Below are 144179 nucleotides of genomic sequence, written 5' to 3' on the forward strand. Positions count from 1 at the left end.
TGACCTGAATTTTTGTCCCTTTGTGGAAAGAGAAGAAAACCTGTAAGGGAATATAGATCTAACCCTAAAAAATAAGAGTTAACGGAGAGAAAGAAGACTGGAATCTGGATCCTCAACCAAGAATCCGTCCCAAGTCTAGAAGCTGTACCAGTCAACATGTCCTGGCTAGATACTGTGATTTAGCTGAACCCAAATGTACATTCTGTCTTTTTTTTTTTTTTCCTGGTACTTATTGTTGCTTTATGCATTTTCTTGGTAACCTGGTAAATATTTATTTTTGTGAAATAAAATGAAAAACAACATCCTCTATCTGCGTTAAGATTTTCTGTGCTTGATCAAAGAATTAGGAAAGTAAAGTTTTTCTCTGTTGACCAAAGTAGAGGACAGCAGCCCCTCAGTTCCACTGCTACAAAGGTGAATTTCAGGAAGCGAATGGGGGTGGTAGCTGGAGCCTGTGGAACATATTTGCAAAAGCAACCACAGACCTGGCATCCCCTCCCTTCCTACAGAAACAGTGCTGTCTAGTATTATTATTTTTGAGTGTCATTGACGCCTTATTTACATGCGTCACCATCTTTTTACAAACTAGATTGGGGTTTTAAAGGGAATACATAGGGCAATACCTACAAACACCAAGAATGTTAAGTACTGCATCTCTATTTCATTTGGAAAGGAAAAGATTCCCAAATCAAACCGGTTTTGATCCTTGAAAGGGAAGGTGGGAGAGTTAATTCATGGCAGCATATGGATAGACAAAATCCTCTGTAAGAAGGCAATATGATGGTGTTCGCTTTGAAAGAAGGGATGAAGTGCTTTAAAGCAAAGCATCAACTGAGTTAGTGAATGCTTCATCCACAAATATGGCGCAGGAGGGACTCAGATGGTGGCTGAGCGACCAGACTAAATGATCACTGAGGTTGTCTTTCAGCCTTGGTGTTTGATTTTTTGCCCCCTTTTCTTTCCTTAGTTGTTCTGGCTCCCTGATCCCTGTTCTTCCTTTCTTCACTCCCACTTCTCTTGTCTCCTTTGCCCCTACTCTTTACTCTTCTGTGTGAGAGAGAAGGTCAGCAGGAGGATGGAGAGAGAAAGGGAGACAATGGAAAGCAGAGAAAAGAGTGGGGGTCTCCCAGCCAGGGCAGGTGAGGAAGAGGTAGAAGTGGACTCAAGGAAAGGGAGAACGAAAGAGAATGGGAGACAAGAAAGAGGGAAGAAGGAAGAGCCAGGGGAAGACAAAAGGCAGGGAAGGAAGGAAACTAAAGGAAGCAGGAAGAAGCCTTTAGAGAACAGGACCATTTGCTACATTGATGAAGCACCTCAAACTGGAAGTGGATTATCTCCTTAAAACAAGGACACAATGAAGCTAAAGGGCAGGTATTGTCTGCATCTTATATTCCTCCTCTTCTCAAAAGGAATTGAAGGAGGCTTACAATAAAAGACAGATACACTTGAACCATTCCAAGAGCAAAGGCAACAAAGAAGGTAAAGGTGCTACCAGGTAGTGCTGAGGAAAACTACTGTTAACTGAGCACAGACTTTTTCTTAGCCTTGAACTCCTAACAGCAACATATCGTGGGGACTTTGAACGACATAGCAATCCAGATTCTTTTCATGGTCCTTTCTTCTAAGAGACTCTCAATAAAAGGATAATGAAAGATCATCATGTTATGAAGACATTTCTTTCTTATGCTCTTTTTTTTTAATTTTTAGTAACTTTAATTTTGATATAGTTTCAAACTTACAGACAAGTTGCAAGAACATCACAAAGAACTTTCATTTACCCAAATTCTCCAATTATGAATATTTTACCACGTTTGCTTTATCATTTTCTTCTCTCTCTCCCTACCCCCACTTTGTCTTTTTTCCTTGAACCATTTGAAAGTACGTTGCAGACACTGATGCCCCTTTACTTCTAATAAATACACGTGAAAGTATTTTGGTGGGAAACTACAATAATAAACTACAATAATACAATATAGCTTTGTGGCTTTCACTAATACCAGACTATATGGAAAGAGCTTCATGGGGCAATTAGGTTGGAAGGGGAGGAGGGCTGAGAAACTTGTCTTAAGCTACACTGAATTAGCAAGAGATTATCTTCTTCTTAAGATTTATTGGGTTGGCCAAAAAGTTTGTTTTTTTCCCGTAAGATTATGGAAAAACCAGAACGAACTTTTTGGCCAACCCAATATTTAGGTTGATAAAATTAGCAAAATCTTCCAAAGCTACTTCTACCCACACTTTACATAGGATTGAGAAAACATCAATTATCCATATCAAATAATATAAAAGGCAGGGGAGATGGCTTTGGAAGGTCACGCTCCTGGGACTAACCCATCTGAGAAACCTCAGGGCCACCACTGCTTAATACAAAGGCAGAGAATCCAGAGGATCATTGCTCACATGCATTGTGCTTTGTTGACTCTAAAACACACTTTAAAAAAACCCATTTTAACATGTCTGAAATCAAAATACGTCTTACAACAAATGGTGTAATTACAATTGGCAGTCCTGTAGCCTTTATAGGAGTACAGAAAATAATGGTGCATCCTATAAATGACAGCTGCTTAGATTAGATGAAATAAGATGTATTTTTAGCTCTGTGGTTCTCAGCCTGTGTATTACCAGGAAGAAGGATGCAGAAGCAAGTCAGCTGGAGCACAGGGTTTTGGTATCAACTCCTCTATCCTCTCAATTCTCCTTCACATATTTAAGCTGTAGGATACTGTAGCTGTGCAGTATCCACAGCTCTCCCCTCTGCCATGTCCTTAGTCACTGCAGTCACTTGGTGTGTCTCCTTATTCCTGTTTCTCTGCCTACTAGCATGTGTCTGATTACTGATTCTTGCCCATCCCACATGTCAGACTTGCCAGAGATTGCTGCTTCTACTCCACTGTAGAGCACATTGCTTAGCCATAAAATCGACACAGGGATTATGCTAGAGAGAAATCCCATGAAGAAAACCCATAAGACTGAGCTTTCTTGGCTACTGGTTCCAGGCACAAGGTACCTGTCTCATGTGCTAATTTATTATTATTTTGGGACTGACCCAAAAGGGACTGATGGACAGAAGTGGGATGCATGAGGACTGAGGGTACTCTTATCTTTGGTTTCCTAGCATGTTCCCCCCACCCCCATCTCTCCTTTTCTGAAAACATAACTAGCCCTTTGGCCACAAGGGTGGCCTGATGCCAACCTGGAACAACAGAGTTCTTCCAGGGGCCTGGGTCATGACCTTGAAAGAGACATATTCTCTTTCTCTTGGGGTAGTTAATTTGAGGCTGACCATGGCCAGCTTTCCCGCTACATGAAGAGAGTATCTGGAACGAAACCCAAACAGAGACCAGCATACTAGACAGTGGGGCGAGCAGCCCCAAGTCCTTCCATCCTGTGAGGTACCACCATTATCCTTCCCTGCACATGAGCCAGTGCATTCCTGTCCTGCTTAAACAAGCTTCAGCTGGATTTCTGTTCTGTGGAATCAATACAATACAGGGCATTTTAAACCTCTGCTTTGAACTATCTCTCTAGCTTAGCTGTTCTTTTGAAAGTTATTTGTACCAAACAATTCAAATTTGAGTTTTGGGAAGGCAAAATCCCCGTATTGTGTGTTGTTGACTGAAAGGAGATCCCTAGGCCTTAGCCACTGGCTTTGGTTGAGGAACTGAGATAACTTAAAAGCCTGATGTGGATTTTCACTAGAGTGAGGGCTCCACCATGACCTGGATCAGGGGTACCCACAGGCCGCTTTGGATTTACCCTTCGTTTTCATCAGATACCAGATGGACCCTCTAACAGAAGTCTACACCGCAAAGCCTGGGAGAACCTGAGGCCCGGCGTTAGGATATCCAGTCATTTTGGCTTCGGCTTGTCATAATTGATAAGGTCTATCTTTCTGACAGCATTCGCCCAACTGGTTCCTCTGTCTTTTGAAGGCATGTCCTACAAGTGCTGAGCCCAAGGCATTATGGCTTGGAGGAGGGTTTGCTTGAACTATTTGCTGTGGTAGAAAGGTATGTATCTAGTTTACTAAAAACTATATGACATTATTCAGGAATTAAACAGGAGATCTTAGGAACAGCTTTGTTTGTACTTTTTAAGATAGAAATTTACTTGGTTTAAAAGCACCTCCATCCGTCTGATTCTGGTAGAGATATACTGTGATAAAAGCTTTCAGGAATGTCGATAGCTCAAAATTGGCATTAGCCCATACACAGTTCTTGTCTACTGAAGTCTAGTAAGAGACTGATACATTGTGACAGTCTTGAATGATTAGACAAAGGTCATACTAAAGCTGGATATTGTAAGGTTGCTACAAAATTCATTTCAAAGGTTATATATGCCAGCACAGCCCTGGGAAACCAATGCTTATTTACTCAGTTGCTCAAAAACTAACTTCCTTACGGAACTGAGTACCCCATCATGAAGTGTAAAATCATTTCCAGAGAACCTCTCAAAAGCTACTGAATGGAGAATTTTACAAAAAGTCATTTTCTTATCAGATAAGATATTTTAATGTTGGTTTCAACCTTTCAATAAGTCAGACTCTTAAGATACCCCTTTATTTTTCTTTAAAATTTAACCAGTTATTCCAAAGTCAGCTATGAAGCAGGCCTCCCTCATTCAAAACCAATTTACCTGCAGAAGGTTAGCATACTATTTCTTTAGGATCCTCAGAATCCTCAATTCTGTAAAACAAAACAAAACAAAACACCCCAGAAACTATTAAAAAAATCTGCCCAGCTGATTTTTTTTTTTTAAGGCGGGTAGGAAAGAAGGCATTTGTGCCTTTTATCTGAGGATTTCCTTCCGCGTAAACTTGTATGATCGATCTGGAGTGCGACTTCGTGGGTTCAAATTCTGGCTCCACTTCTTACTAGCTAGCAGGAGGCAGGGTGGGAGGGTAGAAAACCGCCCCACTTTGCCCATGCAAGCATTTCAATCATTTACTTGGAAAGAGAAATCATTTAAGATTATATCGTTTGATTGTAAATGTATTACTATAGTGCGTGTGATCTTGGGTAAGTCATATAATCTCTCTGAACCCGTTTCCTCAACTGTAAACCGGGAAACAATAGAGATTCGCAGCGCCGGTAAAGCTCAAAAAACACAGGGCTGTCACGTGGTAAACGCCCAACTTCTTTACTTACACTTGATAACCCCGGAGGCTCGGAAGTACACTTCCTACCTGGGTAACAACTATACATCCCACCCTTTCTTCGGGCTCGTCCTTTCCCCAACCTTGGAGAAAAGACCATTTCTTTCCCGCGTCTTTAAAATACTTTGTACTAGCTGACTGGAAAGGGCGCCGCGGCCGGGGAAGCTACCGCGGCCCAAGCGCCTTGCGCTTCCCCTTTGACAAGAGAGTCCCCACTCCGAGAGCAACGCGAGCCCAGATGCGGCCTTCGGGTGGCGGCCCAGGCGGGCGCGGCTGTGCGTGCGCCGCGGAGGGTGGTGGCGGTCCGCGCCCGCCCTCGGCCGCCGCCCCCGCCGCTGCCTCGGCGTGTCAGGTGCCGTGAGAAGCGCCGAGGGACATGAGTGGAGCCGACTTTCCAGAAGCGGCGCACGCAAGGCACAGCTCCGCACGCAAGGGGGAGGCGACAGCAGAAGAGATTTTTCAACCCAATAAAGTTCGCAGGCGCGCGGAGATTGGCCTCCTCCTCGTCTACCCCCCACCCCCTGCCTCCTCCCTCCAGGAATCTTCAGAGTGCCCTCCCTCCCCTCCTCTCTCCAGTGTTCGTCCCAGCTTGGCTCCCCCGCCGGGCGCCAGTGCCTCCGACGCGGCCAGCGTTGCCCCGCGCTCTCCAGTGGGCGGCGCCACCTGGAGGAGTTTCTACGAGGGAAACCTTGGGGCCAGCTGCAGTGCGCCAGCGCTGGCTGGCCTTTGTGTGCCAAGGACACTCTGGGCCCCGGGGCGGGGGAGCGGCGTCCTTCAGGGATTCTCAATCTCGCCGCGGTCATGTCAAAACTGACATGACCGGCCGATTTGCTTGCGAGAACGTTAAAATAAAAATAAAACAATTCGGGATGCAGTAAGGCAAACCGCTACCACAACCGAACTTTCTTTTCCAAACGGACAGGTTTCCTTTCCCGGTTCAGGCGCCCAAGGATCTCGAGCGGTTTTCTCTCGGGGAAGGACGCTCAAGCCACCGAGAGGGAAGGGAGGTCGTACGCTCGGGGCGTGGAGGCGCTCCCACCGAGAGCGCAGGGAGGTGCTCAGGCACCGGGGAAACTGTGCGGCCTCGATCTGGGGCGACTGCGAGGAAAAGTGGTTTTTGGGCAAACGAAAAGTTCACACCGCTGCTTCCAGGAAAGCCGCCAGCTACTGCGCCAAGGCCGTCGGGGCGCTCCGGGGCCGCCTCGCGTGACTACCCGCGCGCGCGGCGACCCAAACTGTAGTCCGAGAGGCTTGGACTGTCCCGGCGCGCCCCGCCCCCCGCAAGCCCCGCCCCCGTCAGGTCCCGCTGCCTCCTCCCCAACACAGACCTTAAAAAAGAGAGAAGCGGGATGGCGCGTTTTGACTCTCCCGAGTGACTGTGCAAACGGGCCACGCCTGTGCGACGCCAGCTGTCAGAGCCGTGCGGGGGGCGTGGGGGCTGGGAATTGACTCTGTTCATCGACCCGCAGTCTCAATCCCCACGCCCTGAGAAAACCCTGACTTTGCCGAGGCCCAGGTGCAGCGGGGCTCTGCAAAGAAGACACCTTTCTCCGCCCCCATCCCAATCCAAGCGCCTCTGGCTCTGACGACGCCTAGAGACTCCAGAGTGGGCGCTAAAGTTCCCAGACCTGGCAACAGGTGTCTAGGGCGGGCCTCCGACCTCCTGGAGACACTTAGGTTGCGGTCTTGAATCCCACAAAGGCCCCAATCCGTCCTCGGAGCCGGCCGTCTGGCGCTGCTGGAAACCGCGCCGCCTTGCAGGTCAGTCTGTCAGCGGAGCCGCCTTCCTGCGGCCTCTTGTGATGGGTTCTCGCAGATCAGGGGTGACGGGGGGCGCAGGGGCCGGGGTGGTAGGCACTTAGAGGGAACTGAGCGCCACAGCCCTGATGCACTCTTCCTCGCAGTCACCCCAGATCGAGGCCGCACAGTTTCCCCGGGACACAGCCTAAGCACCTCCCTACGCTCTCGGTGGGAGCGCCTCCACGCCACGAGCGTACGACCTCCCTTCCCTCTCGCTGGCTTGAGCGTCCTTCCCCGAGAGAAAAGGCATCAAGGCCTTGAATTGCAGCAACCGTTACGCGGCTGGGGCGGGGTCGGGGGGAGTCTGGGTCACAGAGAGGTAGAAACACGACCCTTCCCTTCGCTTTTGGGGAATGGGTTTGGGATGGCAAGAGGCGTCTTCAGCGGCGTCTCCAGTGAGCTAGCCCTGACCTGACCTACGCACGACCCCCTCCCTACCCAACAGTGCATGGTAGCCCGAGGCCGGGGGTAGGGGCGTAGGGCGCCCGCCCCTTTCTCTGCCTACCTGAGTGTCACGCCTTCGCTCTTCTCTCCCCAGCATGGCCACCAGCCTCAGCCCGGACGATCATCTGCCGCCTATCCCTCTGTCGGCCCAGCAGACCATGCTCCTGTTGCTGCTCTCGGTACTGGCCGCGGTGCACGTGGGCCAGTGGCTGTTGAGGCAGCGGCGGCGGCAGCCGGGGTCCGCGCCCCCGGGTCCCTTCGCTTGGCCGCTGATCGGAAATGCGGCGTCAATGGGCCCGGCGCCTCACGTCTCGTTCGCACGCCTGGCGCGGCGCTACGGCGACGTCTTCCAGATCCGCCTGGGCAGCTGCCCGGTGGTGGTGCTGAACGGCGAGCGCGCCATCCGCCAGGCCCTGGTGCAGCAGGGCGCCGCGTTCGCCGACCGGCCGCCCTTCGCCTCTTTCCGCGTGGTGTCTGGTGGCCGCAGCCTGGCTTTCGGCCAGTATTCGGAGACCTGGAAGGCGCAGCGGCGCGCGGCGCACAGCACGATGCGAGCCTTCTCCACGCGCCAGCCGCGCGGCCGCCGGGTGCTCGAGGGCCACGTGCTGGGCGAGGCGCGGGAGTTGGTGGAGCTGCTGGTGCGCGGCAGCGCGGGCGGCGCCTTTCTCGACCCGCGGCCGCTGACCGTGGTGGCCGTGGCCAACGTCATGAGCGCCGTGTGCTTCGGCTGCCGCTACAGCCACGACGACGCCGAGTTCCGAGAGCTGCTCAGCCACAACGAGGAGTTCGGGCGCACGGTGGGCGCGGGCAGCCTGGTGGACGTGCTGCCCTGGCTGCAGCGCTTCCCCAACCCTGTGCGCACTGCCTTCCGTGAATTCGAGACGCTCAATCGCAACTTCAGCAGCTTCGTCCTAGACAAGTTCCTGAGGCACCGTGAAAGCCTTCGGCCCGGGGCCGCTCCCCGCGACATGATGGACGCCTTCATGCTCTCGGCAGGAAAGGAAGCTGCCGCGGGCTCTGGCGACGGCGGCGCGCGGCTGGACGAAGAGTACGTGCCGGCCACCGTCACAGACATCTTCGGCGCCAGCCAGGATACTCTCTCCACCGCGCTGCAGTGGCTGCTCGTCTTCTTCACCAGGTAAAGCCTCCAGGAAGCTTGGGATGGCCTTCCTCCCCTCCTCTGTAAAAGGCAGAATGGAATTAGAATATGCTGAGGTCGCGACTAGCGCGCAGGGAGGGTTTGGGGTTTCGCTCCAGGTCCCAACCTCCCAAATCTGAGACCGCGTCCGGAAAGCGCGACTCAGGAAGGCGCGGTGCTGGCCGAGATGGGCGCGCACGCCCGCCCCACCCAGCGGCGCCCGGATGGCTCCGCATCTCTGATCTTGTCGCTACCCGCTCCGAGGGGGGGGCAAATTTGTGTGAAACCCCTTGGAAAAGCAAGATTTGTTTTTCAGTGCCCGCTGATCATCCCCGATCTCCCGCACTGGCACAGGAGAAGCAAATTTGGAACGGTTCCGAAGGAAAGGGCAGCACAGTAAAAAAAAAAAAAAAAAAAGTTAAATAAACACAGCAGCCTAATCGGCTAGGCCAGTCTTCAGCGCGGATCGGAAGCCGCCCGGCCCTGGAGCCAAAAGCCAACCGTTCGTCAGGGCTTTGTACACCGGCAAAGGTAGCGATTGGCGGTCGGGCCTCACGGACTGCTAATCCGAAACTTTGGGAAAGCGGCCAGAAACCAGCGGATTGTGCTGGGTTTCTAAATCCGCCGCGCTAGAAGTGTCAGTGTAAAGAATGGGAGAAGCAGTAACTGTACCGAGCGCAGAGCGGCATCTAGAAAGGCAAACTGGGTATCCGGGAGGCACCTGCAGCCCTCTAGGATCCTTGGGCTCGGCTCGGTTAGTTGGACCCCAGTCGCGGACCTCTGCTAAATTTGTACACGCACGAATTAAACAGGTCCCCGGTATCCCCAGATTGAGCAAATAAAAAATAAAATTTACATAGGGCATAGTTATATTAAAAGATTAGCCGCTGTTTATCTGAAATTCACGTCTAACTGGGCAGCCTGTATTTTATCTGGCAACCTTACCCCAGGGGTAAATGTCTCATTCAAGGCAACTCTTGATTGCCTTGAGACACCAGAAATCCTGGTTGTGCAATTTCTTGGCGCACAGGTAAGCGATAGGAGAAGCTGAATTTGCTGGCCCCCTAGAAACTGGAAGGTAAAAACAACTTCTTTTGTTGTTAGAATCCACTGCATTAGAATCCTATATTTCCTTATGTACTGTACAACTGCTTTTCACAAATCCTTCTTTTTTTTTCTTTCTTTCTTTTTTTTGGTTATATTTAAAATCACTTTTCAGTATTAATATCATGGAAACACATATGGGGGAGGGGCAGAAATCGAAAAAGAGAAGTCAATAATAACAGGTCAGGAAGAAGACAATTCCAGAATGGGATCAATAAGTCCTTTGCATCCTCAGATAAGCATGTTATCTTTTGAAACAGCCTTTCTTTTTTTCACTAGGAACCGAATTGTAAATCGTTCTCCGGGTACCCCAATTGGGCAGCAAAAGGAAGTAAAACAATTTTGGGATCACTTTCAATTCGGTATAGCTAATGAGTCCTTTTTTCTTCTTTTTAGTGAAAAAATACGACAGGGGTTGGCAAATTACATTACCTGTTTTTGTATGTAAGTCTTATGGAAATACAGCTATGCCCATTCATTCTTGTATGGTCTATGGCCGCTTTCACACTACAGCAGAAGGCAGAGTTGGATAGCTGGGAGGCAGAGGGTTTGATCCACAAATCCTAAAATATATACTATCTGGCCCTTTATGAAAAAGTTTGCAGACCCCTGAAGTATGAAGCTAAAGAAGCGATTTTTTAAATCACCCATAATTTCACCACATGTGTGCTTAATTTTTTTTTCAGATTTGCAAGAATTATTTACAAATGTTTTGACTTCTGACATTTCCACTCACTGTAGTGGACATTTCCCTGTCTTTTAAACTTGATTTTAGTAATTTTTTATGGCTACATAACATTTTGCCATAGTAACTGATTGTTATGTACAGTCATTTCTTGTGTTTTAATGTTGATTGCATTTTTAAATTTTCAGCTATTGTGGTTATGTTTTTGTACCTGCTAAGTTATTTCCTGAAAATACATTTCTAGATCACTGGGTTTTAAAAGGGTGGGGAGGAGCTACCCTTATAGATCTTGCTTTGTTTTCCGAAAGGATTGTACTAGTTTTATTGGCAACAGTGAATAAGTATTACAATCTGTACCGTAATCTTGTGAACATTGGGGATTTGCTTTTAAATTTAGAAGATATGCAGCTTTATCTCTCGGGATACCAATTATCTTTGTATAAAATGAGAACAGTGTGTCTGCTGGAATTGTCTAGGGAGATGAGGAGAAAAGAAGAACTCACTTTGAGGGTTACATTTTAATTTTTGTGGACCCCGGTGCTTTTGCCTTTGTAGACATCTTACTCAATAAAAATTTTTTAAATTAAATTTTATGACTACATTGGTATAAAGATTAATATATTAAAATTATATACTGAAACATTCTCGTTGACCTAAAAGTTTATTTTCTTCTGATAAGAAATGAATTTTCATGAGTCCCTCAAAAGTGCTGTGGGTCCTAGGCACTGTCCCTGCTGTGCCCCATGGAGAAGTCGAGCTTATCCATTGTTGTGCTTTTTCAGGCTGAGAAAACTTAGACCTTTTTTTGACTTATGATGGGAAAGAGAGCTTGAGCCATGGGAGACTTATTACAGGAAATATAACAAACTCCATCCTGTAATGCAGTGATAAATTAGGAAACCATTTTAGATTTTTTTTTTGCTGGAAATCTTAATTCAGTTTCTGATTCAGATAGCCAGTTTAAAGAACAGTGGTATTAAAATAAATTGTAATGGGCTTTCTAGATGAAAGAAGAATTAGTGTTCCTGACTTATTTTCTCTCTCTGCATTAAAAACCAAACAGGTATCCAGAAGTGCAGGCTCGGGTACAGGCAGAACTGGATCAAGTGGTGGGTAGGGACCGGCTGCCCTGCCTGGACGACCAACCGCACCTGCCCTACGTCATGGCCTTCCTTTATGAAGCCATGCGCTTCTCCAGCTTTGTGCCCGTCACCATTCCTCACGCCACCACGGCCAACGCTTCTGTCTTGGGCTACCACATCCCCAAGGACACGGTGGTTTTTGTTAACCAGTGGTCCGTGAATCATGACCCAGTGAAATGGTCTAACCCAGAAGACTTTGATCCAGCCCGATTCTTGGACAAGGATGGCTTCATCAATAAGGACCTGGCCAGCAGTGTGATGATTTTTTCAGTGGGCAAACGGCGGTGCATCGGGGAAGAGATTTCCAAGATGCAGCTGTTTCTCTTCATCTCCATCCTAGCTCATGAGTGCAATTTCAGGGCCAATCCAGACGAGCCTTCGAAAATGGATTTTAATTATGGCCTGACCATTAAACCCAAGTCATTTAAAATCAATGTCACTCTCAGAGAGTCCATGGAGCTCCTTGATAGTGCTGTCCAGAAGTTACAAGCTGAGGAAGACTGCCAGTGAGAAGCCAGAGGCAAGCAGAAATTTTATAAGTACACAAGTCTTGGGGGATGGAGAGTAAAATTAAGGTTTGCTTTTCTTTTTCCTAGCTCCTCTGTGCCACTTTCTCAATTAGCCTCTAAAGTGAGCATAAACCAACTGACCCACAGATGATGTGCTTTGTACACATGTCCTCAGAATGGCACCTCATGAGCAGTGGGCTGTGTAGGAGCTCCAGGAGATATTTTGAGTCAAAGAATTAAAGGACCCAAAGAATTTTTATACATATATTGAATGTTGGTAATCATAATTTCTTGAGGGAGCATTCTTTGGAGTTAAAACACACATGTGCATATATACAGAACTACCTAATAAAGAGGCATATTAGTAACCATGCCTTGTCGGGTGGGATCCAAGATGGATGTTCTGTGTGCTGAAGTCTGCTCCATCGAAAACCGTATTAAGCAAAGTTTCAGGAAATACTGTTGAATATGCAAAGGCAAATAATTTCAGTGTAAGACATGTGATTTGGGGTGATAAGCGAAAAAGTAAAGACCAGAAATTCCCTTCTCACCTTTTCAATAAAATAGCTTGGTTAGGCTCTAATATCTATGGATGGATTTATCTTTTTGCCAACTGATGGGCTTCCTGTTACTTTTCTGGATGAGTCATAAAGTTATTTGCTTGGAAAGAAATTAATAGCAGTTGATTTAGTGGGTTTCAGTGATTTCATGAATGTTAAAGTGTAAATTGTAAAAAATTCCAAGTTGAAGTCATACTGCTCTTGGTTGCCAAAGTACAGAATTTCAATCAGAGAAAAAAAAGTTACCAGCTTAGCTAAGCTTTAAGTTGTGTGATTGTAATGTACTGACTTCAGTAAATCTCATAGGTTAAAAAGTCACCAAGTAGTGTTCAATATGGGTACATATATTACATAATTATTCAGAAGCAATATGTATTAGATATTTTATTATTAAACAGTATTAATTATTTTGGTCAAGAAAGGGTTGAAAAGTGTCTTTTATAATGTCACAGCAAATAGAAAAGTACAACTAATTTAACCAATTTTGGTTCAAATACATGGTATGAACTTGATTAAATCAACTGTTTTTGACATCGTGGAAAGCAAGTTGAAGCAAAGTCTCTTCTCTCATCCAAAATTTGAATGAAAAATCTCAAAATTAGATCTGCAAGATGTGTTCCTTATCACTTTATAACATGCTTATTAAAATTATATTCACAATACAGAATCTTTTTTGAAATTGATCTAGTTAATATGTTTTAATTCCAAACTCTTGACGTGCTTAAATTTTAATTTTATTTTAAAGCCACTCTGATTATTGAGTTCTAGGAAGTTACTGGAAATCTGACCATTAGCCTGTGAAAGGCAGAGTGATCGAAGCTGTGTCTGCCTGGGGAATAATGAAAAAATGCAATGAATTATCTGCATGTTCTTTATTAAATAACAAGGGGGGAAATTCCCATTATAATGGACCTAGTTTCTCTTTTAAATGATTTTCAAAAAATAGCATTGGTGTTTGTGTTTTGGAAAGTCAGAATCAGTCTTGGGAGATTGTTTGGAGGATTGCATTGCATTTCAGTGGAGCCAGTCAGATCAGCTGTGCTATTTAAGATGGCCAACCCAGCGAGCAGTCACTTTGGTAACTGTGAAAACATAAAGCTTGAACAAAATATATATGTTCGGTTTATATAAATAACCTGAAAACCATTTTTAAAAAGTGATGGAAGATTGACAATGTACAAAGTGAAGTTTGGAGTTTTAAGTTTTTTGCTTGCAAACATCCAAAAGAAGTTGTGCAGTGTCCTAAAAGCTTACTGCTTGTTACATTTCATTAAGCTTTTAGGAAACTTTTTATCAAAATTATAAAGGGAGGAGTGTATGATGGTTGTGGGGTCTGGTAAGAGAAAGGAGTGGAAAATAAAAAGAAAAGGAAGAAAGATGGTTAGACATTCTCCTACTCCTTCAAAATTAATTAGTTTGAAGTATGAATATTTAGAAGAAAGATGTTCCACGTGCCAGTGTTGAATCGCAAGTAGATTTTTAAAAATCTACAACATAGCAACTCTATTTTATAATTTGGAATTTTTATTAATAAAAATTTTATATAATTTTAATTAATAAAATCTCACAGCTGTACCTCTTGAATATGAAAACACTGTGCCAGTATTTTTAAAGGCACTAAAGTCAACTGTGGAAATCAGGCTTACCCAATACATTTCAATTTGGGGGGTACTGGCTATTTCAAAACATTGTTACCCACCCTTCCCTGCACCCCACCCCCTGCAGGGCTGAGACGGTAATTTGGCGCTGCCCTAGCCTGCTTACTCTGATAGATGGTGTGGTAGCAAAAGTAATCATGTACCAATCTGGATGCCTGCTTAAGTCAACCGGGTCCAGATGTGCTGTAGCCGGTTTTATGTCTGTAGGCTCGGTTCATCTGGCACTTTCGGCAGTGGGCTGAGGTAGAAGAAAGTAAGGTGGGAGATTTCCTGGTTTATTTAATATGTTTGTAACCCAGTTAAAGGAAAGAAAGCAAAATCAAAAACAAACAAATAAAAATAACCAAATTGGGGGGCTACCGTAATCAGGTTACTAGCTTGATCAGAAAATCTAATATTATTTCTGCCAGAGAAAGAATGTACTTGCTGGTCACCATTTTACTCAGAACATCTAATCCAGGTTATTAAAATAGTTAAAGTATATTGTTTATTAAATGCTTCATTTATATATTAAAGCTTTGACTTTGTAAGGAAACTGCTTTTTTTCCAAAACAAGAGGAAAATGTCTCAGGTTTGTTTTGTGGATTATCTAAAAGCTTTCATGTCTCAGAACTTAGCCTTTACCTGTGAAATGCTATTATGGCCTTACTATTTTCATATCACATCTATATTAGATCAAATAGTTGCACAGCATTATGTATTAATTTGTATGTTTTTTAGCTATGACACAACTTTGTAATACAAAGGTATACTTTAGTAGATGTTTATAATTCAAGGATAACTCCTTATTTAACCTTTTCTTGTTTTTGCATTTTATCATGTATGCTTTCCATCTGTACATAGCAACTGTAATACATAGTTGTAACCGAAATAGATTTGGGGGACACAGCATTAATATGTGGCTTTTACTGTTTGATATACCAAATTTTAAAAATTCTACACCTGTAATTACCTGTAATAGGACACCATTACCAAAATAATAAAAATCACTTTCATAATCTTGTTAGGAAGTTTTACTTTATGTTATAGCAAACACAGTCTAATGTATTTATTTATTTCAACTACTATTTGTAAGTGCTTGACTTAAAATGTTGCATTGTAAATATTTTCTTTCGCCATTCTACATTTTAAGCAGCTTGCCTTTTTCTTTTAAACAGGCTTTCAACATCCAGTCTCCTACCAGATTCTTGATTTCTCCTTATTTTTTTAAACTGAAATACAGTTGGCGTATAATATTAGATTAGTTTTAGGTGTACAGCGTAGTACATAGATTCAATATTTTTATAGATTGTGCTCCATTTAAAGTTATTACAAAATAATAGCTATATTCCCTGTGTTGTACAATATATCCTTGTAGCTTATTTATTTTATACATAGGAGTTTGTACCTCTTAATCCCCAACTCCTATTTTGCCCTTCCCCCCTTCCTTCTCCCCACTGGTAACCACTAGTTTGTTCTCTGTATCTGTGAGTCTGTTTCTGTTTTGTTATATACATTCACTTGTTTTATTTTTTAGATTCCACATATAAGTGGTAACATTTTTGAATTTATAAGAACCAACTCAGAAGTTAAATTTCAGTGGCAAACACCTGGCAAAGTGGCAATTACTTTCTAATTTTGAGAGATTGAATAGATTGAGATTTTAAGATTCTGAACTTATATTTCTGCTTCATCTAAAAAATGCAGGACATATTTTTCCCCCTCAGCAGCACAGCAGTCCTTTTCCTTGAGTATTTCATTCATTCGTTTTTTTTCTTTTGACAGGAAAGCTTTTGTTTTTAATTTGGTTGGTAAACATTTATTCATTCATTTTGTAAGGGACGTGTGCCTTAATTAATAAGTGCCATTAATGTCCAATAAAATAGAATGGATGAGAGTATTCTTTAATACACTATGTGGAAATATTTTTCTGCTGACATTTTTAACCTGGTAAAAGACTTGACTTCCCAGAGCCCCTGCTGGCACTCCCAAGCTTTCACTGCCCCACCCTCACAGATGGCAGGGCGGTGCAGTAATCTGGGGCTGCCCCCTATTTCTTCCAGAGTTTAGCTCCCATTATTGTGAAATCAGGAAAAGTAATTGTAAAGTATAATTGCACACAGTGTCATTGATCCTTTGACTTGAGAACATCATTTTGGAAGCTGAAAGGTATAGTTAGGAATTGGTTTAAGAGAATACTCACTTGTTTTCCAGATGTACTAACTTAGGATCTTGGAAATGGTCATAAAGGTTCAGGATGAATGAAATAAATATTTTCGTAGGAAAAATATTTTTTAACAAAATTGTAATTGGGGTCAGGTGTTTGCAAAAATGTCAAGCAGAGTTGAATTCCACCCAATCAATCTGGTAGAATATAAGACTAGAATGCAGGGTGGGGAATGAATGCAGCTTTGGACATAAAACAGGCGTGAGTGTTGCAAACTCATAGAGATTGTTTCTATAACCTCAAAATCGGTCAGTTTTCCTGCACAAGTGCTACAGAAGTTTTGGCTGTTAACTTGCCCTTATTTTGGTTTAGTGACTCACATACTCTCTGCTCTCAAGTTTTGATCTATTAGTTATAATTCTCGGAGAAGGGAGGAGAAAGAAAAGAAATTAATATATTCAAATATATTTGGAAGCAATTATTTTTAATGGGAAAGATTGGAGGAAAATAATCTAGTTTAAACAGATAGGGGCAAGCTATGGGTAAACAACAGGTTTGTTTGTAGCTCCTTTATTCACTCACACAGAGGCTACGTGGTCTTCAGTAACACTTTTCAACAGGGGCCAAGTATGAGGGGAAGAAATGAAACTCAGATACGTTTTAAACTAATACTGTGTTTCATCACCCTGCTAAGCGCGTGAATGCATCATCACACAACAGTCCTGTGAGGGAGGCAGTAATGTCACGGGCCAAAAGTCTACATTGAAAAGTGTCAGTGTCTGGATGTTCCCTGGAGATGAACTGACTCCAAAGCCTGCTGTCTTTGGACTAGAGAGCTTGTCAATTACCAAGCTGCCCATGTTTGGGTATACAGGCTAGTCCGTCTGTTTTTCAATTCCTGTGATCCCTGGAGTTTCACCAGCAGTGCCCCTGCTTTGTCTCGGCCACATGCCACAATGACAGTGTAAAGTGCCAGGAAGACTCACAATACTCCTTCCTTCTGAGAGAAGCATCCTCAAGCAAGAAAAAAAGAAGGGTGTGTGTGTCATGCTTTGTTTTTATAATATTAAAACTTCTCTCCCATAATCTGTGAGCCAGGAATTTTTGCCTGAAGGCCATCCATAGGTTGGACCAGATGCCTGATTTGAGAACCCTCTCTGGTAGGAGTGGAGGAGTGCAGCACACTGGATATTGGCTCATGTGACTAATCAGAATCTTTCCTGCTCTGAGACCTTGAATAGGATTAAATAGGATACTCTCTGGCTGGAGAGAGAGAGAGTGCGCAAAACCAAGGCATGAATGAGACAGGTGTGTTGACGGGAAGCCTACCTTTGAAAACAGTGTGACTGGAGCTACTGGAACTGGTTTCGGACCACTTGAGATCCCTTTAGGTGATAGAAAGGCTACATAAGCTAACCAACTAAATATGTTAAATAAACAGCACACTATTACACAAATTACGCAATATTCCAGCACACACCTAGCAGCCCCTGAGAGCCCTGCAGGTCAGGGGTTAGGAGTCGCTCCACCAGCCTGAAAAATCTTCCAGCTTCTTTAAAAGATTTTTAATTCTGCTTTTATTACTATTTGCCTACTTTTGTTTCTTTCCCTCTCCATCTCAATACTGCCTAATGTGTACTTCTTTTTGTACGCGTTCCAACGAAATGTGTATGATTGTTTTGTATACATGTTTTTTTAAAATTTTATTTATTTTTGGCTGCTTTGGGTCTTTGCTGCTGCGCGCGTGCTTTCCTTAGTTGTGGCGAGCGGGGGCTACTCTTTGCTGTGGTCCCCCCGCCCCCCGTTCACATTTCACTGCTGCTCGCCTTCAGTAGGCACCTTGGGTCTTCCACTGCCCTTCCCAGCAATCACCCTTTCAATTTAAGCCTCTACAGTTCCCACAGCCCCCAAGCAGATCCAGTTGGCACTCTGCTTTCCTAGCACTTGGCATTGACATTGAGGGAGAAAGTGGGGAAACAGGCTGGATAAAGCAGTGAGAGAATAAGGCTGAATTTTCACTGTCGTGTTTTCCAATGTGGTTTCCAGAAACTTATTGCAGTAAAAAGCAGGGTGAGCCTGTCTGCCACTTAGTTTTAATTCCTAACTTCAAGAGATGGTTCTGGAAACTGCTGTGGAAGCTTGGTTAATATAAACCACCACCAACAAAAAACTGTTCTCCTTCCTCATCGCCCCACCAGGCTCATTTTTTTGGTGACAGTGTGCCAGGCAGTTCAGCTCATGATACAGACTTGCCGTTTGGCTCTGCAGAGTTTAGTACCTTTTTCACTTTCTTTGCTCAAACTTCCCATCACCTCCCTGTAGTCAGAGCTCAGGTTTCATCTTAATAAAGCCTGCCTGGAGCTCTCTGTTTAATACTCAGCCTGGCCCCTTCCCCAGGCACTCTCAACTCCCTTACATTGCTCTTCTTCTGTTTTTCTTTTTTATAGGACTTATCTCCTGTTAATATAACATAAAATTAATCTTTTAATTTCATTCATGATTCATGGTTTATTGTCTCTCTTCTCGAGATCCCACTTCCCAGGGTGTCAGTGTGGCAGGGGTGGGCATCTTTATGTTGCTTGGCAAGTGGAATATCCAATCATCCTGCTGCATTTCCTACCCAACAGCCCCAACAAATGATTTGCACTATATTTTAAAGTCAGATGGTGTGATCACTGCCTAAATAATCCACTCACAAAAGGAAATTACTTATTGTCCTATAGACCTGAGCTACCCAATAAGGTAGCCATTAGTCACGTGTGGCAATTTAAATTTAAATTAAATAAGATTAAATAAAATTAAAAGTTCAGTTCCTCACTTACACCAGCCGTATTTCTGGAGCTCAGCAGCCACATGTGGCTAGTGGCTACTGTTGTGGACAGTGCAGATGAAAAACACTTTCATCAGAGCAGAAAGTTCTATTGGACAGCACTGCTATAGACGAATCAGTTTGTCAACTTAATGGATTTTTACTTTTACTCAATATTTAGTATCTACACTGAGTAAGGCACCGTGATAGCTGTGCAGGGAAGATTCAGAAACCTTGCTTCCTTCAGCAAGTGGGTCTGAAGATAAATATAATATGAAGATACATATCAAGAGCCTTGAGAAGAGATGGATAAAGTGCTGCAGAAATTCAAAGGAGGGAGAGATTTGTATTTTCCAGTTCAAGGGAGAAAATCAAGGAAAGCTTCTTGGAGGAGGTGAGTCTGAAACAGAAAAGTGCCTATAATCTCAGTTCTGAAGCACAACACACTCAACACCTCAAGACAGATAAAGGAGAGAACCTGTACCAAGTAATATTCTGGTGGAAAAGTTAACTCCAAACAAGGAGATTAACGGCTATGGTTCCATGGCTTTGGAGTTCTGCTTTTACTTCTCACTCACCTTCACTTTGGGACAACTAGTCCCCACATCTGCAGAAATACAGACTTCTGGTCCTGACATCCTCTGCTTGTGCAGAGCTGAGAAAAGCTGGTGGGGCTACCAAAATTTCGATGGTTGCTTCTCTAATCCTTCCCTTCTGTCTGGAAATTCCAATCCAAAGAGAATCTTCTCCTAATGCTGCTTATCCTTGTAGGACAAAGCTTGACATCTTCACCTAAAGAGTTATGTTAAGGGATGATGAATGATTGAATGTGAATTTCAGACACCTGAGATTCTCCACCTGGGCTCATGTATCCCTTCCCCTGAGCGCATAGGGGCTGACTCATATTAACCTGACCTTCACCCATAGTTGGAGAACCCAGTACTCTCAGTGGAAAATAAACTCAGGTCGGAGAAACAACGCACATGAGGAGCACAGTTATTTTCATAGAAAGACATTAAATTGCTGAGAGCTAGTGTGGCTTTCCAGTGCCACCAAGTTCAGTATCTTTTGAGCGTTTGTTCTGATGCTGTTCAGATAGTCTCAGTGGGCTCTATTGGCCACTGGTCATCTTGGTAGACGACTCTTCCATGGTTCACAGCAGAGATCAGCAAACTATGGCCCATGGGCCAAATCTGGCCCACTGCCTGTTTTTGTGCAGCTATGTGAGCTATGAATGGTTTCTACATTTTTTTTTAATGGTTGGCAAAAATCAGAAGACTGATATTTTGTGATACATGAACATTTTATGATATTCAAATTTCAGTATCCAGAAATAAAGTTAGGTAGGAGCACAACCACATTTATTTATTTACTTAATGTCTATGGGGCTTTCCTGTTACAACGGCAGAGCTGAGCAGTTGTGACAGAGACCACATGGCCTGCAAAATGGAAAATATTTGCTATCTGGCCCTTTACAAGAAAAGTTTGCTAACCCTGGTCTATACCCTCAGCTTCTCAAGGCACTGACTAATAATGACAATAATCTCCTCATGCTTCTCTAGCACTCGTGGTTGACAAAGCCCTTCCCCATGTCCCTTCCCTTGAGTCCTCCTGGGCTGTGCCAGGGCCCTGGCAGGCTGACGCTGCCTCACAGAGGGACGCAAACCCACAAAAGCAAAACCCTAAGTGAGGTCATTAGGAAGCAGAAGCAGGTCAGAGGCATTTTTCACAAAGGCATTATTCCCGATTGTTTGAAAAATGGAGGCGTTTTCTCATAGACTAGAGAACACAGCAGTTAAATTCAGTCAAAATTCAGACCCACACAGTGTACTAACATCACTAAAACAAAACTGAAAAACAGATTGTGTTTTTCACAGAAGCTGAAGTCTTTGCTGAATTATTTTCTCCTTCCTGAACCATTGGGTCTCTGTAATTTTATATTGTTTGAGGGTGTGCCATAGTTTCACAATTCTTATACATAGCCTAAGAAAATGCAACAATCAAATAAACAAATTCATCGTCTTATATAGTCACAGGAGATACTCTGAAATGTGTTTTTGAAGAGTTCTTAAATGCAGAGCACAGTAAATCAAGTATAATTTCACGTACATTCAGGTCAGCCAAATCATCATTTATTCAGCAACCGATTTATGTTTCTTAAACATTGTTAAGCACCGTTAGACTGTTAAAAAATAAAACTGTTATAAAATCAAACACATTTCCTGATTCAGAGGCATTCATCTTCTCTTTGAGGAGAAACACTCAACTCCCCTAACACAGCATGACGGATGCTGTAACAGACATACGTGTCAAGCACCATGGGAATAAAGATTAGGACATACCTGATTCTTCTAGAGAACGTGGGGAGATGAGGATCACGAAAGGTTCCACAGAAGAGGTGCCATGTGAGCTGGGCCTAGGCGGGTGCTTAGGGGTTGACCAGAGAGACACAGAACTGGGGAGAAGAGATGAGAAGATCCTGGACGGGGCACTGAGGTGCGGAAGGGCGTGGCCATCTGCCTTGGTCCTGCTGGAACCCCGTGCACAGTCCAGCGCTGGCATCTCATAGCTGCTCAGTAGCTATCAGTTGAATGAATGAATATGATGTGCTTGGGGGTGGCGATAATCCAGGAAGAGCAGGGGAGTATGTGTATGGACACTCAATAACATGCTACTGGGGTACCATTCTAGGGACTAGACGAGATTGACTTTTAGTTTAATATTTCCGATGTCTGTGGGTATATAAACGGCATTTCTTGGAGTCCTTGGAAATAGCTTGTACTCTTTCTTTAGCAGCATTGCTGAAGCTCTCTCCTGCTCTGATAGACAACGTGCACGTGTTTGACATTCCTGTGAAACCTCCAAAACTTCCCAGGACATTTAAGCTAACTGTATTGAAATACCCAACGGTTAATGATACGTCATAGTGGCCACTTGTTGTTGAATGTTTGGTCTTAGGTAAGACAGGCTGTGGGTCTTTGGCAATTGTATTTGGAAGGCAAGATTTTTTTCTCTCACTAAAAAAAGCATATCTCAATTCACGGGATAACGTTAAATCAATCACTCTCATTTATTTTTAAGGGACATTATTTGTAATTGTCGGCTCTTTATTTTTGGTAACAAATGACTTTCAGTCTCACAATGAATTAAGATACAAGAACTGGGATTAAGAAGCACTGCTTTGAGCTACAACAGTGCCTTGACGTTTGCAGATTTGGCAAGCATGGAGTTAGTGACTTGGGATCCATCCGATTTTACTGAGGCACAAATTCGAATCCCGTGGATAACAAAGCCAGAGTGTGGGCGTGAATCCAAAGTAGCGTTAATGTTTTCTACTTGACTTCAGAGGCCCTGTAATTCTTAAGGACTGATTTATTATTTTTTTAAGTCTGTAGAAAATGGACCCAGAAAAACCAGCAACTTTTGGCTATGGCAGTAAAAAGGGAAAGAAGTAGTTTGACAAAGACGGATCTTTAGGCAGGTTTGTAAATGCCTATGGAGAATCATTAAGAATATGAAGCTCACTGAAAATTTTCATATCCACTTGACTGCCTCGTAAGGAGTCAAAGTCCCACCACCATTCACAAACGCCCGCAGACATATCCCTATTGAATATGAAGAGTTGACTGTACCTTGAGCACTCCCCCTGCAATTTTGATTTTGCATGAAAGGACTGGCAAATCAAAGATAAACATCAAACCAGACTCAGTCTAATGGCATAAATTCTGGGTTAATGGAGAGCTAATGAGGTTTCATGCCCTCAAGTAAGTCTTAATCCTTGTCACCTGTGTTGGTGATGTCTTTCCTGAAGAGGCTGGTTCCTGGGGCCAAGCCAGCCTCACGAGGTCACGTTACAACGTGTTCTCCCCTCTCCACAACTCCGATTCTGGCATTTAGAAATCATGTGCCATTCACAACACTTTCCAGGTAATTTTTCCAGGTGGAAGGTTCTCGAAAGCAAAGGATTACCCAAGAACCTTCTTTGTATGCTGCTTCGCTCTCTCATTTCCTTCTGATTCTCAGGCATCAACCACAGCGGGTGGCACAACTTGAGTTCCAAAGTTCAGTGAATGTCTCTTGTAGCCAAGAAGCTAGACGCAGGTTAAGAATCACTATTCAATTTTGAATTGTGATGTTTCTGTTAGAGCACATCAGGAGGAAACCATAAATAAAACCCGTAGGAAAAATCACCCCACATTATATAAGAACTCATTTCAATTTCTTAAGCTCATGTCTTTTAAGCAATACCTTGCCTTCACAGAGTGCTCCCAACTTTTTAAGGTCTTTTTATTTTTATTGCCTGATTTTCGATTTATATAGATCCTACAGATAATAACATAAATCATCATAATTCAATAAAATTGAATGTTATTACGCCAATTCAGTAGATGAGGAGGTTAAAGTAATCACTCAGAGCCATACTCTGAAATGGTCCTTTGTTCTTACATTAAGAAATATATGTGGAGTTCATGCAGAATCATGTTTTCTCTCAATTCCAAGTTCTTAGTGACATGACCAGGAGCTCTGTTAGAAATTGAGCCATGATAGGATATCCAGGCCAGCTCTTCTGCCCAACGAAAGACTAGATTGCATCCCAGGCAGGCAGGGCAGAAGCACAATGGACTTTTTAAGGCTCCACAAAAACACCTGAGATCTGAAAATAATGTGCTGGGCTGGTTATATTGCTGGCTTTTTCAGGAATATTCGAGGAGAATCAGAAAGGTTGAGGCTATGTGAGGGGTTACATGTTAGGAGGTATATGGTAGAGGGAGGTATTTTTTCAAAGTAGGCGATACTTAGGCATGTGTGTTTGCTGGACATGATGGTCCAACAGGGAGCGGGGAAAGGGTGAGGCGGGGCAGAAAGGAACTGACCGTAGGGGTCACTCCCTGACAAGGCACCGGCGGTGGGATGCACCGCCGTGTATTAAAACTAATTGTTGTCTTCTGATTTTTGCCAACCATTGAGCGACCCCAGGCTGCCAACTCATAGCTTTGTACTTCCCCCAGAATCTTAAGTTGCAATGGATTTGGTGCTAATAAAGCCCCCTTTCCCCATCGCCTATGTGGGTTGGCCAGGGTGTGGTCTAGATGTTTCTACTTACTTGCTTCTCAGGCAGTTCAGCCCCAGAGGTAGCAGCTTTCACGCACTAAGTACACGAAGTGCATGTAATGTTAGGTTAAAAGGTTTGTCCAATCTTGGGTTCAAATCTTGTTTCTACCAGTTTGTAGAAATGTGTGGAATCAATGCAAATTAACCTCTTTAAGTGGCTGTTCCCTCATGTGTAAGATGGCGGGAATAAGCTCTCAAATTCAATGATGGTTGCGAATACTCAAGTAAATAACGCACGCAACAAGCTTAGCACCGTCTTTGGAATCAAGTAAGCATGCTGCAGACGTTAGCTTCAATAGGAATAATAGTTATTATTATTGCTAATATTAGGCACAGAGGCTGGGGAAGCAAGATGACAAAATATATTAATCATGGTGTCTGCCGGCAAGGAATGAAAAGTTGTGAGAATTGTGAGAGACATATGTAAACGACGGTAATACAGAGTAAAATTAAGTCATTGTTTCCACAGCCTTTTGCTCTCAGCAGGGATGCAGAGGCCAGTGAGGACCCTGGGGGAGGTGGGTGTCATTCCTGAGGATGCTGGACTGAGCCCCTAGGTGCCCATTTGTTGTGCCTCTTTTCTCCTTTATAGCAGGACTGGTCAGTCCACTGTCAGGGCTTTGTGGCTCTTGCCAGGCCTCTACCTATGGCCCTAACTTTCCTTCCCCACTCCTCTTCCTTCCCCCAACTCTCTCCTTCGTCCCCCACAGAGGCAGAGGGAGAAGGCAGCTCTCCTAAGAAGCTGACTTTCCAGGTCTGATTTTTTTTTTTTTTCCCGCCATGCTGTGTGGCTTGCAGAATCTCAGTTCCCCAATCAGGGATTGAACCTGGGCCACGGCAGTGAAAGCCGGGGATCCTAACCACTAGGCCACCAGAGAACTCCCTCTAGGTCTGATTTGCTCAAGCTCAGGGGACTGAATAATAAGCAAAAATTCTCATGGTGTGAAGGAGCTTTTGATAAGCAGCTTTCTGAGAAAGAAGATGAACCTGTGTTCTCCATGTTCTACAGACTAGGAAAAAAACACACAAGATGCTTTATGTCAACAAGCAAACTGCTCAAGATCATCAGCTAAGTTTTATTTTCTTTACATTCCTATCACCTAACACCATGCCTGAGAGGAAGCAGCTCCTCACTACCTGTTTGTTGAATAATTGGAATGAGTTAATCTATTAAGGCCATATATTAAAATCTATTATTGAGCTGCAAATTGATCTCAGGCTGCCATCTCATAGCTTTGTACTTCTCCCTGAATCTTAAGTTGCAATGGGTTTGGTGCTAATAAAGCCCCCTTTCCCCATCACCTATGTGGGTTGGCCAGGGTGTAGTCTAGATGTTTCTACTACTTGCTTCGTATGCAGATCAGCCCCAGAGGTAGCAACTTTCACTTGGAAGGATTTATAGCTACCCAGTGGTTCTATCATTTGTTATTTTTCCCATATGTGTAGACTACAAACTTGAGTCATCGGTTTTGTTTTCACAGCTGGAGCTCAGTTTCAGGCTTCTATAAATCAGTTCTGAGCCTTCTCGGTACTTCATTCCTTCTTAGTGCTGAATAGCATTCCACTGTATGGATATACCACATTTTGTTTATTCGTTCACCAGTTGATGGACATGTGGATTGTTTCCACCGTTAACCTCTTATAGATACTGCTGCTATGGACATTCCCATAGAAGTTGACGTGTGGACACCTTTATATAAACCTATTTTTAAATAGGTATTTGCTTTTCTAGAGCACTTTATTTATTCATGTGGACTTAACTTACCATCTGATGTCATTTCCTTTCAGTCTGAAGGACTTCTTTTAATATTTCTTGCAAGAAAGATCAGATAGCAATAAATTCTCTCTGTCTTTGTTTAACTGGGAACGTATTTCACCTTCATTTCTGAAGAATAGTTTTCTGGATATAGAATTGCTGGTTAACAGTTTTTTCGTCTAGGACTTTGGCTATGTCATCCCACTTCCTTCTGGCCTGTATTCTTTCATATGAGGAATCTGATACTCATCGTTGTTCCTCTGTCTGTAATGAGTCTTTTTCTTCATGCTGCTTTCAAGATTTTTCTCTTTGTTTTTGGTTTTTAATGGTTTGACCAGGATGTGCTTAGGTGTGGATTTCTTTGTGTTTACCTTGAGCTTTTTTAAAAAAAATTAATTAATTAATTAATTTATTTATTCTTGGCTGCATTGGGTCTTTGTTGCTGCACGCAGGCTTTCTCTAGTTGCGGCGAGCAGGGGCTACTCTTTGTTGCAGTGTGCAGGCTTCTCATTGCCGTGGCTTCTCTTGTTGCGGAGCATGGGCTCTAGGCACGCGGGCTTCAGTAGTTGTGGCTCGCAGGCTCTAGAGTGCAGGCTCAGTAGTTGTGGCACACAGGCTTATTGATCCGCGGCATGTGGGATCTTCCCGGACCAGGGCTCGAACCTGTGTCCTCTGCATTGGCTTGCGGATTCTTAACCACTGCGCCACCAGGAAAGTCTCTACCTTGAGCTTTTTAGATGTGTAGATTAATGTTTTTCATCAAATTGTGAACATTTCTGGCCATTATTTCTTCAAATAATTTCCCCTTTTTTCTGTTGCTGATATTTCTGCTTAATTAAAAAAATATATTATTCTTATTTTTATGCTTAAGCTTGGTTTCCTTGGTGTTTTCCCTGTGACAACATAACGTAGTGGTCAGACAATGATGCATTAGATGCTGTGCTCAAATACTTTGGGTCAGACAATCTTATATCCTTTGCTGGTAGGAATGCAAAATGGTGCAGCCACTTCGGAAGACAGTTCATCAGTTTCTTATCAAACTGCCTTCTTAACCACGTGATCAGCAACAACATGCCTAGCTGTTTTTCCAAATGAGTTGAAAACTTTTTAAAAAAATAAATTTATTTATATTTTATTTTTGGCTGCATTGGGTCTTCGTTGCTGTGCGTGGACTTTCTCTTGTTGTGGCTCGCGGGCTCTAGGTGCTTGGGCTTCAGTAGTTGTGGCGCACGGGCTTAGTTGCTCCGCGGCATGTGGCATCTTCCCGGACCAGGGATCGAACCCGTGTCTCCTGCATTGGCAGGCAGATTCTTAACCAGTGAGCTACCAGGGAAGTCCAAAAACTTATGTCTACATAAAAACCTGCACACGAGTATTGATAGCAGCTTTACTCACAATTGCCAAAGTGAGAAAATGCATGTAAATGGCTTACTGCAAGGCCAACTACAAAAGGCATATAAATAGTGGACGCTATTATTATTCTATTGTTATTATTCTCTGGTATTATAATTTGTTCCATTTTCCACCTTAAGTCTTCTGCTCATTTGATATGAGATCTTGGACAAATTACTTAATATCTCTAAACCTCTATATTTTTTAACAAGTAAAATGGGACTATTAACATTTTCTTGCATTTTTGTGAAAATTAAGTAATGTAGTCATGTAGTAAGAAATTAAGTAATGTACGTAAAAGATGCTCATTATGAAGCTTGGGACATAGTATGGAATCATAGTGGCCACACTAGCTGTGTGACTTCAACCAGTCTGTTCATTAGCACAGAATATTAATACCTCTCTCACAATAGTAAAGCATAAGATCATACAGGCCTAGTGAGTTTAATGAGTGCTTCAAGGTCACATGGATGGTTACTAATGGGCCAGAGCTCAAGCCTAGACCTAGATTATAGGTGTTCAAAATGATGACTATTAATTATAGCTATTATTTCTCTCCCTCTCTCTTCCCACCCACCCCCACCTGAATCTCACACACACACACACACACACACACACACACACACACACACACACACAGTCATTCATATGCAGTGAAAAAACTAGATCCCGAATCTTACTACCAGCTTGCCTTCCCATCCCTGGGCTTTAGGCCTGGCATTCTCTGTCTTCCCAGCCCACATAGCCTTTCCCCCAAATTGAAACTGCTTCTTGGGAATTCCCTGGTGGTGCAGTGGTTAGGACTTGGCACTTTCACTGTGGTGGCCTGGGTTCAATCCCTGGCTGGGGAACTAAAATCCTGCAAGCTGCGTGGCGTGGCCAAAAAAAAAAAGAGAGAAACAGGAAAAAGAGAGAAAAAAAGCCTGCTTCTTTCTGTTTGTCTACTGGGTACCAGAGCCCAGGGGTCTTCCTCCTGCTTGGAACATTATTCTGCAGTGAAAAGAGGGGCGCCTGCCCAGGAGGACGGTAGGATGGTCCAGCAGAAAGACAGAGATGCTAATGAGTGGGAGGAGGGGGCAAGCAGGGATTGCAGTGTGTATGATCAGACACTGCGCTGCGCACCCTCATGTCCCTTGTTCCATTTAATCCTCACAGCAAGCCCTGATCTTTAGCATCCTGGGGCAGATGGTGACACTGGAGACGTTAAGGCCATGGGAAGGCAGGACCAGCCCAGCATCCCTTCTTGCTGTTCTTCCTGAACCCTCAGGGAACCCATGGTTGAGATGCAGACACAGGATGATTTTCTGGTAAGGAAGGAAGAGGAATCTTCCCTCATCTGGCCTCAAACCTAATTCCTCCCTGAGTGGAGGCCGGACCTTCTAGTTACAAATAGGAGTGAAAGGGAGGGTGAATGTTTCCATCAAAATGGAAATAATATATCAGAGGAGCAGGGTGTGTAGATAGGAGGGACTGTGCCTCTTAGTAAAGGAAGTCGGGGCTTCCAACAAAGAAGTAAGGAAATGCAGTGCCCCCAGGGGTGCTCAAGAAAAACTTGAAAGACTGCATGTCAGCCTCCATCCATGGCCAATCAATGGACTTTCAAACCAGACAGGCCTGAGTTAAAATCAAAGTTCTGTGATTCTCTAGCTGTGTGATCTTAGGCCAGTTAATTAGCCTCTCTGGGCAATAGTTTTCTCATTTGTAAAATAAGAAAAATGCCAATGACTAAAATCCTAAAAAGGCAGCTCTAAAGTGAAGATTGTCCTTTGCAAGATTAAAATCATATATATGAAGTATTGAATAGCATCTGGCTTTTAACGGTTGCTTACAAAGTATAATTATTTTCATCATCAGGAAACTCAAGTCAAAGCTGAGCACAAAGGAACTCCACGCCCTATTTGGCATCTAGGGGGCTTACCTTAGTGGGAAACATGGGCCTGGCCCTCCTAGTGCTGAGGAGGGGCAGAACCTCTCAGGGCAGGGCTGGTATGAGAGATGCCAAGAAATGTCCTTAGGTGTGGACTCCAGATCAGGGGACACCAAGGTGCCTCTTCTCCTACCTGTCCATGATGTACCCGTTGGTCCCAACCCTATGGGCTTCTGAGAAGCACCCAGTGTAATCAACTCACCTTCCATACTGATTCCAGAAGACTTTTACTGGGTGCCTGCTATGTGGCAGGTTTTATTCTATCGATAGATGCTGTGGATACAAAGATGTGTGGCTTCTACTTGGCTGTACCACAGCTCAGGAAGATGAAAGAAGGACACATACCCTGCCCCCAAACGCTGAGGCTCTTACACTAAAGGCTCAGACGGCCCCGCGGCGCAGACAGTGGTAACCAGCCCTGCACCATGCAGGAGACGGTCCTGAATTTCCCAGAAAACAGTGTATACAACACGGGTTTCAGTTTTCTCCTTGGCTCTTTCCCCCAGGTACCAAGACCACTGAACTGGTAACACGGAACTCAGCTTATTTGATTGTTGGGAGAAACAGAAAACACCCCAAGGGAGAGAAGGGCAGAGAGCCTTGTGCAAAGAAAGACTAGAATTAGCAGCCACCTTGCCTCACCCGATGCTCCTGGCGCTGCTGACGGGTGCCCACCACTAACACGAGACCCTCCAGTTGGAAGTCCCCAAGGTCCTCCCCTGGGCTTGGGAGGGTACAACTGGGGGAAGAAATGGAAGAAGGAGAAGAAGGGGTCGAGCGAGAGTAGAGATGGGAAGAGGGAAGGGAGGCAGGGAGAGTCCTGGACCATCAGGCTTGCAAGAAAGTCAACAACTGCCAGGTTCCAGAGGCTTCTGAAGCTTACAAACACCTGAAAGTATTGCATTTTTATATTTTCTTAAAATTCTCATTCTCTCACCATCTCCTGAAAGTGCTGGACATGATCCTCAGCTGGGGCGGTCACTAGCCCTGTCACGTTGTGTGAGATATTTAACCTCAGGGCACTTGTGTAAAATGGGCATAATGACCCTGTGGGAGGATTAAAAGAGCCACGGGGTGCAAAGAATTTCACACCGTATCTTCTGCGAGCAGTTTGTGGGATTTCAGCCTTGAGTTTCTGCCAAGCTCTCCAGACCCAATGGGAAACAGAAAATACCACCAGATAAAAAATGTGAATTCAGGGAAGTCTCACCCGGGTTGGGAACTATGTCGTAAGACCCAGTGAAGCCAAGAAACCTGGCACGTGTTCACCATTCAGTGTGTGTGCAGCACAGCATTGGGGCAATAAAACATGTGTAGGAATGAAAGACAGCTCCTCTCCCAGGACTTATGAGAAGTTCCTTGGATGCTGCCATGCACTTCTGGGATTCTGGGCAGGGAGCTCATGGTGGGGCCTGCTCTGGAGACAGTCATTAAACAACCAGAATCGTCAGCCAGCACTTATCAGATTCTTATATGTGAGCAGTATCAGTGGCGCTGCAGGGATGTGGGGAGAGAAAGCAATGTGGAAACATCTAGGCAAGATATAAAGAGCCAGAAGATTCTCTGTCCCTCCAGGAGGGAAGCTGAGAGATATTCTCCATTTCTACATGCTCGTTATTTTAAGCACATTTATTTCATCTTCATAACAAAATCCTGCAGAGTAGGAATTTTTATCACCATTTTACAACAAAGAAACTAGGGCTCAGAGAGCTTAAGTCACTTGCCCAAGTTCAGGCACATAGTAAGGTCTGGATTTGAAATGAGCCTGAATCCAGGATTTTTTTCTCTCTCCTGCCACCTTTCCCAAAAGCCTTCATTTCTGGGAAATAAATGAACTCTAGTGATAAAGCAGTGCCTTTTCCATGTGCTGTGTGCTTGACCCCTTCCTACTCTTTCTCTAGAAATAGATAATAAAGCCACCAGAATCCCTGAGGCAGCCCTGGTTGTCCTTGCACTGCGGTCAGCACAGTGGATTTTTTGCCTAGTTGCTTTCCCTTCAGACTTTTGCAGAAAGAACACCGCATGTGTCAGCTCAGTAGAGCCCATCTTTCTGGCTCTGCTTTCTCCCCACAGGAACCTGAGAGTCTGTGTGTATGTGTGTGTCATCAGACCGCTAAAGAGTCACATATGTCAGCACGGAACAGCGCTTTGATGTGCGCTCCGCATCCGGGAAAGCCCTCGCTCCTGCCCTGTTCTGGCTTGAGCTCCGTGTCTTTCATCAAGTTCCATGGGACGCCTTGCTGCCTGCCAAGATCAAGGCAAATGAAGCAGGGGGCTCTCAGGGTAGACGCTCCTTCCCAGGACCTGCATTTGGACAGCAGCAAGATGCTGATTACTCCATGGCTCTTAACCTTAACTTCCTTTGGGGTAGGGGATCTGGATTCTTGCTGGGTATACGTAGTCTGTGGCTCCTTTGGAAATAAGAGGTGACAACAGCGAGGTGAGTGCGTGTTACAAGTAAGACTCAACTCAAAGTGAACAATCACCTCTGATCAAAGTTTGCAAAGTATACCCACATGTGTCATTTTACGTCCTTCTTATGTGAACCCTATGAGCCGGACACAGCAGGGAGACTTGATCCAGATCACACAGGAGCCACACTGGGCTCCTGGTGTGGATGTCTTGCAGGTGATGGATGGTCCAGGATGACACATCACATCTCTCCGTGATGAGATCTCCATGGTTGTCTAGCATAGGCACCTCTTTATCTTCAAGTTGGTTCCATCGACAAGGGTTCCCTGGGTGTGTGCCCAGCTAGGCTATTCTCTCCCTCCCTTTTCCTCTCTTTTTCTACCTACCCTTTTAAATTCTGAGGCTGGGTTTCCTTCCTGGTTGGTATACCTTTCCCTGCTGTGGTATTCAGAGTGTATGGCCCTTTCATGAGGAGTTACTGTGTGTAGCTCCAGACACAGCTGTGCACACTTGGACCGTAACCCTCCATGTGACAGGGTTGGTGCCCTGAAGTGGGTCTGAGCATCATGGTGCTATGTGAGGACAGATCTCAAGATGCTGCTGCCCCCTGCTGGTTAAACTAGATCTAAACCAGCCACTTCAATTTTACAGTCTAGCTTCCCACCCTTCTTTTTCTTCCAGGGGCTCATTGTTTTTTTTTTAGTTGAGGTAACATTGATTTATAACATAACATTTCTATTGATATCCCTATCATGTGCTCACCACCAAAAATTTATTTTCCATCCATCACCATACAGTTGATCCTTTCCACCCATTTTGCCCTTCCCTCCCACTGTCCCTTCCCCTCTGGTAACCACTGCTCTGTTCTCTGTATCTACATGTTTGTTTGGTTTTATTTTGTCTTTGTTTATAAGTTTTTTGGGTTTTTTTTTTGCTGTACGCGGGCCTCTCACTGTTGTGGCCTCTCCTGCTGCGGAGCACAGGCTCTGGACGTGCAGGCTCAGCGGCCATGGCTCATGGGTCCAGCCGCTCCGCGGCATGTGGAATCTTCCTGGACCGGGGCACGAACCCGTGTCCCCTGCATCGGCAGGCGGACTCTCAACCACTGTGCCACCAGGGAAGCCCTATAAGTTTTTTAATATTCAACATATGAGTGAAATAATATGGTATTTGTCTTTCTCTTATTTCACTTAGCATAAAACCCTCAAGGTCCATCCATGCTGCCACAGATGGCAAGATTTCATCTTTTTTTTTTAATGGCTGAGTAGTATTGCGTTATATACATCTCATGTCTTCTTTATCCATTCATCTGTTGATGGCCAGGGGCTCATTTTTGAATGATCCATTTTACACACCACCTTTATCACATATTAAATTTGCATGTGTATTTGGATGTATTTATGATATTTATATTCTGTTTCACTGATCTGTACATCTATTTATTCACAATACCACTTTAATTATTATAGATTTATAGTACATTTTTCCACATCTGGGTGGTACAGTTGCCCTTCCTTGACTTTTTCAGAATTTCCACAAGGATGCTTGCTGTTTGTTTTTCCATTTGAATCTTAGAACACAATAAAGAATCTTTTTAGTACTTTAATTGGAATTACACTAACCTTATCGATTGAGGAACTTTTGCTAACTTTTAGTATGCTGTCTTCTTAGTCAAAATACACTATGTCTTTCTATTTGTTCAAACCCTTGGAATTCTTAGATTTCTGCTTATCTATCAGGCATGAAACTTAGGTTTACTGCTAGATTTTTGATTTTGTTTTGTGATTATGGTAAAGGAGGTATTACTTTCTATTACATCTTCTAACTGGCTGTTATTTATATTTGTAGTGGTTATTGATTTCTACACATTTTTTACTGCACTATCTCAGTAAATTCTTATTTTTGAAGTTAATTCTCTCAGGTTTTTTCATGCACGCAAGTTTATATACCTACATAAATAATGATATTTATTAGCCCTGTTAATATATTAGTTTCAAATGTTCTATTGTAATTGAAGTGTCCTTTCTAATTACAGCTAGTACTTCCAAAACAATATTAAGTAATAATAGTGAAGTCATCCTTATTTGGTCGTGACTTCAGTGCAAATCATTCTAAATTCTGTGTTAATAGCATAATGTGCTCAGATAAATATATTTTATCCTTTTAAGAAGGTACCCCTTTATTTATACTTTGTTAAGAATTCTTTTAATCAAGAAAGGGGGTAATCTCACCCTTTAAAATGTTCTACATGTTGTGTGCTTTATCATGAACATTTAGTAGAATATATATGTGTATGTGTGTGTGTGTGTATATATATATATAATTTATACATAAATAAATGTAAATACATTGGGAGATGCCAATTTTTAAAAGCTAATTCAAGCATGCAATTAAAGAGTTTGGAGACCAATGGGCTTAGAAGATTATAATAAAATAATTTATAGGGCTTCCCTGGTGGCGCAGTGGTTGAGAATCTGCCTGCCAATGCAGGGGACACAGGTTCGAGCCCTGGTCTGGGAAGACCCCACATGCCTTGGAGCAACTAGGCCCGTGAGCCACAACTACTGAGCCTGCGCGTCTGGAGCCTGTGCGCCACAAAAAGAGAGGCCGCGATAGTGAGAGGCCCGCGCACCGCAATGAAGAGTGGCCCCCGCTCGCTGCAACTAGAGAAAGCCCTCGCACAGAAACGAAGACCCAAAACAGCCAAAAATAAATAAATTAATTCATTAAAAAATTATATTAAAATATTAACATTTACCACATATGATGAACTCTTCTTTCCTTTTTAATGCAGAAGGCACTTCTGGATCTTGAAGGCTTTAAGGATCATCATTATGAATACTGATTATCTTATCGGTTGATAGAAGACTGGTTAACTGAGGCTCAGTCATTAGAAGGCTTTAGTTCTCCTCTGAAAAACTTTGATCTTTGTAGCCCTCTGAATGTCCTCCACTGTGTAAGACAGTTGTAGTAAAGCAGCAGTATGCTGGGTTCCCCCAGGCCCCCAACTCCCCATCATGTAGGCACCACAGTATGACAGAGGCAGGAATGGAGCATGAGTCAGTGTGGCCTGCGTCCAGCCTCTCTGGATCACACCTGGCACAAGTAGAGTGTCCTGACTGAAAGATCCCCTTTCTGACAGAGGCAGGGTGGGAGTTGACACACCTATGGGCAGACCAGTCAAAGGGCGGAAAGGAACCAGTCCTCATAAAGATCCACTGCTTCAGCACAGTGGGACTTCCTGTCAGGGCCCCTGCCAGAAGTCTTCCTGAGTAGATAACTCTGAAAAGTAAAGAAACACCAGTGTTCTCTGTAGTCATAAAAAGGGAGAAGATAGCTGGAGGGATAAACATCCCAACCAACAAACTCTTTTTATGGGATGCCTGGCTTTCTGCAAACTTTTACTGAACCAAGACATGTGTTCTTCTAAAATTAATACATGCAGGGCAAAAACTCAAAACAATATGCTGATTTATTTCGTAAAGATAATTCCCAGGCTAACTGTGGTTTGTTTTACATTGTCAACAAGAGTAGGGAGTGGGTGGGGAGGAATCTTGTAAAGTCTTAGAGATGAAAAGTTTGGGTTCACATGAAATGACTACTCTGAAATCGACTAAATTCAATCTCTGTCTCCGTCTCTCCCTCTCTTGCAAATTTAATTTACCTTTAAAAGGATTTATTGAGCACCATGGAAACACAGAAGCAAGATAAGATGAGGTGTCTTTTAATGTATTTAGGGAATGAATACATGTGCATATGGAGTAGTTAAAAATTCAAAGAAATATAGAAACGAATAACAATATAAGTAGCATACACTGTGTTGTGAGAGGTCAGAGAACTCAGGACTGGTCATTGGGATTGTATCAAGAGGGGCTCCTCTAAGTGGAGAAGAATAAGGGAGGAAGGGGGAAGGACACGTGGTTTACAGCTCCTTTTTCCCAGCAATGTTCCAATGCCATAGGCGCAAATCTACCTGCTCAACTTTCGATGCAGGGGATGTCTGAAGGTCTGTATGGATGATCTCACCATGGGACGGGGGGAAATCAGAGCTTCTGTCAGAATTTTTTTAATGTACTGCCCATGTTAAGGCAAGAAAGAAAAAGTAAAAACTTGCCAGCAGCTGGCAAGGATGCTTTTGGCTGTGGGATTATTGAATTTAGTGTCATGGAACTAGTCAGAGCAATTGAATCACGGAAGGAAGACACCCAATGAGCACATGAAATGATGCTCAAATCATTAGTCATAATTAAAACCACAATGAGATGCCACTACACATCCATTAGAATGGCTAAAATTAAAGACTGAGACGGACCATGACTAGTGTTGGTGAGGATGTGAAGTGGATCTCTCAGACATTTCTGATGGGAATGCAAAATGGTGCAACTGTCCGAAAAACAGCACGGCACTTCCCTGTAAAGCTAACATACACTTACCAAGTGACACAACAATTCCACTTCTAGGTTTTTACCCCACCCTCCAAATAAAAACATGTCCTTAGAAGGACTTGTACCTGAATAGTCATGTCAGCTTCATTCATAATAACCCCAACTGCAAACAACCCCAAACAGGTGAATTGAGAAACAATTTGTTGCATATTCCAGCTATGCAATATTACAGCAACGAAGTGGAATGAACCATTGATATACCTAATAAAAACAGATGAATCTCCAAAATGTGCTCAGTGAAAGAATGAGCTCACTTATTCATTAATTGTTAAAAACAAGTACCCTATAGTGACAGAAAACAGATCTGTGGTTGCCTGACCCTGGGGTGCAGGTGGGAGATTGAGTGGGAAGGGACACGAGGGAACTGTCTGGAGTCATGCATATATTTTATACCTTGATTGTGGTAGGGGTGACACTGGCATAAACCTCGGTCTAAACTCATCGAACTGTACACTTGAAATGGTTGCATTTGGTTGTGTGTAATTTATATAGGGGACTGAGGCTGACGCGTAGGCTGGCAGATGTGGTGCACAGTCTGCTTGCTTGGATGATTCTTTTGAGACCTGACTCCATTCACTGGCTCCTCTCTTGATCAAGAACTTCAGTTGGAGGCTTCCCTGGTGGCGCGGTGGTTGAGAGTCTGCCTGCCGATGCAGGGGACACGGGTTCGTGCCCCAGTCTGGGAAGATCCCACGTGCCGCGGAGCGGCTGGGCCCGTGAGCCATGGCCACTGAGCCTGCGCGTCCGCAACGGGAGAGGCCACAACAGTGAGAGGCCCGCCTACCGCAAAAAAATTAAAAAAAAAAAAAAAAAAAAAAAACTTCAGTTGGGGTCTAGCTAACTGTGTTCAGGAGAGCATTCCTCCCGGGGCCCATGTGTCCCAAGGAGGGTCCCTGCTCTGACAGCATGTCCAGCCCGAGATGGGGGAGAGAGGTCAGGAGGGGATGTGCAGCTCTCACTTCCACAGCCCCAGCGAGCTGTCTCCTTTGTAAAGGAGCCAGTGTTGACCGTACCTAGCTGAGTCAGGGAAAATCCATATAAACTTTCCCCTCACACTGCAATTTTTTGGCCAACTCCGTGAGCCAATTAAAGCAGTCCACGTTTAGGGGGGATTTTCAACTGTGAGATAGATCATAAGATCATAATCTCCATTAAGTATGTTATGAAACAAATTACAATTACGGAACAGTGGAAATTCACATATTTACATCAAAATTAAAAGGGAAACAAAGTATGACTATGAGCAACGTCTTTTGGAGAAATTACCACAACCAGATGTAAGTAAATTGTACCCTAAAGGCACCTTTCCAGGCCATTCCCATGAATTTGTCTTGTACAGATCCTAAACTCCCTATCCAAAGCCCATCTTATTTATTTATTTATTTATTGGGTCTCCGTTGCTGCGCACGGGCTTTCTCTAGTTGCAGCGTGTGGGCTTCTCATTGCGGTGGATTCTCTGGTTGCAGAGCACAGTCTCTAGGCGTGTGGGCTTCAGTAGTTGTGGCACACAGGCTTCAGTAGTTGTGCCTCGTGGGCTCTAGAGCGCAGGCTCAGTAGTTGTGGCACACGGGCTTAGTTGCTCCGTGGCATGTGGGATCTTCCTGGACCAGGGCTCAAACCTGTGTCTCCTGCATTGGCAGGCAGATTCTTAACCACTGCGCCACCAGGGAAGCCCTCCAAAGCCCATCTTAAATACTGTTTTCCCGTCCAATGAACCATTTCCCCCACTGTGGGAGACACATGTATGATGTTGGCTAAGTTAACAATTATACAAATTTCAAGAAGTCTATCTTTGTTTGTAGAAGTCAAGCTGTTTAGCTGCCTTAAGCACTTTTTAGGTAAATGAAAACAAAAGAAAAGGAAACAAAGAGTTAGTTCCTGAAGGACATAAAATCTTACATGGTTTAAGATTGATTGTATGGCTCCAAATATGATTTCTTTCTTCATTGCACAGGTCCCGGGCTGGGAGTCAGGACACCGGGGTCTGGTCCCTGCTCTCTCATGAACTAGGTATGTGACCTCCAGCAAATCTAACCTTTGTTCCAGTCCCCTCGATGGTCAGAGAAGGATAGCAGCACTTTCTCAACCCGTCTCAGCAAGTAAAAAGCGTTCATTGAAATATTAGGCATGGTAACACTTAGAAAAATTAAAAGTTTAATACGAATATAAAGCAGGCTTTATTTGGCATTTAAAAGAAAACTTTGAAAATGTTAGGAACATGATATATGTGCTGTCACTATACGTATACGTTGTAGGACCAGGTCTCTCAAGCAATAAAAATCTTCGGTTATCTTTTTATTTTCCAATCTGTTAACAATGAGCGCAAGGGTTAAGTATCCCCCAAAAGCAATACTCACCCCTACCACGTTGTCAGGGATGGTCCTTTAAATCATTTTAAGCTTCACACTAGAGTATTGCAGGAGTTACTTTATTGCTAAAACAACAGACTGAAAACTAAAGTCTAGAAATGGAATAAAATTAAAATTTCAAAATAAAAAAAGTAATTGAGTCATAGAAATGTCACAATGACTAACTCTAGTATGTGGTCTGTATTTCATTGAAGGAAGGCTTTGCCAACAAGATAATTGGAATTAAAAAAAGACGTCTGTATTGCTTTAAGGCGAGTAAGAGAGCATCTTGAATTTGCAGTGGAAGGGCTGGTCTTTGCATTGCCTCAGGCTTGCTGTCTCTTGTCTGGCCCCTGACCTGCCGGGCTTCTCCATCTCCTGCTCTGCCTCTCCCTTCCCTTTGCTCACTTCTCCTCTCTCTCTTTCTCTGCTCTCTCCCTGTCACATCACATCTGAGGATAGAAATGACTCTCTGTTTTCTCTTTTGGGAACCTTGGGAATATGAGAAGTGTTTTTCTCTTTCTTGAGGTGTTTGATTTAGCTTAACACTTGTTACGCGAGTTCCTACAGCTAGACAGGCAACGCGAAGGGGAGGGATGGATGGTCCTTGCCTCGCCTGGCTGAAGATCTGATGGTTGGGCTAAGAAAGAAGCCCAAAAGTGCCCTGCTATTTTGAGGAGGGAGAGAGCACATCTAGTCATGTGGCTCAGGAAGGTTTGGTGGCAGAACTTCCATCACTTGAGCCAGGCCTGGAGTGGCAGGGAGAGATTTCCACAAGTGGGCACTGGGGAGGGAAGGTGGCCCTAGAGGGTGAAAAATCCCAAGCCAGAGGGCAGAAGAGCACCAGGCAGGTCTGAGCAACAATCAGTCCAGTCTGGCTGGAACACAGTGCATGTATGCGGTGAGGGGTGAGGGAGGCCTGCTGGAAAGACAGACTAGGTTGGAGCAGGGGGGCACAGGGCATTCTTGAAGGCCTTGCTGCAGACTCCGGCCTTTATGCTCCAGGCAGTTGGAAGAATATGGCGAGATACTGGTATTAGTCTGCTCTTATTCAGGGCACTCACTTGCCCCCCACCCCCCGCTCCTTGTCCTTCCTCACCCCCTAAGAGCACCCCTGCCCCTGCACCAGGAAGGCTTGAAGAGCCCCTCGGCCTGCAGTGGATGTGGTGGGCAGGGTGACCAGTGAGCACCTTCCACCTCCACATCAGTGGCCCCAGGGACAGCTTGCTCCTGGGGCCTGCACTGAGCTTTACACCCTGACTTGGACTCCAAAGAGAAGGACATGAACAAGGTGCTGCTTTGTCCCCTGCTCAGGGTCCACCACGATCTGGGCTCCCAGGCTTTCTGGGACCTCCTCACGCCTGGGGTGTGATGTGGGCTGGGAACTGGAGGCGATGAGGCTGGGCAGAGCTGGGCTGCCCAGCCTGGCTCACTGTGCTCCAGGGACTGGGGTTCTCCCAAGGCGCACTCACCCTGGGGAAGCAGCACAACCGGGGAAGTCACCGCACACCGTTAGGAACAGCAAGTGAAGCTGAGAGGAGCTTTTCTAAACCATTCGAAATGAAAACTAAATGTCAATCCATCATGCTAGGGGAAAGACCAACGTATCTATCCGATATCCTCTCTATAGAAAATGATGTTAACAAAATTAACGTCTTAAGATGAAGTGAACAAAGAGTATGTGAGAAAACATAGGAAAAAAGTATCCTAGAGGTGTGCCTCAGAGCTAATAAGTAATAATGATATGTTATTTTTCTCGATTTTGTAATATTTGTGGCATCTGTCAGCTTTTAAAACTTTATAATTGGCTGTGATGTCTCTCATTCGAAATAAAGTTACTTTCATACCTAATTTTGTATTCTTTTTCTTAACCAATACTCCAAATTGTATAAGCTTGAGGCTCACAAACTTGGATCCGTCCTTGGATGACTCCATATTAGCTCAATATACATGCGATTATTTGCGACTGCTGGGTACCCTGAGCTCCTAGGACTGAAGAACATTAAGGAAATAAAATGCATTTCAAAAAAAGAGACAAAATAAATAACTGATTTGGTAGCTTGGCTGGAAAATCACTATCTTCATGACTGGAACCTTTTAAAAATTAGGACAGACAATGTTACGCGCCAGACGATTTCCACACTACACCACAGTCTGCCCGATTGGAAGGGGCTGTCCAATGAGGGCTCTGCCAGAGGCAAAGTATGTAATGCCATTTCTACCTGTAAGTTTCAGCAGACTATTTTCCCAATCAGGTTTCCCAATTTAAATTAGTTAGGATATGGCAATACAAAGTAATTAAGGAGGAAAGATATACTTTAATTCTCCATATGCAAACTTTATTGGCCAAAATTTAAGAATGCTATATAAAAGCAAACAAAAAAATTATCTCAGAGTTCTAACCAAAGTCCAATTAAGTAGTTAATTTCATAGTGCAATTGCTCAACTTGCTTTATTTTATAGAATGGATACATTTGAATATTATAGAAACTTTTTTAAAAAACTAAATATGTTAGAGTTTGCTACATGCAAAATCATGGTTTATGGGACTGGAAAGTGCCACAGTTACAACTCTCCAAATTACAATTTCTGTCTTTCAAAATCCAAACCATGGACAATGTATGTGAATCAATTGTTTTCATGATATTGGTCAGCAGGAAAGAAAGGACAGTGATCCCTGAGAGACAGGTAATGAACAAAGTTAAGCCCTACAATTGCCCCAGATCACTGTCTGGAGAGAGTTTCCAGGCAACGGTGCACAGCAGGAAAACCATAAAGGAGTCCCACCATCTCCTTGAGTTGAGGAGACAAATTAATCAACACAATGCCAATCAAAGTCCCATCTAGATTTTTTATGTTAGAAATTTAAAAACTGATTCTAAAATTCATATGCAAACGCAAAGAACTTAGAATAGCCAAGAGGAGTTAGCAAAGGAACACTCCTGGAGGAATGTCTGATTTTAAGACAGTAGGAAACTAAAGTAACCAACAGAGTGTGGTATTGGCATTATTACTAATAGATCAATGGAACAAAATAGAAAGTACATAAATAGACCCACATATATATGGAAAATTGATTTTTGACAAAGGTGCAAAGGCAAGTCAGTGGAGAAATGATACCCTTTTCAGCAGATGGTGCTGGGACAACTGTATATCCATATACACAACAAATGGACTTCAATCCATAACTCAGACCATATACAAAAATTAACCTAGAATGGGTCACAGATTTAAATGTAAAACCAAAAATTATAACACTTTTAGAAGAAAATATAGGAGAAAATCTTTATGACCTTGGATTAGGCAAAATATTTAGATACAGCACCAAGAACAAGATACATGAACGTATGAATTGTTTTATCAAAATGAAAAACATTTGTCCTGTGAAAGACGCTGTTAGGGAAGACAAGCCACATGGAAAGAAAACACTGGCAAATTACACATCTGATAAAAGACTTCTATCCAGAATATATAAAGAACTCTCAAAATTCAACAAAAAAGAAAACAAGTATATCAATTAAAATATTGGGCAAAAAAACTGAATAGAGACTTCACCAAAGAAGATATATGAATGGCAAATAAGCACATGAAAAAATGCTCAACGTAATTTGACATTAGGGAAATGCAAATTAAAATCCCAAGTAGATATCACTACACACATAGACTAGCAGCTAAAATGAAAAAGACTGACTTTATTGTATAACAGAGAACTACATTCAATATCTTGTAATAACCTATAATGAAAAATATGTAACTGAATCACTTTGCTGTACATCTGAAACTAATACAATGTTGTAAATCAACTATACTTCAATTAAAAAAAAAAAAAAGACTGACCATAACAAATGTTGTTAAGAAGGTGGAAAAGTGGAACTCTCATACACTGCCGGTGAGAATGTAACATCATACTTTGGAAAACAGTTTTGACAGTTTTTAAAAATACTAGACATAAATCAACTATATAATTCAGCCATTCTACTCTTAAGTTTCTATCCAAGAGAAATGAAAGTGTATGTCAATTTGAATAATTTATATGAATACTCATATATTTATTTGCAATTATCAAACACTGGAAACTGCCCAAATGTTCATTAACAGGTGAATGGAGGGAAAAAAACCTGTGGTGTATGTAATAAAACACCCCTCAGCAATAAAAAGGAATGAACTATTATTACACACTATGACATGAATGAATCTCAAAATAATTATGTTGAGTGAAAGAAATCAGACAAAAAAGAGAGTACATAATGTACAATCCAATTATATAAAAGTCTAGAAAATGCAATTGCTAGTAACAGAAAACAGAGCTGAGGTTGGAGATGGGAGGTGCAGGGAGAGTCAGGAAAAAGGGGTTGCAAAGGAGCAAACTTTGCTGTTTATTTGTGGTGATAGTTTCATGGAGATATATATCTCAAAACATATCAAATTGTACACTTTAACTGTACATTTTTTGTAGGTCAATTATACCTCAATAAAGCTATTTTTAAAATGTATGATTTGACTTTAGGCATCTAGAGCAAAATATAGGTTTGGGAGCTGCAAAAATCATAGAACATCAAGATATTAACTATATTTGGTTCTAAAATGTGACTTTGTCTTTACTTGTGCAGTGAAATATTCTTCTTAATTGCCCAACAGTAGGTCATATAGTCCATAATGAGGCTCTCCCTACACACACAGATCAAGTGGAACTAGTCATTTACAACAGGTTTCACCATCCTCCCTTTTTTCTCTTTCCTTATCTTGGGTGGAGAAGGTGGAAATATAAAAACAGATTTAATACAAGACAAGATACACAACAGGTTGTTGGGAATTTATGATGTGAAACCAGAAAATGGGTATCAATATCCAAAGAGAAAAGGAAAGATTTTTCTTTGCTCTCTACTTTTCTTTTCCTTATTTCCTTACTATCCCTCTCTACCCCCCCATTTTTATACCATTTCTGCCTTTCCCTTCCTTCTTTTTTTTCCTGCTCTCCTTCCACCTTCTGTCTTTTACTCCCTGCATCCCCCCATTTGTTGGCAGGATTGCATGGTGGTTCAGACCACAGCTCGGACTCTGGAGCCGACTGCCCAAGTTCAGATCTCATGCTGTGTTAGGCATGGTATTTAATATCCCGTGCTTCAGCTCCCCTATCTGTAAATGGGATAATAACAGAAGTTCTCTCCTCATAGGGTTGCTGTGAGGATTAAGACAGGAATAAAGACACAGACCTACTGGAGAACGGACTTGAGGATATGCGGAGGGGGAAGGGTGAGCTGTGACAGGGCGAGAGAGAGCCGTGGACATATATACACTAATAAACGTAAGGTAGATAGCTAGTGGGAAACAGCCACATGGCACAGGGATAGCGGCTCGGCGCTTTGTGACCGCCTGGAGGGGTGGGATAGGGAGGGTGGGAGGGAGGGAGACGCAAGAGGGAAGAGATATGGGAACATATGTATATGTATAACTGATTCACTTTGTTATAAAGCAGAAACTAACACACCATTGTAAAGCAATTATACCCCAATAAAGACGTTAAAAAAATAAAATAAATGGGCTAACATAGGCAAAACACTTAGACCAGGTAGAACCATGCAAGTGTTACCATTCTCAGACCTCTTTCCCTCCCTCCCATCCTCCTCCATCTATGCCAAACACATTGGACTCCACTCGGTTAAATGGAAAAGGCCCTGGGTTCAAAGACGGGTTCCGAAGGCATGAGATTCCAAGACCTGGTACCTCGTCCTGGCTCAGCCACTCACCAGTTCTCTTAGATATCAGAGACTAAACTGTTTACCGGTAAAACGAGAAGGCTGGTCTAGACGATTGTCTCTACGGTCTCATCCACCTGTTTATACGGCTATTTATAATTCAGAAGTATGCAAAAATTATCAGATGAAAAGCTTTTTGACAACTTTTAGGCACAAGAGAGATTTTCATGTTACAATGAAGGATATTCAGTACTTAGAAAGATAACTAACATTGCAAATTACATGGACATGACAATTGTTAAAATTTTAGTGGAACACTGCGTTACTTCTTGAATGTTTTATGAGAAATTTTAACATGCACCTTATTATCTTCTGAAATCAAACACATTCAAGAAGTTCTGGATCGGAACTCCCCCTTCCCAAAGCCGTGCGTGAACTCTCTTGAAAGTTTAGGAGTTTGTGTACTTTGTCTGTGGTGCAGGCTGTACCACTGGCTTGGCCTTGGTGACCCACCAAGAGAAATCGTTTCAGAAACACTCGGCAGCTATTCTGTCTTCTCCCGGGTCAGCAGAATGAGTGGTGAGTGAAGCAACTACAGAAGGAGTTCACAGTGGTTCACTCTGTGTGAAATTCACTGGAGTAAGTGAAATAATTTACATATAATGCTGCCATCCGAAAACACTACTCAGCTTTTAAAAGGCGGGGAGGTGGATTTAATGTGGAAACCGTCTTTAGCTGGCTTCATCACACATAGATGCTTTGATTTTATGACTTGATGAAGACTAGCTATGACCAGGCGTGACCCTGGAACGGAGCACAGAACACGGCTTTGATGTTAATTTGAAGGGGATATGGTATTACCATGGTGAGGAGGGAGATTTCCTCCATTAACCTCCTACTGAAAAATCTGTCCAATGTTTCAGACATTAACAAGATTTTAAAGATTCAAGTAACTTTTAGAAATGTTACACTCCTATTGGGTTAAGTCCTTATTCAGGAACTGATCACTCAATCAAGGGACATCAACTTGTCCACTGAAAACGTATTGACTACAAGGACCAAATGGGAATTCTGTTAAAACAAGATTGATTAGGTCTTGTTATATTTCAATTATGATCCCAAGTCCCACCATCACCAAAGAGCGTTGCCGCTGTTTCTCATAATTCTTAGCGGAAGTCTTTGTACCACTCTCTGCTGGAATGAGCTGCTCCTACAAAGCCTACAATGTGGTTGATTCTACATTATTTTCTGCTGCTAGAATCACCTGTCTTGACTTGCACATTCACCTAGCTGTTTAGAGATAGCTAGAGGTAGCCATGGCCTTGTGGATACTGTGTATCCGTGAGGGTACCTGTAAAACTCTTGTCCCTTCCAGCTAGTAGTTTCAGTGTTAGACCAATTGTCAGAGTTTCGGCAAGAATCAGCTGGATTGATTTAGGTATCTCTATGGGCCGTTATAAAAGACAAGAGGGAGAAACTAGCTCAGATTGATTAACTGGTATCACTAAGTCAAGGCTTGAAATTGAGTGCGTAAGTGTGTGTGTCCGTGCATTTGGGATAGCAAACAATAAATTTAAGCTTTGACCTGACTTCCAGGATAAGGCTGGTTAAAGGGTAGCGGGGAATCTAGAAATCACTGCTAGGTAAGTTCAATTTAAAAATCCTTTTAGAGTCATGTACCAAAATGTTCATTGCAGCTCTATTTACAATAGCCTGGAGATGGAAACAACCTAAGTGTCCATCATTGGATGAATGGATAAAGAAGATGTGGCACATATATACAATGGAATATTACTCAGCCATAAAAAGAAATGAAGCTGAGCCATTTGTAATGAGGTGGATAGACTTAGAGTCTGTCATACAGAGTGAAGTAAGAAAGAGAGAGACAAATACTGTATGCTAACACATATATATGGAATTTAAGAAAAAAATGTCATGAAGAACCTAGGGGTAAGACAGGAATAAAGACACAGACCTACTAGAGAATGGACTTGAGGATATGGGGAGGGGGAAGGGTAAGCTGGGACAAAGCGAGAGAGAGGCATGGACATAAATACACTAACAAACGTAAGGTAGATAGCTAGTGGGAAGCAGCCGCATTGCGCAGGGAGATCAGCTTGGTGCTTTGTGACCACCTGGAGGGGTGGGATAGGGAGGGTGGGGGGGAGGGAGACGCAAGAGGGAAGAGACATGGGAACATATGTATATGTATAACTGATTCACTTTGTTATAAAGCAGAAACTAACACACCATTGTAAAGCAATTATACCCCAATAAAGATGTTAAAAAAAAAGATTTCCATAAAATGAAATTACAAGATTAAAGAGTTTTTATATTTTTAATGTTCTAGATACACTGTACCAAATGTTTGTGTCAAAATGCCCTCCCAGCAGCAGTGTATGAGAATGGTCCATCTCATGGCATCATTGCCAGCATTGAACGTTTCTTTAAAGGAAAAAAGAAATCCTTGCTAATTTGATGGTAAAACAGTATCTTATTGTAATTTTCTTCACATTTTTAAAATTACTAGTTATATTTCCCCTTTTGTTTTTCCTCTCCTATCAACAACTCGTTCATGTCCTTTGCCTTTTTTTCCATTTTTCATTCACGTTAATGAAATTATTTTGTTTTGTAAAGTCACCATTGAAGCAGCAATAAAACACTCACTTGAGTTCATTTTATTGAATTGACTTAAATATTTTATTCTGAAGACTATAGTTTAATAGGAAAAATATAAAGCGTACATGTTTAAAGATCATTTTGTAGTGACATTATAGGAAATAGATTCCTCCAAATAACATGATTAGTTTTGTAGTGCTACTAGTGGAATGCCTTCTGCAGAAACGTGGTTTTGCCTTGATATCTGAGCACATTACCCTTACATCAGAAAAGAAAAAAGGATAATAAAAAAACACAACTTTGATTAGTTTAAATTTTAGTAGACCACATCTGATTTGCTGAAGAGCAAGTTCTTTTATTTACCTCTTCAAGGAAGTGTTTATTTTTTTCACCTCTTTCTGTGCATCTTTATCCTATAAAGAAAATACAAATACACAAAAAGATTTCACACATTCAACCTCATACTCTAGGTACTTTGAAGTAGACTTTTGTTGAATGAGGGAATACTCTTTTAAAGACCATTACAAAGAAACTGTGCATTTCTTAGGACCAGGCATGAATCAGATCTCTGAAAATGTAAGTGATGTGGAGAGTGATTTCCAGGCTCTTCCTCCAGCTGCTCTGGAGTGGTGGATACAGGAAGGTGAGCCCCTTCTATAGAAGCTGACACACTGGATCCACCAGCGTGTTAATGATAACATTGTTTTCTTCTTCAACTGTAACATGTGGAAAAGGTCCTGGTCCTAGCAGCAGAATTTGAAGAAATCTGAGATTCCTCTGTAAGATCCAGACAAGATTCCACTACAAGATCCAAACTACCTACTTTATCAGGTAGTTTATATTTAAGATTAAAAATCATGTAATATGTTTTATAGGACTCCACATGTGTTATTTCCTTAAAACAAGTGTGGAAGTTAGGAAGAGTAGAAACAAATTCAGATGGTAAGGTACTCCTATGCGCTTTTGTGTTTAACAGACACTGAGCATCTATCAGAAAGGATTTAAGGAATGTTAACACATTTAAAATAAACAGATGAGGAAAACTGGACAAGGTAGATTTTGGAAGTAGCTGTTAGCCAGATTTTTTTAAAAACTGGAAGTTCTTTAATAGTTTTAATCATAAACATTAACACACTGATTCTACTGTAATGTCTGATCAACTAGGAGTATACCTTCTATCAAATCAATATTTTTGAAGGTTGTAAGAAAATATGGTTAATGAATCTATGATAGTGATGCATTATTTAAAAGAACTTATAGAAAGCCATAATTCATGTTTATCTTTGTAATCCTAGGGCCAGCTCAGTGCCTGGTACCTAGAAGACCCTAAATAAATGCCTGTTAAACAAGTGGTTAGACACCGGAGCTCAGTAACAATTTCCCAAATCTAGGAACCAATTTCTTATGTAGATGAGAGACTTATTTCAACTAGATGCCTAAAGAAATGAATATGCTCAAACTACAATAAAAGATTTAAAATTAAGATCATGGCTTAGCAATATTTGCCCTCAGGCACCACAAAGAATTCCTTCAACTCCCACCCAATCCAACTGCCAACACACACACACACACACACACACACACACACACACACCTCCCACTTTACCTCCTTCCCAGGGTTTCCACCTAAGTCTTTAATTAATTTATTTTTAATGGATAGAGGACACTGGCAGTGCCTTTTAGCTTAAGAAACCCCCCACCAACTAAAAGCAGCACCTCCAGTCATGCTTTCCTCTGTCACTGCCCCAAATGTACCCCCTTCAGATCATGAATCCTCTTCGGTGCTCACCCCAAAACTGCTCTTCTCTAGTCTCTCTTCCCTGACTCAACCTCACACTCCTCCCCTTTTTCCCAGACAGAGCTCCCTGGAACCCCTGTTAGAAGGCTTGTTTTGAAGTCATTTCTGCATAACCAGCAATGTATTTGCTAAAAGAATATTTCTGAGGGGCTCGGGAAGAGGATGAGGGAGTGGTTAGAGCCAGTGGTACAGGATAATTGCTCTCGACCATTTCTTATAGCTGTTAACAAACTCCTGGTCACTCTCCTTTTACTTTTATTTTTTATGACTTTGGTGCCTTGGTCTCCACACTGAGTTCCGCCACCACTGTTGGAGACTTCACTGTTCCCACGGCCCGTGTATCCCAGCCTTTTAGAAGCGTGTCTCCTCGTCTTCCCCACCACGCCCGCGAGTGCACCCTGGGCTGTGTCAGACCTAAAACTGCTCCACCTCTGAAATAGGCATCCTGTTCTCTGAACACTGCCTATCCTTTGGGGTCATTTATCGAATTACGCTCAATACATCAAATTTTCAACCTTCAATAGGTTCATGGAGCGATTTTATCCTTCTTGCTCTCTATCAGCTTTTTCCTGCCTTGACTTATTTTCTACCCACCTTAGATTCCACACCCTCCTACTCTCACTCAAAGACTAAAACCCTTTCTCCCCTGGGGCACTTACCCTGGTTCACTACAAACCCATCGATTCCTCTTTCTAGCCTGTGACAAAAGGACAGGACCTTAATGTGCTTTGGATCCCACCGTCTCCGGCTTCCTGGTGACCTAATTTTATCAGTTATCTCCCCCCTCTCTAGTCTTTCTTGAACCCTTCCTTCTTTGCTGGCTCTTTCTCATTACTATTTAAATATGCTCCTAGATTTTCCATCCAAAACAAAACTATTTCTCAATTCAAGCACTGCTTTAACTTCTACCTTACATCTCTCCTCTCTTTCCCATCAAATTATTGGAGCAGTGTCTGCATGTACTGACTGGATGTTCTCACCTCTAGTGCTCTGTGCTCTGTTGCCTCCTATACTGTTCCACTGAAACAGTCTGGGTTAAGATCACCAATGACATAGGCATCATTAACTTCATCTGCTCATTGTCTTGACTCCCCTAGAGTGTCTGACAGAGTTGACCACTTCCGCCGTCCCTTGGATTCTGGAGTCCTGTCATCTTTGGCCACTTCCTTCAATCTCATTTGTAGGTTTCTTTCCCTCCCATTACACTGGAGTTTCTCAGGGTTGATCCTTTGCCCTCTGCTTTTCACACACTATATAACCTCTCTGGATGATCTCTGCCATACTTGTGGTTTCAGACATTTATATGCCAAATATTCAATCACTTAATGGATCTGAAAATCTCACAAACACAAACTCCAAATGTCCAAAACTGAACTCTCCTTGTCTACCAAATCTGGTTCTCCAATATACCCTGTGTCCATAAAGGGTACTGCCACCTGCCCTGGTCAGGTTCCCATGCCAGAAACCGAGATGTCATTCTTGAGTCCTCCATCTTCGATATCCAAGTCCTGTAGACAATACTACCTACAAATCTGTTGAATCAGCCCTCATCTCTTCACTCCTCACTGCCATCATCTTGGCCCAGGTCATCACCTCATGTTTGTGTCATTGCAGAAGTTATCTAAATTGTATTCCAACTTCCAATTTTGCTCTCCTCCCATCCAAGTCAATCTCCACATGGTAGCTATTATGTCCTTCTAAAAATCTCATTGTTTTTCTTGCTGCTTAAGACCCTCTAATGGTTTTCTCTTGCTTTTAAGAAAAAGGTATACAAGGCTCTCATCTCTTCTCTCTCTCAAGAACTCAACATTTCAGCAATATTGTACACTTGATACAGTGCTTTTTCACATATTTCTCAACTCCAAACCTTTCTATTTATCTTTCTATTTCTATTTAATAAAATATGGTGTGTATACCACCCGCATCAGTACCACCTGGGATATCTGAATCACTTATAAACTGTGCTTGTTTGTCCATGTTTCCATTCACCCTTGCCATGTGGGTACATATTTAAACACAAATAGAATAATTAGAACACATGTTTTTGTATTCTACGCTTTTTCCGTTACATTAAAAGGTATTTTCTGATTAAACAAAGTCCTTGTAAATACGTTTAGAGCTGCGTACAAAACTGAAACTGATCAGCTGATCAACAGCGATGCAGTAAAGGAAAATGCCTCAATTACTCACCATAATGTTTCATGGTTTTGTTTTTTTTTTGCGATATGCGGGCCTCTTACTGTTGTGGCCTCTCCCGTTACGGAGCACAGGCTCCGGACGCGCAGGCTCAGCGGCCATGGCTCACGGGCCCAGCCGCTCCGCAGCATGTGGGATCCTCCCGGACCGGGGCACGAACCCGTGTCCCCTGCATCGGCAGGCGGACTCTCAACCACTGCGCAACCAGGGAAGCCCTCATGATTTTTTTAAAGACAAATACCCATGTATTCGATTTTTCATCAACAACTCTTATTAATCTACTGAAGAGGGGTTATCACATTGTTTATTACATCTCACCAAAATCTGCATTCAACTTTTCTAAGAATGCATCACAGTTCTACATCTTTACATGGTATTATTTTCAGTAATATGTCATTTGGCAGAAGTCTAATTATATGTTGAATTGTGTACTAAAGGGTTCTTCTTGATAGAGTATTTTTTTTCCCTGAGTATGAATTTTCTTATATAAAATCCAGATGAAGGCATTTCTACATTGACTTGAGGCTTAAGGAACTCCCAAGTGTGAGAACTTTAAGGCTAAGGTGAGATCATTTCATTCATGACACTGAGAGTGTCTGATACAGTAAAAGTCCTCACGTGCCCTGGAGCGCTGCTCTACGAGTAATGGGTTTCCCATGTTTATTTCATTGAATTGCTTCTCCAGCATGAATTGTCTGCTATTTCCCAAATGGCTTCCTCCTCCTGGTAAAGACTTGCTGTGTCCCTTCCTGTTTGAGCTTTCTGTGCAGACCAAGGCCTGAGAGATGGCTGAAGGCTGCAGCGTTTCTCCCCTGCGTGAACTCTCTGGTGTCTATAAAGGTTAGAGCTGGGAGTGAAGGTTCCTCCAAATTCATTACGTCTCTAGGGTTCCTCTCCAGTGTATGCTGTTTCATGGCTAAGGTTAGAGCATCAACTAAAGGCTTTACCACATAGATGATATTCTTATGGCTTCTCTGCAGTGTGATTCACTTGTGTCATTTGAAGGATGAATTATTGCTGGAGGCATTTCCATAATGATTACAAAGGGTTTGTCTCTGGTGTGAACAAAAGGTAGCTCTCTGGCTAAAGTGTTTCCCACATTCGTTACATTTACGGGGCTTCTCTTCAGTGTGAGTTAACACTCGTTCAGTCAGTGTGGAGCTGTGAGTGAATATTTCCCCATTCTCACTATGTTCAGAGAACTCCTCTCCAGTGTGAAATCTCTGCTACTGAGGAGATGAGAGGCTGTTAAAGGTTTGTCCACATCCGTTCATCTATTCATTCTGCTACATATGAATTTTATGCTCATTCATTCATTGATAACCTCTAGTTAAAGTCTTTGCCCCCCTGGTTACTTTCGCAGGGTGTATGACTCTCCTGCAGGTACAGAAGTTTTCTCCTTTGCAGCATGTCCACTGTATAGTTATCTGAGTAATTTTGAGGGCTTCATTATGTTTCAAGCACTTGATGTTGACCATATTTATGCAAATGTCCTCTTGTAAGAACCCAGACTGGTTGTGAGCTCAGGTTACTCCTTTCTTCCCCAGATTCAAACTACCCAAACCTTTCTGCTGAGACAGCACACTTTCACCTCAAACTGAAGTCATGAGATCGTTCTGCATTCCTCAGTTACCCGACTCGTGGATCAGTTCTAATGTAGAGAAACAGACCTCACCCTCACGAACTTACCGTGACATTAGATGGCTCCTTCCTGCAGATATTCTGCAGGGAAGTTATGTCCTAGTTTTTAAGACTTTCCAGCCTAGACGCTGGCCTTGGGGAAATCTTCTCCCTCCCCCACCTCAGCTCTTCCCCTTGAACCAACTGGGAAGTCACATCTGATTTCAGAGCTCACACCCAAGGGAGAGCCAATGACTGGTGTTTTCTAGCATCATGTCTCTGCACGGCTTCCCCTGAGATGGGTCCAGCAGGCCCATTCTTTCTGAGTAAAGTCCACAGCCATGTCCTCAAAGGTCATCATTTCCTGTGGCTGCAATGCCAAGAACCCAGCTACCACCTGCCTTCCTCTGTTTTCTTACTCAGGGACAGCCTGAGCACTAAGCCAGCAGAGCAGAACTCAATGGACAGAAACCTGAGTGAGTCATTGATAGTGAGGTTGCTGTCATCACGCACTGCAGCGCAGAGCTTCTTTCTCTCTAGAAAAAGGACAGGAATCCATATTTTTAACAAGCTCCCCATATCCAAGAAAGTCTTAAAGATTTAAACCATTGGGTTTAAATTCTAATTTCCTTAGAATCTCAGGTTACCTATCAAAACCTCAGGAAGGCCTTTCTTAGCCCCCGGTCCAGGTTGCAGTCCCAGTTTTATTTTCTCATAAATCTCTGTGATTTTATTTCCATTACACTCATCACACTTTATTGCTATTACTTGTTCAGTGCCTGCCTTCTCCACTAGACTACAGAATTCATGGTGGCAAGGATAGGATCTGTTTTTTTTCTCACTGTATCCCAAGCCTCTGGCAGAGCATCACCATATTTGCAAGATAAATGAATAAAGGTAATTTTTTTCACTCACTCAAACACACATTCAAAAACATAGATTTATTTGATCTGAGTCAGAAAATATTATGTTTTGATTAAATACATCAATGCTCTCTGCTACAGAGATAAATAAGCGAGAGACTCATTTATATTAAATCATTATGCTCTAAGCATTTGGGTAATGATTTATCAAACATCAACTTTACTAGACTGCATACTGATTAAAAATAACTGATCCCAAACTGATTCTACATCATCAGTTATTTTAAGAAAATTAATTACAAGGAAGGCTAAGAAATTTCTTTAAGGTATTTTTAAGATCAACTTAAAGAATACAGCTAAGGCCATTACATACTGAGAAAGCTTAAGAAATAATATATTTCGAATGCAGATGAATAGAAGGTAGGAGACAAAAGAGTAGAAACAGAGTAACATTGCCTGCCTATAATTCACGAAATGTCTGTTCAGACAGTGGGAGAGTCCACTCTGTCCACTCTGAAATGGCTTTATTAATTGTTTTTTAATGTATAGGAAGAATTAATTCTCCAGGCATGGAGAGCACAGATGAGTTAATGCATAAGATATACATTTAAACCAGAAAGAAATAGGCAAATACGAATTTCTAACAAACGAGACCCTGGACAACACTGCTGGATTTTGGTAAGTGATCCAGCCACCCCTCTGAGTTGTAGCATCCCTAGAACAGGAAGACAGGTGAAGAGTTGTGGACTAACTATACTTTCTAAACTTACCTGAAAACACGATGTCTTAATTAAGATGATCAAATATGAGGTCTTAATTAAGATAGAACATTTAAAGTAGAATTAGGATTTTAGGAAATTCCTTGGTGGTCTAGTGGTCAAGACTTGGCATTCTCACTGCCAGGGCCCTGGGTTCGATCCCTGGTTGGGGAACTAAGAACCCACAAGCTGTGTGGTGCAGCCAAAAAAAAAAAAAAAAAATTAGGATTTTATTATTAAGAGTGGTTACTAAGGAGAGTGATGATTCTCAATCTATAGAACAGGTTGGAAATGCAGCCCAGGACTTAAACTACAGGTCATTTCAAAGACAACTACACCACTTGCTAAATATAAAGAAGTTCTTTACTTTCTGCCCTCCCAGAGGCATCTTCTCCCTGTGGTTGTTTCTGATACATTGTATTTACTGTCCAATAAGAGTTTGTTTGCCTTAGAAGAGTGATTAATGTCACTCCAAAATATTATAACAATTTAAAAAGTATTTTTCTGTACCGGATTAGCACATCCCTCATTGTAGCACAACATATCACACAATGCTTTTTATATTTGTGCTTTCTCAGTGTGCTCTGAGTCAATAACTTGGACTCTTCCTCCAGGCAAACAATTTTCAGGCTGCCAGCGTTGTCGTTATTTCACTCAGTGATCATTCTCACACTGCCTTAGACACAGGACTCCCTTTAATTTTAAAAGAAGAAATGTTTCTCAGGAGCTGACATTACCTATCTAGGGTCAAGAAAAGTCCACATGAATAATAAAATACTGTAATTTCAGATTCTGAAACTGTAAAGTGGCTTATGTGCATGAATCTGGGCTCTAGAGGCCCAAGGGCTGACATTCCCGATATTAAGTGCAGTATGATGAGCTCCAAGCTCCTTGATAAGGACAGAAGTCACGTTCACAAATGACTGCGATGCCAGGAAGAGGGTACGAGTGCCACAGAAAGCAGCACAAATGTTATGCAAGTTCACAGGAGGGAGAGAAAACCGATGGCTGGGCTGCCTTCGCTGTAATGAGTGCCAATGCTAGGTATTTTGGAAATAAACAAGTGGGTCAGCAAAATCACTAATGGGATATACTTCAACCTGGAAAACCTTTACAGAGAGAGTGGGTACTATAGATAACTTGCTTCATTCGATTTTCTAACTGAAAAAGAAATTGAGATATTCCTGACAGTACATTAACCACTTGAAAAAAAAACTGCTAGGAATACAAATCACTGGAAAAATTAAGTAATGCAGGAAATATTTGCTAAGGCTGTTGTGCTTATTACATAAATAGTTCCACACTGCACAGCTTTCTTAGTTACATCTATTACCTGTTCTATTTATTACTATTAGCACTTTTATTGAGTCTTCCTACCAGTACTTACTGAGTCCTTGTTATACGCCAGGCAGTACATTTGGCACTAGGAAGAGAGTGATGAATGAAACACACCTGGTTGCTACTTTCATGAACCAACCACACAAATAACTATATAATCACAACTGTGCTAAATGGCATGAAGGAAAAGTATGAGGTACTTTCTTGCCTGGGAGTGTCAAGGAAATCTTTCCTGAAGAAATGACATTGATGGTGAGGCTTGAAGGTTGAGTAGGAATAAAGCTGGTGAAGGGAATGGAGGGTTTGTAGGGGAATGTTTCCAAAAGGGGGAACACTGTGCCCCAAGGGCGCAAGGCGGGAAAGAACACAGTGTAGAGGAGGGGAGAGAGGGGAACATATGAAGCTTAAGAGATTGGGAGGAGCTAGATCAGAGCCCTGACGGGCATGCTAAAAATTTTGAACTTCATCCTAAAAGCAAAAGGTTTTCAAGCAGGGAAGTGACATGCGAAGGTTATGTTTAATCTGTGGCTTTGGCTGATATTGGGAGCCAAGAATGACTGGGCAGGGGGCAAGGAGCTGTGAGACCAGTTGGGAGGCTCTCATGATCGCAGCTCAGGTGAAAGAGGGTGGTGCCCTGCTTGGAGTGGTGGGTGGGGAGGGAGAGAGAGAGAGAGAGAGAGAGAGAGAGAGAGAGAGAGAGAGAGAGAGAGAGAGAGAGAGAGAGAGCAGTTGGATGTCTCAAGGCATGTATTAGAAGAACTACGAGAGAGCTTCCCTGGTGGTGCAGTGGTTAAGAATCTTCCTGCCAAGGTAGGGGACACAGGTTCGAGCCCTGGTCCGCGAAGATCCCTCATGCCACGGAGCAACTAAGCCCGTGCGCCACAACTACTGAGCCTGTGCTCTAGAGCCCCTGAGCCACAATTACTGAGCCCGCATGCTGCAACTACTGAAGCCTGCACGCCTAGAGCCGGTGCGCCGCAAAAAGAGAAGCCACCGCGATGAGAAGCCCGTGCACCACAACGAAGAGTAGCCCCCCGCTCGCTGCAACTAGACAAAACCCACATGCAGCAACGAAGACCCAACACAGCCAAAAATAAGTAAATTTAAATAAATAAATTAAAAAAAAAAAAAGAAGAACTACGAGAACTTGGTGACTGGGTAGACATCTGGGTTTGGGGGCTGAGGGATAAGGATGTGTCAAGGATCATTCCCAGCTTTTCTAATTAGGTGGGTGGAGGTGCTATTTACTAAGAGGGGCAGATGAAGGAAGAGCAGATGCAAAGGTCTGATGACTAGTTGAGTGTGAGACGTCTATGAGTCATCCAAGCAGAGATGTCAAGCAGGCTGTTGGATAATCAGGTCCAGACTCAGAGGAGAGTTCTAGAGGCGCAAATTTGAGGACCCCTGGCAGGTACGTAGTATTTGAAGCCATGGAGGGTAGGTTTGGCAGGTAGGGAGAAGGAAAGGGGAGAGAAGACTTAGGGACCAAGGATCAAACCCTGAAGCTCGTCAATATTAGACCGCCTGTGAGAGCGCTGAATGTCATGCATGAACATCTGCATATCAAACCAGGTACCTCACTATCACACTGTATTTTCATCTCCTATTCTAGTAAGAATGCATAGACACTCAGTTTAAAAGGACTGCATGTAACCCAAACTGGCATCGTTCAGGAGAGATGTAAAAGACAGTAGGGTCCCAACCACTAACACGGAGCAGGCAACGAGAGGGACAAAATCTGTTTCCTGCTGAAAAAGTTACACAAACTGTCTTTTAGTTAAAGAGTGCCGTTTTGTATTTCCTATTCACCAATGGAGCCAACTAGGGATTGGAGTTAGAAGGATAACGAACCCCGTAGGAAATCCCAAACATAGAAGCAGGCCAAGTCCTTGCGCAGGTGGCTGCTACTGAGCCCTGCATAGAGACACAGGCCTCCCGGAACCTGGAAGGTCCTGCGCAGGCCTTGTTTCACTTCCCCTTTCCAGACTTATTTCCCATGACTGCCCTGAATACTCCTTCCACTCCAGGCAAACAAACCTTTGCTTTTCCACCTCTGTGTTTTTGTTCACGGCCCGTGACGTGCTTCGCCCACACCTTCACGTTATATACGTCTTTCCAGGTCCACCTCTGATGCTAGCTGATCTCTTCCAGGTGAAAATAATTTCCCCCTTTTCAATATGTCCATAACCAATTATTTGTGCCTCTCTGAGCACTTCATGCTTTCTACCCTGAGCTCCCTTTATTTGGATATATACCTTATGTTCCCTTCTAGGCTACAGGCTCCTAGAGGGCAGTGGGCATGTCTTGCATGTTTATATTCCTGATCGCAACAAACACTGAAGCCTGTATTGCTCCAACAGCAGAGGAGGAGTACTTATTTCTGAGGTATTTCTATTCAGTTGCGATTCCCAGGCTGATAATGTTTATGTGCTATGAGAAGGGAGCAGGAAAACATTTATTCATTTCCTTTTGTTCCCGCAACTACAGTATACAGGAACACAGACTGAATTGTTAATGCTGTGAAACTCCTAAAACTTACAGCACGTCCAGAATTCTGAATTAGCGGGAAAAAGGCAAGAAGCAATGCGACACCTTCTTTTACATTAATGGTGTTCAAAGACCAGGAAAATGTTAGTACATATTTTTAGTCCTCTTCACGGCCTTCGACAGCCACAACCTGCTGTGCGCTGGGGACTGACAGCGGCAACTGCACAGAGCCTCCTCCTGCTGTAAGGCGGCAGTCCGTCTAGCTTGTTTGCTGCCTACCCCAGTTTAAGCACCAGCTCCCCAGTATCATGCTGTCCTCCATCCTTCCTCATGGGGCCCTTCCCACTCCCTGCTGTGTAACACCTAACATGCATCACAATGTTTTACCTGCTAGCCCACGATTTGTGTGCTCCTTAAAGATACAAGGGGTCTCCTGGGGAAGGGTTACCTATAGCAATTTTTTTTTGTTTTTTTTTGCGGTACGCAGGCCTCTCATTGTTGTGGCCTCTCCCGTTGCGGAGCACAGGCTCCGGACGCACAGGCTCAGCGGCCATGGCTCATGGGCCCAGCCACTCTGTGGCATGTGGGATCTTCCTGGACCGGGGCACGAACCCGTGTCCCCTGCATCGGCAGGCGGACTCTCAACCCCTGCACCACCAGGGAAGCCCCCTATAGCAATTTTTAAAACGTCATAGTACATGTTAAATCCAAGTCAAAATGTTTTAGGATAGCAAAAACCTCCAGATGTATCTAAGCCGGTTGTTCATATTTGAGGCTGGAATCGTACTAATAAAATAACAGTGCTCCTTGTCACCGTATGGACTTACCTCTTTGGTAACACAAGGAAGCAACACTGCCATATTACAGAACTTCACAGCAGTATCTGTTTGTTCAAGATCAATATAACACTAGAAATGAAAAAATAATCAATATGAAGCTTAATCACATTTTTGTGTAATGAAGTCAAAGTGATCTTAAAACTGTGGTCTTCATTACCTTGGCCAAGAACATGTAATTGGACTTAGAAAACCCAGGGTGTAGTTCTTCGACCTGATTTTCAGAGAAAACAGAAAAGAGAACAACAGGGAAATACTAAAACAATAAGTAAAGTAGATCTATTTCAATAAATCAGACATTAACCAAATTGCCCTAAGAATTTAGGATGGTTGTGTCACATGTGAATCATTTTATTAGCTCAAGTATCCTTTGGGTAGAAATATAGCTTTTGAGCTTATCCATTAAAATAGAATTATTATTGTGGTCATAAAGTTTACAAAGCAATGAGATACTTTAAGATTTTGTATAACTTGTTATACAAAACAAAGGTATAACCATCCTCTGTATAACCATCTTCCTCACTTCCCCTTCTCTATCTTTTGTGTTTTTTTCTTTCAGGGACAAAACAACTGGTGATACACTCTCCCCAGGACAAGTCCCCACAATCTCTTTGGGAGGCATGAGTAGAACGTGACTGACATCACATGGCAAGCGTCTTCCACTACATGAATATTTGATTTCTTAGGATCTCAACACACTCCGTACAAGCTGAATAGTAACTGAGGTCCATCACATCAAGTTCTTTCAAAGAAAATGCAGATTCTTAAAATAACTAGTCCAAGTAGCAGGCCTCCTTGCAGATTTTAATACGTGGGTATTATAAAGGTACTTTACCCCTCATCTGCTAATGTCTCACGTACCAGCTCCTTTTCTCTATCTCTGGTAAATAAGAATTCCGCCAGGTATATGGTGTCGCTACTAGAGAGCTCTTCTTAGAACCTAAGTCAATCTTTGCATCGGAGCCAGGTTTTGCTGTTGTAAAGGTCTATGCAAGGAAGCTCCCAACCCGACCCAGCCCCCAACACAGAGGGACACAGAACCCAAAAGAAGGATACTTTAAAAAATTTATAAAAGTATGCTTGTTTTACAACACACTAACAATCCAGACATTTCCAAAATTAAAAAGTGAAAGTTTCTCGGTTAGAATCTTATTCTCAATTACGATCTCAGCCCCCAGGGGTAACCACTACCAACAGTTTGACAAATGCATCCTACAGACATTTTACCAAGCAGAGTAACCCGCCCCCTCCAAAGGGAACAGATTTTTGAAAAAAAAACTTTTTAATGGGACCATTTCCTACATATTGGTCCAAAACTTTTTCCCCACAACATACCACAGATACATTTTTGTGTTCACATACAAGATCTCCCTCATTGTTTCTAAGAGCTGCATTTCATACTACACATATACCATAATTAAATTAAGCGTTCTCCCTTAGACATTTAGACTTATTTTTCACTATTACTAATAATGATCAGCGAACATACTTGTTCCTATATGCTTGTGTGCATGTGATTACATGTGTAGGAGAGATTCCCAGAAGTTGAATTGCTGAGTCAAAGGATACATACATTTTAAGGACGGATACTAATGGAGGGGAAAGCAAGACCTAGGGTGCTGAGGAGCGTTCCAACACCCTACAGGAGCACATTCCTTGTAGAGGCCATTTACTCTCTACAGAACCCCAAAGAGAAGGGTCCTGGGAGGAAGAGGAGGACAAAATCTCTTGGGTTGGGAAGCCAGACTGGGTGTACCTCTTTCAGACCGAGCAGATGGACAGTGTGTGGATCTGGCCTAGAACCTGCTAGTGAAGCAGCAAGGCTGCGAACAGACTGAAGGAAGTCCAGTCCTGGCCGGAGTCTTGAAAGTCCTATAGAGCCATCCATGGTGCTGATGGGTTCTGGTCCTCCCACTTCCTCTCTACTTCTCCGGTTACTTCCATTGTCACTCTCTGAGTTTACTAAGTGCATTTCTCGAGCCACGCTAATACAATTTTTGTATATTTACTAAATAAATAAGTCACAGGTATGAAATGTATGGTGTGGGGAATATAGTTAATAATTATGTAACATCTTTGTATGGTGACAGATGGTAACTAGACTTAACGTGGTGATCATTTTGAAACGTATAGAAATATCGAATCACTATGTTGTGCACCAGGAACTAACATAGTGTAGCAAGTCAATTATGCTTCAAAAACAAACAAACAAACTCATAGAAAAAGAGATCAGATTTGTGGTTACCAGAGGTGGGGGTGAGGGTGTTGGGAGGGGAGAGGAATTGGAGGAAGGCAGCCAAAAGTTATAACTTCCAGTTATAAGATAGATAGTACTAGGGATGTAATGTGCAACAGGATCAATATAATTAACACTGCTTATGTTATATATGAAAGCTAAGACAGTAAATCTTGAGTTCTCATCACAAGGAAAATTTTTTTTTCTATTTCTTTAATTTTGCGTCTACATGAGATGATTGATGTTCACTAAACTTACTGTGATAATCATTTCGTGATGTATGTAAGTCACATCATTACGCTGTACACTTATATAGTGCTGCATGCCAATTATACTTAAATATAAGTGGAAGAAAAAAAAAAGGACCTAGAGTAAACTTTATTCGATTGTACCTTCTATGTCCAGTAGTTCCCCCAGTTCTGAACAAATCCTATCTAGATAACTTGCCCCAACATATGCACACAGCAGCTTCTTATTTCTTTAATGTTAGAGTTTTAATTCTGCATATACACCTTAACACTTATGTCAAATTAACCAGAATGATCATAAATCAGAACATCTCTTTTTGTACTCATGGTTAAAAAAAAAAAAAAGTCCAAAGGAACATAGGCAGGCTACTAACAACACCTAAGTCCTAAAACGGAGCAAATCCTGACCTTTGCCAAAGGCCTTAGTGGAGTAACAAGGAAAGTAGTGTTACTCAACAGAATGTTCTGATTAAGGGGCAGTTTCTAGCTATGCTCTTATAACACTATCACAACACCTGGCAGAGAATACTGTACCTGTTTACTTCGTGTTGGTTGTCCAAGCTCCCTGGAGGCAGGAGCTGTGTTGGTCATTTGTGTTCCCTTCATTTGGACTAGGTATGTGCTTAATAAACATTGCTGAATAAATTAGCTTTGTTTTTAAAACATCTCATAACCTCGTGCAGCAGCCCTCTGTCATATCAAGGTACAGAAGACAGCTCTGCAGCTGGTGGAACCACTAAGGAAGACTCAGGGATCATGTGACAGCAAACAGTGAGTGACATCAGGGTAGCCAACATTGCCCCACCTGTCATTTACTACACACACCGATCCACTGGTTCTTAACCATGCCATGGGCTGCACATGAAGGACCTTGAGAACTTTAAAAACTCTGATCAAGCTTTAAAAACCCTTACCATATGACCCCACAATTCCACTCCTAGGTATTTATCCAAGAAAACTTAAAACGTGTCTACACAAAAGCTCGCAAATGAATGTTCATAGAAGCTTTATTCATAACAGCCCCAAGCCGGGAACAACGAAAACATCCACCAGTAGGTAAATGCATGAGCAAATGGTGGTATATCCATATGATAGAACATTACTAGGCAAACAAAAAGAACTACAGATACCCTCAGTAGAATGACTGCAGCTCAAAACATTATGCTGAGCAAAAGAAGCCAGACACACACAAAGTACAAACTCTAAGATTCCATTAATACGAAATTTTCAAATAGGCAAAACTAAGCTATAGTGACAGAAAACAGATCAGTGGTTGCCTGGGGCACGAGGCAGGGGTAACTGACAGCAAAGGGGCAAAGACAGCTCTTTAGGACGACGGAAATGTTCTATATCTTGAAATGGAGATGGATATGCGAGTATACCAATTTGTCAAATTTCACTGAACTACACAGAAAATGGGTAAATTTGATTGTATATAAACTATACCTTAATATATTCAGAGATTCTGAAATAATTAGTCTGGGTTGTGGCCTGGGCTGGCGTTTTTTAAAGCTCTCCAGATGATTCTAAGGTATAGACAAGGTTAAAAACCACTGACCGAGGGAATCATGCCATAATTTTGGATGAGGTGGGAAGCATGCTATAGCTTGAAAAAATTCCAGCAGGGGATTCACAGATGACTCCTGGTCTAAAACCACCTCCCTAGATGCTTTGAGACTGTGGAGGACCAGATTTCACCTGTTATATGAGCAAAATAATAACAACATTTATTTTCAGTTAGTGCATTTAATGTGCTAGACCCTGGGCCAAGAAAATTACATGCATTATTTTATGTAATTTTCACAAAAACCAGATAAAGTAGGTATTATTATGCATGCCTACTTTACAGATGAAAAATTTATGACTGGGAGAAATAAACATGCCCATGTCATACATATAGGAAAAGGTTCAGGTCTCAAACTGTCTGATTCCAAAGCCAGTGCTCTTGATCTCTACAGGACTGAACTGGATGGCTCTGGGGACTCATTCCTGTGAACCCTCTTTGGAGGCATGGAGTGGGTGCAGAAGTTCTACAGTCTGGGTTCCAATGATGTGACTCCCTGTTGGGACCAGGGGGTTGTAGACTCTCCTGGGGTGTGGGATCCAAGGTATGCGCTGCTTCCTTTTCCACTCCTCTCCCGTCCTAGATTTCTTAGTTCCTCCACGCCTTAGCCTCCTCAGTACCCTCAGGTGTTGCAGTAAATACGGGGAGAAGCATTTCTGATGTCTTCTCGCCCTCTTGACAAACACCATGGAACGCATTTCAGACAATCTAAGTCATAACTAAATGGTGAGGTCGCAAAGATGGTCTGCCAAGGTGTTTACATTTTAATGAAGTTAAAACTCTGTGAGCTTTTATTGAGCACTTATGAGTTGCTGGGCATTCTCTAAGCAATTTGCTTGTATTAACTCATTTAATCTTCACAACAACACTATGAAGGGTTGTTCACAACAACTTCACAACAACAACTATAACCTCCATGTTATCGATTAAATTGAGAGAGAGAGAGATTAAGTACTTGCTCAGTGTTAATCAGCCAGTAAGAAGTAGAACTGGGATTTAACCAGGTGCTCTGGTTCTAGAGTTTGCAATCCTTACCCTACATTATTGTGCCTCTTACTACTTTTATCTGTGTAATACTTCAGGTGCATGAGCACCTTAAGAACTTTCGTGCAGTGTCCTGAAAACCTGACCCTCCAGTTATAACTTTGATACTATGAAAAAATGGGTTTCAAATTCAAATAAATTTTTTGCTAATGAACATAGCACCTTTTATAAATCATTTATCTTAAATGCACCATGATCTCTATTCTTGTAAAATTTAACATGGGAGAACTAATTCTCAGTGGTAGAAAAAAGGTGATGTGATGATAATGCACTCCTATTTTTGACCTGCCATTGTGACATTGGAAAAAATTACATTCCTGAGGTCTTGTTTTGTTATAAAACGAAAGAGATCACACTAAATAAAAAATAAGAAACATACAGCCCTTGTACTTGTATTCCCATACTTTTTTCCATTGGGCTCATGCTTGATTTTAGAATACTTATTTTTTCACTGTTCAGAGAAGTGCAATGCAACATATTTGCCATCTTAGATTATATGATCTCTAAACTCTCTCTCAGTTCTACAAAATCAATCCCTAAAATATAACAAAAAATATTAGCCTGTACAATATGTTGGACAATTATCAAAATCGGAGCCTGGTTTTGTCTACATTGTTACAAACCTGAAGTAGGCAGGTGGTGAAAGAAAAAAAATCTTAGTATCTATAAGATTCCATAATTGGTTCCAGAGAAAGATGAAGCGATTAGCCCAACAGGAAGTTGGTTAAATGGGTGGATGTATTACACATTTTCATGTGTGCATACACACACATTACTATTTAGAGTTTTATCAGCATAGCAATTGTACATTTTAAGACAGGAATGAAAATACTGGTTTGGTCTGATGCCCCACAAATATTCCATAGAACTGTCTGCGATTCATAGAGTGACTTTTTAAATAACTCCCCTTCTTGGAAACTTTTAGTTCTTTAAGATGAAACTGGTTCTATATTAGGATAATGAGGAGTATTTAGGACCAAGTCTAATAATCAGGGCATGAATGCTTTTGCACATATTCACACGACCTGGAAAGCTACACTGGATTTGGCAGTAAGGGCTGCCACACTCAGGACCTAGGGCATAACTATGATCTAAGAAGTAGTTTGGACATGCCAAAATGAGGACTCAATCTGGGCTTACAGTTAGAAATCAACAAATGGAGAAGAGAAAGATTTCCTTGACAGCAAGAGTAGGAGAGCCTGGTGCAGATAGGAGCCAGTTTGACACTGAAATAATGGATAGACAAAATGTACCTTAAGGAAATTTTGCAAAGCTTCTTGTACAGTTGCAGATGGTATTTTTCCAAACAGAGTAGCAGCCATTTTTTTCTCAATCCAGCTCAGTTTTGAGACCTGCAAATATAGAGCAAATCACTCTTAGAAAGTTGTTCACCTTTCGAATGAATAATCTCTCCCCAGTTAGATGAGTGTGACATATCACCTTTATGGTATTAATATTTTGCCTTCCTTTTTTCATAATTCTAACAAACTGTGAGCTCTAAAAGCATTGGTTACCAAACCAGTTTGAAATACTCATAAGGTTTGTGTCCAATGAGGGAAAAACGGGGTGGGGGTGGGGATTAACGCTGATCCTCTTTGTTCATGCGCTTCTTGATCCTGAGATGACACATAGTATTTCTTTGCACAGGGTGTAGTAGCTACAAGACCCTACCTTTGCTCTCTTGCCACCTTTTCCATGCTGCCAACCTGACCCAGAATGCAGCATCTCAGAAATGTAAACAGAACGAGGATCCTTAACCCACAAGGAGTGTACAGTGAGGGCCCGGTATAAATATTTATAATTCAGGATAATTTTTTTTAAACCCGATGAACACCAAAATTAAACCTCATATTACCATTTGTTTTTTGCTTTATTTTTAAATTTTTTCACTTTTCCCAAATATGAATAATAGATATATAACATAAAAGATTAAAAGGATTCAGGGGACTTCCCTGGTGGTACAGTGGTTAAGACTCCACACTTCCAATGCAGGGGGTCCAGCTTCGATTCCTGGTCAGGGAACTAGATCCCACATGCATGCTGCAACTAAGAGTTCTCATGCCACAACTAAGGACCCGGTGAACCACAACTGAGGAGCCCACCTGCCACAACTAAGGAGTCCAGGTGCTGCAACTAAGGAGCCAGTGAGCCGCAACTAAGGAGCACACGTGCTGCAACTAAGAAGCTGGTGAGCCACAACTGAGGAGCCTGAGAGCTGCAACTAAGGAGCCTGCTGGCCAAAACTAAGACCCAGTGCAACCAAATTAATTAATTAATTAAATATTTTAAAAAAAGATTCAGAAATGAATTCTTAAAAGGGTACTATGCTCTCCCAATGCCATCAAGTGTCTTCCTTCCTAATCCCATCTTCTAGGGTTCTAGGCAGCCATTAACCTCTATTTAAAAAAAATTATTCCATCAATATTTTATAATAACTATACATGGAGTGTAACCTTTAAAAATTGTGAATTACTATCTTGTACACCTGAAACTGACATAATATTGTACATCAACTTTAGCTCAATAAAAAAAGAAAAGAGGTACAAACTACTATATATAACATAAATAAGCTACACGGATACACTGTACAGCACAGGGAACATAGCCAATATTTTATAACTTTCAATGGGGTATAATCTATAAAAACTATGTTCACTACGTTCTACACCTGAAACTAAGATAATATTGTAAGTCAACTATACTTCAAAGAAAATACGATTCCCCCAAAATTATTCCCTCGCTTTTCTGTATAATGTTAATTTATTGCCATGCTTATTTTTCTATTTTTGAACTTGAAAAAAAAGATATGTTGTTTATTTCCTTCTTTGACTTATTGTTTTCACTTAGCATTACAGTTTTAAGATATCATCCAGATTGATGAGAGTAACTGAAGTTCAGTCACTTAAACAACTCTGAGATATTCCAGAGTTGTCTATTTAGGTCTTCTGCCCATTTTTTGGATTGGGTTGTTTGTTTTTTTAATATTGAGCTGCATGAGCTGTTTATATATTTTGGAGATTAATCCTTTGTCTGTTGATTCGTTTGCAAATATTTTCTCCTGTTCTGAGGGTTGTATTTTCGTCTTATTTATGGTTTTCTTTGCTGTGCAAAAGCTTTGAAGTTTTGTTAGGTCCCATTTGTTTACTTTTGTTTTTATTTCCATTACTCTAGGAGGTGGATCAAAAAACATCTTGCTGTGATTTATGTCAAAGAGTGTTCTTCCTATGTTTTCCTCTAAGAGTTTTATAGTGTCTGGTCTTACATTTAGGTCTCTAATCCATTTTGAGTTTATTTTTGTGTATGGTGTTAGGGAGTGTTCTAAGTCCACTCTTTTACATGTAGCTGTCCAGTTTTCCCAGCACCACTTATTGAAGAGACTGTATTTTCTCCATTGTATATCCTTGCCTCCTTTGTCATATATTAGTTGACTGTAGGTGCGTGGGTTTATCTCTGGGCTTTCTATCTTGTTCCATTGATCTATGTTTCTGTTTTTGTGCCAGTACCATATTGTCTTGATTACTGTAGCTTTGTAGTATAGTCTGAAGTCAGGGAGTCTGATTCCCCCAGCTCTGTTTTTTTCCCTCAAGACTGCTTTGGCTATTCAGGGTCTTTCGTGTCTCCATACAAATTTTAAGATTTTTTGTTCTAGTTCCATAAAAAATGCCATTGGTAATTTGATAGGGATTGCATTGAATCTGTAGATTGCTTTGGGTAGTAGAGTCATTTTCACAATATTGATTCTTCCAATCCAAGAACATGGTATATCTCTTCATCTGTTGGTATCGTCTTTAATTTCTTTCATCAGTGTCTTAGTTTCTGCATACAGGTCTTTTGTCTCCCTAGGTAGGTTTATTCCTAGGTATTTTATTCTTTTTGTTGCAGTGGTAAATGGGATTGTTTCCTTAATTTCTCTTTCAGATTTTTCATCATTAGCGTATAGGATTGCAAGAGATTTCTGTGCATTAATTTTGCATCCTGCAACTTTACCAAATTCATTGATTAACTCTAGTAGTTTTCTGGTAGCATCTTTACGATTCTCTATATATAGTATCATGTCATCTGCAAAAGTGACAGTTTTACTTCTTTTCCAATTTGTATTCCTTTTATTTCTTTTTCTTCTCTGATTGCCGTGGCTAGGACTTCCAAAGCTATATTGAATAATAGTGGTGAGAGTGGACATCCTTGTCTTGTTCCTGATCTTAGAGGAAATGCTTTCAGTTTTTCACCATTGAGAATGATGTTTGCTGTGGGTTTGTCGTATATGGCCTTTATTATGTTGAGGTAGGTTCCCTCTATGCCCATTTTCTGGAGAGTTTTTATCATAAATGGGTGTTGAATTTTGACAAAAGCTTTTTCTGCATCTACTGAGATGATCATATGTTTTTTATTCTTCAATTTGCTAATATGGTGTATCACATTGATCGATTTGCGTATATTGAAGAATCCTTGCATCTCTGGGATAAATCCCACTTGATCATGGTGTATGATCCTTTTAATGTGCTGTTGGATTCTGTTTGCTAGTATTTCGTTGAGGATTTTTGCATCTATATTCATCAGTGATATTGGTCTGTAATTTTCTTATTTTGTAGTATCTTTGTCTGGTTTTGGTATCAGGGTGATGGTGGCCTCACAGAATGAGTTTGGGAGTGTTCCTTCCTCTGCAAGTTTTTGGAAGAGTTTGAGAAGGATGGGTGTTAGCTCTTCTCTAAATGTTTGACAGAATTCACCTGTGAGGCCATCTGGTCCTGGACTTTTGTTTGTTGGAAGATTTTTAATTACAGTTTCAATTTCATTACTTGTGATTGGTCTGTTCATATTTTCTATTTCTTCCTTGTTCAGTCTTGGAAGGTTATACCTTTCTGAGAATTTGTCCATTTCTTCCAGGTTGTCCATTTTATTGGTATAGAGTTGCTTGTAGTAGTCTCTCAGGATGCTTTGTATTTCTGCGGTGTCTGTTGTAACTTCTTTTTCATTTCTAATTTTATTGATTTGGGTCCTCTCCCTCTTTTTCTTGATGAGTCTGGTTAATGGTTTATCAATTTTGTTTATCTTCTCAAAGAACCAGCTTTTAGTTTTATTGATCTTTGCTATTGTTTTCTTTGTTTCTATTTCATTTATTTCTGCTCTGATCTTTATGATTTCTTTCGTTCTGCAAACTTTGGGTTTTGTTTGTTCTTCTTTCTCTAGTTCCTTTAGGTGTAAGGTTAGATTGTTTATTTAAGATTTTTCTTGTTTCTTGAGGTAGGCTTGTATAGCTCTAAAATTCCCTCTTAGAGCTGCTTTTGCGGCATCCCATAGGTTTTGGATCGTCGTGTTTTCAATCATTTGTCTGTAGGTATTTTTTGATTTCCTCTTTGATTTCTTCAGTGATTGCCTGGTTATTTAGTAACGTATTGTTTAGCCTCCATGTGTTTGTGTTTTTTACGTGTTTTTCCCTGTAATTGATTTCTAATCTCATAGCATTGTGGTCAGAAAAGATGGTTGAGATGATTTCAATTTTCTTAAATTTACTGAGGCTTGATTTGTGACCCAAGATGTGATCTATCCTGGAGAATGTTCCGTGTACACTTGAGAAGAGTGTAATCTGCTGTTTTTGTATGGAATGTCCTATAAATATCAATTAAACCTATCTGGTCTATTGTGTCATTTAAAGCTTCTGTTTCCTTATTTATTTTCATTTTGGATGATCTGTCCATTGGTGTAAATGAGGTGTTAAAGTCCCCCACTATTATTGTGTTACTGTCGATTTCCTCTTTATAGCTGTTAGCAGTTGCCTTATGTATTGAGGTGCTCCTATGTTGGGTGCATATATATTTATAATTATTATATCTTCTTCTTGGATTGATCCCTTGATCATTATGTAGTGTCCTTCCTTGTCTCTTGTAACATTCTTTATTTTAAAGTCTATTTTAGACTGTGTTTCCCACTTAGAGAAGTTCCTTTAGCATTTGTTGTAGAGCTGGTTTGGTGGTGCTGAATTCTCTTAGCTTTTGCTTGTCTGTAAAGCTTTTGATTTCTCCCTTGAATCTGAATGAGATCCTTGCCGGGTAGAGTAATTTTGATTGTAGGTTCTTCCCTTTCATCACTTTAAGTATATCATGCCACTCCCTTCTGGCTTGTAGAGTTTCTGCTGAGAAATCAGCTGTTAACCTTATGGGAGTTTCCTTGTATGTTATTTGTTGTTTTTCCCTTGCTGCTTTCAATAATTTTTGTCTTTAATTTTTGCCAATTTGATTACTATGTGTCTCGTCGTGTTTCTCCCTGGGTTTATCCTGTATGGGACTCTCTGTGCTTCCTGGCCTTGGGCGGCTATTTCCTTTCCCTTATTAGGGAAGTTTTTGACTATAATCTCTTCAAATATTTTCTCTGGTCCTTTCTCTCTCTCCTCTCCTTCTGGGACCCCTATAGTGCGAATGTTGTTGCATTTAATGTTGTTCCAGAGATTTCTTAGGCTGCCTTCATTTCTTTTCATTCTTTTTTCTTTATTCTGTTCCGCAGCAGTGAATTCCACCATCCTGTCTTCCAGGTCACTTATCCGTTCTTCTGCCTCAGTTATTCTGCCATTGATTCCTTCTAGTGTAGTTTTCATTTCAGTTATTGTATTGCTCATCTCTGTTTGTTTGTTCTTTAATTCTTCTAGGTCTGTGTTAAACATTTCTTGCATCTTCTCAACCTTTGCCTCCATTCTTTTTCCGGGGTCCTGGATCACCTTCACTATCATTATTCTGAATTATTTTTCTGGAAGGTTGCCTATCTCCACTTCATTTAGTTTGTTTTCTGGGGTTTTATCTTGTTCCTTCATCTGGTACCTAGCCCTCTGCCTTTTCATCTTGTCTGTCTTTCTGTGAGTGTAGTTTTTTCTCACAGGCTGCAGGATTGTAGTTCTTCTTGCTTCTGCTGTCTGTCCTCTGGTGGATGAGGCTATCTAAGAGGCTTGTGCAAGTTTCCTGATGGGAGGGACTGCTGGTGGGTAGAGCTGACTGTTTCTCTGGTGGGCAGAGCTCAGTAAAACTTTAATAAGCTTGACTGCTGCTGGGTGGGGTTGGGTTCCCTCCCACTTGGTTGTTTGGCCTGAGGCAACCCAACATTGGAGCCTACCTGGGCTGTTTGGTGGGGCTAATGGCAGACTCTGGGAGGGCTCATGCCAAGGAGTACTTCTCAGAACTTCTGCTGCCAGTGTCCTTGTCCCCACGGTGAGCCACAGCCACCACCACCACCCCGCCTCTGCAGGAGACCCTCCAACACTAGCAGGTAGGTCTGGTTCAGTCTCCCCTGGGGTCACTGCTCCTTCCCCTGGGTCCTGATGCGCACACTGTTTGTGTGTGCCCTCCAAGAGTGGAGTCTCTGTTTCCCCCAGTCCTGTTGAAGTCCTGCAATCAAATCCCACTAGCCTTCAAAGTCTGATTCTCTAGGAATTCCTCCTCTCATTGCTGGACCCCCAGGTTGGGAAGCCTGACGTGGGGCTCAGAACCTTAACTCCAGTGGGTGGACTTCTGTGGTATAAGTGTTCTCCAGTCTCTGAGTCACCCACCCAGCAGTTATGGGATTTGATTTTACTGTGATTGCACCCCTCATACATTCTCATTGTGGCTTCTCCTTTGTCTTTGGATGTGGGGTATCTTTTCTGGTGAGTTCCAGTGTCTTCCTGTCGATCATTGTCCAGCAGCTAGTTGTGATTCTGGTGTTCTCACAAGAGGGAGTGAGAGCACGTCCTTCTACTCCACCATCTTGGTTCAGCCATCCACTCTTTTTTCAGTGGATATTTGGGACTTTTCCATTTTTTGCTCTTAGAAACAAGACTGCTAAAGGCATTCTTGTACATGCCTTCTAAAGCACATTTGCAAGAGTTTCTCTAGGGTAGGCACCATTGTCATATGGTAGACAATCAAATTTCAGAGATAATACCCAATTGTTTCCGAGATGGTTGTGCTGATTTGTGTTCCCACAACAATGTAAGAATTCCTGTTGCTCCATATTTTTACATCTCATGCTGATAATTTAAAATTTTATCAAATGAGTAGGTATAAAATGGCATCTTATTTTATTGTCATGTCCTATTATTTCTAATTCAAGATTTATGGTTTTTAAGCTGTTTTGTTTCTGAATTTCTATTACAATTGCTTTATCAGAAAACCTACAGGATATCAATTCTTTGAAATTTACTAAGACTTGCTTCATGACCTCATATATGGTCAGTTTTGTAAACATTCAACATATGCTTGAAAATGTGTATCCTCTAATGGCTAGATACATATTTTCATCTATGTTTATTAGATCAAGGTTATTAAATGTAAGGCTCCAATCAATGTTTTACATACTTTTTTTACATGCTTTTTTTTGTCTTTTGTTCTATTAATTACCAAAAGAAGGAGATAAAAATTCACCACTACGTGGTATCCTTACTTCCCTTCCATGTCTTTTTATCTCTCCTTCATATTTTCTATCTCTTTGTTCCTCTGTGCTGCTTCCAGGCAACATTTTCAGATTTGTCTTAAAGTTTGTTAATTTTCTCTTTAGTGGGGCCTATCTACTACCAAATCTTTCCATTGAGTTTTCTTTTAATGACAAATAATATACTTTTTATATCAAAAATTTTTCCATTGTTTGAAATCTACCTGGTCATTTTTGTAGTCTCATGCTCCTCACCCATTTTTCCCCTAATTCATTTTAGTTTTAAAAACACATTATGTAGGTAGCTGTTTAATATTCTGTATTCCATGTTTCCAAAATCTGAAGTCCTTTCAGATCTACTTCTGTTCTCTTTTTTTGTTTCTTTTGACTGTCATCTATGATGGCTTGTTTCTTTGTATATATTCTATTATTTTTCACTGTGAGCTCAACTCTGCAAGAATGTTCTAAGGCTTGTGTGTGATAGCACAATCCTCCAGGAAGGATTAGTATTACCTTCTACCATTTGTCTATGGCATGAAGATCAGGTTCCATTTGGAATTTAAATTTCCTTCTTGGGCTTTTTAAGCCTAACTGTATAGTGTACATTCAAGTTCCAGACTCATGAGGTTGGGTCAATGGTTTTTAAATCTTAGGGAAGTCCCTTAACTTCATGAAGACTCAGATTCTTAATATTTAAAACTGGCATAATAAAAACTGCTTACAGGGTTGTTAAAAGGATGAAATGGGATAAGAAATATAAAATGCACATCTGACATATATAGCAGGTGTTCAGTAAAAGCAAACCTCCTGCTTCGTCCCTAATCCTCTACAAGCCACAATTAAAAAGCTTCCTATTTTGCCTATCCCAATTTTCTTATTCAGAAAGAGCAGTTCTCTTCAGGATAATTTTTTAATGTAGCTGTTATGATATATTTTCACATTCTGTTAACTTTCCATAAACAGGTGTCATTTAACACATTGGGTCTTAGACTCACCAGCTGCCTTTATTTCTATATGTCTTATGTTCCCTTCTAAATAAAGTTTCTTGAAGAAAAGGACAGCGAGCACATAATTTATGCTTAATAAACTCTGATAAAGGAAAAAAGTTCTCCCACAAAACAGAGCAGTGCACCAATACAGGGGGCATGGGTACTGGTGGCTGATCACCATCTGAGAAAAAGCACATTTAAAGGGAAACAGTGTGACTGCCGCAAGGGGAAATGGAAAGGCAGTAACGAAAAAAATACATGCATTTATAAAATCATATATTGTGTGTAATTCAATATATAATTATAAAATATATAAATTTATAAACTCATGTATATATATGTACTGTATATGTACTCATGTATATATATGTACTGATTTCATCATTTTCTCTATAGTAGGCACTAGGTAAAACAATAAAAGAATAAGTCACTGAAAATATATCATATAATCAGAATATATTCAAATAAGCTTTACAGATAAAAGCTTTCAACTTACAGTGTAACAGTATCTTCCCTTGAGGTAATATAAAAAGGGTTCCTCAGGTAAAAATTCGATTGCTTTATCTAGATGCTCCTGAAAGAAAATCCAAAAGAAATATCTCCCAAGTTTCAGGTGGTGTTGAGTAGAACTCTGCCTAGTAAATTCAAAGGGACTTTATAATGTTGTTTTGTCTCCCTCCTCAATCTTTATTATTAATACAATTAAGCTTCTCAGTAACTCAATCATCAAAATGCTCACAACTAGAACCAGAACTGTGATTATGATTAAATAAGGCTACAGAAAACGTCACCTTAAAAATAGAAAACATCCAAGTCACATTTTTGTCTGCCCATGACTTGCCTACCTAATACTTATTGATTGAGAGGCAAACTTACAAATGTCATCTGATGTGGGTATAATGGAGAAAAGAATAGCAGAACTAGGTGATAGAAGAATCTACTCCCCTGACATTGTCAAATGGTTATAGGGAGCTGGAAAACAAAGAACTCTCTGCCCATTCCTAAAATTATTGACCCCGAGGGGTTATTTACTGAACGATTACAACTACAGGCACATGATAAATAATGAGTATGTGCATTACTTATTTTATTCCTCTATCATGGCAAATTTAAGCCCTAGATTGAATTCTACTCCTACCAGCAAATCAATATGTATTAAATGTTAACTAATTAGTGCCAGCCATGTTTATGATGTTGGTGTGCTCATGACTAAAAGGCTAAGCCTCTACCTTAAAAAAAATAATACTCATCTACTATGTGACTTCCTTCAGGATCTATAATAATAATAATAATCCTTAATCACCCAAAGAGTTTGTTTCTTTTTTGGCACAGTACTATTTAAAGACTGTCATTTCATTTAAGTAAAAAAGATAAATTCCTAGAGATAAGTCTATTGAATAATTTGATTTATACTTGTGAATGGAACATACAGCTACAGTAAAACATTTTTAATATCAAGAAATACCTTGAAGCGATATCCATAGTTAATTTTGTTTTGTAAGCCCTCAAACTCAGATACATAGCCACACAAAACCGCATACCTGAAAAGGATAAAAACAGTGACATTGTGTAAACTTTTAATCAAATACCATGAAATTTAACATTAAAAAAAAATCTCTAAACCATTCATTAATATTTAACAAAAGTATTCATATAGATGAATAAATAACCAATGTTTGACATTAACATGAGGCCAGTTTCCTCAGCTATACCTGGGGATACTAACACCATCTATCTCATATGTGTGCTATGAGGGTAAAATATCTAAAACGTAATCGCTTACAATAGTGTCTGGCCTGGAGTGAGTTCCAAGAAAGATTAGCTGCTGCCATCACCTTCATCAACATCAGAGTCACAAAGAGACCCTCAGAAAAGTCTATTCACATAAGTATTAAACTGAAAAATACATTGTGTCAACAGATTCCTGCTTCTCTTTCGTAAAAATAAAAAGTTCAAGGCCTCCTTAATGTCATTTGAAAATTAAAATAAATATCATGACTAAAAACAAATACTAATATCAAAGGTAATTTTAGAATATGTTTTTTCAAAAATTCCCCATGTCCTTCAATCCTTCCTTGGAAACACTGCATTCATTACTAGAAGAGTGCATCCCATGGATTCTTTACTTTTTTTCCCTTGGGAATATAAAATTTACATAAATAGTTGACTATAAATTATGTACAATATTTGTTCAGCAACTTGCTTCCTCTAAAAATTGGGCACAATACTTGTTCAGCAACTTGCTTCCTCTAAAAATTGGGCACATATTACTTTTTACATTCAGACTGTTTCTGTCTGTGCAAAAGTATTCAGAGTGTTTCTGTCTGAGGCAAAATATTCATTTACCTAAATAATTCAAAAGTAGGCCTTAATTTTCACTTGCACTGTCATAACTGAAATGAAAAATGTAATTTTGGGTGTTATTTATCTTGATTGTTTCTGTGGATACACATAACTTTCAAATAAAAAATTGAAGTGAACAATTTTCTTAATTTGGAACAGTTAGACCATTCCTGAACACAAAAGATCACATAATTCACACAACTTATGCACAACCAATAAAATGGCCACTTTTCAGTTATAAGTTTTTTTGACCTCTTAATTTTCATTAGAAAATCAATAATCTCCTAACAGTAGAAGCAAGAGTTATGACAAAAGTAACCTATTATGATCTGAGAACTTACCTAGGTAAGGAGATACTACTTAAATTACTATCTTAAATACTATCTTAAATTACTATAATACATTTATCACAACTGTACTAATATTGATATACAATATTGAAAATTTTCAAAATGAACCAATATTAATATATTATTGTTAACTAAACTCCATGCTTCATTCTAATTTCCATCTGTTTTTCCCTCACGTCCTCAAATTTTGACATTTTCCTCTCCATCCCCCCTTCCATATTTATCCCTCTTAATTCACCTTGTTCAGTATCTCTTTCAACATGTGAAAATCTTTTAATTACTATTGTCATCCATCATACACTCTGTTCTTCCTAATTTTGCATCACTTGCAACATTTATAATCATACCTTCCACATCTTCACCCACTGAAAAAAATTACTGAACACACTAGTGTCTAAGATCTAGACCCGGAACTCTAGAATCATGATATTGTCAACAGTTATTCTTTTGAATGATTGAGGCTCAAACCCTTCTGCCAGCACGGGTAACAAAGAACCTTACCCATATTTTAACATCTTGTCCCCAAGAATATTATGAGTGAACTTGCCTTAAAGCCTTCCTTAAATCCAGATATATTAGCTCAATTTCCCTACTCTATCTACTAGCAAAGAAAAAACAGATCATCTCACATTTTTAGAAAAATCTGTTGAGTCTGCTTGAACTTCATCACTCACAGAAAACCCAACTATTTGTGCTGTAATCAAAGGAAAAGATTCTATGTTCACTGATCTATAGTGGTGGAATCAATCTTCTATTTTTTGAAAATCAGAACAACTTATGCACATCTCTAGCTTTTACAGAGCTCTCTCAGCATGTTCTTTCCCAGTTACTCTGAGTGAAGAAAAAGAAAAAAACGTGACTTAAGAAAACCATTATATGAAATATGTACATTTTCCCTTATAAATAATCTGTCACCAGAGTCTTATGTTTTTCATAATCATTTTGAAGTCTGCTTCTTTCAAGTCTAAAGTATTATTTATCTTCCTACATGTCATAAATTCAAAGTTTACCTGAACCACTTTTCCTCAAAGGATCATCATTTCTTTTCTGGCAATCAATTCCACCTATATCTGCATGTACGTGTTGTTTTCCACACTGTTTATCTTGGAAAATGTAATTTAAAATTTTATTTTGTAAACTCTCAGGTTGATGGGAACTATGAAGAAAATTAACACACAATATGGTCTATTACCTCCATCTAGAGGTTGTTCTAACTGTGTGTTGACAAAAATTCTGTATTTTCTTTGCATCTATAGTGAATATTTTAATAACTGACAAACATCCCTGTCTCAACAACTAGTAAACAACTACTAAAACAACTCCATTAGTTTCCCAGTAGCATTTTTGATTTAGCACCAATGTTATTTATACTGTGAAAAAGCAGAGGAAGAGTAAATAATAGATGAAATACTGAGTACATACAAATATAAGATCTGGTTTTTGTTTTTCCACTTATTGTATGACCCTTGGTTACTAATCACAACACCACACCAGACACACATACACTGCACCACACACACAGACGGCCTTGCTTTCTATAAAATGGAAACAGGTTGTTCTGTGAATCACATGCTAGAAGGCATGGGGATATAATATGTGAACAGTAGAGCACAACAAATATGTAAGACATTATTTATAATTAAGGTCAGGCCTATTTGGCTAATAAACTGCAAATCCATTGGTGATTCTGCTCTCTTGATTCTAGAAGTATTTTAGGCTGGTACAACAAAAACGACAGAATTATATAGAAAGCTTATGTAGCCTGAAAGTTACAGAGCAATTTCATTTTGGAAAAGATGATGATGAAAAACAAGTCTTTAAAATAATATTTGTTTTTCAATTATTCCCTCCATATCAACCCTTTATGATAATTATTTCTAATGATTGCATCTTTTATTTCAAACTGAAGGCTTATAAACCATCACAGAACCCTGTAAACTATGGGTCAGCAAACTTTCGCTGCAGGGCCAGGTAGGAAACATTTAAGGTTGTGGGATCAGAGAGTCTCTGTTACAACTGCTCAACTTCATTGCTATGTACAAATGCACAGGTGTGGCTGTGCTCCAATAAAACTTTATTTACAAAAGCAGGCAGCTGCATTTGGCCTAGAGGCCATGTCTTGTCATTTATGCTGAACGAATGAGAAAAAGTCGTAACGTACTGAAAAAAATTCCAGCAGGATAAGACATTTTCATGACATTTTATTACAATTAATTATAGAATCAGTTAATCTAAATTTCACACATTGCTTCTCAAGCCAAAGTCTTAATTTCTCTTTTTTCATCACCCTAAACCTCTACTACTGTATTTAATTGAATGAGAATTCTTGTATTCAGTAGGTACATCATAATATATTTTATGAATTAAGATAAAATCACATTGCTGTACAACAGAAATTAATACAACGTTGTAAATCAACTATACTTCAATGAAATAAATTTTAAAAATTGACATTTGAATTTATTAAATTTTAGCAACTGATCAGACTTTAATTGTTTTTTAATTAAAAACTGAATAAAAAATCATGTGAAACACAATTGGATCAGTACTCTGTGTGTGTCTGTGAATAAGATTCACCCTCGGGGTTAAATCCCACAGTTATAAACAAGGCAATTAGTACACAACAAAATGTGAAAAAAGATGAACAAAAGAGAAGTGGTCAGATTAGTGGAAGACAGGCTGGGAAACCCACTGAGTAAGAGTTAAGCATAATCTGTCCTCACAAGGTAAGTTTAAGGTGCTTATGAAGTCTTCAGAGAAGATTCAACATTGTTCCTTTATGGAAATTTGGAGGTTCACACTGATAAGTGTCCTCAAATTGAGGGTTAACATCAAATGTACATTTTTAATGTGATTCTCCATGGATGCAGAAGTTTGTATGGGAGAAGGAAGAGGACAGCACAGGAAGAGGAGGGGGAGGCTCAGAGTTAAGAGTAGGGCTTTGGTGTTCTTTCTGTGTCCAAATCTGGCTAACCAACACCCAAACATCTCCATTATCGAAAGAGATGAAGCAAGTGTAGCTTGATCAGTATAAATTCATTACAGTTATACTAAAAATGGAAGGACAGAAGTACTTTAACACATTAATTTATTATTATCAGTATTATGCAAATTAGGTGAGGAAGGTAAAGCTGGCTATAGAAATAATAGCCAAGACGCTTACATACTGGAGAAACGACCTTAAAGATATCTACCAGGATGTTACTTGCAAAATTACCTTTCTCCTAGAGTTGTGGCAGAGGCACTAGGGCACAGAACAATACTTTATTAGGTATACTCTGGCTCCTAAAGCAAGACACTCTACTAACCATGCATGACATATTAGTGAAATGATTCACAGGTTCTGCCAGGTTTAGCCCTTCACCCATCTCCAGACTATATAAGAGAAGGCAAAGAGTTCGCTGAAGCAGAGAGAGACCTGGAAGGGGGATTTCTGCGAATAGAACTACTAGGGTACTTGGGTTCCACCTCCCACCTTCTCATGCGAGATGGAAGAGGGTAGCCTTGTTTCTCATTTTAAGTGATGGCAGCTTCAAAAGACCTATTCTTATTTTGGCATGTCCTTTAGAGTTTGGGGGACATAAAAAATGTTATCTGATTCCTGCCCAGGGAAGTTTCAGGATGAGAGTGTGTGAGTGGTGCTCCCCCTGCTGGTGGCAGTGTAAAGGAACAGGTCTGCTTTGGAAAAATCGTTTGCACTTTTGAGTTGGTGGGGCAAAAATGAATTTCCTGGAGGATAAATGTGGACCTGCAGAAAAGAAGTCATTTTGAGAGAGATTTGCCTAAGACTATCCCAGAAGAATAAAATAATCCCAAAGAGGGGTGGATTTCTGACAATCTAGGTCTGAGAGAAGGGTCAAAAATAAATTTATGACTATGTCTTCCTAGCACCTAAAGTACCAATATTACTGGGGAGAAAAAATAACTAAGAAACTAAGAAATGCTATAGAAATACAACTATGAGTAAAATGAAGTGTTAATTAAAAGCAATATTTTTCTTATTTCTGTTTTATAATTGTAAATATACAAAGGATCCAAAACAAAACATACTCAAGAATAAATTTTTTTGTCCCAAGGATATCCACCTATACCCATCCAACTAATTAGATTTCCTTTGTTTGAGCTTTCTTATATTAGAAATGGCTTTCCTTTGACTTGTGGAATTTGTATACCTTTACTCATCAAGGTATAATGGCTGATGTGCTTTTATTCTTCTCTCTGCGTTTCATTTAGAAATGTGGCATCACTTTAGTATTTGTTTTCAAACAAAATGTTATATGAAATTAGATTTAATTAAATTTATCATGTGCACAGTTATTGGACTTGGTGGATTCAGTTATGAATCTTCAATGAAAGTTTATCTTAAATATATTTAAAATATATATACTGAAAAATACATGAGAATAAACAGAAAAAGAACAGTCACTGTGCTATATACTAAATATTCTTTTTAGTGAATGTGACACGTTAAGTGGGTCAATAATATTTTAAAAATCCATTGCAATTTATAAAGAGGCATATTAGAATTTTTTAAAGGCTGCATAAATTCTATGTACTTACCATAGATGACAATGTCCATTCATGGGTGCTCTAGTAATAGCTTTTTCACCTAATGTCTTTCCTGAAAGATAAATGCACTTACACTTATTACCTTCATCTGAGTTGGTGGGAGGTAAATTATTGAATTTAAGCCAGTAGTTCCCAAAGTATGGTCCCAAGACCAGAAGCCATCACCTGGAATCTTGTTACAAAAGCAAATTTTGGACCACATGAGGGACTTGATCATAAACTCTGAGAGTCAGCAATCTGTGTTAACTAGCCTCTAGTGATTCTGATGTATGCTCAAGTTTGAGACTCACTGGGTTAAGTGATTTAACCAAGTGCAAGGGAAGTCATTCAATCATTATTTAGAAGTGTTAATAGAAATTGTTTTGTAATTAACTCAACCAACATTTACTGAGTGCTTTCTAAGTATCATATTATGTGAGCCTCTGGGAATAAAAAGTCAAATAAGACACAGTTCTTGACTTCCAAGGATTCACATTTCAGTAGGCAGTAGGTATATAAACAAACGAATTATGTGCAAAAAATAAATACAAGGTAAAAAAGAGACTATAACAGAGAATGGAGAGAGCAACTCCATCTAATCTATCTAAAGGGGTAAGGGAAGATGTCCCAGAGCTCTTGTCTAATCTTTCACAATAATGAGCAGGCTAAGTAAATAAATAATTCCCCTAAATAATTTTACTTAGTTTTAGAATAACTTTTAATAACCCATTAATTTTTGGATAGAGGTTTGTCTAACCCAGGGCAGTGGACCGGTACTGGTCCGCAGTCTGTTAGGAACCAGACCACACAGCAGGAGGTGAGCCGCGGGCGAGTGGGCAATGCTTCATCTGCTGCTCCCCGTCGCTCCCCACCACCCCCCCCTCCCCGGGGGAAAAACTGTCTTCCACGAAACCGGTCCCTGGTGCCAAAAAGGGTGGGGACCGCTGGTCTAAACCACATTCTGAAAATCTTTCTCAAAAAGTGGTTGTTTTATTTTATACCATCTCCTTTTCCCTGCTTTAATTTTTTTTTTTTTTTGCTTGAAGAGACTATCCAATACAAAATGCTCTTCTAAATAACTAGTTTAGGTAATTTTTATAAATAAAGATATTTTATTCTAAAATCATTCTCCTATTTGTTAATTTGCTAAGGTGGTACTTTATAGCTCTGTCCATTAAGAGAACTACCCTGTATAGAAATCTATATAAACTGGAAAAAAACTAAAAGGAAGTATTTTAAAATAATAACTGATAGTACATTGTGGACATATATTAAAAGAGTTAGTAATTTGGTAATGAATGATCGAAAAACATAAATACTTTTAAATGTACAGACTTTAAAAACTAAATCAACATTTTCCCTACATTGCCAAATGAACAAAAATAGCTTTTAGGGCACTGCCACAAGCTTAACATAGAGGTGATTCCATCGCTCTGAGAATATAAGGGAGCTGGGTACTACACAGATTGGTTTTGCAGCCTCATTTATGCAGCTTCAGCCTGAAAGGAAAGCTATCTCCCTTACAAAATTGTATTCTGTGATCTGTTTGTGGCATTTGTATCAGTCATTTAATTCTGAAAATTACAATGATGTTCTTTTAGATATAAGATTCATATTTTATTTGGAAGACGAGTATGATCAATCACAGTACATCCACAGATGTACTGCATAATGGTATACCCCAGTTAGAGGTTTAGGAAAGAATTCTGTACTCTTCAGTGATCCAGTCTTCCCTCGGCATACAAGTTCAAACATACTGTTATGAGCAATAACAGCACTCTTCCTCCCTTGTACTGGGTGCCGATGCCCGTCAACTCCAGTCTCCAGTGTCTCAGCTCCAGTGTTCTTTGCCATCACCTTTGCCAGGCACTTACTACCTGTGCATTGAATTACAATTGCCTGTCTCCATATTGATCTTGTCTGTAAGTTCCTTAGTGTAACACTGTCTTGATCATATTCATGTCCCTCCTTTTCTCCTTCCCTCACCCCTCATTTTAACTTTGTTCCTAGACATGGTGATTTCGAATAAATATTTTGAATAAATAAATAAAAATTTCTCATAAATATTTCTTGGATAAAAAAATAGGAATTCTGTTAAATTTATTTCTATAACTGCATGAACACATCTGAGAGGTCACTGTTTTTTCTTTGATACTATAAACTTTTCTCTTTTTTGAATATATCCTGTCTCAATCCATGCTCCTTTCTTGTACTCGGGTATGAGAATTTGGATTTCCTCCAGCCTGCTTCTTTCTCCATTTTCACCATCTCATACATTAACTCAGTTAAACTCTCACTCCATTTAAAAATACAGATCCCAAGTAATTTTACTATGTGAGACTTACTTCCAGAAGAAAGAGTTCCCTGCATCAACGTTCACCCCCGCCATCATATCCTCCTTTCTGTTATACCCTCTCTTAATATGCCACATTCTTCTTTACTAACAACTTACTTCAGTATGTTTCTTTATATGTAGGATTATTTTAGTAATACTATCTTCCCCACAAAGTCATGAGCTCCTTGCAGTCTGAGAACATGTCTATTTTGCTATCATATTTCTACCTTCTAACACAGGAGGAGCTTTAATGCCCAGGGCAGGGAGGTGCTCAAGAAAAAAAATACATTTAATATATATTTTTACATTATTTAATATATATTTAATATTGACGGATGTTGGAACAGTTTACATAGATATACTCTTTCTCAGTAGATATAAAAATAAGTTAGTTTGTTCTCTTTGGCTAAATTTTTATTTCCCTTCAAGTTAATAAATCTCTTCCCTAGAATTCCATTTTGTTTATGGTCTGCAAGAAGGATTGCTACAGAAAAACTGCCCCACAAGGCTGATGAGGAATATGTAAAGAACAAGAAGGGGAATTCCTTCCATCCTCTTCCCACTAAGAATTCAAGAACAGAGGCCACTTGGCAAAGAAACCTACAAGCGGAAGAAATGTAATTTCAAGGAACTTGGAAATATTTCCTTCGTAGAAATAAAAATGACAGGGAACTAGAGTGGAAGGAGATTGGCAGTATCATTATCTTCTGCTGTTTCTTCCTCATGCTATCTCAGAGAAGGAAAGCTTGGAAAAGGGAAGACTTTGGAATTTAAAAAAAAAAAAAAAAAAACTAAAGAAGTTTTGATGTCAAATTACTATCCTGAAACTTAGGGGGTTTTTTGCAAGAAAGAGTATGATACTCAGTGAGAGCCAAGGTTTATATATATATCAAATTTCACATTCTAGCTGTTTTTCTTTTGTTGTTGTTACTTTGGAAAATAGAGGACAGTATAATGAACAACTATGGACTCATTGCTCAGCTTAAACAATTAGCTAAAACAAGCCTTAAACAAGATTAGCCTTAAAATAAGGCTAATCTTGTTTTATCAAGATAAATTTTGATAAAAACGTTAAAGTATGAGTAGTTATTTCTTTGTGGTACCTGGAGTTCTACGTTACAGGGAGTAAGGAGGGTTATTTTAATTGTGGTGAAAGACTACTGCTATTATCACTTCTCATATTATTACCACTTAATGTCTCATCTTTCTGTGATTTTATAAACTTTAAAAGCTGGAATTTGAGTTTTTCAGTTGCCTGTTCTAGTATGCTCAAATATTTTTTAAGAACATGTACTTTTATTCTAAAAAAACCTTTCTGGGGGCCTCCCTGGTGGCGCAGTGGTTGAGAGTCCACCTGCTGATGCAGGGGACACGGGTTCGTGCCCCGGTCCGGGAAGATCCCACATGCCGCGGAGCAGCTGGGCCTGTGAGTCATGGCCGCTGAGCCTGCGCGTCCAGAACCTGTGCTCCACAACGGGAGAGGCCACAACAGTGAGAGACCCGCGTACCACAAAAAAAAAAAAAAAACAACAAACCTTTCTGTCCTTAGACTATACGAGTACTAGGATATGTTGAAATAGATTAAACATACTTGTTTTAGGTAAAATAATTTAGCTTTAATTAAAATTCATTAGTGGTTTACTATAGATAATGATTACTACTTGAGGATAATTAATATTTACAAAATACTTACCAATATTAGCATAATGCTTCTTTTCTTGTGCATTTGTAGATAGCTCATACATGTCTCCATAAGCACGAGCAAACCGCCAAATAAACTCTATTTCATCTCTAAACTGAACAGACAGAACTGCACATTAGATAAACTCAGAAACGTGACCAGACTGTTTTCCACTGCAACTTTTAAAAAAATTAGGTAAACTGGTACTTAGAAATGACTGTATCTATTCATGTGCATATCACACTTTAAGTTCAAATATTCATGGCTATAAAATGTGACGTAATGTAGTGTTACATTTGGATCTTAAAACCAATGAATATTATGCAGACACCAGCTCCACACCTACAAAGACGAGAAACTTGATAGATGTCAGAATTTATAAATTCTCTCTGGGTTGTAGTATCCTCTCCTTGTTTTCCTTTCTAAGTTATCTATTATTAATATGATGCTTCAATGGGCATTTCAGATAATATCTGTAAGTTATCAGAGATTACATACATTCAAAAGAGGAGTCACATTTTTTACCTAAATTACCTAAATACAATCCTGGGGATTTAAAAACTTTTAGGTAATGCGTTTAGAGTTGCTAAATCCTCAAAGGTTAGACTTAAATCTCTCATGGGAAAGAAAAAGATTTATTGATCTTTGTGATATTGCAAAACCCACCGTTTTTTTTTTCCTTTGGTGGTGGTGGGAAGGATGAGCTTTCCCAATTCAGCCCAGCATTAAACACTGGAAAACGATTACTGGTAGGACGCAGTGAAATACTAATGGCTGTTATATTAGTAATTGTAAGATAGCGAGCTTAAAATGTAGCTTTTCCTCCCTCCAGAGAAGCAGTATGTTTTATTCTTTATCTGTTACCAAATATTTACGAAATATATCAGATTAATAAAATCGATGTCAGTTTGTATAATCATATCTCTGGTTTTCATTTTTATGACCTTAGAGCCTCATAAACTCTTATATTTACTTTTAAAAAATTGTAGTGATATTATAAAAAATGTACATCAATCATTTAGCTTGTGTAAACTATGACACAATTGTTATGGTCATAACATGAATGGGTCAGTAGATTAAATAAAAAATTAAAACTATACAAGCATGTTATTATCACATATTTCTTACCTTTTCTTTGTGGTCACAAAGTAGTTCAAAACTCTCCATTTTTCTGGACTCATTCATACGTAAATTATCAGCCGTCTGAATAAGGGCATCTAAATTTAATTCCTCTACATGAGTGTTAAATGCCTTAGGGAGTGGAAAACTCTGTTCTTCGGTATCAGTATTAGCTGTAATATACCTAAAATTGCAGAAATAATCATCAACTCTCTGTAAAGTTATACTATAATGGATAGAGTGATCCTTTTAAAATGTAAGTCAAATCATTTCACTCTTAGGCTTGAAACCCTGTAACGGTGCCCCTTTTCACTCAGAAAAAGCTTAAGTCCGAATAACAGTCTATGAGGCTAGATGAGATTTGTCTCTCCCAGCTCAGTCATCTCTCTGACCTTGTTTCCCACCACGCTTCTCACTCAGTCAATTGTATGCTGGCTGCCCAGCTGTTCCTTAAACAAGCCAGGGACACTCCTACCTCAAGACCTTTTCTTGCTGCTCCTGCTGATGGAATGGCTCTTCCTTCAGAAGGGGACATAACTCACACCCTCATCTCCTTCAAGTCTCTGTCAGTGTCATCTTCTCAATGTGACCCATCCAGACCACTCAGTTTAATGCTGCGACCACCACGCTCCAACCTCCCTGTATATTTCCTTCACCTCCAGTCTCCCTTATCATGCTTGATGTTTTTTTCTGTAGTACATACCATCTTCTAATATACTTTACTAACCTACTACATGTGCTATTTTTGTCAGTATCTCCCCCACTAGAACGCATGCTCCCTGACAATAGGATTCTTTGTTTTATTAATTGATGTCATCAAGTGCCTAGAACAGCACCTGACACATAGTGGACACGCACTGAATATTGCTGAATGAATGATACAGAGTTGTAGGAACTCAGCCGGCACTCAGATATATATATTAAATATATATATAATATACATCTATGCACACATATGTATGTATTTTTATATATACATATGCACACACACACATGTTAATTTGTAGTTCAAGACGATGTTCTAACTCTTAGTCTTTAAAAATTCACGCTGCCTCCCACATTTCCTTTTTGGTAGCATACAATGCAAACAATTTGTTTTCATTTATTTACACACGGTTCTGTTCTAAAAAGATTTTAAGGAGGTATATAAGGATATATAACATATAAGAGAACAAATCAGAAGTGGCAGGAAAAGATAAAAACAAGGCCAAATGTGAATGAGGTCAATAAAAAAGTACATATGCTTTAGATATCTATACCCTTGCTACAAAGGCACAACACAAATGTGGTTCTACATCTTCCAGCAGCTAAAGCAGTCACAGTTCCCAACAGATACTAACAAAGATAGAAATGAAGCAAGTTCTTGAGAGAAATGCACTTTTTTCCAATAATAAGACTCAAATTTCCTTCAAAGTCCTTACAAAGAAGACACTATGTGAAATGATGCTCAACTTCTTCAACAACATTATCAGTGGCAACTTCATTCTTCTAATTGCTCAAACCAAAAAATTTAGAATCATCCTTGACTTCTTTGTCTCTCCTAAGCAACCTTCAGAAATTCCTGTTAGTTCTATCTTCAAAATATATCCAGAACCCAGCCACCTCTCACCACCTTTACCCACTACTCCCCTGGTCTAGACCACCATCACGTTACCTGGATTATTGCAATGGCCTCCTATCATGTCTCCCTGCTTTAGTCTTTGACCATTGTAGTTTATTCTCAACATAGGAGCCAGAATGGTCCTTTAAAAAGCTGACTCAGATCATGTCACCCTTTGCTCAAAACCTTCCAGTGGATGACCAAATCAGGGTAAAAACCTAAGTCCTTAGAGTTGTCTACAAGACCCTGCATAATCTAGTCCAATACCTCTGACCTCATCTCCTACCACTCTCCTGCTTGCTCAGCACTCCAGGAACTCTGGCTTCCTTGACATTCCTTGAACACATCAGCCATGTTCCTGCTTTAACATCTGTATTTGCTGTCCTTCTGCCTGCTATGTTCTCCACTGGATATCCACATAATTTACTTCCTCACCTGTTTCACACCCTTGTTCAAACATAACCTTCATATTATTGCAGATGATACGATTATTTACATAGAACATATTAAAAAAACCCTACAAATTATGAGACTAATAGAGTTTACCAGGTCGGCTGCATATAAGATTAAAATATGAAAGTGAGTTTCATTTTTAATATATTAGCAGCAAAAAGCCTAAAAAACAAAATTATATAAAATACTTTACTTACAATGATCTCAGAGAATATCAGACACCCAGGAATAAATCTAATAAAACATATGTAAAAATTCTATGGAGAATATCATAAAAGATATATTAAAAGATGTTTATAAAAGAACCTAAATTCATGGAAAAATATATCATGTTCATGGCTAGAAACAACTGATATTATAAATAAGTAAATTCTCTCCAGATTAATTCAGTGTAATTCCAATTTTATAAACCTCACCAGAAATTTCATAAAATTTAATAAGATGATTCTAAAAGTTACATGAAAAGGTAAAGAGCCGAGAATAGTCAAAGCACTGTTAAGAAAGAGAGCAGGGAGAGAAGACTTACCTCACCAAATATTAGGACCTATCATGCAGCTATAATAATTAAAGACAGTGTGCTATTGGTACAAGGATAGATGAGTGACTGACAGAACAGAAGAGAGCCAAGAAACAGCCTCACACGCAAATGAAAGTGTGGTATTATGACAGATGTGACATGTCAGATTAGTGAGAAGTTAACAGACTGAGCTGGAAAAAAATGGTTATCTCTACGGAAAAAGTTGAAATTGAATCTCTGTCTTATAATATTAAAAGTAACTCTAAGGTATAAGGATGGTATAAGGAATTAAGTGTTAAAAATAATTTTGTAAACTCTAAATGGAAAATATAGGTGAATAACTTTTAGTCTTTGGGGCAAGAAATTTTCTTAACCAAAATACAAAAGCATTAGCTATAAATGATTATTAATGATTATTAATTATGAATGATTAACCAATTTGACTATATTAAAATGAAAAACTGTTGCTAATCAAAAGATATTTTCAAAAATGCAAAAACACAAATTAAAAACCAGGAATAGATATTTTGTAACACGTACAACTGGAGAACATTAATATCAAGAATACATAAATATTTTCTAAAATTCAATGAAAAAAACACAATAAATGCAACAGAAATAAGCTCAAAAGAGGTTTTCCCAAATGAAAAAAATACATATAGCCAATAAACATAAGAAAAGATGTTCAACATTCACTAGCGATCAGAGAAATACAAATCAGGACCACAGAGAGATATTATTGAGACCTGTTTCATTTACAAAATTTAAAAATCTGACAATACTATATGTTGGAGAGGAAGTCAATCCACGGATCTGATGTGAATGTAAACTGGTGAAACCAGCTGGGAAAGCGCTTTGGCATCATCTATTAATATTGAACTTTCACATATCTGAGGACTCAGTAACCAAGTCTCTGGCACATGTAAAAAAGGAGGTAGGTGTAAGAATATAGACAACAGTACTTTCACAATAGCAAACCCCAGGAAACAACTGAAATGCCCAGTCAAGAGAGTGGATGAATATTACCCAACAGTCAAAATGAAAGAAATACAGTGATGTGCAAAATAGGGAAGACTCTTAACAAACTTACATTAAGTGGAAAAATAAGCTCTTAAAATTATATCCAACATGATCCCCTTTTCATAAAACAATCAAAATTCAATGTTATTTTTAAGGAATATACACATATGCAATAAAATTATATAAAAAGGACAGCGAGGAATGAACAATATAGAGTATAGACTCAGGATGATAGTTACCCTCAGGTGAGGGGAGGCAGGGAGCCAAATGGGTTCATAGATGCTTATTACATTATTTATAATAACAAACTAAATAAATGAGTAAAAGTGGCACATGCATGCACCAGTAATCAGTGTTTGCATGAGCTAAAGACAATTTTTAGTCCAATTCTATGCACCTGAGATATAGTAAGAAAATAATAACTAAAAGAGAGTAACTGGTTTAATATCAGACAATATTATTTAAACTAAGACCCACTACATTGTACAATTTAGAAGGGTGATTTTATGGTATATGATTAATATCTCAAAAAAGATGTTATTTTTATAAGAAAAAAATTGAATACTCCTATAGCCATTAAATAAATTAAATCAGAAAGAGAGAGAGATAGACAGAAGGGGGGGGACACAGATAGCTACATAGTGAGTTCTATCAATATATGCAAAGAATTACTCAAATTCTTCTAAGGAATTGAAAAAGAGGAAACATTTCTCACCTCATTTTATGAAGCTAGTAAAACTAATACCAAAACCAAACAAGTATAGTATAATAGGAAATGAAAATTATAGGCCAATTTCACATATAAACATAGATGCAAAAATCCTCCAAAATATCAACCAAAAAACTTCAACACACATGAGAGAATACATTGTAACCAAATTGAGTTTATCTCACTAATTACAAGCACAGTTAACATTAGAAAATTTCTCTAGCATAACAGATAAAAAGAGAAAAACTGTATGATCATTTTAGCGGTTACCAAAAAAATTTTTTTCAGTAAATTCAACACCATTTCAGCACAAAAGAAATACCAAATGTATAAACAAGGAATAGAACTTCTTATAATAGAATATAAACCAAAAACTACGATACAGTTCATATGTAATGATGAAACATTATAAGCATTCTCCTTAAAATCAGAAATAGAAAAGGATGTCCAATATTGCTGCTTCTACTTAGCACGGAACTGCAGGTCCTGTTAGCACAATATTAAAAGAAAAACAAGTCTTAATAAATTTTAAAAGATTAAAATCATACAAAGTATCTTTTCTGATTGTAATGAGATGAAACTAAAAATCAACAGTAGAAGGAAAACTGGAAAATCCACAAATGTGTGGAAATTAAACAACACACTATTAAACAACCAATGGGTCAAAGAAGAAATCACAAGGGAAATTAGCAAGTTATCTTGTGTCAAAAGAAAATGAAAACACAACATATCAAAGTGTATAAGGTGTAGTGAAAGCAGTGCTAAGGGGGAAACTTATAGCTGTAAAATGCTTACATTAAAAAGAAAGGTCTCAGATCAACAACCTAAATTTACACCTTAAGGAACTAGAAAAAGAGCAAACTAAACCCAAAGCTAGCAGGAAAGAAATAATAAAGATTAGATCAGAAATAAACATAATAGAGGGTAAAAAAACATAAAATCAATGAAACCAAGAGCTGGTTCTTCAAAGATTAACAAAATTGACAAACCTTAAGCTAGCTTGACTAAGAAAAGAGGAGAGGAGAATCAAATAATTAAAATCAGAAATGAAACAGGGTATATCACTACCAATTTTACAAAAATAAAAAGAATTATAAGAGACTACAGTGAAGGATAGTATGCCAACAACTGGATAATCTAGTTGAAATGGACAAATTCCTAGAAACATACAACATACCAATACTGCATCAGGGAGAAATAGAAAATCTGAACAGATCTATAACCAGCAAAGAGACTGAGTCAGTTATCAAAAACCTCCCAGCAAGGAAAAGCCTAGGGTCACATGACTTCACTGGTGAATTCCACCAAACATCTTGAAAAAACAAAGTTAGAGGTCTTACACTTCCTGATCTTAAAACTTATTACAAAGTTACAGTAATCAAAATGGTGTGTAATGGCATAAAGTCAGACATATACATGAAAGAAATAGAATAGCGAGTGCAGAAGTAAACACTCACATACCCGGTCAAATGACTTTTGACATGGGTGCTAAGAGCAATCAATGGGAAAGAACAGTCTCTTAAAGAAATGGTGCTGGGAAAACTGGATATTCACATGTAAAAGAATGATGTTGGATCCCTACCTTATACTATATACAAAAATTAACTCAAAATGGATCAAAGACCTAAGTGTAAAATCTAAAACTATAAAACTCTTAGGAGAAGACATAGAGGAAAAGCTTCATGGCATTGTATTTGGCAATGATTTCTTGGATATGACACCAAAAGCACAGGCAACAAAATAAAAAATAAACTGAACATCAAAATTAAAAACTTCTGTGCATCGAAGGACACAATCAACAATGAAAGGTAACCCACACAATGGGAGAAAATGCATATCGAAAACCACAATGAGATACCACCTCACACTCATTAAGATGGTTATTATCAAAAAACCAAAAAAAAAGTGTTGGCAAGGATGTGAAGAAATTGGAATCCTTGTGCATTCTTAGAGAAATATAAAATGGTGCAGTTACTATGGAAAAAAGCATGGCAGTTCCTCAAACAATTAAAAATAGAATTAACATATAATTCTGGGTATATAACCAAAAGAATTGAAAGCAGGGTCTGGAAGAGATATTTATACACTCATGTTCATAGCAGCATTATTCACAATAGCCAAAAGGTAGAAGCAACCAAAGTGTCCATCAACAGATGAATGACTAAGCAAAATGTGGTATATACATACAATGGAATACTATTCGGCCTTAAAAAAGAAGGAAATTCTAACACATGCTACAATATGGATGAACCTTGAGAACACTATGCTAAGTGAAATAAGCCAGTCCCAAAAAGACAAATACTATATAATTCCACTTATATAGGGTACCTAGAGGAATCAAATTTACAGAGACAGAAAGTAGAATAGCAGTTGTCAAAGGCTAGGGGAAGAGAAGATTGGGGAGTTATTGCTTAATGGGTGTAGAATTTCACCTTTACAACATGAAAAAAATTCTAAAGATAGATGATCATGATGGTTGTACAACAATATGAATATACTTAATGCCAGTGAACTTAAAAATGGTTAAGATGATAAATTTTATGTGTATTTCACCACAACTAAAAAATTAAAATAGAAAAAAAATTATGATACATGCTAAAAGGAGGAGGAAAACACAAAAGTAAAAATATCTTAGTACAATGATATAAATTTAGCGGGCATTTTATTATGACAAATAATTGAAAATAATACAAATTTCTTTCCTCTACAAAAATCAATTATATTCTAAGTATTTTTAATTGCTTATATGCATTTTCTATTTGTTATTGTGATAAATATATTTATAAACTTTGCTTAATATAATGGAAAAAATTTAAATTTTCACATCAAAAATAAAATTTTGGAGACACTTTTTAAAATAAAAATTTTATAAAAATTTCGGGAAAAAATCTGAAAATTTTCACTTTTACAAATAAAAAGACAAACTCTGATTTCAGAGTTTTCTGAATTCTAAGACATATACATAAACTAACGTGTATTAAAACTAATTAAAATATCTGGTTTCAACATATTCTGCCTATTTCCACTACAATATGTTTTTACTTATGACTTGATCCTTGTACTAGTAAAAACATTGTCTATCAGTGGGATGTCTGGCATGAGCTATAGCTAGCAAGGCTGATATAAATGGGAATTTGTGAACTGATGAATATAGCTCTATAGATTATAGAGGAATACTATCTTAATGATTAGAGTAGAATAAAAGAAGATGTTAAACCCTCAAAGACTGTAATACATTTAGAAGACCTAAAGCTTGATGTTATTTTCAGACCACAAAAGTATTACAACAGTCACTCAGAAATTTGGGACTAGTCAATCTATAAGCAGTAAATCTGTTAAAAGCCTGAAACAGATGAATAATCTTTGATTTCCATACTCCAATAATGTTAATAAACTATCTTTCAAAAAATACAGAAATTAAAGTTAAATTTAGACTGCAATGTAGAGCCCTTTTTCAGAATATGCAGTGAAGTTTAGTAAGGGAGGAGACCTCTATGAAAACTGAGCAGTGATTTCTACAGACTATATAGTATGCCTGGTGGGAAAGCTTCTGATCTAAGCTGCCCTTCTAAGGGAGGGTAAAGTCTGAGGTGACCTTATTTTAGGAATTTCATTAGGTGAAGATTTGTCTTCATCTTTAGACGAGATAGCATTGTTTTCATCTTCAAAGGGATCTGAGGTAACTCCATTTTGAGGTGGGGTAGCATTTTTATAAAACGAAGTAAATCCAACATTACAGAGAACAGGGAAAGTTACACTTTGAGAGGGATGATGTTGCAACATAGCTGGAGAATTATTTCTACTGCGACTTTGAAAAACAGGATGAAAGGAATTGTTCCTTAACTGCTCTCTTTCTTGAATATCACTGGCAACTCCACGTTGTTGAGAGGAATAGGAAGTAGTAGTTGGAAGAGTAAGCATGGTCGCTGTGCTTTGATAGATGTTAGCGACAGTGTTCCGACAGGCTGAGGAATTAGCATTTGTTTCAGAATTCATAAAATATTTAGTGTTATATTCAGGAGAATAAGAGCTTATATATTTTCCAGCATCAGTAATACTCAAGTTTTTAGAAATGATTTCAATTTCATTTGGATTAAATATGCATTGACTTCTTGATTGAGGATCAAAAAAATTACTAGCACTCTCATAACAGGAAATTATATTTAGTTTTGGGGCAGAGAAAAGACTTCTGGATCTAAAGCGAAAATGTTCTGAGGGCGATTTTAAATCACTGAAGCTTCTTTTTGCTTCAGAATCAAAGTTAGCTCTACTTTGTCCAGAATGAAGGGAAGCACTGCTTTTCTGAAATTTAGCAAATAAAGAATGTCTTCTTCCAAAGAAAGATGAGTAAGAAGATGTATTTGATGAAGAAGAGGCAATTTTACTTCCTCTAAGTGAACTGGCTCTATGCATGAAAGGAGGATGAGCTGTTTTAAAATCAAGAGATTCTGGTGGTTGAATAATAGAAGAGGCTCCAGGGTGCAGGGGGTCTGAAGAAACTTGATCTGCAGGACATTTCGGTTGGAAGCTCTGGTCCTCTTTGCAGCAGCTAGAGTGAGAAAAGTGTCAAATGAGGAAAAAAAATAGGGAGTACAGGTGGAAACCTGCCAAGCCTCCTGAAGAATGGCCACCTTATCAATATGGAAACAATGTAAGAAATTAAGACAGCTGAAGTTGGTAGCCACATAGATGTATCCAAAAGAATGCCTAAGTCTAAAAGATTATTTCTAACTACCTACACAGTACCTGCCCACTATATTAAACCTTGGGAAGATAAATTGAAAGACTCAGGGAAGCAGGCACAAAGAAAAGTAAGGGAAAACATATGAGGGGGCACCGAAACAAAAGGATTCCCTGAAGGTAAAGGTAGAACTTCCCTGTTTTGAAAATAATTAAGTTATAATATCTGTTTGAGACTATTAAACTACTATATTTAAAGGGGTTAATAAGTACTATAAATTTATACCCTGCTGACTAACACATTTTAAAATATTAACCATGGATAAAGTAGAACCTCTCTGGAGAGAATATTCCAGATAAATATCCAGATATTCCAGATATTCAGTTATTGTGGGAAACTAAAGGAAACATTAAAGCTTGGTTTATGAGTATTTCAATGTTCTTTAGCACATGAAACATAAGGAGAAGTGTTTTTTTATTTTTAAAGGCTTACCTTAAGCATTGTCCCATACTGAATTTAATCCAAAGTAAATCTCTCCCTTCCTTTCTAAGCCATCATCTTTAAACTGTAAAATGCCCTGTGTAGGTGGAACAGGTTAGAAGCTGAATGCTTAAGCTGCATGTAGAACTAACATGGCAATAACACAGAATATGATGATAGCAGATTCTAGAATCTAATGACATCAGTTTAGAATAAAATTGTTCTGTGGCTCATCTCTCTGAAAAGCTGCAATTCATGTGACTGTGGAATGTGTATTCTAACTTCATTATGTTCAAGGAGACAGCCAACAAATCAAGGGACAAGGAAACAGCAGGATGGAAGCAGTAACATATACGATCTCTTACAATCCTTTACTTGGAACTCTCTAACTCGCTGCCCTCCACACCCCTAGCCTACTAACTCATTCTTCTTTCACCTGAACACTTTTTTTTTTTTTTTTTTGCGGTACATGGGCCTCTCACTGTTGTGGCCTCTTCCATTGTGGAGCACAGGCTATGGACGCGCAGGCTCAACGGCCATGGCTCACGGGCCCAGCGGCTCCACAGCATGTGGGATCCTCCCGGATCGGGGCACGAACCCGTGTCCCCTGCATCGGCAGGCGGACTCTCAACCACTGCGCCACCAGGGAAGCCCTCACTTAAACACTTTTTACCCCAGGGTTTTACACCCTCTCGTAATATGGAAAAGTTACTGTTACAGACTTTGGTCTGAAGATATATTAAAAAGAAAACAACAAAAAAAAAAGAAAAGAAAGCCTAAATAGCAAATGTCACTGCCCCTCAAGTGAAACAAGCTAAATTTACCTTGGCAGTAAAGCATGCCATCTGATTACATGGGTCACTTGCACAGATTATGGAGATCGGCTGTGCCACTGTTTATAACCCCTTGAAACAACTTAAACCCATTTTAAGACAAGATTAACAGAGCTATTAGAAAAGGAATATTGCCTTCTCCTTTTCCAAAACAACTTGGAGAACTGTCTATATAAGAGGTATATGTGTATAGCCACCTATGACATAAAACATACCCTCAAATATATATATTTTAACTTCTCAATATCCTATACACCCTACTACAACCCCCTGTTTTTGTTCCCTTTCTAACAACCTTCTTTGGGAAACCCTTGAACAAATCCCCCTTCTGAGGCTAAAAGCTCTCTAATTCTCACCATACAATCGTCAGTTTGTAATTTGATTTTACCCAACATACAAGCTAATGAATTAATCTGTTCCTGTTTCATGGTTGCTGGCAGAAGACACACGATTTTTGTGTAAGAGACCGAGGACTTTATTACTCACAGCAAATTAAGCAATGTGATCACCAGCTTATTTATGTTGGTTCTCCTTGACCTCAGGACCCACAAGGGCAATGCATAGGGCCCAGACACTCTTACATTCGCAGTGAGCTGCATTTCAAAGAAAGCAACACTGAGCTTAGGGAATCCCCTGCTTTTATAGCAAGCAGTAACCAAATCTGCTGTTGGTCCAGAAGGGGACATTACCTCATTCCTCAAGGCTTCTCACCACAAACCAGAGAAATGGCCTGGATAAAGAGTGGTTACACAGACCTTACCCCCTTCACAAAAATTAACTCAAATTGGGTCACAGACCTAAATATAAAATGTAAAACTATGAAGCTCCTAGAAGATAACATAGGAGAAAATCTAGATAAATTTGGGTATGGCAATGACTTTTTAAATACAATACCAAAGGCATGATCCATGAAAGAAATAATTGATAAGCTTCTGCTCTGTGAAAGATAATGTCAAGAAAATGAGAAGCTACAGACTGAAAGTATTTGCAAAATACACATCTGAAAAAGGACGGTTATCCAAAATATAGAAAGAACTCTTAAAACTCAACCATAAGAAAATGAACAATCTCATTTAAAAATGAGCCAAAGACCTTAACAGATACCTCACCAAAGAAGATATGCAGATGGAAAATAAGCATATGAAAAGATCCTTCACATCATATGTCATTAGAGAAATGTAAACTAAAACAACGAGATACCACTACACACCTATTAGAATGGTCAAAATCCAGAATACCGACAACACCAAACACTGGGGAGGATGTGGAGCAACAGGAACTCTCGTTCATTGCTTTTGGGAATGCAAAATGGTACAGCCACTTTGGAAGACAGTTTGTAGGCTTTTTACATAACTAAACATACTCTTAACCATACAATCCAGCAATCAAGTGCTCTGGTATTTCCCTAAATGAGATGAAAACTCATGTCCACTCAAAAACCTGTACATGGATGGTTACAGCAGCTGTCTTCATCATTGCCATAACTTGGAAGCAACCAAGATGTCCTTCAGTAGGTGAATGGATAAATAAATTGTGGCATATCCAGACAATGGAATATTATTCAGCACTAAAATGAAATGCGCTATTAAGCCATGAAGAGATACGGAGGAAACTTAAATGCACATTACTAAGTAAAAGAAGCCAATACAGGCTACATACTGTATGATTCCAACTGTATGACATTCTAGAAAAGGCAAAACAGTGGAGACAGTATAAAGATCAGAGGTTGCCAGGGGTTTGGGGGGAGAGAGGGATGAATAGGCAGAGCACAGAGGATTTTTAGGGCAGTGAAAATACTCTGTATTATACTGTAATAGTGGATACATGTCATTATACATTTGTCCAAACCCACAGAATGTACAACACTGAGAGTGAGCCATAATGTAAACAATGGACTTTGGGTGATTATGATGTATGTACCAATGTATGTTCATCAGCTGTAACACATGTATCACTCTGGCTGGAGCTGTTGATAATGGGGGAGGCTATACATGTGTGAGGGTAGGGATTGTATGGGAAATCTCTGTACCAACCCCTCAATTTTGCTGTGAACTTAAAACTGCTCTAAAAAAGTAAAGGCTTGGTTTTTTTAAAAATTAGGGGAAAAAAAGGGTGGTCAGGGCCTTACATTCTTGATTCTTGGCATACCTAGCAAGATGTGTAAGTGAATAGGAAGCCCAAGGAGGACTGTCTCTCATTATAGCAATCTATTATTTGCTTCCCTTTCTTGTGAGATTATTGTCTATTGTTCCTAAGTCACATTAAGGTCTGTGAGTACCTCTTCCAAAAGGACATCTTTTGCAACTGAAACAATGGATTATATAATGCTTATAAAGTTTCTATTAAAAACTTCTCTTTCCAAAAGTAGACCAGTTTGTTGTTTAACATTCCCACTAAAGGCCTCTAAAAGAAGCACTTGCCCACTGAGCTACCCCAAAGGAAATGATGAAGTTATGACAATATCTCAATGCTGACAAATACTTCTGCCCAAAGGAGGTAATGAATGAGGTCAGATCACTCCCCTCCTCACCCCACTGAATAAATCTACAATTATCAATTAAAAAAAAGTGTTTAGGTGTGCATGTCTGGGGGGTGGGGAAGAAGATCCAGATCTGCACAGACGTTTGAAAGGAAAAGAAATTGCATACTAGCATGAGTAATATCTAAAGGTTTTGTAATATTCTTCTGGATAGAGTACTTATCTAAATCTCTAATCCTAAAATCACCCCCTCATTGCTTATTTTTAAGAGAACCTTAATTAGACACAGCCCAGAAGTTAGTAAACTGTCATAACAGTAAGCATTTAAAACAAGCTTCTCCTTCAATCCCTTCCCAATTCTCTTTTTTCTATCAATTCCATGTTCCCAGGTACCTTCTGCATTCATCATGTCCTATGGTTACCTAAACCTCTTCCTTTTTTACCTCAGCCGCTCTATTCCCATCAAGACTAATACCTCATCATTATATTCCTCACTATGCCTCAGGGACATCTTATTTATCTATAACTATAATTGCTAGTAATTAAAATTATAATCCTGTCATGATATCTCAGCTGAAAGTTAGAAAATCTTCTAGAACAAAGCTTCTCAAACTTTAGGGTACATCAGAGTCACCAGGAGAGCATTTAAAAATACAGATTCCTGGGCACAATGCAGAATCCCAGAGATTCGGATTCACTAGGTCTGGGGCTGGTCTTGAGAATGCAAATTTCCATCAAGCTCCCAGACTAGGTGGGATATGGATGCTGCTGGCGCACAGACCACACTTTGAGTAGCTCTGATCTAGATCATCTTGGTAATAAACAAACCCTAAAGTGACAGTTAAAAGGAACCTCACAGCAGCTTCCTACCTGAGCTGGAGTCCAATAAGGACAAGGACAGTGAATGCTATCAGGACTGAATGTCCCTCCTTTCTTGGTGCCTAGATGCTAAGACCCTTTAGGGACCTAGCTTACACTTGAGGAGAAGTAAGAGGGAGGAAGAAGGGGAAACCCTGAATGTGACTTAATCTTTAACACAAAATAACTAGCTCTAAACTAGAATTGACAGAGTTAACTTGAATTGGCACATTCAGAATTTCCCACATCAGCCAGATTTTCCCACATCAGCGATAGTGAGCTACTCTGAATTCAGTTATAAAGTACAGTTACATGTTTAGCTGATCTGAGTGTAGTGAATGTAGATTATTCAATCCATTACATGATATGAATGATAGTTATTTGTATATTTACCAAATATACCTAATTATGCAAAATAACAATAATGTTCATCACTAAATTACCACCAGGTTAATTATTTTCTTTCATTACAATATTAAACTCTAACCACATACATTCACTGTTTGTAGTTACTCAGATAGCATGATTATCTATGTGATTTGAAAGGTAGAAAAAAATATGGCTTGAAGATCACCAAATAATTTCATAGGTTATTTCTGTAATTTCCTTATCCACTATTAGTTTCTTTTGAAAGAAAGGTTAATAAAATTAACTCACTAGACAGTAATTACTAAATACAGTCTAGTAAAGAAACAGTACATAGTCAAGGGTTTGAACTGATCTAATAACAAACAGGAAATAGTTTTTAAAACAATAGAAGCAAAAAAAATACACATTTTAGGTCAAGAAATAAACACAGATGTGTTCCAGCAACATTAGAAGACTTATTTCCTTATCTATACACTCGACATCCTTAGCCTTTTGCCTCTCTATCACACTCACCCTGCAAATCTCCTAATTTGAATCAATTAAGCCCTCTGACTCCTCCACTTCTATATATGAAAGGTCAAGAACTAGTGAAAAGATGCGCACTACAGTGCAAACTGGTACACAGTCTTGAACCTCAGTTGGAGCAACAGTCTGCAGGGTAATCCTTACCCATGTTCCTAGTTAATGTCCCCTTCCACTCCCCACAATGTCTCTTCAGTACTTTCTTTGGTCATGTGTTCATTCATTTATTAATATAAATATGTAACGATCATCTGTGATGTGTCAGGCACTGTGCTAAGCACTGCAGACATCACAGTGAACACATCAGTGCAGGCTCTTAAGAAGGCCAAAGCCCTAAGACTTGGAAATTGACAGAGGATGGGAGAGGATGGTGGTATGGGGAAGAGGGGAGTCAAGAATCTCTATCTTCGGGCTTCCCTGGTGGCGCAGTGGTTGGGGGTCCGCCTGCCGATGCAGGGGATGTGGGTTCGTGCCCCGGTCCGGGAAGATCCCACATGCCGCGGAGCGGCTGGGCCCGTGGGCCGTGGCCGCTGAGCCTGTGCATCCGGAGCCTGCGCTCTGCGGCGGGAGAGGCCACAGCAGTGAGATGCCCGCGTACCGCAAAAAAAAAAAAAAAAAAAGAATCTCAATCTCCTTCCTCACATACCTCAGTATACTTTCCCTTCCATTCTAGAAGATGACCTATGGTCCTTCCCTGAGAAAACTAGGGTGATAAGGCAGGAGCTCTTTCAGCTTCTGGTCCTTACACCCACAAAGGTATCTACCCCGTATTTCACAGAATCAAAACCACCATCAACTGCAAGAAAGGAAAAAATGTTGCCAATTAAACTATGACACAGTGATATGATCTATTAATTGGTGGTAAGATACATCTTGACTTAGGAGATGTTAAAATGTGAAAGGTTCATCTGATAATCAGTGACGTACAGTATGTCTGACCCCACACACTCCTCCTTAGGTTAGGTTAGGCCTTCAAGGGCACTCAAATGGAACTGAGGTGACTGTTATGGTACTTCGGTAGCCAGGCACCTTGGGAGGTAAAGTCTGAGTTCTGCAGGCACTTCACACACATATTGGCCTTATCCCCCCTCCCCTTATCTCCTAGGATAATGTTTTTAGAGCACTGACACCTTGCACTTTCTTAACTGGGGATGAGGAAGAAAAGAGGCAGTGTAGCATGGTGTATAGACTCTGCCTTTTACCAAGGAATTACCTAATCTTTCCCAGACTTATCTCTAGAATGAGGATAATAGTATCATCTTCCTTAGAGAGTTATTGTATGGATTAAAGGAGATAACGAATATAAAACATTTAGAACAGGATCTGGAACAAATTTTTGATGGAGTTGACTTTCATTTTCTTCTGTAATATCTGTGCACAGAACTGGGATCTTTTTCTTTCCCTTATATGACACATAGAATTATTGTAATATTTAATGCATTGTATCTATTGGTCCTGGGCATTGGAGAGGACACTTAAAGATCTAAGTTTTATCGTTGGTCCCAAGAATCAGGGGCACCCAGATTCACCTGTGGACTCACTAGTAGGAGGAATGAACATAGTGCGCTTCAAGTTGTGAACAAAGCATAAGAAGCAAGATCACCAGGTGAGGCTTCTATAGACAAATGTCTCCAAATTGGAGGCAAAAGCCAAGAGAATGGAAGTTCAACAGGTGCAGGGACTTGTTTGTTGCCACTGCACCACCTACAAGAGTGTAGCTCATAGTCAGTGGTCAATAAATATTTATTTTAGAAATGATTTTGCAAGCTTGTTCTACCTGTCTTTCTTAATAACCCACTGGTTATTATATATATAAGTGTTATGGTAATAGAAGCACTGACCAGGAATAGTGTAATGTAATGTAATAATGTAATGTAGAATATGGCTTAAGCTATGTAACATTTTTTCCTAAGCTAGAACTATCTTACTTGGAGTGGGAGTTTTAGAGATTTTACATTGTCAGTTCCCATTTTTACCAAAATACTATCGTGAGGTTAATAAAATTTCCCTGGAGTCTACAAGTGATACTGTTCTCTTTCTTCAAAATGTTAGCTCAATACCTAAGCTGTACTGCTGCTAACAGGGTCAGGCCACACCTTGTTTCATGGGTTATTTCCTTCATTTCCCCTTTGTCTTCATTTCTGACTTAATTCCTCTCTGGTATTTTTACTCACTCTCTATATTGGCTTCCTCTCTGCAGCCTAAAACTATGCTCAAGGGCCCCCCCCACCCTGCCCTCACCCCAGCTTGAAACAGGAGGGTTTAGCATCTGGCTCTAGGATGCAAGAGTACCCCGCACTTATTGTTTGTTCTTGGCCTTTGGGGCTCTGGTTGAAATAGACTGAGAGTATCCCTCTTTAACATTGTGTCACATTTTGTTAAAACTCTGTTTTACTTGTGAGCCTTTATCTTATGCCCTGCTGTATTTCGAGAGCCTATACAGTACCTACCACAGAGAAGACACTCTCATCAAATGAATAAAAGGGACTTCAACTGTTAGTGCTTCCCTTCCTTTACTATTATTTTTTTAAAATAAATTCATAGAAGAAAAGAGCTAAATGGCAAATAAACTATGAAAAGCTACCCAATCTTACTAATGCTCAGGGAAATGTAAACTGAAATAATGATTACTTACCACATCATCACCATCAGGTTGGCTAAAACTAAAAAGTCTGATAATATAAGAATTTGTATGGAAAAATAAGAATTCTCATACACTGCTTATAGGATTGTAAATTGGTATACTCTGAAGGATGATTAAGTAATAGAAAATAACAGTGTATTTAGTCTATAACTCAGCAATTCCACTTCTAAGTATATACTTTCAAATTATTCCACATGTACATAAGGAATTATGAAGAAAGGTGTTCAATAAAGCATTGTTTATAAAAGCAAAAAAATGGTGACCTAAACATCCATCAATAGGGAACTAAATTTTTTTTTGAATTTTATTTTATTTTTTATACAGCAGGTTCTTATTAGTTATCTATTTTATACATATTAGTGTATATACGTCAATCCCAATCTCCCAATTCATCCCATCACCACCACCCACCCCCACCCCCAAGAGGGAACTAAATTAAGTCATATTATTCATACAATGGAATGCAACATAGCAACTGAAAAAAGTGAAATAAGTTTACATATATCAGTATGGAAAATTTTCCTTAAAAAGTTGATGCATAAGCAAATTACAAAGTGTTATGTACCCTACAATGCCATTTATGTAAAATTTAAAAACCAAAATCCACTTATTCATTGTGTATGTAAACAAGTGTATGTAAGAGTGCATTAAAACTTTCAAAGGAAGATTGCACGCCAACTTGAAGATAATGACTACCTCTGAAATGAGTACAAGAGGATCTCAATTGTATGTGTAGCATTTCATTAAAAAAAAATCTGAAACAAAAAAAATTTTTTTGTAAATCTTTACTTTTACAACATGAAGGGATACAGAATCACCATACCCTGAATATCTGAATTTGTCTTTCTCTCAAGGCCTTGAAAAATTGAAGTTCAACGCTAAACCTGACTTGGAGGAAGTAGATAGTGGTAAAAATAAAAAATGTAAATGAACAAAAAGCAAAGTCTATATTTTGGCTCATGAAAATTAAAGTCTAAGAAGTTTTAAATAAAACCTCAAAAACCTGCATCTGTCTGTGGTCTTGCTTTCATGACCATCTTCTATTATTTATAAAGTAATATCATCTAAGGTACTAGGTATTATGGCTTGTATTGTGCTGGTGCTCTTTGTGGGTAGATTTCTGGGGTTTCTTTTTATTTTCTTTTCAAATAATCAGCAATGTGTCTGTTGATACTATCTGAAGGTTATCATGTGAACTTAATACTAAAATGAAAATACCAAGTCAAGAAAAAAATCAAGAAGGCCCATAAGGTGCTATACAACCTTGCTCACCTAACAGAATTATCTAATTTTCAAACTCATGTATTCTCTTAAAGCCCACATGAAATGGAAGAACAATGAATTTTATTATGGGGTAATACTTTAACGTAAACTGGAATAAGATTTAACTTCTGAAAGGGAGGTTTCTGAAGCTTTATATACCATTGTGATATAAATAACACTTTTAAACCCATGGTTTGATAGAGCAATATAGCTAAAAGGTTGACAGAAGAAAGAAAATTGGGCAGCTTAAAAAAGAAAATGAACCAAAAAGTTTTCAGAAATAGGGAAAAACTTAAATGTAAACTGAAAACATCAATGTGAACTAATGACTTAAAAAATATTTTAGGGCTTCCCTGGTGGCGCAGTGGTTGAGAGTCCGCCTGCCGATGCAGGAGACACGAGTTCGTGCCCCGGTCCGGGAAGATCCCACATGCCGCAGAGCGGCTGGGCCCGTGAGCCATGGCCGCTGAGCCTGCGCGTCCGGAGCCTGTGCTACGCAACCGGAGAGGCCACAACAGTGAGAGGCCCGCGTACCGCACCAAAAAAAAATATATATATATATATATGTATATATATATATATATACATATATATATATATATTTTTTTTTTTAATGATTTTTCTTTATCCTGTCCCTAAAGGGGCCAAAACAGCCTCTGGTATCATCCTGCCTAAAAACAGTACTACCCTACACTCCCGATTTTGGTATCTAGTACTATTTCTCACAGAAATGAACCAATGCTGCCAGGACGGTAGCTGATTCCAAGTCTTGGAGCAGGGGCCCAAACCAAAATCAGTCGAAACAATATTACCAAGAAGCAAAGATGCCTTCCAAGATGTTCACGCTAGTTCTAAGAAGGGAAAAGAACCCTGGCAGGCCCACTGATGAGCCTGCCAGGGTCATGAGATTTTGAGCCTTTAGTCATCATCACCTCCACAACTAATTAAATGAAATTAGCTGAGACGAAATAAGGCATAAATCCATAAGTCCACGATGATACAAAGAGAGGCATGCAGAAGATTCTAATAATGTTTACAGAAAATGCATTCTACTGATCTACCCACTCAAGTTTTAATCAACAACGAAGAATATAATTAGATGTTTTTCTTTTCGTGTGTAAAACTAATAATATCAGTCAATTGTGATTGACATCTATTTTACTAAAAGAAGTCAAAATCTCTAGGTGCCTCTTGCAAAGCATAAAATTTACATATGGAACATGTAATTGTCATTTGTTGTTTTAATTCTGCTATCAAGGATACTATGTATCAAGGCTACAACCCATCTTAAATGTGGTAATGGGATTATGACTGTATCTCACCATGACAAGTTGTTTCTGTCCCAAGCAGGTTATAAGAGGACATGCAATCTAAAATTGAAACAAATATATTTTATAAAACCTTACTTTCAAAAAAAAATGTTTACTTATTTAAAAAGTTTGTTTCTAGGTGTTTATTTAGAAAGATGTGTTAGATCTTTCTGTATCTTATTCCTTTCAAAACAGAAAAAGAAACAAATTGTTTTCATTTCTTTGCTTTTGTTTATTTTTCTAAAGTAGAGCTAAGGGGGAAACAGTTTCTCTCCCTCTATTTATTTTTAAATTTTTATCTTATTCTGGATTCTAGTTGATTAACAATGTTGTGTTAGTTTCAGGTGTACAGCAGAGTGATTCAGTTATACATATACATGTATCTATTCTTTTTCAAATTCTTTTCCCATTTAGGCTATTACAGAGTATTGAGCAGAGTTCCCTGTGCTATACAGTAGGCCCTTGTTGGTTACCTATTTTAAATATAGCAGTGTGTACATGTCAGTCCCATGTACATCCCTCCCCCCACCCTTCCCCCCGGTAACCATAAATTTGTTCTCTAAGTCTGTGAGTCTGTTTCTGTTTTGTAAATAAGTTCACTCATATCATTATTTTTTAGATTCCACATGTAACCGATATCATATGGTATTTGTCTTTCTCTTTCTGACTTACTTTGCTTAGTATGATAATCTCCAGGTCCATCCATGTTACTGCAAATGGTATCATTCTTTTTAATGGCTGAGCAATATTCCATTGTATATATGTACCACATCTTCTTTTTCCATTCAACTCTCCCTCTGCTTTCAATGCCATTCATTGTCCATTATTGTCTAGTCCATTATTAGGGCTCTAGTACATCTACTCTCGTACTCTTGCTAACAAAGGCACCCAGGATCAAGCAAGAGAAGGGGATGTCTTACTTGACATCAACCTTAAAGTTTTGATATGTCTAGTTGTTTTTAGCGGTATGTGACTACTATTCATAGATTTCACAAATCCCTCTTGAACCCACATAAAAAAATGTATGTCTACACCATTACTTGAAATTAATTAAGTCCCATAATTATCTTCTTTTCATTTGTCCTAAACTTATCCTAATCTTATCAAAGGTTGCCTGTCTTTCTAGAATACTAGAATTTCTTGAGCAAGCCTGTGCTCAGCTTAACCAGGGTCTTTTAAGATTAAGGGCCATTGATCCTTTTGGCCTAAGCTCCTTCATCAGGGCTGCCATCTCTTCCCTCAGTCTAGCAGATCTTCTCTGGCTGGTCTTTAGTTCCACTATGTCCCTTCTAAGATGTGATTGCCAAAACTGCACAGAGGACTCCTGGTGAGGAAACACCACAGATCTACATAACGTAAGATAACCATCGGTTTGTCTTCAGTAACTCTCAATGATGCGCAATGTTATGGTTGGATTTTTATCATTATCAGAGTCCTAAGCTGCTATACCCATAATAATTAACAAGTGTCTTTTCTGAGTTACAGTTCTAAATTATTTAGAACTATTTTAGATTCCTTTTAAACATTTCATTGCCCGGACTTCCCTGGTGGTGCAGTGGTTAAGAATCTGCCTGCCAATGCATGGGTTGGCATGGGTTCGAGCCCTGGTCCAGGAAGATTCCACATGCCATGGAGCAACTAAGCCCATGCGCCACGACTACTGAGCCTATGCTCTAGAGTCTGTAAGCCACAACTATTGAGCCCGCGTGCCACAACTACTGAAGCCCATGCACCTAGAGCCCGTGCTCCACAAGAGAAGCCACCGCAATAAGAAGCCCACGCACCGCAACGAAGAGCAGCCCCCGCTCACCACAACTAGAGAAAGCCTGCGTCCAGCAACGAAGACCAAACGCAGCCAAAAATAAATAAATAAAAATTAAAACAAACAAACAAAAACCATTTCATTGCCTATTTTAAAACCAGTCTACAACTTTTCCTGTTGTTCAGGAACACAAATTTTTAAGACCTTGTTATCTAGATCTAGCATTTGTGGCTCTTCTCTCTCTGAAAGATTTTTCATAAGTTATTTCTCCAGTTCTATATAAAGATGCTAAGTAATTCCAGTCCTAGCATTGATCTCAAAGACCTCATCAACCATTTACATCACCCTTACATTTACATCAACCATTTACATCACCCTTAAATCCCTACACTTTGTTTCCTCTTTCCAGATCCCCTCTCCTTCTTCTGATTCTATAGTTATTTAGCAGATGACTCATTAATTCAAGAAATAGTTACTGGCATCTACTCAGTAGGAGGCACAATAATAGGTGTTAGGAATACGATGACGCAAACATAGGGTCCCTGCCTTAAAGAATTTCAGGCTATGCTACATTCACTGGTGCATCTTTATTTACTTGCCTATTTTACTCCTTAGAAACACTAGTCAGGCACAATTCCTTTTTTCATAAATCATTTGTTTTTCCCCTAAAGAACATTATTTATGTTCTTGATTGTAGAATTCAATGAATTACCCATGCAAGGATGAAACTGAGTCACTTGTACATTCTCAAATCTTTTTAGGTCTGCACTGCCCAATTCAGTAGCCATTAGTCCCATGTGGCTAATTTTAAATTAGTTACAATGAAATGAGATTAAAAATTCAGTTCCTCAGTTTCACTAGCTACATTTCAAGTGCTTAATAGCCACATGTGGCTACTGGCTACCATATTGGGCAGCACAGATTTAGACCATTTCCATCATCACAGAAAGTTTTATTAGACAGTACTTTTTGGACAGTCCTTATGCAAGGCGTCACACAGTGGCCACATATAAAAACAGGTTACACATTTTGGCAAACAATCACTGTCTTCCTCAATACTCATGTGATGCCACGTAGCACTAGAGTAAGTTACATTCTTTTTGTCATTGAGGTCTAAACTAAAATACTGACCTCTATGGAATAGGGTTTTAATTGTAACATAAGACAAAATAATCACTCCTTTTTATGCCTTCTTAGTAACAGAATATATGACTGGGAATGTATAATGAAAGTACCTAAGTAATAGCAATAATGCAATAAATAATCAATTCAACATGGGAAACATCTTAAAGAATCTTACCCTCCTTCACTTTCCGCTTCCTCTGAACTATTACTTGTTGCTGAACTTTGAACTGTGACAAGCCTTCTTTTTCTAGCTCTGTGCTGAGGACTTATCTTGTGAACAGTTATCTTCCCTCCAAGTTCGCCTTGGATATATTCCTCCAGCTTTGGAATGGCTTCTTTAAGAACTCTGATTTCCTCTTTGAGTTCTTCCATATTTGTCAGTAATTCATTTAACTTCTCCAATATCTGAAGTTGCCTTCCTTGAAAGATCGCTGTTGTTCCTTGGCCATTAGGCATTTCATCTTGCAAAGGCATCAAATCAAGTGAATTACCCAGAGAAAGAAATTTAGGTAAATCCATTGCTGTCCTTGGTTTACGAACCTTGTGGTACCACAGAAGCAGCAAGCTGATTCCAGTAGTTCCCACCATGATGCCAAGTATCATTTCTTTGTTTGTGGAACGAGGCATTTCCTGGTTTTTGTTTCTAAAATTAAAAGTATAAATGTAAATGAACATTGTTTCTGTCTTTCCCAAGACAAAAATATTAGGGCTTTTTCAATCAACAAAAACCAAGTCTACCTCATCACAAAAAAATTTAATAACACTTGATAAATCACAAACTAAAATAAACTATGAGTAATTGCCTCTATAATGTATGTGGCTGAATAGAAATACTAACTGTATGGATATTACTGACAACCAGTGTAAAGTATCAACTGTAATTCAGAATTTGTATTCTACTTCTGATCTGAAATTTACTCTTTACCATATATTTTTAAAGGGTATGATAGACGTAAAAGCATCATTATAAATTTCTGAAAAAACTATTTAAGAATTCAAATTATGCTTAACTGTGTCTGAACCTTTTATTTGTATAAAATTAACTAGTGTGCTAATGTCTGGGTTTTATCTAATCTTTAAGGAAAGTCCAAGAAAAAGCTCTTCCTTGGCATCTAGTTAACACTTTGTACTCCAATTTACAGTGATAAACATTTTAAAATGGGCTTTGAGATATAAAATATACAAAGAGTTGTGGCATGTTTGTAACCACCTCATCTCTTTTATTCAACATGGAAAGCAGAGATGCTAATGTATGTGCAGGCTTTACCTCCTTTCTTCTGACCTGGAATTCTTCTGCTTCTTACATTTCTATTTCTGTCTGAGGTCTTAATGTTTTTATTTTCTTTCAAGTGTTCACTTATTTTTAAAGTAATAAAAAAGTAATTTCTTTGACTCCTTTCTCCTTCTGAACTTTCACCATTTTGCATCAAAGACCCAAGCTTTGGGCTACACAGGCCTAAGCTTCCATATAAACTTATAAACTTCCATATAAACATAAACTTGTTGCATATAAACTTAGCTACTTTGACAAAATGCACCATAATCTTTCTTTACTTCATCCACTCTTCACTAGTTTTATTGCTTATCACTGTTCTTAAAGAAGGCCACTAAAGGAAAACAATAATATAAATCCCCCTTTCCTTCTGAGACTTTAAAATGGCAATGAGTATATAAATACAAGGATAAACTTTTGTAATGAGAGTAAAATATAATAAGGCTTTTATACAGACTGTGAAGTTTCCAAAATTGTTTTCCCATCAATTTCCCCTATTTTATAAACAGATAAACACCTGTATTAAATTTTGTTTGCAACTTGGGAGAAATGATACAAATAATGGTAAACTGTCTGTTACGAAATTAAATTTGCAAATATTTCGGTTTTTTTTCCTGACACTTTCTCAAGGAGCAAGTTATTATAGCACTGCCACCCTTAATCCCTGATAAAAGGGAAACAAAGAGGAAAGTACTATGATCTCCCCAGGTTTCCAGTTGGAGGCAATTTCTGGACTATGGCACAGGGAAGGGAAAACCAAACAGAGCCTGGTAATCTCACTGAGTTGAAAAGAGATCAGAGCTCAGAGAAACTGAAGCACCCAGAATTTGTGCCCACTTAGTACTGAAGATGAGGGAGTTATGCAGAGAAAGAGTTCCAGAAATACGCATAGGGCTATTCTTGAGTCTTTTTTTTTTTAATTTTTAAAAATTTTTATTTGTTTATTTCGGCTGCACCAGGTCTTAGTTGCAGCACGTGGGATCTTGGTTGTGGCATGCAGGATCTTTAGTTGTGGCATGTAGGATCATTAGTTGCGGCATGTGGTGTCCTTTTAGTTGCAGCCTATGGAATCTTTAGTTGTGACATGCAAACTCTTAGTTGTGGCATGCATGTGGGATCTAGTTCCCTGACCAGGGATTGAACCTGGGTCCCCTGCATTGGGAATGCGGAGTCTTAGCCACTGGACCACCAGGGAAGTCCCTCTCCTTGCACCTTTAATTGAATACCAATCTGCACATGCATAGAGTGAAACCCCACTGAGCCAGGCAAAAAACAATTTCAAGGGAAAGAACAATTACCAGGAAGCTGTACGCTGAACTATTCCTAAAGATTACACAGAACTGTAAGTGTTCAAGTGTTTACCATCCAGAGTGTAGAGTGTGTATGAGTTACTTGAGACTTTCAGTAGAGGCTTCAGAAGGGTAATGGCTTGCTAATGCAGCTAAACTAACACTAGAGTTAAGGCTATTTAGACCTGCTCTAAAATAGATTAAAAATGAGCCTTCAGGGCTTCCCTGGTGGCGCAGTGGTTGAGAGTCCGCCTGCCGATGCAGGGGACACAGGTTCGTGCCCCGGTCCGGGAAGATCCCACATGCCGAGGAGCGGCTGGGCTCGTGAGCCATGGCCACGGAGCCTGCGCGTCCGAAGCCTGTGCTCCGCAACGGGAGAGGCCACAACAGTGAGAGGCCTGCGTACCGCAAAAAAAAAAAAAAAGAGGCTTCAAAGGATCAAACTGATTCACAAGTAATTTAACTGCCTTCAGTAGAAAGTCCAACACTCTTTACAGGAAAAGAAAAAATCCAGAACTCAACAACATAAAATCACAATGTTGACCATCTAATCAAAAATTACTAGACATGTAAAAATGCAGGAAAATGACAGAGGTGATATAATTAGCAGATAAGGGTTTTAAAACAACTATTACAGATATTACGTTCATTATTTAATATAAATATTAAAAATATGCTAAAGGAAAACATAAACATGACGAGGAAAGTTATAGAAGGCATTAAGCAGAACCATATAGAACCTCTAAAGATAAAAAATAAAATAACTGAAATAAAATTTTACTAAATGAGATTAACAGCAGAGAAACACTACAGGAAAAAAAACATATCAGCAAACCCAAAGACATAACAATAGAAACCATCTGCTATAGAGTAAATATTTGTGTCCCCCCAAATTCATATGTTGAAATCCTAATCCCCAAGGTGATAGTATTGGATGGAGTCCCTTTAGGAGGCAGAGCCCTCATAAATAGGATTAGGGCCCTTATAAAGAGACCCCAGAGAGATCCCTTGTTTCTTCCACGACATAAAGTTACAGCAAGAAGGTGCCAGCTATGAACCAGGAAGCAGGCCCCCACAAAACAGTGAATCTGCCAGTGCCTTGATCTTGGATTTCTTAGCCTCCAGAATGATGAGAAATAAATTTCTGTTTTATATAAGCCACCCAGTCTACAGGATTTTGTTATAGCAGTCCAAATGGACTAAGACAGCATCCAAAATGAAGCACACAGATTTTAAAAAAAGACTAAAAAACAAACAAACAGAAAACCAAGTAGAGCCTATAGGGTAATATCAAGCAGTCTAAAACATATATAATTAAAGGGAAGAAAAGGAGGGGTAACAAAAAAATTTGAAGGAAAAATGGCCAAAAAAATTCCAAGTTGGACAAAATCTATAAACCCAGAGATCCAAGAAGGTCAACATAATCCAAGAAGAATAAATTAAGAAAACCAAACCATGGCAAAACATTATTAAAATGCTGAAAACCAGTGATAAAGAAATGTGAAAAGCAGCCAGTGATGGGGAAAAAAAGACATATTATGTACAGAGAAAAAAAGATAAGATTACAGCAGACACTGTCTCCAAGGCATCACCTCAGAAACTATTCAAGCAAGAAAACAACAGAGTGACCTCTTTAAAGTGTCGAAAGAAACTGTCAACTTGCATTTCTACACCCAGTAAAATACTTTTCAAAAATGAGGGTAAAATAATGAATTTTTTAAACAAAGAAAAGTTGAGAGAATCCATTACCAGCAGCCCTTCACTACAAGAAATGCTAACAGAGGTTCTTCAGGCAGAAGGAAAATAATAACACATAGAAACTTGGATCTATACAAAGGATGAAGAGCACCAGTAGTGGCAAGCATGTGGCAAAATATAAGTCATTTTTCTCATTTTAAGATTTATTCATAAAATATTTGCTTATTACAGCAAAAATGACAATAACATATCATGAGGGTTTTATCATATGTAGAAGTAAGAAAGTGGGACAACAATAGCCCAAAGGCTGGGAAGGGAAAGAGAACATACTGTTGTAAGGGTCCTAAGTTTATAAAGCAGTGTTGTAATAAAGAGCCACAGTTGTCACAGCAAAGGAAACCATAAAAAAGACGAAAAGACAACCTCCAGAATGGGAGAAAATATTTGCAAACGAAGCCACTGACAAAGGATTAAGCTCCAAAATATACAAACAGCTCATACAGCTCAATATTAAAAAAACAAAACCCAATCCAAAAATGGGCAGAAGACCTAAGCAGACCTTTCTCCAAAGAAGACATACAGATGGCCAACAGGCACATGAAAAGCTGCTCAATCTATCTTCTATGATTTCAATGCAAATCGAAACCACAATGAGGTATCACCTCACACCGGTCAGAATGGTCATCATTAAAAAATCTACAAAAAATAAATGCTGGAGAGGGTATGGAGAAAAGGCAACCCTCCTACACTGTTGGTGGGAATGTAAATTGATACAGCCACTATGGAGAACAGTACGGAGGTTCCTTAAATAGCTAAAAATAGAACTACCATATTGAAATATGACTTCAGAACTGAGAAAATCAACTGGGAAAAAAACTAAAATCAATGGAGCAGGTATTTGTTTTAAATAATCACAATTAGAGAATAATAGCTCAAGCTATGTTTGAGTTTTATATCAGTATAAAATGAATGTGCTTCTAAGCCAATAATTTGCAAAATGCCACTCATTAAAAATCAGAACACCTGCTTGCCTGCAGTATAATTTCAAAGGTTATATTACATCATTTACATAACTTTAATACATTTAATTATCACATTAGTAGTAGACACTTGCACTTTAGTATAAAAACACAGTAATTTAAAAATGTATTGACTAGGGAATTCCCTAGTGGTCCAGTAGTTAGGACTCAGTGCTTTCACTGTTGGGGCCCTGGTCAATCCCTGGTCAGGGAAGTAAGATCCCATGGCATAAAGAAAGAAAGAAAGAAAGAAGGAGAGAGAGAGGGAGGGAGAGAGAGAAGGAAGGAAGGAAGAAAGAAAGATTGATTCTTGGTTTAAAAAAAATATATATATATATATATATATATATAGACTAGATAATCAGATACTAAGTATTATTCCTGTCACATTTCAATTTGTAAGGTGCTAATAATAATGTAAAATAATAGACATTATTTTATTATAAATTATTGGCATCTAAAATTAATGGGTAATACATAATTAAAGGTTGTTTGCAGAGATGAGAATTAAGAATTTTGCTGAAACAGTAAATCATCAAAATGTTGACTCTACTGAAATTTCTGCATTAAAATTCCTTTGTAGAACCCGTCATAAAACATTAACTTCAGAAAACATTTAATTTTCATGTTCTAGTTTTAATTAAAATTAATGTTTAGAAATGGAAATTATGCTTTACCAAGTTACTTACAATGCTTTCAGCAATATTTAGCATATATATTCACTTAATTCATCATCAGACTCGTAGGAGGAAATACATAAAATATAGAACTCTGATAAACTCGGAAGATGGATGAAAATTTTTGCAAGGGTAAAGGCACAATATGGGCTATAAACGACCCTGAGTTTTAAGTTTCCCAAGGGAATTGCTCTGAGACCTTGAATTAGCGATTAGATTCTCCACAGCGACCTGGATAACTTGATACTTTCTAAGTGAATTCTAATACTCATATTTCTTTCGGTTTTCATTTTTTTTCCTATTTTATAATTTCTTTTTCATTTAGGGCTCCCTGATGTTTGGCTTATTTGCAAATGTTTGTCCCACTGAAAATCTAGCCTTCATTTTGTGTAAAATAGGTGGAGAATCTGATTAAAACAAAGCAAAACAAAACAAAAACGTTTGCTTAAGTTTCAAAGGTAAGAAAGACCCAGGGAGCCCAGGTGAGAAGCGAGCAAGTGTCTCCTGCAGAAACTCATCGGCGTTTGCAGGGACCCGACAGGCCGAGGCAGTACCCTGCCCGCTCCTCACGCACCCCACGCCGGGCGCCCGCGCGTAAATACTGGCGACCTCCGGGGTTGAAACTTCCCAGGCACCGGCTGGGCGAGGGTTGCGCCAGGGTTAACTGCTGCAAGCCCGCTCTACCGCCCTGAGGAGGATGCCCCCCAGGCTTGCGGACGCCTAGAGGACGCCCGCACGACCCGGAAGTGCGGTGGCCGCCGCCGGAAGTGCCGCCTCGATCCTCGGCCGCATCCCACCCCGGACAGCCGAGATGCCCACTGCCCACCTGTGCAGCGCGAGTTCTCGCCGCGCTGGCCTCTCTGCTGTCGGACACCGGGGACCTGCCGACGGGGTGGCTGGGAGCGAAGCGGCGGGCGGACAGTAGTCCCGGAGCCAGTGGGTCCAGAGGTCCGGCGCCGCGGCCGCCTCGTCCTGACCCAAATAGCCGAGGCGCCGGGGGAGGAGCCCGCGCCGCTCGCCCCGCGGTTCCCGCCTCTTCTCGCCGGGCGGTCAACTCACCGGGGCGGGCTCCCCGAGCACCTTTTACAAACGGAGACAAGTGCGCTCCGCCGGGCGCCTCGGCCCGCACCGGACTTTGCTGCCCGGGTGCCGACTCCTTCAGAGCTCGTCTCCCCGCCTCGACCACCGCGCCCTGGCTCAGGGCCAGCGCGCCCGGCCCGGCGGGAGGCTCGGCGCGCGCTTCCTGCCTCCAGCGCGCTTTCTCCCATCACTGCCGCTCCCGAAACCCACCCTCCCTTCGGTTGTTTCCCGCCCCAAACCCACCCCCCTGCCCTAGTTTCACCCTTCTTCTGTGCCCCTTTCTATACACAACCTTGAACCCTCCGTACGACAGAGTCAAACGTGTACGTCTTGCATCACTTACTAATCAAGTTATCCTAAGTTCACTTTAACTCACTTTCTCTTTTAGTGAGCTAAATCCCCAGCCTCTCCGTCCTCCCCTCAACCCCACCACCATTCAGAGTTGCCTTTAGGCGAAAACCACTATCTTCTCAGATGCCCGACATTCGAGATTTTACCCACCTTCGCTTTCTGTGGTTTGTATAATGAAAATAAAATTCTGCCAAATGAACTCTTAAAAACTGCACATTCACTCCCTTCTGTATTGTCCTCACTTTGAGCTTTAAATTTAGGCTTGCAGTAAACAGTCTTGAGTATTAAATTCCCTACCAATGTGCTGAATGGAATTAAAAACGGACGCATTCCTATTTATCAAAAAACAAAACAAGCAAAAGAACTCCTCTAAAGAATCAGAAGGCTAATTTCACAATCCATACAGAACTATTTACTAATGGAGATTCTACAGGATCTTGAAGACCATAAAACGTTTTCTGAGCTTTAAGCAAGCTGCATTGAAGAATAAGTAAGTCTAGCCACATCATTTTATTAAAACTAAGTTATATTTTGGAAGGCAGCAGACTAATACTTAGCCTCTAAGATTTGAAACTATAAAGCACTCCTAAGAACCACTTTCATTCACACTTTGTTATGGTTTACAAAGATATTACAATATAATGCTAATGTTTGCTTTATTTAAAAAATACAACATAATATAAACCTGTCTAGCAGGGTGATCTCTTTTAATGAGATTTCTTTCCAAAAGAAACTTTACTGTCTCTTCAATAACACTTAAAAGAAGCTTGAAGCACCTTGAGATTTAAGCTTGTCCAGGAGGAGTCCACTGAGTTGTTCACGGCTGCATCCTCAGCACACAGCACAGAAGAGGTCTGCGATAAAAACGTGGAGTGTGGGCTGAGAACAGGGCTTTACCAACCCTCTGCTCCAAAAGAAAGATGTCAGCTGGTACAGACGTGTTCTTCAAGTTCAGGGAGTGGGGTAAAATAGCTGGACTCTTTCTGTATGCCTATGTAACTAACACCTGTTCCCCTTGATTCCGTTTCTTGATCAGTAAAAATTATCTGTGAGGTAGAAACTCACAGAGCGGTGGCCATTGATCTTTGGTAAAGTTAAAACTAAAAAGTAAAGAGACGAGCTATATTCGCCAGGCGCTGTTGTAGGGATGACATAAAAAGGAAGGAATTATTCTACCTATCTCTACTAGGAATGTGGTCTCAAAGGAATGTCTGAAGGGGGAAAAAAAATCACTAGGAATCTCAGAGATGCTGTTTTTCATGGACTGAATGTTTGTGTTCCTCCAAAATTCATTCTATTTAAGCCCTAATCCCCAACGTAATGGTATTTGGAGGTGAGACCTTTGGGAAATAATTAGGTTACGAGGCTGGAGCCCTCTAGAATGGGATGAATGCCCTTATAAGAAGAGACTAGAGCTCTTTCTTTTTCTGCCATGTGAGGATACAATGAGAAGCCATCTGTCTGCAACCCAGAAGAGGACCCTCACCAGAATCCAACCCTTCTGGCACTGTGATCTCTGATTTCCTGCCTCCAGAACCATGAGAAATAAATGTTTGCTATTTAAGACAGCCATTCTATGGTAATTTTTTATAGCAGCCCTAACGAAGACACTTGTATTCATCACAACTAGCACAGCATTACAGTCAGCTGACACCTCTGGTGTACAGGCACTTCACAATTTGTCCCCACCTACTTTTCCAGCTTTTCTCTACCATTTTCACCAGACATCAATCCTTCACTTCACCTATAGGCAAACTACCTTATTTTCTTTCCATAAATCACACGTTTCCCCAGTCTCTGTGTTTAGACTGCTCTCTGTGTCTGGAATACCCTACTCTTTGCCACGTGTCAAAAAACAATTCATCCAGTTTAATCTGCATCCCTTGAGCAGCTACTCTACACATTCTCCTTCTCTCCCAAAGAAGAATTCCTCCAGGCCCCGCCAAAACTCTGCAGAAGGATAAGGAGTTTCCATGAGTAGAAACCCCCTCCCTGCTGGTTTTCTGCACCCCGCTCTCATGTACACTATTATTACCGCTTGGTCAGTGACTGTTGTGCCCTTGAGCTGAACATCTTGAAGGCAAGGATGTATTTATCTTTGTATCCCCAGTGCCTGGCACAGTGCACATACTCTATATAATAAATAGTTGAAAAAAATTCTTTGAAAGTATATGTACACTCAAGAGGAAAGCATTAAGAAATCTGCCGTCTTTTATATGGTAGGAACATGAGAAGCGTATGTCAAGTGTATGTTGGAGAGGGGGGTTTGTTTTATTTTTATTTCTTGGCTTTTATCTAAGTGGTTTATATCCAGGAAGAAATTGAATGACAAAGCTGGTGGAGGAAGGAGCCATCCAAGCATAACTGAAGCTCCGAATTGCCCAAATTAGGTCTGTAAATTGGAGGGAGAACCAACAGCCACAGCAAAAAGACTGATTAACTCTTATACTCAGTTCCTGCTTCATTCTTTATATGAATTATCTTATTCCATCTTCCCAGCAGTCTACTGAGGTAAATTACATTACAGGTGAGAGTTTGCTGCCTATGATGGAACATTGGAAGGGGACTCTTCATAGCACCTTTTGTAAGTACATCATAGCACTTCTCATAGTGTTCTGTCTGCATCTCCTACTTCAGTTACTTGGGGTTCAGCCTTCTCTGCTCCCTCTATGGGAACTGAACCTCCAGACAGAGCACTTATCCCATGGAGGGCTTCCTTGTAGGGGTCTGCCATTATCTCTAAACCACAGGGTATAAAATTATGATGGTGGGTCTATCACGTTCACTGTAGGCTAGGAATAGAGTTTGGGGAAAAATAATCCTGTGTCTAATATTAACAGTTTTGGGCTTATTTTAATTTTAGGGGATCCTTAGAACACAAGAAGATTATTCCCAAAATTTCTGAAAAGATACCTATGACTAAATTGGACCTTCCAAGGGAAAAATGCCTTTTTTGAGAAAGGTATGAGGATAAGTTTATTAACTATTTCCACAAGACTAAGCAATTAGTGTAATAAATTATTAATCACATAAATACAATAAAATAATTGACCCAATATTCCTGTACTGAACGAATCTTTTTTTTTTTGTTTGTTTGTTTGTTTGTTTTTTGCGGTATGCGGGCCTCTCACTGTTGTGGCCTCTCCCGTTGCGGAGCACAGGCTCCGGACGCGCAGGCTGAGCGGCCAGGGCTCACGGGCCCAGCTGCTCCGCGGCATGTGGGATCCTCCCGGACCGGGGCACGAACCCATGTCCCCTGCATCGGCAGGCGGACTCTCAACCACTGCGCCACCAGGGAAGCCCCCTGAACGAATCTTAAATGGTATTTTTAAAAGACATGTATAAGAGGTTAGAAACAATATTTATGTTATATAATTTAGCAATTCAATGTTGAATCAATTTGTTAAAAATATAACTACCTCATTAAAGTATAGAATTCTTATAAGAAAATTTTGTTTTGTTAGAAAAATTAAGTTTTTATTCAATGTCATGTTCAGAAAGGCATATACATTGCCTGATTGATACTAACTTTGGTCAATGATTATCAGCAGTTTTTCCATGACACATAAAGATAGGAATGAAGATTCTTCAGATATTCCAGGAGATTTTGTAAGTCACATTATTACACTGAGTTTCTGAATTCAACCTGTTAACAGCTTTGGATATTCTCTAAAATGGAACTCAACAAAGTCATAGCAAAAAGTCACTTTACCCCTCCCTTCTGTGTTCTTTCTTCATCTTGAGAGAAAATGTTCAGGGATATCTTTGACAGTATGTATGTCAGCTTTATAAGTCAAGGTCAGTTTCATTGTTTGTGGCAGATTGAAAAAAAAGTCAAGTGTTGGTCAGTTAGACAAAATATTGTTACAATATATGCATGTATAAATTAGTTAAAATAACTGAATAGTTTTAATTATATATATAAATTAGAAAAAAAGATTTCATTTAGGACTTGGATGGCAAGTCAATTTTGTGTAAGGTTCTCCTGGGAAAAAAAATGGGGTTAGCAGTTTTCCAGACCCACTGTTCTCAGACTATCCAAAGAAAAGTTATTTTCCCCTAGGAACAATATCTTTCTAGAAATTGTTCAGTAGATAGAGGCAGCCTCTTGGTATGCAAATCAGTCTATAAAGATGGTCACTCTTCTGATGCAGTAAAGACACATTAATTAATCAACCGTTGTTAAAACTTTTTCTATTTCATAAAAGTTGTATTCCTATCTTTATAATTAAGACATATGTTTGGACTCTCATTGAGAGAAGTGAATCTAGAAAGAGATGAAATTCACCACTATGATGATTTTAGAAGAAAGCTTGTCTCATAAAGCAAGTGACCAAGCCATTTGTATTGTAATAGAAAATAATTGTGGTTTGTTCAGAACTGAGAACATATCATAAAGTCATGCTATATAAATCGTGGTTTGTTTCCTAAGTAACCCCATAAAATCCTTCATAATCCATAGGATACTATGCTCTATGGTTTTCACTTGAATTCTAACTCAGAACTGCTGATGTCAGGAAATCATCTATCTGTGCTATGGCCTTGGCTGCTTCCACTTAAAAAAAAAAAAAGTAACCTTGACCTTGCCAGCTGCAGCAGCTGGTAACTGTCCAATGAGAAGAGAGACCCATCCTCCAGCTGCAATGTCTGCTTACCAGCTAATGCAAAAAACTCTTACCACCAGCCACAGCCTCTGCCAGGTTTCTAGCAATAAAGGAACTACCCATTCAGCCATGGGGCTCTTTGACTTCTTCACATGAAGCAAAACAACCCTTCCAATCCTCCTTAAAACAAAAAAAGACAATTCTGACAGTAATGACATTTACTTTCTCTCTTGGTAACAGAAACCTCCCATTTCTCAAATAGAAGGGTACTGAGAGGAACTTTTCTTCTGGACATAATGACATTGTACAGGAAACACAATTCAGGAGGTGTCTGTATTTCATAAATGAAAGACTGTTAACAAACTAATATGAATAATTTAGTTATTTACATACGGACATTTTACAGAGTGAAAATAGCTTCAAAATTTTTCATAAAGCATTTAATTTTGAGAATCCAACTTTAGACATAAAGGCACTTCCAGTATTTTCCTCTGCTAAATATTTGCTATTATGGAGACATGACCATAATTAGGTATCATGATTTTTCTCCTCTTTTTAAGGAGTAGAATCTGTAAAGATCTTTCATCAAAATAATTTATTGCTACTGTGGCTTAAGTTATGACTTAAAAGGCATCAAACACCTAAGTAAAAAATGAAAATTTTAGTTGATTCAAGTACTTTAAAACATTTTGGTACTACCCGTTGTCTTTTCTAAAACCCTGCCTCTCCACTCGTGTTACTATCGTATCTCACATCCATCACTATCAAAAACTATAAGAGAAAATGTTCCACCCACAGCCTTCACTTCCTGGCTTCTTACCAACTTATCGGCTCGTTGCAGAAACCACTAAAACTGCACTGACACTGCTCTCGCCAAGAAGGACAAGGTCTCCTGATTTCCCCAGATAGTGGCTTTTCATCTCTTTAGAGAGTTTCTCAACTTCAGTACTATTGATTTTTTTGGACTGGAGAATTATTTGATGTAGGGAGAATTCTCTGTTGTGGGATGTTTTAGCAGCATCCTTGGCCTCGACCCCCAAGTAAGTTAGTAATAGTAAGCACATTTTCCTAGAGAATTAAACACAGCTGAGCAATGCCCCAGCATTGAAAGAAGGTGCTATAAATTCTTAATTTATAAGTTTTGGATAACTTTTCTTAAAAGCATGGGCCATGTCTTATTCATTTTTCTACCCTCAGTACTTGATGTTCAGTAATATAGATCTTGTATGAATAAATAGATTGATGGATGAGTGAAAATATCTAGGCATCTGAATTTTTCACTTTTCAACCAGAAGCTTTGGCAAGTTTGCACATATGTGACCAGCCTATGTGATTGCTTAAAAAAATTATTTTAATTGTCTAATTCCAAGTAAGGTAGCTTAAAGAGAGAAAGTCCCATTGGCCATGGAACATGGAATTGTAGAGAAGCTGAAAAAGGAGAAATGAAATTTCTGAAATTAAAAAGAAACTTTTGACTTCACCTCAGATACCTAAATCTTGCCTAAAGCCAGCTCTGTTTACCAAATGGCTTTTCTCATCACAATTGTACTATCCAGGTTTTGGAATTCTTTCAAAATATATGTACACTTTAAAATGTTTTAGTGTCACTGGTTTCTGCTTTGCAAGGCCCACTAAATCTTCTAGATAGCATTTATAATTAAAAAGACATTAGTAGGTATTAATTCTATATTCATTTTAGCAAGGAATAAACAGAGGCTCTTATAAGTTAAAATCACATATCTAGAAATGGTAGATTAAAAATTTGATTCCATGTTCTGTGATTCCAGACTATACACTTAATTAAAGCTATGGTGCTTTAATAAAAACCAAGCTGGGTAATGGAAAAAAAAAAAAAAAAGACAAACTGAAAGATTGGGATATTTATGTGCATATAAAGCAACTGGGTTGCTTGCTGATTAAAGTAGATTCTCTGACCACCAAACCTTCAGATTCTTAGTTCTGAGATGGGGTCCAGGAATTTGCATTTCAAAATATCATCCTGAGTTGATGTTGCATGAACCACCCTTTGAGAAACATCGCATGTAGCCAAATTTCTAAAGTAACAAGGACATCAAACAGCCTTATTCTAAAGGCACAACTGCTGAATCTGGTTTTTATTCACTTTTGGTCTTTTATGCAAAAAGGGGTTCAAAGACCATGTGGAAAGGAACCAAATGAAATTCTGGTTTTGGAAACTGAGTACTTCATTGGGGGTTTTCCTTGCTATTACTCCTGAGAGAGAGAGAGAGAGAGAGAGAGAGAGAAGAAAATAGTTCCCTTTCTTTCAACACGAGAGGAAACGGGCCCGCTTTTCCAGTGTCTTCTGACAGGTGCACCCCTGGCCCTGGGGCCTGTTTGGCAGCTCTCAGCTCACGTGTCCTAGCAAGCCTTCAAGAGATGAGATGAGGCAATGATCACATGAGCAGCACCTGCTCTTTCGTTCTTGGCCAACGGGTTTAGTGCTGTCATCCAGGTTAATCATTTGTATCACAGTCGTTCTCTGCTCGCCAAATTCCTTTGCTCCCACCACCTAATTCTCAGGATATGGATAACCAGTGAACACAATCAAAGATTTCATGCAAGAGGTATGAGAATGCTTTCTGCCTCCTTTTATCAGACACATAACACTTTGCAATCATGGCGCACTTGGGAGCATTCAAAGTGCTTCCACGTGTTTGTGTTATTGTCACCCCAACCTCTGAGATGGACAGAGCATGGATTTTCATTTTTACCTCACAGATGAGGATACAGCCTCTCAGCGACTAAGTCACACAGTAAATAGAAACTCAGAGCTCTGGACTTTCCTAGTGGCGCAGTGGTTAGGAATCTGCCTGCCAATGCAGGGGACACGGGTTCGAGCCCTGGTCTGGGAAGATCCCACATGCCACGGAGCAACTAAGCCCGTGAGCCACAACTACTGAGCCCACGTGCCACAACTACTGCAGGCCATGCGCCTAGAGCCTGTGCTCCACAAGAGAAGCCACTGCAATGAGAAGCCCGTGCACCGCAAGGAAGAGTAGCCCCCACTCGCCACAACTAGAGAAAGCCTGCGCGCAGCAACGAGCACCCAACACAGCCAATAAATAAATAAATTAATTAATTAAATTTTTTTTTAAAAAAGCTCAGTGCTCCTCACTTATGATGGAGGGCTCTTTCTTGCCTGTCCTGCTGAAGCCTAGTTGCTAGTGTGCATTTCTGCTGTGTGTTGGCTGGGCAGTGAGAGCTAGTGTAGGCTCAGACAATGGGTGTGCAGAAGGGGTAAGGCAGTGTTAGTTTATGTTTAATACACAAAATAATAATAAGTTCACTGAAGTTTCCCCCTTGTGCATTACTTATTTTACTTATAGGGAAAGAAAACTTTAAAATGTTAAAGAATAAAAATGCTACCCCTTAAGCTGGGACGAAGTGTGAGAGTGGCATGGACATATATACACTACCAAATGTAAAATAGATAGCTAGTGGGAAGCAGCCGCATAGCACAGGGAGATCAGCTCGGTGCTTTGTGACCACCTACAGGCGTGGGATGGGGAGGGTGGGAGGGAGACCCAAGAGGGAGGGGATATGGGGATATATGTATATGTATAGCTGATTCACTTTGTTATACAGCAGAAACTAACACACCATTGTAAAGTAGTTATACTCCAATAAAGATGTTAAAAAAGAAATGCTACCCTTTATTACTGACTAGCAAAATACTGGATGCTGTTTCATAGTTTTCTTTTATGAAATGTCTTCCAAGTCTTGACCTTAAAGATGACAAACATGTTCATTATCTTCATCTAGCACTGATTTCCAGTTTCCTTAAGATTATTTCCAGTCCAGTGCTTTTGTGGCAATCACAACTTGTTAGATCTTTGTTATAAGGTTCTGTAGTGTGTTTTTAAATTCATAGACTTAAAATTAGAAGGGATTTAGGGAGGTCACGTAGGTGACATCTAAAGGAGTATTTCTAGGGTTCTACATATAAAGTCAGAGGCCTTGTTGGGGGTGGGTATGCTTGTGACCATTATTAGCACAGCTTGGGGGAAAATCTGTTGCACTTTACCCAGATAGAGCAAGCACTTACACTTTCAAATGAAAGCTTGGGATAACTGACAAGGATGATGTAAGTTTGCAGGTTCAAAACACTGGAGCAATTGGAAATTTACTTTTCAAAACATTGCCTCAATTTCTAACAACGGTTCTCACAAAAAGGAGGGCCTTTTGAAGTATATCTCAGGAATAAAAGAGTGATAAAATTCGGCAGCTTTTGAACTTTTGTGATAACCAGAAAAGATAAGGCAGGCTCACATTCACCACATGAATTGCTGAGAAACCATTCTCATGATTCCAACTCAAAGGGAATGTGCCTCTCAGTACTTTTTGATTATCCTGAACACTACGGTTTTATTAGACTGGGTTTCCTCAATCATCAATTAGATCATTGACGAAAATCACACAGGGGATAAATTCATTAAGAGTTGTTGTAGGAAAAGCAAAATGTAAAGAATGAAAATCTAGGTGGAGATGGGATCACCAAACAATAGCACAGAGGCCACATACTCTGTCCACACGTATTATATGTTTACAACATCTAAATATCCATGATAGTAAGTCTTTTATTTGATCTGTCATGGTACTATGCAAAAGCCACGTAAAAGCACTGCAAACAGAGAAACCATATCAGGAGCGGAACTAGAATTGGAAGCAAGGCACGAAGAGGATGGTACTGAGAGGATAGAGCCTTCTCTTGTTGGACATAAACATCTCACGGAACGTCTAACTCAGAATAAGACACTGCAATACAAAATGCCAAACACATGTCTCTCTTGCTAAATGAGTAACTGCTAATTCTTTACTAGTTACAGTTTTATCCTACCTCTAGTTTGCCCTCCTTGTATGTGAGATTTATTAAGATACCCTTCCTAGAATTGCTCCCTGTTTCTGACAATGCACACTCTAGAGCATTCCTTATACCCTCCCGAAGATTACCCAACCCAAACCCAAATCCTATATGTTCATTCTAATAACCTCTTTCGAGACACCTCACCATCAACCCTAGGTGTGCTCCTGGTGGTCTTTTGGCTGGAGAGCATTGACAGTTAAATTATTAAACTCTTTAAATATCAATAGGTAGGTAAAATTTTTTCATACTGGAATTCTTGGGTCAAAGGGATAAATGTTTAAAATTGTGATCAATATTGCCTAATTGTCCTCCAAATAATATTCAGTTTTAAATGCTTACCAGCAGTTTTTCTATCAGTTGTTAGCCTTTTCTTATGGTTGTGCAAGATTTTCTTTGTTACAATAACACTGGTTACAATAAACCAGACACTCTTCTAAGTGTTTTCCATGTTATAAACAAACTCTTGTTAATCCTCATACCAAACCTGTGATGTAAGTTCTATTATCCCCATTTTACAGATGAGAAAACTGCCGTGATTAGAGGTTATGCAGTTTGTACAAGGTCACATGTCTGGGAAGTGCTCGAGCTGATATTTGAACCAAGCAGTGTGAGTCCAGAGCCCCTGCTTATAGCCACGATGTCATGGTACTTTATTGCAGTAATGGTAAATGAGCAGCACCCACATGAAGAAAAAGTTAAAGCCCTAGTGAGAGACATAAAAATAGGCTGGAGTAAATGAAAAGCCATTCTATATTCCTGGATATAAAGATTTACTATTTTACGGATGTTATGTTTCCTCACTTTAATCCACAAAATTTCAACTCAAAACAGGCCATTCTGGAGTATTTTACAAAATTATTTTAATGTTCAACTGGAAGAACAAAATGTATGAACAATCAAAAAAAAAACTCTGAACAATAATAATGAAATTAGACCATCTCTACCAATTATTAACGTTTACTATAAAATGGATACAACAGCACAGAACCAGTGCAGGAATAACGTAATTAGCCCTGACCATGGGCTTTTCACCTCAATAAGCCCTAGTGATTCTCAACCCAGTGACAATTTTGACCCCCAGGCGAAATTTGGCCATTTCTGGAGACACTTTGGTTGTTATGACTGGGAAGAAGCTATTAACATCTAGGAGGCACCGGACGGAAAGCTGCCAAACTTCTTTCAATGTTCAAGACGGCTCTCCATAACAAAGAATTATCATTTCCGAGTGTCACAGTGCTGAGGTTGGGGAATTCTGCCCTAGGTGAATTTTAAGGGTAGGAGGCTGTGTCATAACCCCTGAAATCACATCATTTAGGCACCTATTTAAATTTGTCTTTACATCTAGAGTCACTTAGTACTGGATCCTGTTCATGGAAACCATTTTCTGATTTCTTTCTGAAGACTTTATATAAACATATTCCATAGATGCCTTTGGGGGTCTTGAAAGGAAAAAGTTCATGTGACTTAAAAGATTTTGCTACAAGTCTATGAACTGAGACTGTCTGTTTATAACCTATGCTACATCCAAGGGTCCACCGTGCACCTACTATGTACCTGGCAAGGTTCTGGAGTCTGGCAAGACACGCGGGGTGACTCAGGGCAATGACATTCTCATGGGGAGACACGACAGACAAACCAGCAACTCTAAAATATGCTGGCAGAGCTAATGGCTATGGTAAGCTGAAATAGGGCAACGTGACAGAGGGGCAAGTTTAGACTGGATGGTCAGAGAAAACCTTATGAGGAGGAAGGCTCCAAGCTGAGACTCAAGTGAAGGACAGCACAAACAGAGGGAACAGCTGGGCAAAGGCGTTTAGCTGGGGATGAGCTTGGCATGTTAGATGAACAAGCAGAAGGCTGCTGTAGCTGCACCACTGTGATGGAGAGACAGTGGTACAGGATGGGACTGGAGGTGTAGGCAGGGACCACATGCTAGAGACCATATAAGAAGTTTGGCTTTCATTCTAAGTATAATGGGAAGCAGGAGAGTGCAAGGATCTGGTTTTCATTTTTAAAGAATTGGCCTGGATACTCTGAGCATGGAGTAGAGGACAAATGTAGAAGGAGAGAGTCCAGCTGGGAGGGGTTTCAGTTCATCCAGTGGAGAGGCAATGGTGGTGTGGACAGGGGAAGTAACAGGTGACATGGAGAGAAAGTGTGCTGGGATTTGGGCGTGGCTGGGAAGACTCATACCAGGTCTGGCAGAGTCCTAAAATTCAGATAATGATGTGTTTTCCCAACCTGTGGGACTTACTGCTTCTAAGTTCAGTGGGTAGAGTATTTGTTCTTCCACCTTTGTTTTTTTTTTTTTTTCTTCCACCTTTGAATTCTGCATATGTAGGAAATTTCACTGGTGAAAGTCACATGCTCACCATTAGCAGCTGTAAATCTCTAGATAAAGGATGGTGATACTAGAAGGGAGGGGGTGAATAAGGGTGGTAGCAAAGAATGTATTTGATATTTTGTGAGTTTGTTTGGCCACATGCTATAAATGTAATAAGCTCTGAGAATTTTTGCCTGAAGGAGAAAAGTGGAAAACACATATCACTCAGGAATGCTTTTAACCACAGGTAACAACAATAAAATAATCCAACTAACAGTAGCTTTAAAAAAAAAAAAAAGCAAGTGGTTGCTGGCATTGATTCACCAGTCAATGATGCCATCAAAGGCCAGACTCTATCCTCTGCGCGATCGTCCACAACATTGGCTCTTGGTCCTAACGCTTGACTTGCCCAAGGTGGGAAGAAGGGAGAGACATGGTGCCAGTTATCAGGAAAGAAAAGCTGTCTCAGAAATCCTCATGAAACTTATGCTTGTAACTCATTGGGGCTGGAAATGGAACACATAGACATTTCTAGTTGAAAGAAAAGCCAGGAAAGGGGATTTTCTGACCTCCAGAGTGGAAGAACGGAAGAGTGAAGGAGATTGTGAATGGTTTTGGGTTAATCAGCCAACGGGGTCTGCCACTCTGACCAAGTGGCAGGTGAAGTGTGTAACCCAGATCCAGAAGCGGAACTCTGCAATACACAGAAAGGGATCTAAATTCCTACTGTATGTACTGGCTGTTTTCTCAGTCTCTCCCTTGTCTTGGTACAATACTATCTTAATGTTTCATGTCATACGATAACATATTAATGCAATTATTGAGAGTTCTCTCGCACTGAAGAGTTTTTAAGCAATATCATTGTCTCTTCAATCGCGTATCCTAATTTTTAGGTGCAATTTAAATGCTCGATTTTCATACACTATGGATTCTAAGAATATCTTCATATGAATTGACGATTGCTGGCAAACTCAGGCAAGGTTTCCTTCTGAAATAAGAATTCTTATGTATTCTGTGGTTTATGTAAAAGCCTATGGTTTGAGATGCCTTCAGCAGGATGGAAGAAGTGGACAAGAAGAAAAAGAACAGAAAACATAGTAACCAGGTGGTGAGCACTTTTAATGATGAGAGCTCTCAGGAATATTGTCTTGAGGGTGTTATAGAAGGTAGATGCAATTAAGCTGTAAGGAAAGAAATTGGGCCCGGGGAGTATGGTTTTTGCAAAAGAGGGGAAATATAGTCTTTAAAACTAGAAAGTTAAAACATTAGGAATCATTAAATGTAAACTAAAATTTATTTTTTATCTTTAAATGTTTAAGATAATTGTAATGAATATCTAATCATAGTGTCTGGATTCTCATCTGCCTGATTTTCCCTGTCCAATTTTTCTAGATCCAAAGAATCACAGCAGGAAAATTAGAATACAAACTAAAACATTTTTATTCCATCGTCAGAGCTTATAGGACTTAGCTCTGCCATGACTTTTAATGTATTGCTTGGACATCTCTGGCTGCAAGTAACAGAAAACCAACATGAAGTGCCTTAAACACTCAAGATTTTTATTATCTCACATCTTCAAAAGTCTGGAGGTTAGACTGATTCAGCACCCTAACACTATCATTAGGAACCCAGACACTTTCCATATTTCCATGCTGCTACCCACAGCATATTGACTTTCATCCTAGGCTTGTATCCGCATGGTTGCAAGATGGCTGCCACACCTCTAGGAATCATGCCCTCTCACAACTGCCTCCAAAGGCAGGAGAGAAGATGGAGGCTCTCCTCATGCATCACTTTACTTCTGTGAGCGAAAAAGATTTCCCTAGATGTTCCTTATATCTCAATGGCCTTAACTTATCATCCCTGTGCCATAGCTGAAAGGGAGCTATTTTAGAAAAATTAGTAACTGTTATTTGCACCTCTGTTGTGGGAGGCAGGCTCTTTCAAATGGCAAGAACAGGGAGGGGAATGGCTATTGTTCAGGGAGCCTTGTGGGTAAGAAAACAAAATTACCTCATTAACAGATTTGGTATCTTCCCTCAGATGCGTCAATAAAAGTGAGTCTGATTTCTAAACCTGCCTTCAAATCAGAATAGTTCAGTCTCAGGTATTTCCTATCTTCTGAGAGTAATTCTAGCTCATTAACTGCCTTCGGAAAATAGAATGCTGATCGTGAGCCTGAGCTAGCTCTCCTGCTAATACTTTTTCACTTCAAGGAGTAATGAATGCCTGTATTAAAAAGGAGGATGTGTTCCAGCAACATATTACATTGCCAGAAACATCATTAACAGAGACCTAAATAATATAGAGGGTCAAGAATCCTTAATCCTGGCTAGCAGTGCGATGGGAGAAATCAAAATTGCCTACTCAAGGTAACTCAGTTACTTCCAGATGTTAAGTCTGGGATTCTTCCCATCCCCGTTCACTTTCTCTCTCTGGGTTCATGCTCTGGCTTCAGCTGCTGGTGTCTCTGGTTATTCCCATGGTCTTTAGTTTCGAGGTCCGGCATTTTGTTTCTTTTGTGGCCCGATCAGAGATGATGAGATTTTTCTGTTCTCTGGCCCTCTCAGCACTCAGCTCCCTCCTCCTACTCCATCCCTAGGGGTTTCAGGAACTCTTACCTGCTTTCCTACCTGGGTGGGGTAGCAGAACTTTCTGAGACAAACTGCCCTATTCATAAAAAATAATGGTGCACAATTAAGCATTACTATCTAAAAAGAGACTTCCTGACCATGAGATTCTATAAAATCTCTAATTTCCTTTTGCAAATTTGCATGAAAGTTGCGATTATGATAGAGGAAAATAAGAAATAAGCATTGCTTCACACATACAAGAACTGCTCTGGGAAAGCAGGAAGAATTCAGTCCTCTTTTCTTAGATAAGGGAACAAAGTCAGAGATAAGATGTTGCCTTGGGAAAAAAATGTTTGCTTTCAGTGTTTCTCCTCCCGGGAGCCTGACTAGTCTTCGGGGATTCAATACTCAGAGCTGAACCTGTGTGGGTTTGTGTGCCAATAAGCTTCACGTATAAAGCATTCAGCTTCTGAAATGAAGAGCTGTGAGATGCTAAGTACCGCCACGCTGAATCAGTGCTGCGGGCCCTGAGTGGCATGGGGGCTGTGGAATGAAACCGAATTTCTTGTTTTAAAAAAAAAAATGGAAAGAAAAAGATGATTGATGTAGTTTTGCCACAATTTTTAAATGTTTCATGCGGTTTAAAGGAAGAGTTTTGAATGATGACAATCTACATGTTTCGATACACACCGTTTTGCAAGTTAAAATTTAAGTTAAAAAGAAGTTTCTCATGGATATCAATCTATCAGGAATTTTTCTGTGGGTGGTGGTGGCTGGGATGCTTTTAGCCTTGGGCTGCCTTGATGGAATAAACCTGGGAGGGAGACTTGGGCTGCTGTTTTGGCCTCTGAAATTGATTTACTTTGTGACCTCAAGTAAGTCACCTTACAGGATTTTTGTCATAGTGAGTCAAGGACCTATCCTTGACGTTCACTGAGCAATAAAGCAGACAGACATGTTCGCTGAATGACTGGAACTTCTCAGAAGGGCGCTGCTGTAGGAAGACCTCACATGACTTTCCTGTACACTCGTGAACCTGGTGTTGACCCATCAGAGCTGGAAGAGGCCTCTTAGACCATCCAGCCCAGCCCTCTCATCGGCAGATGAGGAACCCAGAAGGGGGAAAATAATTCTTAGCCAGGTCACATAGCCAATGAATGCAGAGTTGGGCTCATAACTCAGGTTTTATGGTTACTGTGAGGTTTTCATTTTCTCCAATGTCCAAGTGTGAATAAAGAGTTTGTTTTATGGTTAAATGCAAGGTGAGTGTGCTCACAGTACTCTCCAGGCTCTATGTCCTAGAGAACAGAGGGATGACTTAAGGGAACGTCCCCAATGAGTCAGGCAAAGGCTGCTTTGTCCGCCTGTAGTCCCTAGGAATGAACCATTGTGACAGCCCTGGGGCTGATGCCTTCAAGCAGGAGGTAACCCAAGGAGTGGTCCGTGCTGCCCACCACCGAGACTTGACTAGGGAGGGCAGCACTGAGGAGGCAAGTCAGCGCTGAGGGTAGGAGCAGAGGCCTGGAAGCGGGCGGGGTGCACAACGCGTGCATAGAGGGCTTCACAGCAGAATGATATCAAGCCCGTCACATGTTTCTTGTTTTTTGTTTGTCTGTTTTGTTTTGCTTTCCTGGGGCACTCTGAAGAGTTTCTTTCAGGGATTCAACCATTACATTTGAAGCTTGTGACTATGTGACACCTTATTAGAAAACAGTGGTCTCTGAACCAGGGAGCCTCAACTCCCAGACTTTGAGTGACAGTAGATGGATGTGGATAAGACAGTGTCTCATGAAAGTGTGAGAGGAAGGGCAGGGAGGAGGGGGAGAAGGGCAGAAGGGGAGTAGACTAAGCAGGGGTCTTGGCTGACTTGACTGACAGGTGTGATCCCTGCTTGAAGATTGCAGCTGCTGGGCCAGAGTCATGATGGAATTTGGAGACGGTCAGAATGGAGTCAAGCTGGAGCATTCTCTAGAGAGTTCCTGGGGAGCCGGCTGCTTAGAAAAGAGCCTTTGTGCAACAGTTGCTGCCCAGGGGTCTGAGTAACTCCACCCCAAAGATACAGCCCTTTGAGCCCTAAAAGGTCTAGACTTCATAATAAATAATAGCAAATACTAGTTATTAAGCACTTCTGTTGAATGTGTTACAGAAGTGATTTCTTTTTCATGCTCTGTCTCATTTCACAATCACAACATACCTTGAGTTACATATTGTTAACCCCATTTTACAGATGAGAAAATTGAGGTTTAGAGACATTAAAAGAATGTCCCAAGACCACCCAGCATATAAGCAAGCAGAGATTCCAAATCCAATTCTTATTCTAAATGCACATTTTTAATCATCATACTTCACTCCCTTCTGCTGGGCAGGTTATGACCTCCTGAAGAGGAAGCAGGGACTTAGTCACTCAAGAGAGGTCAGTGGCCGTGCGCAATAACAGGGTCTAACTTCAGGATTCTTACAGGGTCTGAGCTGGAGATACAGGTGGGGCAAAATAAGTGGGAATTCCACACACTTAAAATATGCCCCTGGGGTCTGGTCCAGGATCCTCCTTTGAGTACACCAATTCCATGATTTTTTTCTGCACCAACCTGCCCATTACAAGCTCAATGTGAGGAATCAGAAACTCTAACTATTTGAGGAAGGAAGACAGAAGAAGGAGGAGGAAGGAAGTTGGAGGTGGGAGAAGCTGCAGGCACTGAGCATGTTCAATGAAGCCTCAGAGCCTTCATCTGCCTCAGGGCTGCGGTCCTCTGTGGCTTTGGGGCTTAGCTTCTTTACAGCCCTGGTCTTGTGGAAGTCACGGGCAGGAGAGGATCCTGCAGGAGAGCATAGGACCAGGGGTCTAGTTAGACCACAGATGCTTGTTCAGGCAGAAAAGGAGACCAGGTAACATAGGGCAGGGGTGTGAGAATGGTGGGTCCAGATAGCGAGGCAGGATCCAGAGTTAGAGCATCTCTGTGGGCAGGAGGGTCTGGAGCAGATAGGAGGGGGTCTGTGGGTCCCTGAGATCATCTCTGTCAGGAGCACAGATAAGTTTCAGGAAAGTAAGCTGGAAGAGAGCACTTAGGACTTCAACAGAAACACCAGACAAGCTAGTGGGTTCTAGCTGCCATGTCTTGGCATCTAGCCCAACCATGCAAAGTCCTCAGAGCCACCAGCAACTCGGGACAGACCACTGATCCAGGGCAGAATCTGCTCCCTTGATCATTTTGGCTGGCTTACTCAGCTCAGTTTGGGTGGAAAAACTGGCCATGAGAGGGCGGTAGGGAGCCACAAATGCCCTGAGATTATTGCCGAGGACTAAGTGCTCTGTGGTGGCCCAACATACGTAGGTACAAAATTACCTGGTCAAAATGACACTGATCCTCAGCCAAACCCTGGACATTGTGATTCTGTAGCCTGGGTGGGGGCTGGCAGTCTATAGTTTTAATACACGGCCTACGTGATTCTGATGCAACAGCTCCACAGCTGGCTTTTGGGAACTGCTCCCCTAAAATATGCAGAATCTTCTATTCAGCTCCCTTAAACCAAATGACAGATACTATTGTCAAGAGAGTAATATCTGTTAAAATATTTTATTGGAAAAATGGATCACATAACAATAAGTATATAAAGCATATTCTCATTTCAAAGAAGATAATAAAGCAAAAAGCTATGCAAATATTTCTTGGAATAAAAAGAACTTTAGAAGCCCCAGCACTGTGTGCCCCTCTCATCTCATGTTCCCTCTTCTCCCCAGAGGTAACCTTATTCCTGAGGTTTGTGAGAATGGCCCCCTTCCTTTTCTTTAAAGCTTAACACCTCTGTTTTTATCCCCAAATAATGTACTTTTTAAACTTGGGCTGATTTTGAATTTTAATAATTATTATTTTTTCCATTAACAGTATGTTTGTGAAATAAATACATGTGAATGTGTGTGTTTATAGTTCATTACCTTGTATGGATATGCCTACATGGATTTATCTCCTTTCTTGATGGACATTTAGGGAGCATCTACGTTTGGGGTTTTTTTTTCTTTTAAGAACAATGCTGCTATGAATATTTCTACACCTGGAGAATTCTGCATGGGTTTTTCTAGGACATATATCCAGGAGTAGAATTGCTGGGTTTTAACGTATACACAATAAGCATTCACCATAAAAAAAAAAAAAAAAAAAAAAGACTGTTACAATTTGATCACATCAAAATTAGGAATTTTTTTAAAGATAGTGAAAAGACAAGCCACAAACTGGGACAAGGTTATTGCAATACATATAACTGACGAATGACAAATGTCCAGAGTATATAAAGGACCATGAATCAATAAGAAAAAGGCTGATAACCTAGTAGAAAACTATGCGAACGTCACATGCACTTTACAAGCAAGCAAATCCAGAAGGACACTATAAATATTAAAAAATGTCCAACCTCATTAGTTAACAGGGAAATGCAAATTAAGGCCACAGGGTTATATCCGCACATAGCTTACAGATCGGTCAACGTTTAGGAACCTGCTAATGACAAGTGTTGTGAAGTTTTGGGACAACAGAAACTTCCACTCATTGCAGAGTAAATGGTTATAATCACTTTGAGACACTCCAACATTGTGTAAGTAATCTTCTCGAGGCTCTAGGACAGGTTGAAGAAGGCAGTGGAATCTGAGAAGCCAAGTGTCCAGCACTGAGGTAGGCTATCGAGGGGAACTCGAGGAGGGGTCTATAGTAAGCTCTTGCCTTGGTGTAGCTATAGCCTCTGTGAGCTCACAGCCAAGCATCTGATGGGAGGCCTGGGTCTGCTATGGACCAGCGGGGCCTGCAGTGTGGAAGAAGAGCCAGACGTGGAACAGAGGAGAGCGAGGACCCTACAGGGCACCTCATCTCACCACAAAGACCCGCAGAGAGGAATGGCTCCTGCTTCACTCATTCCTGCATCCCACATCTTGTCTAAGTTCATCTCTTGGTCAACTCTAATCAGGACTTACAGTAAAGGGGATTCTGGGAAATGTAGTTTCTCTCTGTACTAGTCTCCTATTACCACTCTAGCAAATTGCCACAAACTCCCAGGCTTAAAACAATGCAAATTTATTAGCTTGCCATTTTGGAGGTCAGAAGTCCAAAATGGATTTCACTTGGCTAAAAGCAAGGTATCAGCAGTACTTGACTCCCTCTGGAGACTCTCAGGGAGAATACAGTTCCTTGGCTTTTCCAGAGTCTGGAGGCGGCCTGCCTTCTTGGCTTATGGCCCCTTCCTCCCTCTTTAAAGCACACGGCTCCAACCTCTGCTTCTGTTGTCACATCTCCTTTCTGTTTCTGATCCTCCTGCCTCCCTCTTATGAGGGGGGTGATTATCTTAGGCCCACCTGGATAAGCCAGGATAATGTCCTCATTGACCCTTAATCACATCTGCTAAGACTCCTTGCCACGTAAGGAAGCATAGTCATAGGTTCCAGGGATTGGAACCTGATATGTTTGGGGGGTTGTGATTCAGCTACCATAACAGCACAGTCCAGCCACCTTCCCCCACCAAACAGGGAGTCTTTCTCACTGGAGGTTTTTCAGTTTGCTCACCTAGGTTCTCACATAATGTATGACCCTCTCCTTTCAGGGGTGCGTTGTGCTGGTAATTTATGAATCCGCTCATAAGATCTTTCTAGACTTCCCTTTCTCTCTCAGGCCCTGCTGCTGTCTCATAGTTTGACACACCCACCCATACTCTGAAGTTGTGGGAATTCCTTTTCACCTAGCTTTGTTGAAGATGTTCTCAGTGTTCTTCTTTTATCGTCCTAGACTGCTTTTATGATTTGGGGAAATTAAATACAACTATGCTGACAACAAATTCTTGCTCTCTGAATGATCTGCACTCTAGCCACGGTTCTGAACGAAAGGACAGAACAGCATTTTTTTAATATTGAAGTTAGAAAATAAGTACAATGATAAAAAATTAATGAAGGTTTTCAAAAGACCCTCTCTAAGAATGGATTTCCTAGTCAATCTCTTCCCAAACCATCCCCTAAAAATATGACTCAGCACTGTACTTCAAAGCTGAGTAGTTATTTACACTACTAGAAATAAAATTGAATGTGAGTGTGATGTGGCCAAGATACCCTCCATTATGGTCAGAAATGAAATTGCAAACGTTTAGGGTCAAGATATCTTCTCAGTTGAAATATCAGTTTTAAAGATTTTCAAACAAAGTGGTTTGATTTCTTACTGTCTGGAAAGTGTTTGGCTTAATTTCATCCCAAATGAGATTTTTCGACTGTAAACCACACGGAAGGAATCCCTTGGACCACCTATCTCAAAGCTTCTGCTTGCGACCACAGAACATACACACACACACACACCATTTGAAGTGTTTGCCTAGCATATGACCATCTCTGTGGTTATAATTTTCAGATATCTATTTCTGTACCCTTTTATGGAGAATTCAAATCTCTAGCAGAAAATATTCTTTAAAAAACCCTACTCATTGCATTTGGGCAACCACAGACCACCTAGAGGGCTTTCAAAGACCAGATTTTCAGAAACTGTAATTTAGAACATAAGAGGCATCATGGTGTCTTGAGTTGAGGAGGACCGAAAAGATACCTGGTACAACCTCCCCCCGGAAATCTAAAAACTGATAAAGCAAGCAATTTGTATTGATTCAGATATTAAAAATGTCTTAAAGTCATTAACTCTGGAGCCCAGATGTCAGCTAAGACCTCCTTGCCCTTTGGGGATTTAGGAAACTTTCTAATGGAACTTGGCTAAGCTCCTGCATTCATGAATGTTTCTCTGTTTTGCCTTCCCTCAACCTGGACACTCAGGCCCTTGGAGTTTTCTGGAACTGGTCACTCTCCTCAGTCATCTCTTGGAGTTAATGACATCACGGGAGGGTCCTAAGGGGTCCTATGACACCACTCCATATCCTGCCATCTCCTACACCTTCCCTCCCCTCCTCCCCTCTTCCACCTTCTAAATCCACCTCCATCCTTCCCTAGGGAGCAGACAATCCCACCCCCTGGCACTGTATGCCCTTCCCACGTGGCCTTGGTGCCATCCACCACCCACCCCCTCCCTGAGGCTAACCTGCTCGGAGAGGCCCTACTGAGTATTTTCCCAACAAGGATGGACTCTTCTGAAGAGGAGTTCACCTGCCAGCTGCTGAAAGAATAAAAATATCTTCATCTCCTTATATACATGGCAGGTAAAATGATCACCAAATCATGAAACTACATGAAAAGTTATTTAGTCTCATTTTCCACAGAGAAAAATCCACATAGAGAAATTCAGACAGACAGGTGAGGACAGATGTGAGGGTGTATAAAGGCTTCTTCATAACTAACTCCTTCCCTTAGCGGGTTCAGCAAATGTGCGTTACTTGAATTCTATGCCTTTCCTAGAGCTGCAATCAGAGTAGGTGGCTCTCCCAATACTACAATCAGAATAGGTTACTCTTCTTCTGCATTCTTCTCCAATCCTGGGAAATCCTTCTTCTCATTAACTAAATCTGTCGTGCTATTCTTTCTCCTTGCTTATAGGAACGCATCCAGACAGGAAACTTTCTACTGCTAGGTTTGGCATTTATTTCACTTGCTATTGAAAAGGCAATGTTGCAATGAACTGCACTCATCTGGTATTCCCTGTGTAGAGAAATCAGTAAGTTCCAACGACGAAAAATAAGATGGAGTCTTATATTTTTCTTTAAGAGTTTCATGTATACGTGTGTTGTTTTACTGACAAGGCAGCGAGTTCCCGGGACCCTGTCTTATACTTCCTTTCAACCTTCCCCTAATCTAGCATGCTGCCCCTACTTGCTTTAGAAATGAACATAAATCGCTAAGCTTCACTGGGCTGCTTCCTACTAAGTCAGACAAAAGAGGGCACTGTCTTGATTCAAAGGACTTTAAGAAGCAACATGATGTAATAGGAAACATTGGGATTAAAGTCTGAGGGCCTGACTTCAAAAGGGCTGCAGGCGGGTTATCGAACCTCTCTGAGTTTCTTTGGTTTCCTTGTTTATAAAATGACTAATAATAATTACTACCCAGCATAAGGCTGCTGTGAGAATCAGATATAATTGGGCATATTAAATTTCTTTGCAGACTGTAAAGCATTTTACAATGTTGAGATATCAAGCCAGGGTTTAGCCATCAATACACCACATAGGATGTGAAAGGAAGGAAACATGGATCCAGGCAATTCTCTGAGTCTTCAGGTGCATTTCTGTGGACTTGACCCTCAAATCCCTTCCTCCAGCTCTATTTTTCATACAAATCTTTCCTTTATCTCCAGCAGTAACCTTGGGTTTGTGATACATTGGCTGTGGCCTGGGTCAACAGAGTAAATCTGAGCAAGCAGCTTAAACTCAGCCCTCATGGAGGGAGGTCCCACCGAGCTATGGATTGTCCAGGAGTGATCTGTTTGCCTTTCCAGGGCTGCAGGCTCCAAGCTGACCCCTGTAGGTTGTGTGTCTTTTCTTTCTTTCCAGTGCATAGAATGAGATGCAATCTGGACAGCCAGACTGGGTTGGTCACAGAGGCCCAAGCAAATCTTCCTCTCTCTGACCCAACCAAACCCTCCAAGGAGGGTCTAACCAATGTTCCCTTTGTGGACTCCAGGGGGCTCGATTGCCAGATTTGTCAGGGGCCTGACTAGGGTGGGCACAGAAGTATTTTACAAAGGCCACAGGGCTGGGTTGGGTCTGGAAGTCCCCTGCTGGGTCAGGCATTTGCCATTTAGTTGCTAGATCCAGGGGGAACGGAGAGGGACAGCGAGAGTCTGGACAGTGAGGGTAGGGAGGAGGGGGCTGGAGGGGAGCCCTTAGGGGACATGGACCAGCAGCTATTTACCAACCTACGAAATAGTACAAAAGTTTTTAGATATATGAATACCTGGAATGCACTTATGGGGTACGTAGGCTGAATACCAGCCCAGGGATTAAGATGCCTTCAAGTCTGTTCCCCTGGGTTCACAGATAAGGAAATTGAGTAACTGGGTCAAGGTCCCTCTTTACTTGGAATGGCTTCTTCCTTGCATTTTCTCTGGCCAATTGCCCTCAGTCATCTGGGCTTCAAAGCCTGAGGCCTGGTTTCTATGGCAACCATAAAACAGATATTACTCTGGGACAACCCTTTATTTCACCCTTTATTAAAGTCTTTTCACTGGCACCTTGAATTTGATTTCCTAACACATTCTACTTTTCCTTCATCAGTAATTCACATCAAGAAAACTTTATTAAGCAGTTACTGTGTAGACGGGGCTAGATTCCACAGGAGCTACAGAGGACCAGAGAGCTTTGGAGTTTAAGGAGGCCATAGGCAGAAGTGGACATAGGTGTCACTGGCGGGAGCCCAGGAATCTCTGAAACGCTGAGCTGAGAGTGGGGAGGAGCCTGCACAGCCTGGAGCACCTGGACAGGTGTGGAGGCCAACAGATGGAGCCTGGAAAGAAATGCTCATCCCAGAAAAGATGGGCCTGTGGGTTTACAGGTTAAAGTGGATGAAACCAGAGAATTCAGCATTGAGAGCAGATACAAATGGTGGCAGTCGGGTAAGGCAGTAGTTTTTTAACTTTTCTCAGAAGCAAATCTTAGAAGCTGAATATAAAATGGACTAACTCAGAACTGTGAAATGGGGGTAGGGTAAGACGGAGAACACTGTGAAAGTGCAGGGCTCTCGGAGCACAGTTTGGAAACCACTGGAAAAAATAAGGCCCTTGGGGGCTGGAGGATCTTGCTGAATAGCTCCTACACCTCATTCCAGGATTCCCACAAGGAAGGCCTCAGGCTCCTCAGACCCTGGGACATGAACTCGGGTGAGAGACTAACTGCAAGAGACTTAAGGAAACACCAAAACGCCAGCTACTCGGTTCTCCACAAGAAAAATGGGCTGGACCATTTACACATGTTCCCTGTAGTTAAGCTATGTGACAAACTAAGTCATAATCAGAAACCACTTCATGACTTCAGCATAAGAAAACATGGCCACAGGTTTGGAAATATTCAAAGTCCGTATCATCAACATTCTCTTTCCATATAGACATACATATATGGCAGGACATAATCAGAAGGAATCAGTACAAGGGAGAATCAAAGAAATCAAATGTTTAATTCCATCAAGCTAAAATATCCTGATATTTCTATCTTCTAATCCAGTGGACTTCAAACTTCATTGATTGTGTACCCCAACCAGCAAAAACTGTTGGAGCCTACATTCCTAGTATATGTATATTTATGCCTTACAGAAACTTCTACTGATATTTTACATACTAAACATTAAAAAAATTTAATTTAAAATGAAAGGAAAAATTCTAGTATTTTCCTCCTCATTACAGTGGAATATCTAAGTGATCTTTTAATGAAGGAAATGGCTTTCATACCCATGCATTTGCCATGTGTGAATCTTCTTTCAATGGAAAAATTCAAAACATTCTAGGGTGCAGATGCATAAGGTGTTTGGTGATAACGTTTCTCCAGTGTGCTCTATTAAGATCATCACCTATCTCAGTGGTTACCTGTGTCCTCACAATATGTAGAAACTGTGCTTCTAAGTTTCTAACTTTTGTGTTTGCCCTTTGATCTTCTCTACCGTTGAAGAACATGCTGCCTTCCTTGCGTGGAAGTATTATGATCATTAAAAATATTGAGGACATCAAAAAGATAAGCAAGTCCGGCTGCCCAATTTACATCTACAAAAGCTGTAACTAAACTGGTTTCTTAATTCGCAGAAAAGTGATGAGTTTATTTCATAGGTCGAACGTTCTTGACTTGATGGAGATTTTCCCCTCGATAACCATCACACCTCATCGTTATTGTCACGGATCAGCACCTATATTAGCACATAATAAAGACAATGATTTGAATCAAACATGTTGACCTTGATGTCATTCCATTTTTACAGTACCATTAAGCACAATGTGTTAGTTCAGCCAACTTTTAAAAGATTTTTAATAAAATTTTCTTGATGAATAGAGCAGTGAGTTGATTCATATTCACTGGTGCAAACTTCTTGGTGGTTCTTTGCCCAAGGGAGTATGAAGGTGCTGGTTGTCTAACCTACCCAACCAGCTTCTTTCTCTGTTCTCTGTCCTAGCCTTCCCTGGGTCTAAAGAGAAAGACTTTCCTCTCCTCTTTTTTAGTTTCCTATATGGACTTTAACGGTCCTGCATGGACTTTCATATGTGAAAGAAGGAAAAAAAAAAGAATTTGGAACCGTTTCTCTTACTATGAATTAGGCCTACTTTTCAAGCTTAGTGTTTTGCTGCAAAATCCTATTTTAAATAACTAAAGCTATTATTCACATATCATTTTTTTCCACTTTGCATTACTGCTGTAACAATCTTAATCTTAGAGCCAGATGATGCCTCAGGCTACCTAGGGAGAAGGGCATGTACCCGCAACATGTGAAAAGAAAACATGCTAACATTTTTCAGTCTCTTTCTTTACAGAGCGTCATCATTTGGCTTCTACAGAAGGCTTCGCAGTGTAGTCTAGAAACCGTGGTTTGCCTGCCTGACGTTTTAGCCATGCAGTGCTGCAGCTTTCAGCTCTCTGAGGATCTGTCTGGCTTCTCTGTCATGATTAGTGTTTCCCCCATCATGCTCCATCTACAGTAGTTCTGGGCTTTGCTCTTTAATCTCTTCCTATTCACTGCCACCAGGGACGCTCTGACCCAACACAGGAAGTCCTTAATTCGTGAATGGTCTGTGTTTGGAACGTCTGTAAGTGTAGCATTTGAAACCCAGAACTCATTTTTCTGCAGAGAGAATGTTAGAAGTGTTTGTTGGGTCTCCAGGTCAACCCACAAAGCCCCATTCAACCCCTAGTACAGGTAATGAATTTTCCCTTCTCTCCTTTTGTACATCATAGCTGGACCGAATGTCAGAGCTGAAATGGAATTTAGAGCATCATGCTATACTCTGGTAACAGAGTTGCTTTCCACTGTATTCTATTACAAATACCCCACATTCCATCTACATTAGATGTTAGGTAGGGTCCTGTGGTCTCACCTGGAAACCCTTTATAGCATGGTAAAATTGAATAGTTATAAAGCAGGAATAGTTTTGCCGCAGACAACTTCACCTTGACTAGTTTTCTTTATAACCTTTGGGGCATACTGCAAGGACTAGTGTTTGTCAATGATGTTGTTACATCTACGTACACAGATGTGGCCAATCCTTATGTACCTTAAATCAATATGATCATGGAAGCCATCACTGGGAAAACCAAAGGGCTCAGGTGTGGGAAGGAACACCTTGTGGTGTTTACTGAGCCAACCATACTTCTATCTTAGGGCTCCTCATCGTTCCTGTCCTCTTGTCTGGAATGCTTTCCCCCAGAAATCCTCAAAAGACTTCCTCAGCTCTTTACTCAAGTATCACTGCTCAGCGATGCGCTCAACGCCTGTTGTATCTAGACCAGCACTTCCTGGCACCCTGACTTCGTGCTCCTGCTCTGCTTTTCTCCATAGCACTTCATTTGATTATTTGTCAAATTCCTTGCCTGCCATTCCACTCCCAACTTCCATGGAAGCTTCATGAGTGTAGGATTTTGTCTTTTTTGTTTATTCTTGTACCAACACAGCCTAGAACACTATCCAACACACAGTAGGAGCTCAGGATATATATATATATTTTTTTTTTTTTTTTTTTTTTTTTTGCAGTACGCGGGCCTCTCACTGTTGTGGCCTCTCCCACACTGCGGAGCACAGGCTCCGGACGCACAGGCTCAGCGGCCATGGCTCACGGGCCCAGCCGCTCCGCGGCACGTGGGATCTTCCTGGACCGGGGCACGAACCCGTGTCCCCTGCATCGGCAGGCGGACTCTCAACCACTGCGCCACCAGGGAAGCCCCACCTTTAGTTTTAAATGCCACTTTGACAATGCAATTTTGTGATTTGTATTTTATCAGTTTCTAATTATTTATATTTTTGAATCTCAGTAAAATTTTCTCACATTCCCTACAGAAGAAATTCGAATTAAAAGAAATTCTCTTTGGATTTAGTTATTAAAAAGAGGAAAGGACAGCAACTCTAAAGTGATTTGTCTGTAAGGAAATACCTTGAGGACAATTTTTAGCCAACCGGATTCAGTTCAAGTCAATAAATCTCAAATGAGTAATTACTATGTGCTGGAGTGGGAGAGAATTTAAGGTCCCCATCCACCTCTTCATCCTGGCAGAAATGATATGTAATCATTTTTCATTCATCCATTCATTCATTAACAAGCATGAGTTCTGCACTTGAGGAATTCTACTGCAGAGAGAAAGACACCTCTAAAAATCCATTAGTAACACAGTGAGATGATAGTAACAGAGGTTTGTACAAGATGCTCTGAGGACTCGTGGAACTGTAGGTTCATCATCCTTTTCATCCGTTGCATATCAAACTCTCTAAGAGTCTTCCTGAAATTACTTTCAGGAAGTAATTTACACACACACACACACACACACACACACACAACATGGTTAGGCAGATTCGGCACATTTATACACTGCATCAGACCGCAACAATGGGACCTGTATCAATACATGAAAAGCAGAGTCTCACTGAGGGCCCCAAAGCAAACAACCACAGATATATTGGTAGGGGATTCAGAGCCAAGTTTTGTGAGTTAATAGGAATGAGAATAACTTTGGAACCAGAAGCAACATTGGATTTAAACTTGGCTCTTACTTAGCTGTGTAATCTTGGTCATGGTACCTACTATCTTGGAATCTCTCCATCTCACAGTATTGCTGTGAAGAAAGTTTCTAGCATAGTCTGATACTAAGCATATGCTCAATAAATATCATATAACACTAGCTACCTTGCTCTACTAGCTTTGGAGTAAATTTTATATATATCAGTTAATCAGCAAAATAACCTTATAATTATTCATATTTTACAGATGAAAAGACTGAGGGTAAGAGAAGTCACATATCTACTAAGTGGTTTAGCTGAAACCATTTTTTATCCTCTTCCAAAATTAGTCCTCTTAAGCATTACATAAATCATTATATTTTCATTTTACCTGGTTCTTTGTGTAAGTTGCTTAAGGATGTCATAATCTAAAATAAAAAATGTGTATTTACAAATCTTTACTGGTTAAATACCGGGGTTATAAAATTGTCTTTCCCTCATTAAGCCTTTTCATTGACTAGTTGCAATGCTTCATTATTTTATTGATTGACAGTAGATGGCGCTGCTGATCGTCCAAAGAGACAAAGATGCTCCCATACACC

The 144179-nt window shown here is 40.2% G+C and overlaps 2 protein-coding genes across 4 annotated transcripts; one reads left to right on the plus strand and one right to left on the minus strand.

Annotated features, from left to right (window-relative positions):
• Positions 1-6544: 6544 nt before the first annotated feature.
• On the plus strand, positions 6545-15199 carry LOC114900870 (cytochrome P450 1B1). Its single transcript, XM_029232378.1, has 3 exons — positions 6545-6916; positions 7494-8537; positions 11390-15199. The coding sequence occupies exons 2-3, from the start codon at positions 7495-7497 to the stop codon at positions 11976-11978; spliced, it is 1632 nt and encodes a 543-aa protein (XP_029088211.1). The 5' UTR covers positions 6545-6916; position 7494; the 3' UTR covers positions 11979-15199.
• A 31513-nt stretch (positions 15200-46712) lies between these two features.
• RMDN2 (regulator of microtubule dynamics 2) lies at positions 46713-115476 on the minus strand. 3 transcript variants are annotated; one of them, XM_029232648.1, is made up of 11 exons: positions 115009-115476; positions 108402-108869; positions 85611-85785; positions 84495-84597; positions 80479-80539; positions 74691-74766; positions 73722-73799; positions 65099-65197; positions 58914-58967; positions 58745-58825; positions 46713-47270 (listed from the first exon to the last, which is right to left on the minus strand). In XM_029232648.1, exons 2-11 carry the CDS (start codon positions 108851-108853, stop codon positions 47217-47219), a joined length of 1233 nt encoding a protein of 410 aa, XP_029088481.1. In that variant the 5' UTR covers positions 108854-108869; positions 115009-115476; the 3' UTR covers positions 46713-47216. The 3 variants fall into 3 exon arrangements, with proteins under 3 accessions (XP_029088481.1, XP_029088480.1, XP_029088482.1); XM_029232647.1 differs by lacking the exons at positions 108402-108869; positions 115009-115476 and adding exons at positions 93745-94449; positions 95074-95202; XM_029232649.1 differs by lacking the exons at positions 58745-58825; positions 58914-58967 and having other exon boundaries at positions 46935-47270.
• Between the last annotated feature and the right edge of the window lie 28703 nt (positions 115477-144179).

This window comes from Monodon monoceros, unplaced genomic scaffold (genome assembly GCF_005190385.1).
Source record: "Monodon monoceros isolate NGI ecotype Baffin Bay Population unplaced genomic scaffold, NGI_Narwhal_1 Super_Scaffold_19, whole genome shotgun sequence".
Lineage (NCBI taxonomy): Eukaryota > Metazoa > Chordata > Mammalia > Artiodactyla > Monodontidae > Monodon > Monodon monoceros.

Excerpts from the sequence above, each read along its gene's own strand:
- RMDN2 (XM_029232647.1), bottom strand. Across the intron at positions 84,598-85,610 it reads TTTGTGACCACAAAGAAAAG|TTTAGAGATGAAATAGAGTT; the intron begins GTAAGAAATATG and ends CTGTCTGTTCAG. Across the intron at positions 73,800-74,690 it reads ACTATGGATATCGCTTCAAG|GAGCATCTAGATAAAGCAAT; the intron begins GTATTTCTTGAT and ends ATTTTCTTTCAG.
- LOC114900870 (XM_029232378.1), top strand. The coding sequence starts at position 7,495 with ATGGCCACCAGCCTCAGCCCGGACGATCATCTGCCGCCTATCCCTCTG. Across the intron at positions 8,538-11,389 it reads CTGCTCGTCTTCTTCACCAG|GTATCCAGAAGTGCAGGCTC; the intron begins GTAAAGCCTCCA and ends AAAACCAAACAG.